General features: G+C 41.2%; 2 protein-coding genes across 2 annotated transcripts; both read left to right on the top strand.

Moving 5' to 3' along the window:
- The first annotated feature begins 5,481 nt into the window (after positions 1-5,481).
- LOC140678724 (cell adhesion molecule CEACAM20-like) lies at positions 5,482-11,541 on the top strand. The gene is made up of 5 exons (XM_072912913.1): positions 5,482-5,605; positions 5,665-5,988; positions 10,229-10,504; positions 10,594-10,839; positions 10,925-11,541. The coding sequence occupies exons 1-5, from the start codon at positions 5,557-5,559 to the stop codon at positions 10,996-10,998; spliced, it is 969 nt and encodes a 322-aa protein (XP_072769014.1). The 5' UTR covers positions 5,482-5,556; the 3' UTR covers positions 10,999-11,541.
- A 7,576-nt stretch (positions 11,542-19,117) lies between these two features.
- LOC133594037 (hemicentin-1-like) lies at positions 19,118-88,560 on the top strand. The gene is made up of 15 exons (XM_072913112.1): positions 19,118-19,163; positions 19,273-19,605; positions 26,379-26,660; positions 26,762-27,025; positions 31,832-32,110; positions 32,189-32,458; positions 35,883-36,161; positions 36,248-36,514; positions 38,785-39,063; positions 39,221-39,475; positions 85,751-85,825; positions 86,003-86,323; positions 87,631-87,906; positions 88,173-88,421; positions 88,487-88,560. Exons 1-15 carry the CDS (start codon positions 19,118-19,120, stop codon positions 88,558-88,560), a joined length of 3,549 nt encoding a protein of 1,182 aa, XP_072769213.1.
- The last annotated feature ends 18,940 nt before the right edge of the window (positions 88,561-107,500 follow it).

Raw genomic sequence — 107,500 nt, forward strand, 5'->3', positions numbered from 1 at the left:
CCTCACTTCATAGCGTAAGGTAGAGAGCCCCTTTCGTGCGTCAATATCCAATCCATTCCACTTGTTCATATAGGGGGGGCTCAAGCCCCCCTAAAATATTCTTAAGCCCCCCCAAATCATTTGGTGTTTTTTTGTTTGTTTTTTACAAATAAATGCCAACATATTCATTATAAAGTGGCCCAAACATGAGTTTAAATAAATAATCATATAACCTGTTATTATTCACTCAGTTTCCCCTCACTTCGTAGCGTAAGGTAGAGAGCCCCTTTCGTGCGTCAATATCCAATCCATTCCACTTGTTCATATAGGGGGGGCTCAAGCCCCCCTAAAATATTCTTAAGCCCCCCTAAATAATTTGGTGTTTTTTTGTTTGTTTTTTACAAATAAATGCCAACATATTCATTATAAAGTGGCCCAAACATGAGTTGAAATAAATAATCATATAACCTGTTATTATTCACTCAGTTTCCCCTCACTTCGTAGCGTAAGGTAGAGAGCCCCTTTCGTGCGTCGGTATCCAATCCATTCCACTTGTTCATATAGGGGGGCTCAAGGCCCCCTAAAATATTCTTAAGCCCCCCTAAATCATTTGGTGTTTTTTTGTTTGTTTTTTTACAAATAAATGCCAACATATTCATTATAAAGTGGCCCAAACATGAGTTGAAATAAATAATCATATAACCTGTTATTATTCACTCAGTTTCCCCTCACTTCGTAGCGTAAGGTAGAGAGCCCCTTTCGTGCGTCGGTATCCAATCCATTCCACTTGTTCATATAGGGGGGGCTCAAGCCCCCCTAAAATATTCTTAAGCCCCCCTAAATAATTTGGTGTTTTTTTGTTTTTTTTTTTGTTTGTTTTTTTACAAATAAATGCCAACATATTCATTATAAAGTGGCCCAAACATGAATTTAAATAAATAATCATATAACCTGTTATTATTCACTCAGTTTCCCCTCACTTCGTAGCGTAAGGTAGAGAGCTCCTTTCGTGCGTCGGTATCCAATCCATTCCACTTGTTCATATAGGGGGGGCTCAAGACCCCCTAAAATATTCTTAAGCCCCGCTAAATAATTTGGTGTTTTTTTTGTTTGTTGTTTTTTTTACAAATAAATGCCAACATATTCATTATAAAGTGGCCCAAACATGAATTTAAATAAATAATCATATAACCTGTTATTATTCACTCAGTTTCCCCTCACTTCGTAGCATAAGGTAGAGAGCCCCTTTCGTGCGTCGGTATCCAATCCATTCCACTTGTTCATATAGGGGGGGCTCAGGCCCCCCTAAAATATTCTTAAGCCCCCCTAAATAATTTGGTTGTTTTTTGGTTTTTTTTACAAATAAATGCCAACATATTCATTATAAAGTGGCCCAAACATGAGTTTAAATAAATAATCATATAACCTGTTATTATTCACTCAGTTTCCCCTCACTTCGTAGCGTAAGGTAGAGAGCCCCTTTCGTGCGTCGGTATCCAATCCATTCCACTTGTTCATATAGGGGGGCTCAAGCCCCCCTAAAATATTCTTAAGCCCCCCCTAAATAATTTGGTGTTTTTTTTTGTTTTTTTTTTACAAATAAATGCCAACATATTCATTATAAAGTGGCCCAAACATGAGTTTAAATAAATTATCATATAACCTGTTATTATTCACTCAGTTTCCCCTCACTTCGTAGCGTAAGGTAGAGAGCCCCTTTCGTGCGTCGGTATCCAATCCATTCCACTTGTTCATATAGGGGGGCTCAAGCCCCCCCTAAAATATTCTTAAGCCCCCCTAAATAATTTGGTGTTTTTTTGGTGGTTTTTTTTACAAATAAATGCCAACATATTCATTATAAAGTGGCCCAAACATGAGTTTAAATAAATAATCATATAACCTGTTATTATTCACTCAGTTTCCCCTCACTTCGTAGCGTAAGGTAGAGAGCCCCTTTCGTGCGTCGGTATCCAATCCATTCCACTTGTTCATATAGGGGGGCTCAAGCCCCCCCTAAAATATTCTTAAGCCCCCCTAAATAATTTGGTGTTTTTTTGGTGGTTTTTTTTACAAATAAATGCCAACATATTCATTATAAAGTGGCCCAAACATGAGTTTAAATAAATAATCATATAACCTGTTATTATTCACTCAGTTTCCCCTCACTTCGTAGCGTAAGGTAGAGAGCCCCTTTCGTGCGTCGGTATCCAATCCATTCCACTTGTTCATATAGGGGGGGCTCAAGCCCCCCTAAAATATTCTTAAGCCCCCCTAAATAATTTGGTGTTTTTTTTGTTTTTTTTTTGTTTGTTTTTTTACAAATAAATGCCAACATATTCATTATAAAGTGGCCCAAACATGAATTTAAATAAATAATCATATAACCTGTTATTATTCACTCAGTTTCCCCTCACTTCGTAGCGTAAGGTAGAGAGCTCCTTTCGTGCGTCGGTATCCAATCCATTCCACTTGTTCATATAGGGGGGGCTCAAGACCCCCTAAAATATTCTTAAGCCCCGCTAAATAATTTGGTGTTTTTTTTGTTTGTTGTTTTTTTTACAAATAAATGCCAACATATTCATTATAAAGTGGCCCAAACATGAGTTTAAATAAATAATCATATAACCTGTTATTATTCACTCAGTTTCCCCTCACTTCGTAGCGTAAGGTAGAGAGCCCCTTTCGTGCGTCGGTATCCAATCCATTCCACTTGTTCATATAGGGGGGCTCAAGCCCCCCTAAATAATTTGGTGTTTTTTTGTTTGTTTTTTTACAAATAAATGCCAACATATTCATTATAAAGTGGCCCAAACATGAGTTTAAATAAATAATCATATAACCTGTTATTATTCACTCAGTTTCCCCTCACTTCGTAGCGTAAGGTAGAGAGCCCCTTTCGTGCGTCGGTATCCAATCCATTCCACTTGTTCATATAGAAAATGCCCACATCACTCAAATTCCAGCCCGTATTTTCTCCGCGACCTTGCTTGCGGTCCTGCAAGTGTACGAAGCACATTATCTTCCTTTACAATGAGTGAAGCTGCACAAAACCTTGTGTGTGCAATTGTAAATCATTTATTTTTTAAGTTTTGTGTTTCTTGTAGAATCTATATAAAGTAATATACATAAGCCTATTGTTAAAATAATGAAAAAAAACATCATTAAATATATTTGTTTTATTGTATTGTTACATTAATAGCTGCTTGTCAAACATTTCATAGGATTTTCAGAGGGAGGGAAAACCAAGACATTTAATATAAAATGTAAAATGAATAAATACATAAAAAGAAAAAGAAAAGATATGGTCAAAAGCCATCGTCCCGGGGAGCATTTCATTTCTTCCATCCATCCATCCATCTTCTTCCGCTTATCCGAGGTCGGGTCGCGGGGGCAGCAGCCTAAGCAGGGAAGCCCAGACTTCCCTCTCCTCAGCCACTTCGTCCAGCTCCTCCCGGGGGATTCCGAGGCGTTCCCAGGCCAGCCGGGAGACATAGTCTTCCCAACGTGTCCTGGGTCTTCCTCGTGGCCTCCTACCGGTCGGACATGCCCTAAACACCTCCTTAGGGAGGCGCTCGGGTGGCATCCTGACCAGATGCCCGAACCACCTCATCTGGCTCCTCTCGATGTGGAGGAGCAGCGGCTTTACTTTGAGCTCCCCCCGGATGACAGAGCTTCTCACCCTATCTCTAAGGGAGAGCCTCGCCACCCGGCGGAGGAAACTCATTTCGGCCGCTTGTACCCGTGATCTTGTCCTTTCGGTCATAACCCAAAGCTCATGACCATAGATGAGGATGGGAACGTAGATCGACCGGTAAATTGAGAGCTTTGCCTTCCGGCTCAGCTCCTTCTTCACCACAACGGATCGATACAGCGTCCGCATTACTGAAGACGCCGCACTGATCCGCCTGTCGATCTCACGATCCACTCTTCGCTCACTCGTGAACAAGACTCCGAGGTACTTGAACTCCTCCACTTGGGGCAAGATCTCCTCCCCAACCCGGAGATGGCACTCCACCCTTTTCCGGGCGAGAACCATGGACTCGGACTTGGAGGTGCTGATTCTCATCCCAGTCGCTTCACACTCAGCTGCGAACCGATCCAGTGAGAGCTGAAGATCCTGGCCAGATGAAGCCATCAGGACCAAATCATCTGCAAAAAGCAGAGACCTAATCCTGCAGCCACCAAACCGGATCCCCTCAACGCCTTGACTGCGCCTAGAAATTCTGTCCATAAAAGTTATGAACAGAATCGGTGACAAAGGGCAGCCTTGGCGGAGTCCAACCCTCACCGGAAACGTGTCCGACTTACTGCCGGCAATGCGAACCAAGCTCTGACACTGATCATACAGGGAGCGGACCGCCACAATCAGACAGTCCGAAACCCCATACTCTCTGAGCACTCCCCACAGGACTTCCCGAGGGACACGGTCGAATGCCTTCTCCAAGTCCACAAAGCACATGTAGACTGGTTGGGCAAACTCCCATGCACCCTCAAGGACCCTGCCCAGAGTATAGAGCTGGTCCACAGTTCCACGACCAGGACGAAAACCACACTGTTCCTCCTGAATCCGAGGTTCGACTATCCGGCGTAGCCTCCTCTCCAGTACACCTGAATAGACCTTACCGGGAAGGCTGAGGAGTGTGATCCCACGATAGCTAGAACACACCCTCCGGTTCCCCTTTTTAAAGAGAGGAACCACCACCCCGGTCTGCCAATCCAGAGGTACTGCCCCCGATGTCCACGCGATGCTGCAGAGTCTTGTCAACCAAGACAGCCCTACAGCATCCAGAGCCTTAAGGAACTCCGGGCGGATCTCATCTACCCCCGGGGCCTTGCCACCGAGGAGCTTTTTAACTACCTCAGCAACCTCAGCCCCAGAAATAGGAGAGCCCACCACAGACTCCCCAGGCACTGCTTCCTCATAGGAAGACGTGTTGGTTTCTTCCCGTGCATTTAAAAAAAAAATATATAATAATAACAATGAATCATTTCTAAGTCTTTGTTAGCCGTTTGTGAAGTTTTGTGCTCGTGCGTAACATTCGCTCGCATCCTGTGCATCTCCTGGGGGCAAAGCCCCCCCTGTCCTTAAAAGCTAGTGACGCCCCTGCAAACCACGAACCATTAAAACTTTTTTTTGTACTTTTTCCCTTTTAATTATGGACTCATTGGGATAAACTATGTGTGTGTGTACTGTACCATCATGGACATGCGCTTGCTGTAAATGGTTTATAATGATTTAAAAACAAGTTTTTCAGCTTTTATTTTTTTATTGGGTACCTTTATCATTTTACGTAATAAATGTAAAATGTTTTTGGTGGATTGAAAAGTTTGAACGCAACAAAACCAATACATTAACCTGTTGTAGAGCAAACAAACATCTGCCTGCTATCCAGAACTTGTATATGTTATGTAAGCGGTGTTAATTGGGGTAATAATTAAGCTTGCTGAGCAGAGAACTTCTTGATATCATCTTTTCTTTATTGCAGATAATCTACAAGGGACTCTTTCCATTGCTGCCGAAACCAGACACGCACAAGTCGGACAATAACAGAAGAGTGGACAGAGAAATACATCACAATGTCTTACAAGCTTTTCAGGGCAACCTTCTTCATGTTGCTATATTCAGGTATACTTGACATTTTCCTTGTGACTTGTCGGTTACTGTACTTGATCGTATTTTTGCAGGTCTTTGCTGTGGAGCGGGCATAATCCCGCTTGACTTACTTCGTGGGACAGCCGGACAGAGTGTCACCTTCGAGACATCTCTAAAACCGACACCTGAACCGTTTATGGCTCTGACTTGGAGCTTCAACGTTACCCACAGTATCATAACGTCAACCAGCGTGGATGTGGAGGGACCGGGCTATGAGGGCCGAATCAGCCTGGATAAGAGCACCGGATCTTTGGTGCTCAGGAACCTGACCGAGGAAGACAGCGGGGAATATGAGTTAATCATCATCCCATATGGCGCCGAGGCAATTCATGGACATGTTAACTTGGAGGTGCTGAGTGAGTAAGATCTGACATATGCATACCTGCCAACTTTTGAAATCAGAAAAACCTAGTAGCCAGGGTCCAAGGGCCACAGGCCCCGGTAGGTCCAGGACAAAGTCCTGGTGGGGGGTTCAATTCGCCCCCGACGCAAAATGATTATTAGCATTCAGACAGGTTAAAATGTTGCTAAAACCATCACTTTTCTATCAGTCACAGTGACTTTTCAAAACAAAAATATTACAGCAAAAATCATATGGGTTGATTGACATGTTTATTCTGTAAGCTAACTTCAATAGTTTGAAATTATTTTGACAGTTAATGCCAGTTATCCTGTCAACCTTTCACAAGACTTCAATTTGTTCATTGAAAGTATAAACACTTTTTACAGTAAACAAATGGTAAAACAGTACTAAACAATTCCATAAAAAAAAAAATTGGTGTCATTATTAACTTTCTGTCCAAGCTTGTATAATCTACTGCCTTGTTCAATTGTAAAAAATATTCTGTGCCTAAAATTCACATTTCTATCACAATTATCATACTGTAAACATGGTAAGCTAACTTCATTAAAATTAATAGTCCTGTCAATAGCATGGAATTACAATTCAAATGTAGTTTTTTTGTAAGCCTTTCAAAAGAATTCAAAATATGAAAAATGAATGAAAATTAATTGAAGCCATCAGACACTTGAAAAGTGGCACATCACATCTCTAATGTAATCATTTGAACTTTTCAACAGAAATAGCACTGCAAAAATATTAAGGACATACTTCTGTATTTTGGTAGTTATGCTGTCAACATTTAACAAGATTTCTTCAACTTGGACTTGAAAGCATAAATAGTATAAACACTTTTAACAGTATAACAGTACTAAACAATTCCAATAGATAACATTGGTGTCATTACCTTTTTGTTTGCTCAATTATTGCCTCCGTAAATAAAACTTCGGCATTTATCACATCCAAAGAATCTGTTTGGGCGACGAAAAACGTTGAAAGTTTTCCACTTGTATCGCTAGCAACGGCATTCGACTTGTGTTTTTTTGTCCCAACGTGGTCTTTTACATCGCTAATTCCTCCGTGTCCGATTGAAAAATCTTGTCTGCACAAGGTGCAATTCGCGTAGTTTTCACCCTTTTTGGAACGGATAATTATTCCCGGATAGGCTTTTGAATATTCTTCACGGAATGACTGCAGTTTTCTTTTCGGTTTATGTTGAGTAAATGTGATCTCATTGTTATTAATGCTGTTTCTGTGTATCATGAGAAGAAAGGCTTGCTGTTGTTGTTATGCGCCTCCAATAGGTTGTATACGGTAGTGCAGGTTCATCCGCGCTATCGTCACGTGATCTCTTCCGGTTCACTTCGCGCGAGAGAATATGAGATACACACAGAAAAGTTCGATGGAGTTGTGTTCTATTTTCCACAGTTACCGATGTTTTGTTTCCCGGTGCTGTGAGGCATTGTACTGAACCATCCTTAAAATAAACCATCATCTTTCATATATATAAAACTGGAGTATTCATTGAAGATGAAAGAAGAAAGAGGAAACCCAACAGTTTAAGACTCGTATGCGATTTTTCTCCGGCTGATTCCATGATCGTTCGCTCGTTTGGAAACAATGGCCTCGTGCTTGGCAGCGGTGCTATAAATAGCCTCGCACATGGCATTCGGAATGGCTCGATAGGAAGTTACGGGAAGCAGTGTCGATTGTCATTGTTACGCGATTTCGTGAATAAAACTTAAAAAATTTTTTTTTTTTTTAATTAATGAAAAACCGTATTTTTTATCACTGCAACCGTAACCCGGAATAGGTTGATGAAAACCGTACTAATTACGGGAAAACCGGAGTAGTTGGCAGGTATGCATATGTCTTACGGACTGAATGTTCTGAAATTCTGCTTTAGTGCAAGTGTCGTATTAACATTAGAAGTCATGTCTTCACAAAAGGCCATGTCGTGCACTCCATTAAACCTTACTTTATTTCAAGACAACATTAATCAACAATCAGTTCCACATAATGGACCGCATTCTTAACAATCAACTTATTATGATGACCTGTAATGCAATTATCTCCAACAGCCAGAAACTGCATGTTTCTTTTGGTCGTTATTTAGTCCACATAATGGACCGCATTCTTAACGATCCAATTTATTAACACATTTTTTATGATGACCTGTACCAGATCTATTGTTCTCTATCCTGATCAAAAGCTATGCATTGTTGGGGTCTACCGTTCTACCAGAATTTACATCCAGATAAGAATTTAAAGTGAAAATGTCATTTTAATCTATAGTCAATCAGAGGTGGGTAGAGTAGCCACAAATTGTACTCAAGTAAGAGTACTGTTACTTTAGAGATTTATTACTCAAGTAAAAGTAAGGAGTAGTCACCCAAATATTTACTTGAGTAAAAGTAAAAAGTATGTTGTGAAAAAACTACTCAAGTACTGAGTAACTGATGAGTAACATACACACACATATCATATATACAGGTAAAAGCCAGTAAATTAGAATATTTTGAAAAACTTGATTTATTTCAGTAATTGCATTCAAAAGGTGTAACTTGTACATTATATTTATTCATTGCACACAGACTGATGCATTCAAATGTTTATTTCATTTAATTTTGATGATTTGAAGTGGCAACAAATGAAAATCCAAAATTCCGTGTGTCACAAAATTAGAATATTACTTAAGGCTAATACAAAAAAGGGATTTTTAGAAATGTTGGCCAACTGAAAAGTATGAAAATGAAAAATATGAGCATGTACAATACTCAATACTTGGTTGGAGCTCCTTTTGCCTCAATTACTGCGTTAATGCGGCGTGGCATGGAGTCGATGAGTTTCTGGCACTGCTCAGGTGTAATGAGAGCCCAGGTTGCTCTGATAGTGGCCTTCAACTCTTCTGCGTTTTTGGGTCTGGCATTCTGCATCTTCCTTTTCACAATACCCCACAGATTTTCTATGGGGCTAAGGTCAGGGGAGTTGGCGGGCCAATTTAGAACAGAAATACCATGGTCCGTAAACCAGGCACGGGTAGATTTTGCGCTGTGTGCAGGCGCCAAGTCCTGTTGGAACTTGAAATCTCCATCTCCATAGAGCAGGTCAGCAGCAGGAAGCATGAAGTGCTCTAAAACTTGCTGGTAGACGGCTGCGTTGACCCTGGATCTCAGGAAACAGAGTGGACCGACACCAGCAGATGACATGGCACCCCAAACCATCACTGATGGTGGAAACTTTACACTAGACTTCAGGCAACGTGGATCCTGTGCCTCTCCTGTCTTCCTCCAGACTCTGGGACCTCGATTTCCAAAGGAAATGCAAAATTTGCATGGTTGGGTGATGGTTTGGGGTGCCATGTCATCTGCTGGTGTCGGTCCACTCTGTTTCCTGAGATCCAGGGTCAACGCAGCCGTCTACCAGCAAGTTTTAGAGCACTTCATGCTTCCTGCTGCTGACCTGCTCTATGGAGATGGAGATTTCAAGTTCCAACAGGACTTGGCGCCTGCACACAGCGCAAAATCTACCCGTGCCTGGTTTACGGACTATGGTATTTCTGTTCTAAATTGGCCCGCCAACTCCCCTGACCTTAGCCCCATAGAAAATCTGTGGGGTATTGTGAAAAGGAAGATGCAGAATGCCAGACCCAAAAACGCAGAAGAGTTGAAGGCCACTATCAGAGCAACCTGGGCTCTCATAACACCTGAGCAGTGCCAGAAACTCATCGACTCCATGCCACGCTGCATTAACGCAGTAATTGAGGCAAAAAGAGCTCCAACCAAGTATTGAGTATTGTACATGCTCATATTTTTCATTTTCATACTTTTCAGTTGGCCAACATTTCTAAAAATCCCTTTTTTGTATTAGCCTTAAGTAATATTCTAATTTTGTGACACACGGAATTTTGGATTTTCATTTGTTGCCACTTCAAATCATCAAAATTAAATGAAATAAACATTTGAATGCATCAGTCTGTGTGCAATGAATAAATATAATGTACAAGTTACACCTTTTGAATGCAATTACTGAAATAAATCAAGTTTTTCAAAATATTCAAATTTACTGGCTTTTACCTGTATATACCTGGAAATGAAAGCTAGAATGTTGCTCTCTTGTCCCATATTCATCTTTTGATGTCAAACCCAAATGTTTTCAGTCTACAACAAAAATAAATGAATTGGATCCACTGTTCCAATACTTTTGGAGGGCACTGTATCAGTGTGCTTTCAAAATATATTCTTTTTTGTACACAGGTGAAGTGTCCATACCAAATATGGCCTGTCCTACTGAAATCTTGATCGAAGGTAAAAGCTCTGTCAACTTAACCTGCGATGCCAAAGGCATTGTATTAGACAGAGAGTGGAAGAAAGATGGCAAGCCTCTGCAGCCTGGGGACACGGTCGTTTTTTATGATGGCGGCAGAGTGTTATCCATCAGTCCCGTGGACAGGCGAGACTCTGGAGTGTTTCTCTGTAAAGTCAGTAATTCCATCAGCTTTGATACCGCCAAATGCAAACTGAAGGTCTTTTGTAAGTACTCCAACGTATGTCAAATCACGTACACACCACCTCCATCATTTTATTTCATAATCTCCTTCCTCCGCTTACCATCTGCTTAGACGGGCCTGATGAAGCGATAATCGATCAGGATCCGGTTGGCGCGGAGCTTGAGGAGAGCGTCGATCTGCGCTGCTCGGCCGAATCACTGCCAAAGGCTACATTCTCCTGGAAGTTCAAGCGCAGTGTCATGTACGGTCCTGAGTACTACATCGAGGAGATGGGAAAGCGGCACTTGGGGGAGTACACCTGCACGGCGCATAACGGAATCACTGGTCTGGAGGCTTCTGCGGTCCACACATTGCGGGGTATTTGAGCTTGTCTTTCTCAAAGCTCATTGACACTCTTAATGTACAGCTGCAAATGGAGTAACTAGTTTCTCTTCCGATCCAGACTCCGGCGCTCTCACCAGTATGTCCCTGGTGGTTTGCACACTCTTGACATTACTGGGACTCATGTTGATCTGAATGACGGCACCATTTGGACTCCTTTTGGTTTTTTATTGTGATGTTCTATAGTTGTCAACTAGACTTCAACATCAGCAATCTGACTTTGTTAAATCGACTAAATTCCAACTGATGCAAATGCTTGTAATGTACAGTGTATGATCCTAAAAGTAGTCTTTGGTCCCAACCCATTTGACCTTTCCATAGAAACTGTTTTATGATCTATTCATCTGGGACTCATGTTGATCTGAATGACGGCACCATTTGGACTCCTTTTGGTTTTTTTATTGTGATGTTCTATAGTTGTCAACTAGACTTCAACATCAGCAATCTGACGTTTTTAAATCGACTAAATTCCAACCGATGCAAATGCTTGTAATGTACAGTGTATGATCCTAAAAGTAGTCTTTGGTCTCACCCCATTTGACCTTTACATAGAAACTGTTTTATGATCTATTCATCTGTCTTGTAATCCAGTGATAAAAATATTTCTTCAACCCCGATGAGCTTTTGATAATGTCTTATCAGAGCGCTCAATATAATAAATGTTTATCATGTACTGTATCAGGCTTTGTTGTTGGTGTTATTCCACACTTACTAATACCTCGCTTGATCTGTTTGTCATGTGCGAGTCCACGTTTGAACTTTTGTGACTTATTAACGATTTCACTGCACCATTACCATAAAGAAATAAATTGTTAAGAGTTATGGTTGAAATCCAAAAGATTGTCAGGACAATAATAATAAATGATGAAAAAAATCTGCTATATATATTTATATGAATACAATTCAGCATAATTAGTACAAATACTGTATTAACATACCTGCCAACTTTTGAAATCAGAAAAACCTAGTAGCCAGGGTCCAGGGGCCGCAGACCCCGGTAGGTCCAGGACAAAGTCCTGGTGGGGGGTTCAGGCTTCGCCCCCCGACGCAAAATGATTATTAGCATTCAGACAGGTTAAAATGTTGCTAAAACCATCACTTTTCTATCAGTCACAGTGACTTTTCAAAACAAAAATATTACAGCAAAAATCATATGGGTTGATTGACATGTTTATTCTGTAAGCTAACTTCAATAGTTTGAAATTATTTTGACAGTTAATGCCAGTTATCCTGTCAACCTTTCACAAGACTTCAATTTGTTCATTGAAAGTATAAACACTTTTTACAGTAAACAAATGGTAAAACAGTACTAAACAATTCCATTAAAAAAAAATTGGTGTCATTATTAACTTTCTGTCCAAGCTTGTATAATCTACTGCCTTGTTCAATTGTAAAAAATATTCTGTGCCTAAAATTCACATTTCTATCACAATTATCATACTGTAAACATGGTAAGCTAACTTCATTAAAATTAATAGTCCTGTCAATAGCATGGAATTACAATTCAAATGTAGTTTTTTTGTAAGCCTTTCAAAAGAATTCAAAATATGAAAAATGAATGAAAATTAATTGAAGCCATCAGACACTTGAAAAGTGGCACATCACATCTCTAATGTAATCATTTGAACTTTTCAACAGAAATAGCACTGCAAAAATATTAAGGACATACTTCTGTATTTTGGTAGTTATGCTGTCAACATTTAACAAGATTTCTTCAACTTGGACTTGAAAGCATAAATAGTATAAACACTTTTAACAGTATAACAGTACTAAACAATTCCAATAGATAACATTGGTGTCATTACCTTTTTGTGGCTAAAATCCGAAAAACGTTGAAAGTTTTCCACTTGTATCGCTAGCAACGGCATTAGACTTGCGTTCTTTTGTCCCAACGTGGTCTTTTACATCGCTAATTCCTCCGTGTCTGATCGAAAAATCTTGTCCGCACAAGGTGCAATTCGCGTAGTTTTCACCCTTTTTTGGAACGGATAATTATTCCCGGATAGGCTTTTGAATATTCTTCACGGAATGACTGCGGTTTTCTTTTCGGTTTAAGACTCGTTTGCGATTTTTCTCCGGCTGATTCCATGATCGTTCGCTCGTTTGGAAACAATGGCAACTGGTGCCTCGTGCTTGGCAGCGGTGCTATAAATAGCCTCGCGCATGGCATTCGGAATGGCTCGATAGGAAGTTACGGGAAGCAGTGTCGATTGCCATTGTTGTTACGCGATTTCGTGAATAAAACTTTTAAAAAAATATTTTTTTAATTAATGAAAAACCGTATTTTTTATCACTGCAACCGTAACCCGGAATAGGTTGATGAAAACCGTACTAATTACGGGAAAACCGGAGTAGTTGGCAGGTATCTATTAATAAAAGATACAATAGTTTCATTTTATTCTTTACAACACAGGCGTCAAACTCAAGGCCCAGGGGCCAGATTTGGCCCGCCACATCATCCATCCATCCATTTCCGACCGCTTGTCCCTTTTGGAGTTGTGGGGGGTGCTGAAGCCTATTTCAGCTACAATCGGGCGGAAGGAAGCGTACACCCTGGACAAGTCGCCACCTCATCGCAGGGCCAACACAGATAGACAGACAACATTCACACACTAGGGCCAATTTAGTGTTGCCAATCAACCTATCCCCAGGTGCATGTCTTTGGAAGTGGGAGGAAGCCGGAGTACCCGGAGGGAACCCACGCAGTCACGGGGAGAACATGCAAACTCCACACAGAAAGATCCCGAGCCCGGGATTGAACTCAGGACTACTCAGGACCTTTTGTATTGTGAGGCACATGCACTAACCCCTGTTCCACCGTGCTGCCCCGCCACATCATTTAAGCCCTGAAATAATATGAGTCAATAAAGCATTTTATCATTTACTAAATGTAATCTTTTCATTGTGACAGACATAAACACACGTATTGCATGCTATGGAGCAGGGGTCACCAACGCGGTGCCCGCGGGCACCAGGTCGCCCGTAAGGACCAGATGAGTCGCCCGCTGGCCTGTTCTAAAAATAACTCAAATAGCAGCACTTACCAGTGAGCTGCCTCTATTTTTTAAATTTTATTTATTTACTAGCAAGCTGGTCTCGCTTTGCTCGACATTTTTAATTCTAAGAGAGACAAAACTCAAATAGAATTTGAAAATCCAAGAAAATATTTGAAAGACTTGGTCTTCACTAACTGACAAAGAAACAGATAACAGATTTGGTGTCCAGTTCAAAGTGTGACATTTATTTAAAAATTTGAGTGTTGACTTTTGTATTTTACATGAGTTATTATTTGTACAAACATGGTGCAAAATAATTCATGATTTGTTAAAAAAATGTTAGTGGCTAGCTAGTTCAAATGGGATATTGTGATTTCACAAGACTGTCTTAGAAGTGCTCATTTGAAAATGTTCAATTTGAAAAATGTGCACTTAGAGAAAATATACAAATAAAGTGTTGCATATTGATATCTATCTGTTTCTATATATATTTATTGTGAGAAATCATTAAGATGATCAGTGTTTCCACAAAGATAAATCTCATTAATTATTAATAATAACGTAGAGTTAAAGGTAAATTGAGCAAATTGGCTATTTCTGGCAATTTATTTAAGTGTGTATCAAACTGGTAGCCCTTCGCATTAATCAGTACCCAAGAAGTAGCTCTTGGTTTCAAAAAGGTTGGTGACCCCTGCTATGGAGTATATTTTAAACATTGTTATCTAATAATGCAACAAATATAATACTGTCATTAATTTCAAACTTTTAAAAAATTCAAACAAAACAAGACTTTTGTCTAGTGTACCTACCTTGTCTGCATTGTGTGGGCACGTTGGTGCTTCCTGCTTTTAAGCAGCCATCTTAAAAAAACAGCAGCGCAGCGGGTCTTTGAAGGGTCATAAAATCAAAACCGGAGCAGGTATTAAAACTCTGTTCTGTTATTTTATACACAAGGGTTCAATCTCTCTCCTGTGTAAGTATGAAGCCAAAACGACAAACGCGCTCAGAGGAGATAGTTTTTGAAGGAAGGTGACCGGTTTTTACAAAAAAATTGTTTTGAAGGGGGAATAGCAAACTTCCTGTTGATTCTTGCTGGGGGTTGTCAATTTATGAAATGTAGGTCTAAGTGAGACCTACATAGAGGTTTTTGTTTCATGTCTCTCCGAGGAGCAGTTTTTTGTGCGTTTCATTAAAAAATTGCGCTAGAGCACAATTTTGAGATTTGGGGTTAGGTTTTTTTTTTATTAGATCGCAATTTTTGCCAGTCCTGATGTGTGTGTTCAGTTCGGTGAGTTTTGAAGCATGTTAAGGGGGTCAAATTACAGCTCAAAGAGGCTAAAGTGACTGTTTTTAGTACTTTTTTGTCTTGAAGGGGGAATTGCCAACTTCCTGTTGATTGTTGCCCAAGAATATACTATTATGAAATTTAGGTCTAAGTCAGACCTACATAAAGGTTTTTGTTTCATGTCTCTTCGACCTTCCTAGTGGGAGTTACAGGCAGTCTAGTTTTTTTTCGTAGGGGGCGCTAGAGCGCAATTTTGAGTTTTGAGGTTTGGTTTTTTGATTAAAAGTTTTGCCGTATATTACTGATGTGTTTGTAAAATTTGGTGAGTTTTGAAGTATGTTAAGGGGGTCAAATTACAGCGCAAAGTTGCGGAAGAATAATAATAATAAAACCTTACAAATTCAATAGGTCCTTATGTCCCATTGCATAAGGACTCCCTTTGGGAGTCCTTATACAATGGGCCATGCGGGCCCTAATAAAACCTTACAAATTCAATAGGTCCTTATGTCCCATTGCATAAGGACTCCCTTTGGGAGTCCTTATACAATGGGCCATGCGGGCCCTAATAAAACCTTACAAATTCAATAGGTCCTTATGTCCCATTGCATAAGGACTCCCTTTGGGAGTCCTTATACAACGGGCCATGCGGGCCCTAATAAATATCTGCTTGAGTTATATCAAAGCAAGGTATTCATCAAATTGTACACTGTAGAAATGACAATAGATTTTTCAGTAATAAAAAACTGGCAGCTCATTTGCCAGTATTTTACAGTAAAAAAACAACTATAGTACCGTTTTTACATTTACAGTAATATGCTGTAAAAACCATCGTACATTTTACGATGACGTTGTGGCGACTCAGCTGCCAGTTATTTTGTTGTTGTTTTTTAACTGAAAAATCTATATTTTTTTTACAGTGTATGTAATACAAATATAATATTCAGATGCACAGCAATTAATTTAATATCATGAGGGGAATTCTTATACATTTATATTCATAAATTATGTACGGTTACAAGCGGCCCTCTGAGGACAGCCATAATCGTGATGTGGCCCTCAGTAGAGATGCGCGGATAGGCAATTATTTCATCCGCAACCGCATCAGAAAGTCGTCAACCATCCGCCATCCACCCGATATAACATTTGATCAGAACCGCACCCGCCCGCACCCGCCCGTTGTTATATATCTAATATAGACGATGCAAGGCATTAGTGAGGTTATAAAGCTTTTGCCTGTTAAAGAAAGGAGACTGATCCAATGCAGCACGGACATTCGTGTGCCACGCTGTCACGACCCAGACGCACACCAGTGCGCAATCATATGGGAGCCGCGCTGAGCGCACCTCCAAGCGCGTCTCGCTGCCGGCGACGGCCGGGTATGGTCCCGACGCTCCAGCGCCATCCATTTTCAGGGCTAGTTGATTCGGCAGGTGGGTTGTTACACACTCCTTAGCGGGTTCCGACTTCCATGGCCACCGTCCTGCTGTCTATATCAACCAGGGTGAGCCCCACCCCTTTCGTGAGCGCACTGCGCGCGGAGTGACCCCTGTTACGAGCCCCCGGCCACGGGGGTGGCGGGCAGGTAAGCTAGCTTACCTGCTGCGCGTGACGCCGGCCGCGGCAAAGGCGGACGAGGCGGGGTGTCGGTGCGGTGGGCGCGGTGGTGACCCTGGACGTGCGTCGGGCCCTTCTCGCGGATCGCCTCAGCTACGGCTCCCGGTGGGGCCCTCTCGGGGGAAGGGGCCTCGGTCCCGGACCCCGGCGAGGCGTCCCTTCTCCGCTCCGTAAAAGTGTCCATCTCTTTTTTTTCTCTTCTTCTGTTGTGGCATATGCTGCAGGTGCCTGCTCGTTTTTCGTATGTGGGTAACAACATTTAACTATGTATATATATTTCCCAATTGGTTTAACTGCCACCCGCCTGAATCTATTTAAAATCTAATTTTTTTTTATTTCAACCGCCCGACCCGACCCGCGGATAAAATCTAATTTTTTTTAATTTCATCCGCCCGATCCGCGGATAATCCGCGGACTCCGCGGTTGTGCCCGCAAACCGCGCATCTCTAGCCCTCAGTGTAACCGTGTTCGACACCCCTGCTTTACAAGAAGCAAGCTGCAATATCCCGTGTTATTCACCACTTTCATTATATTGTTGTAATATGAATAATAGAATAATAAGTCAACACCACATCAATCATCAAGAAGGCTCAGCAGCGGCTACACTTCCTTAGAGTCCTCGGGAAGTACAACCTGAAGCCTGACCTGCTGCTGACCTTCTACCGCTCGTCCATCGAGAGCCTGCTGACCTACTGTATTACGGTATGGTACGGCAGCTGCACTGCAGCAGACAGGGAGAGGCTGCAAAGAGTGGTCAAGACGGCTCAGAAGATCATCGGCCGCCCTCTCCCCTCTCTGACGGACATCTACACCTCCCGCTGCCTCAACAGAGCCAGTGCCATCATCAAGGACAGCACCCACCCTGGCTCTGACCTGTTCCACCTGCTGCCCTCTGGGAAGCGCTACAGGAGCAGTTGTGTCTGTGTTTTCTTCCTAGGGGGCGCTAGAGCGCAATTTTGAGTTTTGGGGTTAGGTTTTTTTATTAGATCGCAATTTTTGCCAGTCCTGATGTGTGTGTCCAGTTTGGTGAGTTTTGAAGCATGTCAAGGGGGTCAAATTACAGCTCAAAGAGGCGGTGGAATAATAATTATAAAACCTTATAATTACAATAGGGTCCTCTGTCCCAAAGGGACATTGCAGTCCCTAATTAGTGCACCAACCCAAAAAAACCTCCCTACCCCATTTACACTCATTCACACTCATTCACACAAAAGGGTTGTTTCTTTCTGTTTTTAATATTCTGGATCCTACATTATATGCCTACAGAGAGGAGGTCCTGAAGCTGACGGCCTGGTCTTCGGAGAACAACCTCGCTCTCAACACCAGCAAGACCAGAGAGATCATCGTCGACTTCAGGAGGAGCAGCACCGACCCTGCCCCCCTCTACATCAACGGCGAGCGTGTAGAGAGGGTCCACACCTTCAGGTACCTTGGAGTCCACATCTCTAATGACTTCTCCTGGACAGTCAACACCACATCAATCATCAAGAAGGCTCAGCAGCGGCTACACTTCCTTAGAGTCCTCGGGAAGTACAACCTGAAGCCTGACCTGCTGCTGACCTTCTACCGCTCGTCCATCGAGAGCCTGCTGACCTACTGTATTACGGTATGGTACGGCAGCTGCACTGCAGCAGACAGGGAGAGGCTGCAAAGAGTGGTCAAGACGGCTCAGAAGATCATCGGCCGCCCTCTCCCCTCTCTGACGGACATCTACACCTCCCGCTGCCTCAACAGAGCCAGTGCCATCATCAAGGACAGCACCCACCCTGGCTCTGACCTGTTCCACCTGCTGCCCTCTGGGAAGCGCTACAGGTGCATTAAAACCAAAACAAACAGGCTAAAGAACAGCTTCTTCCCCAGGGCCATAACCATCCTGAACGGACTGCCCCATTGTCCCTCATAACTGCCTTCTCTTCGGTGCAATAACCCATTCCACCAACCACCCTGTTTTTTTTTTTGTTTTTTTTCATGTATATATTCATTTCACACCATATTCATTGCACTTCTACATTTTTTATATTTTTATATATTTGCACATTGTTTTTCTAGCATGCACACATCGCACTGTATGGAATGGCCTCAATCTCGTTACCTTGCGTAATGACAATAAAGCTGATTCTGATTCTGATTCTGATAAAGTATTACCATGTAACAAAACATTTTTAATAAAAATCACTGACAACTGCACCATATGACAATGGTGCAGTAGTTTTGTTTTAATATCGCTGTCTTAAAAAAAAAAAAAAAGGACTAAGCAAGCAACTAAATATTGAAACGGCTACAAGCTCCTCCTCCCAAACTTGCATATTAACAACACCTGCTATCTGCAATCACTTATTGATGCCTGGAGCATGCAGATATGACAACATCTGTGGTGCTGCTTATCATCCTGGGAGTCCTTTCAGGTGAGCTGTTTAATTAAGTCCACACTTGAGAAGCACTTTTTGAGAGAAAATAACACCACACACCTATATTAATGACGTCTAAACCAACTATGTAACTTCTCCTCTTCAGGATCAAGTTATGGAGCGGGAGTGCTCCCCGACAGTCTTGTTGCAATCGTAGGAGAAACGGTGATGTTTAACACAACGTTGACTCCACCGCCAAACCCATACCTGGTTATCACTTGGGGAGTCTTGGATATTTCTGGTGCCACTACTAATGTAATAACATCAAGCAGCACGAATGTGACGTCGCCGGCATATAAAGACAGGATCACCCTCTTTACTCAAACTGGATCTCTGGAGCTGAGGAACGTGACCCTGAGAGACAATGGAGACTACAAAGTCGCCATCATACCAGCTGGTGCAGCTCACCAGGGAGGACAATGTAGACTTCACATACAAGGTATGTGTTGAGCACTAGGGCTGCAGCTAACGATTATTTTTCTATCGATTAATCTATAGATTATTTTTCCGATTAATCGGTTAATCTATAGATTATTTTTTCGATTAATCTATAGATTATTTTTCCTTTTACCGATTATTTTTTTTATTTAAAATGAAGAGGGAAAAAATAAATGTAGGCCAGTTTTTTCAAAAGGCATGGCTTTTATTTACAAAAAAAAAAAGTATGGCCACTCAGTCAACATTGACAACAACATGACAAAATATTCTGTAACAATGTAAACATTTAAAACTTTTAACATTTAACAAAATTAAAAGTAGCTTATTTGCTTTTTAATGTGCAAATATAAAAGTAAACATCCAGTGCAAATCTTAATATTCTGGAATAGTATAAGCATTTCAAAAGTAAAAGTATTGCTTATTTTGCTTTAAAATGTGCAAAAATAAAGATAAACATCCAATACAAAAAAGTGCAAAACGGAAATATTCTGTAACAAGTGTAAACATTTCAACAAAAGTAAAAGTATTGCTTATTTGCTAAAATGTGCAAAAATAAAGCTAAACATCCAATACAAAAAAATGTACAGTGTAAACATTTCAACAAAAGTCAAAGTATTGCTTATTTTGCTTAATAACACAACAATGATAGTATGATTAAAGTGAAAGTTAATTGTTGGTTTGTACATAGTATATGTAACTGTTAATGTTGTAAAAGGTATTTGCACAACTAATTAACGTTAGCGTTTGTGACACGTCTTGTGCCGTGGGGTTCTTTCAGGACCGACAGACTGAACGCCAGACGGCTTTGCCAGGTTTACAATCTTTTAATTTTACACAGTCTTTTCTCTTCCAACTCTTTTCTCTTTCTTTCCTCGCTTTTCAGCTCCTCTTCCTCGCTCGCTCGTCGTCCCCTGTCTCTTGCGGCGTCGCTCCCGGCGCGCCCCGCCTCGCCGCTCGCTCGCCGCCGCCGCCTCTCCACAGCGTTAAAGAGGAGCGCGTCTTTGTAAACACTGAACAGGCACGCCAAACGCGCCTCTCAGAGCAAACGGTGCTTTAGTTTATGAATTTACAACGCAGATACAAATGACACATTCATGTTTTTGTGTAATAATGACAACGTATACGCACGCGGACGATTGACTTGTTGATGGTGATGGCAAGAACGCTGTCGGGGGTTTTCTTTTCAAATGTTCGTTCATAGCCGTTGTGCTGCTATGATAGGCCATTTCCGCTCGACACAGTGTGCATACAACAACATTATTATGCCGTTTATTGAAATACTCCCACACTTTTGACGACTTTTGGCGTGCTTTTTTCCCCTCGCTTGCATCGTCTGCTTTGCGCTCCGCCATGACAGTAGTGTGACGTAAATATGCGACGCGCCGACGCACAAAAACGGCGTCGACGTATTTACGTAACCGATGACGTCGACTACGTCGACGCGTCGTTTCAGCCTTATAAACACACTCAAATGAAACATTGTGCGTGCAATTATATAGTTTTATTGTACATAATGAAGTTTTAAAGTACTACCTTTTAAAACTATACATTGCATTGTACATTTCTTCAGTGATGGTGTTTTGATATAATTGGCATACTGTAACTGTTAATAGGCAAATTTGCATCTACTTGTTTTCATTGATTAAGAGATTGGGAGTATTGGGAAAAATATATAGACCAAAACATTTTTTTTTTTACACATTTTAAACATACCTCAAGAGTGCCCAGTTTAAACGCCTAAATACAGTACTCAATATTTCCATATATTGTGTATCATCACAATCTGCATGTAATATGTAAACACAAGAAGTAAACCAAGTATGAGGACTGAGACAAATGAGTATTACAATAAATACTCACTTGCGGACATGTTGAATAGCATACTTGCCAACCTTGAGACCTCCGATTTCGGGAGGTGGGGGCGGGGGGCGTGGTTGGGGGCGGGGCGTGGTTGGGGGCGTGGTTAAGAGGGGAGGAGTATATTTTACAGCGAGGATTCACCAAGTCAAGTATTTTATATATATATATATATAAGAAATACTAAGTTAAGTATTTCATATATATATATATATATATATATATATATATATATATATATATATATATATATATATATATATAAGAAATACTAAGTCAAGTATTTCATATATATATATATATATATATATATATATATATATATATATATATATATATATATATATGTATGTGTGGGAAAAAAAATCACAAGACTATTTCATCTCTACAGGCCTGTTTCATGAGGGGGGGTACCCTCAATCATCAGGAGATTTTAATGGGAGCATTCGCATACCATGGTTTATATAGGGCACAGAGTGGGTGGGTACAGGCTGGCCTAGGGGCGTGGTGGTTGGCTCATGTGTTACCTAGGAGGTGTTTCCGTCTATGGCGGCATGCTGTGACAATTTCGCTGCGCTTGTGGAGGGATGCCAGGTCTGGACGGTAAATAATAAACAGTTTCTCTTTCAAGCATAGGTTGCATCTTTTATTACCACTATTGTAAGGTGTGCTGGATGCAAGAATTTGCCATGTTATTGAATATTCAACATTATTGTCTTTGAGGTCCCAAATGTGTTTGCTGAATTCTGTGGTATTTCGCAGGTTTTTGTTCCTGAAAGAAGCCTTGTGATTGTTCCATCTGGTTTTGAATTCTCCCTCGGTTAATCCTACATATGTGTCGGATGTGTTAATGTCCTTGCGTATTACCTTAGATTGGTAGACAACTGATGTTTGTAAGCACCCCCCGTTGAGAGGGCAATCAGGTTTCTTTCGACAGTTACAGTCTTTGTTGGTTTTGGAGTCGCTCTGTCTGGGGGCCGACGGCTCATTTGCAATTGTTTTGTTGTGGTTTGAGATGATTTGTCGTATATTGTTCATGCAGCTGTAGCTCAATTTAATGTTGTTCTTGTTGAATACTTTTCTTAGGGTGTTGTCTTTAGGAAAGTGTTTGTCAATCAGATTGAGGAATTTGTGTCCAATGTTAGTTGAGACGTTTTTGCTGTATGGGGGGTTGTACCAGATGATGTCGTTTTGTTTTCTGTTCTTTTTTGGCTGGTTTCCTGGCGTGGGTTCATAGGTGAGGGTGAAATTGTACCCGCTTTTATATATATATATATATATAAGAAATACTTTAATTTCAGTGTTCATTTATTTACACATATACACACACATAACACTCATCTACTCATTGTTGAGTTAAGGGTTGAATTGTCCATCCTTGTTCTTTTTGTCACTATTTTTCTAACCATGCTGAACGCCCTCACTGATGATGCATTGCTATGTGGCACGCAAAAAGTGCTTTCATCAAATGCACTAGATGGCAGTATTGTCCTGTTTAAGAGTGTCACAACATTGCTGTTTACGGCAGACGAACTGCTTTACGGTAGACGAAATGCTGTTGTGTGTTGTTGCCGCGCTGGGTCTGGGAGGACGTTAATGAAACTGCCTAACAATAAACCCACATAAGAAACCAAGAACTCGCCCTCCATCATTCTACAGTTATAACGTGATTGGGCAGGTATGCTTGTTTATATTGTGTGCCTGAATTTCGGGAGATTTTCGGGAGAAAATTTGTCCCGGGAGGTTTTCGGGAGAGGCGCTGAATTTCGAGAGTCTCCCGGAAAATCCAGGAGGGTTGGCAAGTATGTTGAATAGTACAAGTGTAACTTTGATGTACTTCATTGTTCAAATTAAAACATTACCATGTTTTTCCTGCACGAGAATCTTAGATAATATTAAACATTGCGTATACTTTTAAAGGGGAACATTATCACAATTTCAGAAGGGTTAAAACCATTAAAAATCATTTCCCAGTGGCTAATTTTATTTTTCGAAGTTTTTTTCAAAATTTTACCCATCACGCAATATCCCTAAAAAAAGCTTCAAAGTGCCTGATATTAACCATCGTTATATACACCCGTCCATTTTCCTGTGACGCATACTTGCCAACCTTGAGACCTCCGATTTCGGGAGGTGGGGGGCGTGATCGGGGGTGGGGCGGGGTCGGGGGTGGGGGCGTAGCTAAGATATATATATATATATATATATATATATAAGAAATACTTGACTTTCAGTGAATTCTAGCTATATATATATATATATATATATATATATATATATATATATATATATATATATATATATATATATATATATATATATATATATATATATATATAAATAAATAAAAGAAATACTTGAATTTCAGTGTTCATTTATTTACACATATACACACATAACACTCATCTACTCATTGTTGAGTTAAGGGTTGAATTGTCCATCCTTGTTCTATTCTCTGTCACTATTTCAGAACACACACATTATACAAATATACATTTTAAAATCAATAAGAAAACGGGAGCTCTAATTTGGGAGTCTGAATTAGGATCAGAAGTTCCTATATAAACATTGCACACTCATGTCGCCTTTTTGTATTGATTACTGCAGCTGTGCACTGGATTCATTCACAAATACAAACTACAACTCACAAACACTTTAGAGTTAGGCTCCACCATCAGAATGTGTACTTAAACTTATAAAGATCACATGGATATTATTCAGTGAGTTGATTCACCAAAACTAACCTGTTATACAGGAGGAAAAAGCACACAGGACGTTTCAATTGTTCACAGACTGGTCGCGCTCATCAGAATGACAAGACACTTCCGGTCTGCAGGTGATAGCATTCAATTGGGAAGAAACGCCCTACTGCCCCCTACTGACCAATGTGAATACTGATAAATGTGTAATGACAGCTCCAAAAACGAATTCAAACCACAAAATAAAATAAATAAATCAACACAAAAATGTGACACATTATGGGTGGGTCACATATGCATGTACAGTAGATGGCAGTATTGTCCTGTTTAAAAGTGTCACAACATTGCTGTTTATGGCAGAAGAACTGCTTTACGGTAGACGAAAACTTGACTGCTGTTGTTGTGTGTTGTTGCCGCGCTGGGAGGACGTTAATGAAACTGCCTAAAAATAAACCCACATAAGAAACCAAGAACTCGCCCTCGATCATTAGCTGTTTATATTGTGGGAAAGCAGACGTGTGAACAGGCTGTCAACATGTCACTCAGGTCCGCATGGAGCTGGAGGGGGCGTGGCCTCCAGCTATGCCTGAATTTCGGGAGATTTTCGGGAGAAAATTTGTCCCGGGAGGTTTTCGGGAGAGGCGCTAAATTACGGGAGTCTCCCGGAAAATCCGGGAGGGTTGGCAAGTATGCTGTGACGTCACATAGTGATGCCAACACAAACAAACATGGCGGAAAGAACAGCAAGCTATAGCGACATTAGCCCGGATTCAGACTCGGATTTCAGCGGCTTAAGCGATTCAACAGATTACGCATGTATTGAAACGGATGGTTGTAGTGTGGAGGCAGGTAGCGAAAACCAAATTGAAGAAGAAACTGAAGCTATTGAGCCATATCGGTTTGAACCGTATGCAAGCGAAACCGAGGAAAACGACACGATAGCCAGCGACACGGGAGAAAGCGAGGACGAATTCGGCGATCGCCTTCTAACCAACGATTGGTATGTGTTTGTTTGGCATTAAAGGAAACTAACAACTATGAACTAGGTTTACAGCATATGAAATACATTTGGCAACAACATGCACTTTGAGAGTGCAGACAGCCCATTTCAGGCGCGCTAAGAACATATATTTTTCCACAATTTCAGCACTCAGGTTAACCATACCTAAATAGACAAAAATTACTGCATTACACAAGACTACCCGAATGTACTCGAATGATTGAAAAAAATAAATGTTTTTAAGCTAAATTACTGGTAAACACAGTTTATGTATAATAATTTACGTAAAACCGCGAGGAATGAATAAAGTTTTCATCAATTAATATATTCTGTAGACATACCCTCTTCCGCTCTCTTTTCCTGAAAGCTGATCTGTCCAGTTTTGGAGTTGATGTCAGCATCTGCTTTGAGTGTCGCAGGATATCCACACATTCTTGCCATCTCTGTCGTAGCATAGCTTTCGTCGGTAAAGTGTGCGGAACAAACGACTGACCATTTCGTCGGCTTTCCCCACAGCCTCGTATTTTCAACAAATTTCGTCCAATTTCTTGCCACTTTCGCATCTTTGGGCCACTGGTGCAACTTGAATCCGTCCCTGTTCGTGTTGTTACACCCTCCGACAACACACCGACGAAAGTGAGAAAATGGCGGATTGCTTCCCGACGACATCGCTCCGAGAGCGAATAATAGAAAGGCGTTTAATTCGCCAGAATTCACCCATTTAGAGTTCGGAAATCGGTTAAAAAAATATATGGTCTTTTTTCTGCAACATCAAGGTATGTATATATTGACGCTTACATAGGTCTGGTGATAATGTTCCCCTTTAAATCACTGTCGTTGTGTAATCTCAGGGCATTCGATCGATCGCAACTGGACTGTTTGTTTTGTCGTAGGCCTCATCAGTTTGTGCTCATAGACTTATTATATTAGTCAGATCTCGTCTGACCTGAGATGACAATGACCTGAATGAACGAGAACATTCATAGACATGTAGATGTGTAACTTAAATGTCTCTGGTACACAATTTCATTATCAGTTTATAAAAGCAGACAGACTGATGCACTGGCAGTGAGTGGTTTCAAATGTACACAATGTTGTGTACAGAATACAAATCACAGTCATTTCCCGACTTCCCCACTAGGGGAAGCTGCTACACTACGCTACAGCTTTCATTTGCCTGTTGGATTTTACAACATTGCATGTATTTTTCATCCACAGAACGGATCACCAATGTGGTCTTGGTTCCAAACACCACTGACTTACTGGAGTCGACCAGCTCTGTCACTATGACTTGCTCCTTCTCTACTGGATCAGGACTTTCATTCCTTTGGTTTAATGGCAGCTCTGAGATTACAGCCAGCGACAGAGTTCAGCTCACTGATGGAGGCTCCAAGCTCACCATAGTCGGTGTGACACGCTATGACCAGGGACCGTTTAGGTGTCTCGTGTTTAATCTAATCAGTAATGGCACCAGCAATCCAGTCAACCTCTTCATCAGCTGTAAGATCCTCACTTGATTTCTATTTTCTTCTGACCAGAACATCACCGTTCGTTTTACATTCTTAATCTTGATTTTTCTTTTCCCACCGTCGACTGTACAGATGGCCCAGAAAACATCCGTTTGACTACATCACCGTCACTAGAATACTTCAAAAAAGGGTCGAACATCGGACTGTCCTGCTCCGCTTCATCCAGACCTCCTGCATCGTTTCAGTGGTTTCTCAATGGTGACCCTTTGTCCGCTACTGGACCGCTGTTAGGACTTACAAACGTTCAGGAAAACCAGAGCGGGAACTACAGCTGCCATGCCTCCAATAACAAAACTCAGAAATATCAAACTCGGATCTCAGCTATTACTATAGTGGGTATGTATCTCTTTACAGCTGGTTGCAATGTAAATAATCAATCAATCAATCAATGTTTATTTATATAGCCCTAAATCACAAGTGTCTCAAAGGGCTGCACAAGCCACAACGACATCCTCGGTACAAAGCCCACATAAGGGCAAGGAAAAACTCACCCCAGTGGGACGTCGATGTGAATGACTATGAGAAACCTTGGAGAGGACCGCATATGTGGGTAACCCCCCCCCCCTCTAGGGAGACCGAATGCAATGGATGTCGAGTGGGTCTAACATAATATTGTGAGAGTCCAGTCCATAGTGGATCCAGCATAACAGTAAGAGTCCAGTCCACAGTGGGGTCAGCAGGAAACCATCCCGAGCGGGCGCAGAGATGTTCCCAACCGATATACAGGCGAGCGGTCCACCCCGGGTCCCGACCCCGGACAGCCAGCACCCCATCCATGGCCACCGGATCTGTGTGTCTCCCCTTCCACAAGGGATAGGGGGGAGCAGAGGAGAAAAGAAAAGAAACGGCAGATCAACTGGTCTAACAGGGGGGCTATTTAAAGGCTAGAGTATACAAATGAGTTTTAAGATGGGACTTAAATGCTTCTACTGAGGTAGCATCTCTAATTGTTACCGGGAGGGCATTCCATAGTACTGGAGCCCGAATAGAAAACGCTCTACAGCCCGCAGACTTTTTTTGGGCTCTGGGAATCACTAATAAGCCGGAGTTCTTTGAACGCAGATTTCTTGCCGGGACATATGGTACAATACAATCGGCAAGATAGGCTGGAGCTAGACCGTGTAGTATTTTATACGCAAGTAGTAAAACCTTAAAGTCGCATCTTAAGTGCACAGGAAGCCAGTGCAGGTGAGCCAGTATAGGCGTAATATGATCAAACTTTCTTGTTCTTGTCAAAAGTCTATTAAAGGACAATTACCTTATTTTTCAGACCATAGGGCGCACCGGATTATACGGCACATTCATTTTCATACAAAAAGCGAACTGGACTGTAAGGAGCAATAAAGGGGTCATTATGATTTTTTTTTCCCACATTTAAAACACTTCCTTGTGGTCTACATAAGTGAAGTGAATTATATTTATATAGTGCTTTTTCTCTAGTGACTCAAAGCGCTTTACATAGTGAAAGCCAATATCTAAGTTACATTTAAACCAGTGTGGGTGGCACTGGGAGCAGGTGGGTGAAGTGTTCTTGCCCAAGGACACAACGGCAGTGACTAGGATGGTGGAAGCGGGTATCGAACCTGCAACCCTCAAGTTGCTGGCACGGTCACTATACCAACCGAGCTATACCGCCCCACAACATGTAATAGTGCTTTTTTGCTCAACATTTTGCATAGATTATACAGGTAAAAGCCAGTAAATTAGAATATTTTGAAAAACTTGATTTATTTCAGTAATTGCATTCAAAAGGTGTAACTTGTACATTATATTTATTCATTGCACACAGACTGATGCATTCAAATGTTTATTTCATTTAATTTTGATGATTTGAAGTGGCAACAAATGAAAATCCAAAATTCCGTGTGTCACAAAATTAGAATATTACTTAAGGCTAATACAAAAAAGGGATTTTTAGAAATGTTGGCCAACTGAAAAGTATGAAAATGAAAAATATGAGCATGTACAATACTCAATACTTGGTTGGAGCTCCTTTTGCCTCAATTACTGCGTTAATGCGGCGTGGCATGGAGTCGATGAGTTTCTGGCACTGCTCAGGTGTTATGAGAGCCCAGGTTGCTCTGATAGTGGCCTTCAACTCTTCTGCGTTTTTGGGTCTGGCATTCTGCATCTTCCTTTTCACAATACCCCACAGATTTTCTATGGGGCTAAGGTCAGGGGAGTTGGCGGGCCAATTTAGAACAGAAATACCATGGTCCGTAAACCAGGCACGGGTAGATTTTGCGCTGTGTGCAGGCGCCAAGTCCTGTTGGAACTTGAAATCTCCATCTCCATAGAGCAGGTCAGCAGCAGGAAGCATGAAGTGCTCTAAAACTTGCTGGTAGACGGCTGCGTTGACCCTGGATCTCAGGAAACAGAGTGGACCGACACCAGCAGATGACATGGCACCCAAACCATCACCCAACCATGCAAATTTTGCATTTCCTTTGGAAATCGAGGTCCCAGAGTCTGGAGGAAGACAGGAGAGGCACAGGATCCACGTTGCCTGAAGTCTAGTGTAACGTTTCCACCATCAGTGATGGTTTGGGGTGCCATGTCATCTGCTGGTGTCGGTCCACTCTGTTTCCTGAGATCCAGGGTCAACGCAGCCGTCTACCAGCAAGTTTTAGAGCACTTCATGCTTCCTGCTGCTGACCTGCTCTATGGAGATGGAGATTTCAAGTTCCAACAGGACTTGGCGCCTGCACACAGCGCAAAATCTACCCGTGCCTGGTTTACGGACCATGGTATTTCTGTTCTAAATTGGCCCGCCAACTCCCCTGACCTTAGCCCCATAGAAAATCTGTGGGGTATTGTGAAAAGGAAGATGCAGAATGCCAGACCCAAAAACGCAGAAGAGTTGAAGGCCACTATCAGAGCAACCTGGGCTCTCATAACACCTGAGCAGTGCCAGAAACTCATCGACTCCATGCCACGCCGCATTAACGCAGTAATTGAGGCAAAAGGAGCTCCAACCAAGTATTGAGTATTGTACATGCTCATATTTTTCATTTTCATACTTTTCAGTTGGCCAACATTTCTAAAAATTCCTTTTTTGTATTAGCCTTAAGTAATATTCTAATTTTGTGACACACGGAATTTTGGATTTTCATTTGTTGCCACTTCAAATCATCAAAATTAAATGAAATAAACATTTGAATGCATCAGTCTGTGTGCAATGAATAAATATAATGTACAAGTTACACCTTTTGAATGCAATTACTGAAATAAATCAAGTTTTTCAAAATATTCTAATTTACTGGCTTTTACCTGTATGTCCTACAGACAATCTTCAAACCGCTTTCTGACCGTCTTCTCACTTCGACTGCGACTTCTCCCCGCCATCTTTGTTGTAGCCGTTAGATTTTATCGATTGATTGATTGAAGCTTTTATTAGTAGATTGCACAGTACAGTACATATTCCGTACAATTGACCACTAAATGGTAACACCCCAATAAGTTTTTCAACTTGTTGGGTCCACGTAAATCAATTCATGGTAGCGCTTCCATGGTGACCATGACAGATATAAGTTAGAACTGAACGCTGCTTTGTATTAGAAATGGCAACAGCGGAGGATGAACGGCCCACAACAAGAGGATAGAGAAAAAGAAGGACCTTATTGACTACAATGGCTGACGCACTCAAATTTTCGGGACTTATGCAAACCCCAAACACACATCAGGCAGGTACCAATAGGTAAGAAAAGTTGGTTTTGCATAATATTGCAAAAATACACGCCAGAGAATATGTCTCCTAATAGGTGCCGTTTTGGGGTCCTATACACACACCATAACAATACATGCAATAAAAGTTGAAGCACAGTACGTCAGACTATGGTAGCCGTAATATCCATCAAGCAGTGCGACTTCAAAGCTTACCAAAGTTGTACTAAAACATTTTGACAGATTTTGGAGTGTTTTGTGTAATGTTCTATATTCTCAATGAAACATTTAAGTTTTGGTCTTGCTTGCTTACCGGTACTTGCGAGGGTCATTTATTAAACAGGCTTCAACCTGCAGTCCACATCTATCTCTTATGTGTGACTGCCATCTACTGGTCACACTTATCTTTACACAGTGTACAACATAAAATTGTTTTGCGATCGGTAAGCACAACCGGTATTAATCCATCCATCCATCCATTTTCTACCGCTTGTCCCTTTTGGGGTGGCGGGGGGTGCTGGAGCCTATCTCAGCTGCATTCGGGCGGAAGGCAGGGTACACCCTGAACAAGTCGCCACCTCATCGCAGGGCCAACACAGATAGACAGACAACATTCACACACTAGGGACCATTTAGTGTTGCCAATCAACCTATCCCCAGGTGCATGTCTTTGGAGGTGGGAGGAAACCGGAGTACCCGGAGGGAACCCACGCAGTCACGGGAAGAACATGCAAACTCCACACAGAAAGATCCCGAGCCCGGGATTGAACTCAGGACTACTAAGGACCTCTATATTGTGAGGCACATGCACTAACCCCTCTGCCACCGTGCTGCCCGGTATTAATATGTACATTAAACGCACTGGATTGTAAGACAATGAAAGGATTTTAAGTGTGCCCTATAGTCCGAAAAATCACACAATCACAGCATATGATGTCAAGTAAAAATGTTATTATTATTTCATTATTATATAGCGCCAAGTCACAACAGACGTCTCTGGCGCAGGTCTTGGACCAGCCTTCCTGACCCCATATTAACTGAGCATTTTAGTGACAGAGGCAAACTCCCTCTAAGGAAAAAACAGAACCCACTTGGTGTGCATCAACCTTGTTGGGTTGAGATAGGGAGACAGAAGATAGATCAAAGAGAGAAAACAGGATAGATGGATAGGGGCCTGTATGACAACCGCACCATGTCTGTTTTATGGCGTTGTTGACTACCTCTTGAAACAGAAACACGTCCTACAGGGAAGCTGTACGGAAGCAGTAACCATTGTCGTATTGTTATACGCTATATTAAAGTGTACAGGACTATTGCTGATTATTATCAAACAATATATTGCTTCGTGTCAGAAGCTCTGGACCTACTGCAGGATGCCCTAATCTTTTCCCATAACCGTACATGGTTTTAATTGAACTTGGACATTAGTTCGAGATACAGATGAACCTAAATGGTTGTCACTTTTTGTTTCTTCCACAGCACCAATTTCCTCTGTAGAGATCAAGGCTAATGCCACTGACATTTTAGAATTCGGTGGTTCCGTCAGCCTGTCCTGCTCCACCACTGGATCCTTGGCCTCGTTCCTCTGGCTGAACAGCAGTTCAGAAGTCACAGCCAGCGAGAACGTTAAAATTACGAATGGAGGTTCAATGCTCACCATAGTCAACGTGACTCGCTATGACCAAGGGCCTTTCAGGTGTCATGTGATCAATCCGATCAGTAATGGCACCAGCAAACCAGTCGCCCTGTCTATCATCTGTAAGTTTCAACGCTGCATGCTATTTTATTCCGTTTCTCCAAATATCAATTTTTTTGTTTGTTTTTGCATTCATACAGTTGGGCCAGAGAATATTAATTTGATAAGCTCTCCGTCCCAAGAACAATACGACGAAGGTTCGGACATTAGCCTTGTGTGCTTGGTTGACTCAGGCCCTCCCCCACTGTTCCGTTGGTTCCGAAATGGAGACCTGCTGTCCTACGCTAGACCGGAACTACAACTTTTGAACATTCATCTGGATCAGAGTGGAAACTACAGCTGTCAGGCCTTTAACAACAAAACTCTGAGGAATCAAACATCGGCGCCTATAGCAATTTCTGTGACAAGATGTAAGTTTGATAGAAGTATTTCGATGTTATCCATACATGCTACATTACTTGATCAAATGCTAATCAACGGGTAGAGCTGATGCTTTTCTTTGACTTAAGCAGGTACTACTGCAAGGCTGTAACATGCAGTATGTGAACCACTACTGGTCACTAATTGGTTAAGAACATTATTATTATGTTTGTTGTTTTAGCTAGGTAGTAATGCTTTTTAATGAAGCATTCAGTGTCTCCTATATACTCTCTTGTTCATGCCTGATAAAGCATTACTTTAGAAATACTAATAACTAGAGATCCATCCATCCATCCATCTTCTTCCGCTTATCCGAGGTCGGGTCGCGGGGGCAGCAGCCTAAGCAGGGAAGCCCAGACTTCCCTCTCCCCAGCCACTTCGTCCAGCTCTTCCCGTGGGACCCCGAGGCGTTCCCAGGCCAGCCGGGAGACATAGTCTTCCCAACGTGTCCTGGGTCTTCCCCGTGGCCTCCTACCGGTCGGACGTGCCCTAAACACCTCCCTAGGGAGGCGTTCGGGTGGCATCCTGACCAGATGCCCGAACCACCTCATCTGGCTCCTCTCCATGTGGAGGAGCAGCGGCTTTACTTTGAGCTCCCCCCGGATGGCAGAGCTTCTCACCCTATCTCTAAGGGAGAGCCCCGCCACCCGGCGGAGGAAACTCATTTCGGCCGCTTGTACCCGTGATCTTGTCCTTTCGGTCATAACCCAAAGCTCATGACCATAGGTGAGGATGGGAACGTAGATCGACCGGTAAATTGAGAGCTTTGCCTTCCGGCTCAGCTCCTTCTTCACCACAACGGATCGATACAGCGTCCGCATTACTGAAGACGCCGCACCGATCCGCCTGTCGATCTCACGATCCACTCTTCCCTCTCTCGTGAACAAGACTTCGAGGTACTTGAACTCCTCCACTTGGGGCAAGATCTCCACCCCAACCCGGAGATTGCACTCCACCCTTTTCCGGGCGAGAACCATGGACTCGGACTTGGAGGTGCTGATTCTCATCCCAGTCGCTTCACACTCGGCTGCGAACCGATCCAGCGAGAGCTGAAGATCCTGGCCAGATGAAGCCATCAGGACCACATCATCTGCAAAAAGCAGAGACCTAATCCTGCAGCCACCAAACCGGATCCCCTCAACGCCTTGACTGCGCCTAGAAATTCTGTCCATAAAAGTTATGAACAGAATCGGTGACAAAGGGCAGCCCTGGCGGAGTCCAACCCTCACTGGAAACGTGTCCGACTTACTGCCGGCAATGCGGACCAAGCTCTGGCACTGAGCATACAGGGAGCGGACTGCCACAATCAGACAGTCCGATACCCCATACTCCCTGAGCACTCCCCACAGGACTTCCCGAGGGACACGGTCGAATGCCTTCTCCAAGTCCACAAAACACATGTAGACTGGTTGGGCAAACTCCCATGCACCCTCAAGGACCCTGCCCAGAGTATAGAGCTGGTCCACAGTTCCACGACCAGGACGAAAACCACACTGTTCCTCCTGAATCCGAGGTTCGACTATCCGGCGTAGCCTCCTCTCCAGTACACCCAAATAGACCTTACGGGGAAGGCTGAGAAGTGTGATCCCACGATAGCTAGAACACACCCTCCGGTTCCCCTTCTTAAAGAGAGGAACCACCACCCCGGTCTGCCAATCCAGAGGTACCGCCCCCAATGTCCACGCGATGTTGCAGAGTCTTGTCAACCAAGACAGCCCCACAGCATCCAGAGCCTTAAGGAACTCCGGGCGGATCTCATCTACCCCTGGGGCCTTGCCACCGAGGAGCTTTTTAACTACCTCGGCAACCTCAGCCCCAGAAATAGAAGAGCCCACCACAGACTCCCCAGGCACTGCTTCCTCATAGGAAGACGTGTTGGTGGGATTGAGGAGGTCTTCGAAGTTGACCCAACCATGCAAATTTTGCATTTCCTTTGGAAATCGAGGTCCCAGAGTCTGGAGGAAGACAGGAGAGGCACAGGATCCACGTTGCCTGAAGTCTAGTGTAAAGTTTCCACCATCAGTGATGGTTTGGGGTGCCATGTCATCTGCTGGTGTCGGTCCACTCTGTTTCCTGAGATCCAGAGTCAACGCAGCCGTCTACCAGCAAGTTTTAGAGCACTTCATGCTTCCTGCTGCTGACCTGCTCTATGGAGATGGAGATTTCAAGTTCCAACAGGACTTGGCGCCTGCACACAGCGCAAAATCTACCCGTGCCTGGTTTACGGACCATGGTATTTCTGTTCTAAATTGGCCCGCCAACTCCCCTGACCTTAGCCCCATAGAAAATCTGTGGGGTATTGTGAAAAGGAAGATGCAGAATGCCAGACCCAAAAACGCAGAAGAGTTGAAGGCCACTATCAGAGCAACCTGGGCTCTCATAACACCTGAGCAGTGCCAGAAACTCATCGACTCCATGCCACGCCGCATTAACGCAGTAATTGAGGCAAAAGGAGCTCCAACCAAGTATTGAGTATTGTACATGCTCATATTTTTCATTTTCATACTTTTCAGTTGGCCAACATTTCTAAAAATCCCTTTTTTGTATTAGCCTTAAGTAATATTCTAATTTTGTGACACACGGAATTTTGGATTTTCATTTGTTGCCACTTCAAATCATCAAAATTAAATGAAATAAACATTTGAATGCATCAGTCTGTGTGCAATGAATAAATATAATGTACAAGTTACACCTTTTGAATGAAATTACTGAAATAAATCAAGTTTTTCAAAATATTCTAATTTACTGGATTTTACCTGTATATATATATATATATATATATATATATAATATGTATGAAATACTTGACTTGGTGACTAGCTGTCAATATACTCCTCCCCTCTTAACCACGCCCCCAACCACGCCCCGCCCCACCCCCGACCGCGCCCCCACCCCCCACCTCCCGAAATCGGAGGTCTCAAGGTGGGCAAGTACGGGGATAGCACAGATGATTGTGCGTGCTGCTGGTCCACTAATAGTACTAACCTTTAGCAGTTAATTTTACTCATTTTAATTCATTACTAGTTTCTATGTAACTGTTTTTATATTGTTTTACTTTCTTTTTTATTCAAGAAAATGTTTTAAATTTATTTATCTTATTTTATTTTATTAATTTTTTTTAAAAAAGTACCTTATCTTCACCATACCTGGTTGTCCAAATTAGGCATAATAATGTGTTAATTCCACGACTGTATATATCGGTATCGGTAATTAAAGAGTTGGACAATATCGGAATATCGGATATCGGCAAAAAGCCATTATCGGACATCCCTACTAATAACTGACAAGTAGGATGCGATAACTTTATGTGCATTTTTCAACAATAAAAAAGCTATTAGTTCCTCTGCTGTTAGCAAAAAAATGATTTTCTCAATTATAGCTCCTCATATGCTTCCTTTTTTGTTCTGCCCGTAGCAGAAATCTCCAATGTGGTGATCATTCCCAGCACCACAGAAGTGGGAGAGTTCAGCAGCTCAGTCAGTCTTTCCTGCTCTTGTAGTGGATCTTTCCCCAGTTTTTCTTGGCGGAATGGCAGTGCCGAGCTGACGGCCAGTGAACGGGTCCACATCAACGACAAAGGTGACGTCGTTACCTTAACTAACGTGAGCCGCTACGACGAGGGACCTTTCATGTGTTTGGTGTTTAACAACTTCAGCAACTCCACCAGCCATCCTGTGAAACTCTCCATCAACTGTGAGTCCACACTTTAGTTTTCTTCTTTTTACTTGGGCTGAATTATTGTTGGTTTATCTGCTTTGTTTGTTCACGTATTGCGACAGATGGGCCAGAAGGCATCGATTTAAAGTTATTTCCGTCACAAGACTACTTTGAGAGAGGGTCAAACATTAGCTTGACCTGCTCTGCTGCATCCAGACCTCCTGCCGAGTTTCAGTGGTTTCTCAACGGAGACTTGCTGCCTAAAACCAGACCGGTGCTCAAACTGAGGAATGTTCAAGAGAATCAAAGTGGGAACTACAGTTGTCGGGCTTTTAATAGCAAAACTCTGAAAGACCAGACAACCCGACCATCATCCATCTTCATACAGAGTAAGTAAAGTAAATAGATTTTTTTACCTCCTCTATGCAACCTTACAATTTAAATGTAGATTTTTGTTATTTTTGATTGATTCCGCTTCGGGGCATACTTGCCAACGCTCCTGAATTTTCCGGGAGACTCCCGAATTTTAGTGCCTTTCCCGAAAATCTCCCGGGACAACCATTCTCCCGAATTTCTCCCGATTTCCAGCCGAACTTAAGGCACGCCCCCTCCAGGTCCGTGCGGACCTGAGTGAGGACAGCCTGTCGTCACATCCGCTTGGCCAACCAAAAAGTAACCACAGAACACTATGTGTTCTGTGGTTACTTTTTGGTTAGCCAACGGTTGAATTGCGCACCCTGACGGCAAGTGTGGGAGTCGGTTCTGAAGTATGAAGTAACGAGACGTAACTTTGTCACCTCGCCTGGTTGTTGACTCCAACCCAGAATATTACACTGCCCATACCTATGCTCCTTCAAAGGCTGTGCTACTGGCTGCAAAGCACTGCACTTTCAAATACAACAATGAGTAGAGAGGAGTGTTATGTACAGTATGTATATGTGTAAATAAATGAACACTGAAATTCAAGTATTCATTTTATTTATATGTATATACATATAAAAAAATACATATATATATATATATATATATATATATATATATATATATATATATAAATATATAGCTAAAATTCACTGAAAGTCAAGTATTTATTTTATCTATTTATATATATATATATATATATATATATATATATAACCAACAAAGGCTGCAACTGCCGAAAGAAACCTGATTGCCCTCTCAACGGGGGGTGCTTACAAACATCAGTTGTCTACCAATCTAAGGTAACACGCAAGGACATTAACACATCCGACACATATGTAGGATTAACCGAGGGAGAGTTCAAAACCAGATGGAACAATCACAAGGCTTCTTTCAGGAACCAAAACCTGCGGAATACCACAGAACTCAGCAAACACATTTGGGACCTCAAAGACAATAATGTTGAATATTCAATAACATGGCAAATTCTTGCATCCAGCACACCTTACAATAGTGGTAATAAAAGATGCAACCTATGCTTGAAAGAGAAACTGTTTATTATTTACCGTCCAGACCTGTCATCCCTCAACAAGCGCAGCAAAATTGTAACAGCATGCCGCCACAGACGGAAACACCTCCTAGGTAACACATGAGCCAATCACCACGCCCCTACGCCATCCTGTACCCACCCACTCTGTGCCCTATATAAACCATGGCATGTGAATGCTCCCATTAAAATCTCCTGATGATTGAGGGAACCCCCTCATGAAACAGGCCTGTAGAGATGAAATAGTCTTGAGATTTTTTTTCCCACACATACATATATTGCGCTCTACTACGGTATCGAGCACTATTTTTTGGATAACCTTATTAAGATATATATATATATATATATATATATATATATATATATATATATATATATATATATATATAAATGATAAATGATAAATGGGTTGTACTTGTATAGCGCTTTTCTACCTTCAAGGTACTCAAAGCGCTTTGACACTACTTCCACATTTACCCATTCACACACACATTCACACACTGATGGAGGGAGCTGCCATGCAAGGCGCTAACCAGCACCCATCAGGAGCAAGGGTGAAGTGTCTTGCTCAGGACACAACGGACATGACGAGGTTGGTACTAGGTGGGGATTGAACCAGGGACCCTCGGGTCTATATATAAGAAATACTTGAATTTAAGTGAATTCTAGCTATAAATATACTCCTCCCCCTTAACCCCCCCCCCCCGCCCAAATCTCCCGAATTTGAAAGTCTCAAGGTTGGCAAGTAGTGCTTCGGGGTGATGGACGGCTAGCAGCGCTTTATAGCAGCAGTCGACTTCCAGGGTCCCCAAGCCCCCCCGCCTGTTTGCGAGTTGTCGTGGTTATATGTAACATGTTTATGTGTGCATGGCATGGAGGTTTTTTCCCACCCCAGACTGGGCCCCCTTAGGAGCCCAGTCTAGATTGTATTTTTTTTACTCATCTTCCTCCCCAGCGTTTTACCTTTTTCCCATCTTGGCGACCCATCAGCGTTCCTGTTCTGTAACCCTGGACACGGTTTGTTTGTCTAATCTTGAACAGGTTTGTGCTGAAAACACAGTTTCGTTGTACTTGTGCAATGACAATAAAGTCCTATCCTATCCTATTTTTTATCCTGTCCAGCTACTCTTATTTGTATTTGACTTTATTAAATGGATTTTTGGAAATCTGTGTTATTTTTATCACCCACAGCACCAGTTTCCAATGTGGTTCTCACTTCAAACGTCACCGCGATGTTTGAGTTCCACTCCGTCACGATGTCCTGCTCCTTCTCTACGGGATCAGGACTCGCTTTCCATTGGTTGAATGGCAGCTCTCAGGTCACTGCCAGCGAGAGAGTTAATATTATGGACGGAGGTTCCACGCTTACCATCGTCAACGTGACCCGCTTTGACCAGGGACCATTCAGGTGCAACCTGTCCAATGGCGTCAGTGATGAAATCAGCCGGCCGATGCATCTTTTTATTCAGCGTAAGCGTAACATGCTCTTCAAGCTATCACTCTCCTTTATGCACACTGTACATGGGATTTGCCTACAAATCTGCATGATGTCATCTATGATGACTGTTGGCGTTTTGAAGCCTATTCTTCCGGCAAACGTTCCTAACAAATAAATGTCACATCCCAGATGGACCTGACAGCTTGACTATCGAAGGCCCGGACTCGGTCCACATCGGACAACACATAATGCTTCACTGCTCTACCATGTCCCTACCGACAGCGAGCTATACATGGCTATTTGACGGAAACCCTGCAGGTGCACACGGGCCTGTGTACCTCATCACTTCAAGCAGGGGCTCTGACGCTGGGAAGTACACCTGCACAGCCCAAAATGCAGTCACAGGAAAGAGTGTAACAGGACACCACAAGTTAGACGTTTTGGGTAAGTTGCACATACACCTGAGGGATGTAACAGTATCAGATCTCCCTGACCACCTGAGGGCACCACAGACTGTGGATGCTTTTAAAAAAGGCTTAAAAACCCTTCTTTTTTAAAAAAAAGCCTTTTTTTTTTAGATATACAGGTATGCATACTAGTTCTAGCTATTAGGCTGTTCTAGTTTTTTTTTTTTTTTTTTTTTTTTTTTTAATACACTTTAGCACCTTGAGGTTGTTTACTCAGTGTAAAGTGCTTTTTACAAATAAAATCTATTATTATTATTATTACTGTACGATATTATCACAGTATTAAGGCCGCGGTACAATACTATTGTCGTATATGTCCAAAACAAAAAAGACTTATAAATGTTATAGTATCATACCTGCCAACTTTTGAAATCAGAAAAACCTAGTAGCCAGGGTCCAAGGGCCGCAGGCCCCGGTAGGTCCAGGACAAAGTCCTGGTGGGGGGTGCAGGGCTTCTCCCCCCGACGCAAAATGACTATTAGCATTCAGACAGGTTAAAATGTTGCTAAAACCATCACTTTTCTATCAGTCACAGTGACTTTTCAAAACAAAAATATTACAGCAAAAATCATATGGGTTGATTGACATGTTTATTCTGTAAGCTAACTTCAATAGTTTGAAATTATTTTGACAGTTAATGCCAGTTATCCTGTCAACCTTTCACAAGACTTCAATTTGTTAATTGAAAGTATAAACACTTTTTACAGTAAACAAATGGTAAAACAGTACTAAACAATTCCATAAAAAAAAAAAATTGGTGTCATTATTAACTTTCTGTCCAAGCTTGTATAATCTACTGCCTTGTTCAATTGTAAAAAATATTCTGTGCCTAAAATTCACATTTCTATCACAATTATCATACTGTAAACATGGTAAGCTAACTTCATTAAAATTAATAGTCCTGTCAATAGCATGGAATTACAATTCAAATGTAGTCTTTTTGTAAGCCTTTCAAAAGAATTCAAAATATGAAAAATTAATGAAAATTAATTGAAGCCATCAGACACTTGAAAAGTGGCACATCACATCTCTAATGTAATCATTTTAACTTTTCAACAAAAATAGCACTGCAAAAATATTAAGGACATACTTCTGTATTTTGGTAGTTATGCTGTCAACATTTAACAAGATTTCTTCAACTTGGACTTGAAAGCATAAATAGTATAAACACTTTTAACAGTATGTCGTGCTGTGAAATACAGCCGACAGGATTGCGCACCAAACACGAAGCAAGGCCAAAGCGCATTCATGGTGCAGGAGAACAAAGGACTTCTTTCATTTAAGGTTTGTGATAAACCATCAAACTCATTCGTTAAAAGGACTCTATAGTAATATAAAGCGAATTTTTCTGGACATTATCATGCAAGAAAAGTTTATTTTTGGGACCGCGATCACCGCGTAATGATTTTTAAAGGTTGCATTACAAACATGTAACTGTCCCATGTGATCAGCCAGTGCGATTGGAAGTCCATGCTCAATTATTGCCTCCGTAAATAAAACTTCGGCATTCATCACATCCAAAGAATCTGTTTGGGCGACGAAAAACGTTGAAAGTTTTCCACTTGTATCGCTAGCAACGGCATTAGACTTGTGTTTTTTTGTCCCAACGTGGTCTTTTACATGGCTAATTCCTCCGTGTCCGATCGAAAAATCTTGTCTGCACAAGGTGCAATTCGCGTAGTTTTCACCCTTTTTTTTTTTAAATTAATGAAAAACCGTATTTTTTATCACTGCAACCGTAACCCGGAATAGGTTGATGAAAACCGTACGAATTACGGGAAAACCGGAGTAGTTGGCAGGTATGCCTCACTAATGCCTTGCATCGTCTATATTAGATATATAACAACGGGCGGGTGCGGGCGGATGGCGGGCGGGTGCAGTTCTGATCAAACGTTACATCGGGTGAATGGCGGATGGTTGACGACTTTCTGATGCGGTTGCGGATGACATAATTGCCTATCCGCGCATCTCTACTGTGGATGCTTTTAAAAAAGGCTTAAAAACCCTTCTTTTAAAAAAAAAGACTTTTTTTAGATACATGCATACTAGTTCTAGCTATTAGGCTGTTCTAGTTTTTATTTTATTTTTATTTTTTAATACACTGTAGCACCTTGAGGTTGTTTACTCAGTGTAAAGTGCTTTTTACAAATAAAATCTATTATTATTATTATTACTGTACGATATTATCACAGTATTAAGGCCGCGGTACAATACTATTGTCGTATATGTCCAAAACAAAAAAGACTTAAAAATGTTATATAAAATGAAGTGGCAGGAATATTTAGGATAAACACACTTACTGTAATTGAACACAAAGATAATGCTCAAATGTTCTAAACAAATAAATATATAATATCATGTCAGGTAAGTGAATTTAAACTGACAATGTAAACATCCAGTGTAACAAATGTAAAAAAAATAATTTGGAAAATGCTGATTCTCAGAAAATGTAACTGACAAACTAACATTTAATTTCATCATGTAAATACCACAAAGTGATGCTTGGTCTCGCTGCAGCCTCAAATATATTTTCCGGGTGATAGTTTATCAACTTTAGTTCAGTTCAGTTCAGTTTCAGTTTATTTGGAACATGCATACGATACAATGTCATGCATCACATATCCAGTTGTTTCATTACAGCACGTCCGAAAAGGAGTAGGAAGAAGCTGAGCTTATTAAATCCTACCCCTTTTCATACCATAGCTATTTTATCCCATTTCCTTGTTCTCTGTAACAGAACTGTGAATAAATAAATAATATACCATAGTAAGTAAAAATATATTAAATATATAAATAATCTTTATCTGAAAAAAAAAGGGCTCAAGATCCATCCATCCATCCATCTTCTTCCGCTTATCCGAGGTCGGGTCGCGGGGGCAGCAGCCTAAGCAGGGAAGCCCAGACTTCCCTCTCCCCAGCCACTTCGTCCAGCTCTTCCCGTGGGACCCCGAGGCGTTCCCAGGCCAGCCGGGAGACATAGTTTTCCCAACGTGTCCTGGGTCTTCCCCGCGGCCTCCTACCGGTCGGACGTGCCCTAAACACCTCCCTAGGGAGGCGCTCGGGTGGCATCCTGACCAGATGCCCGAACCACCTCATCTGGCTCCTCTCCATGTGGAGGAGCAGCGGCTTTACTTTGAGCTCCTCCCGGATGGCAGAGCTTCTCACCCTATCTTTAAGGGAGAGCCCCGCCACCCGGCGGAGGAAACTCATTTCGGCCGCTTGTACCCGTGATCTTGTCCTTTCGGTCATAACCCAAAGCTCATGACCATAGGTGAGGATGGGAACGTAGATCGACCAGTAAATTGAAAGCTTTGCCTTCCGGCTCAGCTCCTTCTTCACCACAACGGATCGATACAGCGTCCGCATTACTGAAGACGCCGCACCGATCCGCCTGTCGATCTCACGATCCACTCTTCCCTCACTCGTGAACAAGACTCCGAGGTACTTGAACTCCTCCACTTGGGGTAAGATTTCCTCCCCAACCCGGAGATGGCACTCCACCCTTTTCCGGGCGAGAACCATGGACTCGGACTTGGAGGTGCTGATTCTCATCCCAGTCGCTTCACACTCGGCTGCGAACCGATCCAGCGAGAGCTGAAGATCCTGGCCAGATGAAGCCATCAGGACCACATCATCTGCAAAAAGCAGAGACCTAATCCTGCAGCCACCAAACCAGATCCCCTCAACGCCTTGACTGCGCCTAGAAATTCTGTCCATGAAAGTTATGAACAGAATGGGTGACAAAGGGCAGCCCTGGCGGAGTCCAACCCTCACTGGAAACGTGTCCGACTTACTTCCGGCAATGCGGACCAAGCTCTGGCACTGATCATACAGGGAGCGGACTGCCACAATCAGACAGTCCGATACCCCATACTCTCTGAGCACTCCCCACAGGACTTCCCGAGGGACACGGTCGAATGCCTTCTCCAAGTCCACAAAACACATGTAGACTGGTTGGGCAAACTCCCATGCACCCTCAAGGACCCTGCCGAGAGTATAGAGCTGGTCCACAGTTCCACGACCAGGACGAAAACCACACTGTTCCTCCTGAATCCGAGGTTCGACTATCCGGCGTAGCCTCCTCTCCAGTACACCCGAATAGACCTTACCGGGAAGGCTGAGGAGCTCAAGATGTTCATCATAATTATATGTTTTGTGTAATTTGTGAACACTTGTAGTTTGAACAGTCTCTTAAACTGAATCATATCAAATCAAATCAAATCAAATCAACTTTATTTATAAAGCACATTTAAAATTTACCACAGGGGTAGCCAAAGTGCTGTACAATGAGCAGGTTAAAAGATAAAACGAGTACCGAGCAAACACAACACAACACAAACAGAACATGATAAAAAATAAATAATTAAAATAGAATTAATAAAAACATAAAAACATAAAAACAGGATCACAGCAGGTGTATTATGGGGCGCCATTGCAGGATGGATATCACTCAGTGTTAAAAGCCATGGAATAAAAGTATGTTTTTAAGAGAGATTTAAAAACAGGAAGAGAGGAGGCTTGTCTAACACTCAGGGGTAGGTCGTTCCAGAGCTTGGGAGCAGCAACGGCGAAAGCTCTGTCACCTCTAAGCTTCAGCCTTGTGTCAGGGACCGTCAACAGCAGCTGATCGGCTGATCTTAAGGATCGGGTGGGGCAGTAAGGCTGAAGGAGGTCGGAGAGATAGGTTGGCGCGAGGTTGTTTAGACATTTAAAAACAAATAAAAGGAGTTTAAAATGTATTCGGTAACGCACAGGGAGCCAGTGAAGGGACGCTAAAATAGGGGTGATGTGCTCACGTCTGCGGGTCTGTGTTAGCAGACGAGCAGCAGAGTTCTGTACGAGCTGCAGGCGGGCGAGGGAGGCCTGGCTAATGCCAACATACAGGGCATTACAGTAATCAAGACGAGTCGAGATAAAAGCGTGGATTAATTTCTCAAGATCATGTCTTGATAAAAGCGGTTTCACTTTCGCTATTTGGCGTAATTGATAAAAGCTTTTTTGAACGACGCTGCTGATTTGTTTTTCGAATTTAAAATCTGAGTCAAACTTTACCCCCAGGTTTGTGACAGAGTCGCTGAGATACGGGGTCAGAGTGCCGAGGTCAACGTTGGGGGAGGGAGAGCGACTTGGACCGAACAACATAACTTCTGTTTTGTCTTCATTTAGGCTCAGGAAGTTAGCTGAAAGCCAGACTTTGATGTCGTGCAGGCAGTCAATAAGACTTTGAACCGTGTTATTTTGTGCCATGGGAAAATAAATCTGGCAATCATCGGCATAAAAATGAAATGCAATACTGTACTTCCTAAAAATAGAACCAAGGGGGAGAAGGTAAAGCGCAAATAAAATTGGGGCAAGGATTGAACCCTGGGGGACCCCATGTGGTAAAGGAGCTGTGGACGACATAAAACTGTCTACTTTTACACAAAAACTCCTGTCGGTTAGGTACGACCGGAACCAGTTGAGGGCGGCGCCCTTAATGCCCACACAGTTCTCAAGACGAGTGATTAAGGTGGCGTGGTCGACGGTGTCGAACGCAGCAGACAGATCTAAAAGCACCAGGACAACATATTTACCAGAATCAGTGGACAGGAGGATATCGTTAAAAACTTTTAGAAGCGCTGACTCTGTGCTGTGGAGGGCTTTAAAACCGGACTGGAACAGCTCAGTGATACCATTATCCTCTAAGAAGGGCAGCAACTGACTGTAGACAACCTTCTCTAATATTTTGGAAATGTATGGAAGATTAGAGATAGGTCTGAAGTTAGAGAGGAGAGAGGGGTCGAGGCTGGGTTTTTTAAGTAGAGGTCGTACCACTGCATGTTTAAACTCTACTGGAACTATTCCAGAAGAGAGGCTACTATTGATAATGTTAAGGACACTTGATCCAATAGTAGCAAGTACCTCCTTAAACAGGCGAGGTGGGAGGGCATCTGCAGGAGAACCAGAAGGCTTCATATGACTAACTGTGTCACTTAAAAAAGAAAAGGACACCGGCTCAAACTGATGGAAAACAGAAGAGAAATGCAGGGGAACAGAAGGGTCATATGAAGGCTGAGATAGACTGGCTCTAGTTGACACAATTTTGTCAGTGAAAAAATGGAGACAATTTTCACAGAATTCAAAAGAAGCATCAAAACCAGCAGATTTGGGAGCATCAATGACAGTGTTAATAGTTTTAAACAGAACTCTGGGGTTGTTACAGTTAGAAGATATAATCTGAGATAGATATATATTCATTTCTGCTTTTACAGTCATCTGAAAGGAAAACAGGCTTTCTTTAAAAATGGCAAAGGACACATGCAGCCTGTCTTTTTTCCATTTTCTCTCTGCTCTTCTACATACGCGCCTGGCAGCCCGAGTGACGTCATTCAACCAGGGTTGAGGCGTGGTTTTAGCGCGGCGGCATTTGAAAGGCGCGATCGTGTCCAGTGTTTGTGAACAGATAGAGTTGAACCCAGAAACCAACTCTTCAGTATTCAGACACACAGATGCTGCAGAATTATCATCACAAAGAGTCAAAAAAATAGAGGAGAACCGAGCAGGAGACGAAGAATTAAACATGCGAGAGCGTTGGGGCGGTGCGCACAATTTAACTGGACACTGCGTGGCAATATCAAACAGGATCGGCATGTGATCAGAGAACACAGCGTCGCAAATGTCCAAATTAAAAACACACAAACCATACGAGAGCACTAAATCGAGTGTATGCCCGCGTTCATGTGTAGAACCACACACAGACTGTACAAAGTTAAATGAGTCGATTATATTCAGGAAGCTCCTGGAAAGCGGCTCATCTGGGCAGCAGGTGTGAATATTAAAATCACCCACAATAAGGACACGATCATATTTGGGCAGGATTTCAGCCAGAAATTCAGAAAAGTCAGTTATAAAGTCTTTGTGGTACTTGGGTGGTCGATAGATGACGGCACACAGGACGACATCAGAAAGACCCAGTTCAAACATGCACAGTTCGAAGCTTGAAAAGGAGGATTGTAGGCGGATCTGACGGCATTTAAAGTCATTTTTAAAAACGACTGCTAATCCTCCTCCTTTTCGACCGGACGGCCGTGGGGAATTAAAGTAGGAACACTCCGAAGGCAGAAGTTCATTAAGAGGGGCGGACTCACCGGCTCTCAGCCATGTCTCCGTCACACAGAGGAAGTCCAGTCCGCGGGAAGTGAAGAAATCCTTCAGGATAAAAGTTTTGTTTGTCAAAGATCTTGCGTTCACAAGACCGAACCTGGCGGGGGCCAGCACGTCCAAGGCCGCAATTAATCCGGGTGGGGCCCGACACACAGCCCGCAGGTGGCGGTGATCCACCCCGCGCCTCCGGGGGCGGGGACAGCAGGAGCGACGACGGCAAGCTTCTTCCTCCAAACCAACGATAGGAACCAGCCAGGAGCCGATCGGATCGAGCGAGCGTGGGTGCAGGAGGAGACCGGATACCGCACCATTCATCCTTCGGGGAGCCACGGGAAGCCGGGCCAGGAGTGCCCTAACTTTCACCAGCTGGCCGCCACGTTTACCGCGGCGCCGGAGACGCTTCCGCCGGGGGAGAGGAGCCAGGGGGCGGGAAAGGAAGGCAGGAATCCGGCCAGGTGAAAAAGCTGACTGGGACGTCGAAAAACCAACGTCGAAGTTGATCATATCAGTGGGAGAGGGGCAAAGATCCAACAGTGTTTGGCGGTCATACACAAGCAGTGAGCTGACAGAGACGAAAATAGACGCAAAAAACACAAAAACGAACAGAGCTGACAGCGAGAGACGGCAGGCCAAAGCACATACTGGCGCCATCTTGCATATTGGTGCTTTCTTTGATTTATTTGGTTAATCCATTCCATAATTTAATTCCACCTACGGATATGCTAAAGGTTTTAAGGGTAAACTTGTTATATTAGATTTTCCTCTTAGGTTATATTTCTCCTCTTTTGTTGAGAAGAATTGTTGTACATTTTTTGGGTAGCAGGTTATAGTTTGCTTTGTACATCATTTGAGCTGTTTGCAAATCCACAATGTCGTGGAATTTTAATATTTTTGATTTATAAATAAAGGGTTTGAATTTTCTCTAAATCCAACATTATGTATTATTCTAATTGATTGCTTTTGTTACACAGTTAGTGAATGAAGCGCACATTTAGAATAGAATAGAATAGAATAGAAAGTACTTTATTGATCCCTGGGGGAAATTCAGCATTGGAGTTGTTTCCCCATATTTCTGCACAATAACTCAGATAAGTAGCTTCTAATATTACTCGTGTTTCCCGCAGTGCAGTGTCATCAAACTTTCTTTTTTGTCCGCGCTGTCGCCCGGCGCATTCCCTACTTAAAACTTGGATAACAAGTTCACTTAAACCAGCGTTTCTCAAAGTGTGGGGCGCGCCCCACTGGTGGGGAATATAGACATGACAGGTGGGGCGCGAGGAACGGGAGGAAATTTCACTTAAAATTTTTTTTTTAAATTATTATATTCTTAGATTTTTTTTTTTTTTACTATGCTTTCATTTTCTATACACACTGTAAATCACTTTGTGATTCTGTCTGTGAAATCCGCTATATAAATAAATGGAAATTACCGGTACTTATTTTTACTGTAGGCTTTAAATTTCTCGGTAGGAGCGAAAGTTTGACAGACATAGCAACAGTAACTAATGGGGGCGGGGCTAAGCGGAACAAACCTTCGCGCGGATGGGTAGCAGGCTAATGTGTGGACCACAATTACACAAATATATACATTTGTGACTCGCACCTCAAAGGTCGTTGAGCCAGAGCCAGCGCCTGCAGAGAAACAAAAATCTGACGGGCACACACTGTGTCATTCACCGGGAAACAGCTCAGCCCCGAACTCAATGAGGTTTTAACAGATGTTGTGACCGCGGTAAATTTGATCAAAACACGACCACTGAAAGTGCGACTGTTCTCTGCACTGTGTGAGGAAATGGGAGCTGATCATACAGCCGTGCTGTTTCACAGTGAAGCAAGGTGGCTCTTCCGGGGAAAAGTGCTGTCACTTGCCCTGTCTTGCCAAATGCATAGCTCCTCCTTTTTTTTTGTTGCAAAGATTGCAAAGTGGCACTTTTATTTGATTTATTATTGAACTTGATGCAAGTTATTTGATTTATTATTGAACTTGATGCAAGTTATAACACTTTTTTAAATTTATTATTGAACTTGATGCAAGTAATAACACTTTTTTTGATTTATTATTGAACTTGATGCAAGTTATAATACTTTTTTTGATTTATTATTGAACTTGATGCAAGTTATAACACTTGTTTGATTTATTATTGAACTTGATGCAAGTTATAACACTTTTGTTTGATTTATTATTGAACTTGATGCAAGTTATAACACTTTTTTTGATTTATTATTGAACTTGATGCAAGTTATTTGATTTATTATTGAACTTGATGCAAGTTATAACACTTTTTTTGATTTATTATTGAACGTGATGCAAGTTATAACACTTTTTTTGATTTATTATTGAACTTGATGCAAGTTATTTTATTTATTATTGAACTTGATGCAAGTTATAACACATTTTTTGATTTATTATTGAACGTGATGCAAGTTATAACACTTTTTATTTATTTATTATTGAACTTGATGCAAGTTATAACACTTTTTTTGATTTATTATTGAACTTGATGCAAGTTATAACACTTGTTTTGATTTATTATTGAACTTGATGCAAGTTATAACACTTTTGTTTTATTTATTATTGAACTTGATAGAAGTTATTTTATTTATTATTGAACTTGATGCAAGTTATACCACAACTGCACAGTTATTTTATTTATTATTGAACTTGATGTTATTTTATGTTATTGAGTTTGAATGTATACAACTTGATGTTCAATAAATTTGAAAATGTTAAAGCTTGGCATTAGCGCTCTGTTGGGGCGATGGGGGCAGGTGGGGCTTGAAAACTCCCCCTTGTCCAAAGTGGGGGATGAAAAAAAAAGTTTGAGAACCACTGACTTAAACCATGAGTTGAGTCAATGTTATTGAAAAAAATCACAACTTATGACCGACTTTGTGTCATCTTGGAAACGCTCCAGATGAAGACGAAGCGGCTTTGCCTTGCAGTTTGCAGACCAAAGAGGTTGTGTGTTTGTCTGTCTGTTAGCAACATAACTCAAAAAGTCATGGAAAGATTTTGATAAAAATGTCAGGCAAAACAATCTTTCCCTCCCCTTTGCGACCGCCCACAAACAGACCTTGCACACTTGCGCTATGCACAGAATTTTGGGAGATGTACCGTATTTTTCGGAGTATAAGTCGCACCGGCCGAAAATGCATAATAAAGAAGGGAAAACATATATATAAGTTGCATTATTACATTTTAACAGAAGTGTAGATAGAACATGTTAAAAGAGAAAAATAACCATATATTAACAGCAAAGGAACAAGTCGATCATACTTGCCAACCCTCCCGGATTTTCCGGGAGACTCCCAAAATTCAGCGCCTCTCCTGAAAACCTCCCGGGACAAATTTTCTCCCGAAAATCTCCCGAAATTCAGGCGGACTCAGGTTCTCCACAATATAAAAAAGCGTACCTGCCCAATCACGTTATAACTATAGAATGATGGAGGGCGAGTTCTTGGTTTCTTATGTGGGTTTATTGTTAGGCAGTTTCATTAACGTCCTCCCAGCGCGGCAACGACACACAACAACAGCAGTCACTTTTTTGTATACCGTAAAGCAGTTCGTCTGCCGTAAACAGCAATGTTGTGACACTCTTAAACAGGACAATACTGCCATCTAGTGCATTTGATGAAAGCACTTTTGTGCGTGCCACACAGCAATGCATCATCAGAGAGGGTGTTCAGCATGGTTGGAAAAATAGTGACAGAGAATAGAACAAGGATGGACAATTCAACCCTTAACTCAAAAATGAGTAGATGAGTGTTATGTGTGTGTATATGTGTAAATAAATCAATATATATATATATATATATATATATATATATATATGTCTTAATAAGGTTATCCAAAAAATAGTGCTCGATACCGTAGTAGAGCGCAATATATGTATGTGTGGGAAAAGACTGCAACTGTCGAAAGAAACCTGATTGCCCTCTCAACGGGGGGTGCTTACAAACATCAGTTGTCTACCAATCTAAGGTAACACGCAAGGACATTAACACATCCGACACATATGTAGGATTAACCGAGGGGGAGTTCAAAACCAGATGGAACAATCACAAGGCTTCTTTCAGGAACCAAAACCTGCGGAATACCACAGAACTCAGCAAACACATTTGGGACCTCAAAGACAATAATGTTGAATATTCAATAACATGGCAAATTCTTGCATCCAGCACACCTTACAATAGTGGTAATAAAAGATGCAACCTATGCTTGAAAGAGAAACTGTTTATTATTTACCGTCCAGACCTGTCATCCCTCAACAAGCGCAGCGAAATTGTAACAGCATGCCGCCACAGACGGAAACACCTCCTAGGTAACACATGAGCCAATCACCACGCCCCTACGCCAGCCTGTACCCACCCACTCTGTGCCCTATATAAACCATGGTATGTGAATGCTCCCATTAAAATCTCCTGATGATTGAGGGAACCCCCCCTCATGAAACAGGCCTGTAGAGATGAAATAGTCTTGTGATTTTTCCCACACATACATATATATATATATATATATATATATATATATATATATATATATATATATAGCTAGAATTCACTGAACGTCAAGTATTTCTTCCGAAATTCAGCGCCACTCCCGAAAACCTCCCGGGACAAATTTTCTCCCGAAAATCTCCCGAAATTCAGGCGGACTCAGGTCCTCCACAATATAAAAAAGCGTACCTGCCCAATCACGTTATAACTATAGAATGATGGAGGGCGAGTTCTTGGTTTCTTATGTGGGTTTATTGTTAGGCAGTTTCATTAACGTCCTCCCAGCGCGGCAACAACACACAACAACAGCAGTCACGTTTTTGTATACCGTAAAGCAGTTCGTCTGCCGTAAACAGCAATGTTGTGACACTCTTAAACAGGACAATACTGCCATCTAGTGCATTTGATGAAAGCACTTTTGTGCGTGCCACACAGCAATGCATCATCAGAGAGGGTGTTCAGCATGGTTGGAAAAATAGTGACAGAGAATAGAACAAGGATGGACAATTCAACCCTTAACTCAACAATGAGTAGATGAGTGTTATGTGTGTGTATATGTGTAAATAAATGAACACTGAAATTCAAGTATTTATATATATATATATATATATATATATATATATATATATATATATATATATATATATATATATATATATATATATATATATATAATAAAATATATATATGTATATATATATATATATATATATATATATATATATATATATATATGTAAATATATATATATATATATATATAGCTAGAATTCACTGAACGTCAAGTATTTCTTATATATATATATATATATATATATATATATATACGGATCACGATTGAAGCCAACAAGCAAACCGTCAACTTCCTTGACGTCACTTTCAACCTGAGAAATAACAGCTACCAACCATTCACGAAACCCAACACAACACTCCAATACGTGCACCATGACAGCAACCACCCACCCACCACCACGAAAAGAATACCTACCGGAATCAATAAAAGGCTATCGATGCTGTCATCTAGCAAAGCTGAATTTGACCAAGCAACCCCCCCGTACCAAAAAGCCCTTGATGAAAGCGGATACAATTTCACCCTCACCTATGAACCCACGCCAGGAAACCAGCCAAAAAAGAACAGAAAACGAAACGACATCATCTGGTACAACCCCCCATACAGCAAAAACGTCTCAACGAACATTGGACACAAATTCCTCAATCTGATTGACAAACACTTTCCCAAAGACAACACCCTAAGAAAAGTATTCAACAAGAACAACATTAAATTGAGCTACAGCTGCATGAACAATATACGACAAATCATCTCAAACCACAACAAATCAATTGCAAATGAGCCGTCGACCCCCAGACAGAGCGACTCCAAAACCAACAAAGGATGCAACTGTCGAAAGAAACCTGATTGCCCCCTCAACGGGGGGTGCTTACAAACATCAGTTGTCTACCAATCTAAGGTAATACGCAAGGACATTAACACATCCGACACATATGTAGGATTAACCGAGGGAGAATTCAAAACCAGATGGAACAATCACAAGGTTTCTTTCAGGAACAAAAACCTGCGAAATACCACAGAACTCAGCAAACACATTTGGGACCTCAAAGACAATAATGTTGAATATTCAATAACATGGCAAATTCTTGCATCTAGCACACCTTACAATAGTGGTAATAAAAGATGCAACCTATGCTTGAAAGTGAAACTGTTTATTATTTACCGTCCAGACCTGTCATCCCTCAACAAGCGCAGCGAAATTGTAACAGCATGCCGCCACAGACGGAAACACCTCCTAGGTAACACATGAGCCAATCACCACGCCCCTACGCCAACCTGTACCCACCCACTCTGTGCCCTATATAAACCATGGTATGCGAATGCTCCCATTAAAATCTCCTGATGATTGAGGGAACCCCCCCCTCATGAAACAGGCCTGTAGAGATGAAATAGTCTTGTGATTTTTTTTCCCACACATATATATATATATATATATATATATATATATATGAAATACTTGACTTGGTGAATTCTAGCTGTAAATATACTCCTCCCCTTTTAGCCACGCCCACCCCCACCCCCTCCCCCCACCTCCCGAAATCGGAGGTCTCAAGGTTGGCAAGTATGAAGTAGATTAATAATTAATTTTCTACCATTTGTCCTTAATAATTTTGACAAAATAATAGAATGAGAAATGACACAATATGTGACTGCCACACAAGCCACAACGAAAAACATGTACCGTATTTTTCGGATTATAAATCGCTCCGGAGTATACGTTGCACCGGCCGAAAATGCATAATAAAGAAGGAAAAAAGCATATATAAGTCGCACTGGAGTATAAGTCGCATTTTTTGGGGACATTTATTTGATAAAATCCAACACCAAGAATAGACATTTGAAAGGCACTTTAAAATAAATAAAGAATAGTGAACAACAGGCTGAATAAGTGTACGTTATATGAGGCATAAATAACCAACTGGTATGTTAACGTAACATATTATGGTAAGAGTCATTCAAATAACTATAACATATAGAACATGCTATACGTTTACCAAACAATCTGTCACTCCTAATCGCTAAATCCCATGAAATCTTATACGTCTAGTCTCTTACGTGAATGAGATCAATAATATTATTTGATATTTTACCGTAATGTGTTAATAATGTCACACATTAGTCGCTCCTGAGTATAAGTCGCACCCCCGGCCAAACTATGAAAAAAACTGCCACTTATAGTCCGAGAAATACGGTAGTTAACTTCCAGACCGGCAAACACAAACGTGACAAAAAAAAACCCGACACTGACCAAGTTTTTGTTTGATACTGTCACACGTCACCACGGCATTTTTGTGATGATTTTGATACCGCAGTATTTACAATACCGTTACATCCCCAATACACTACTGTTGAAAAATACTACTGTTTAATAAAAGTGTTGGAATGGGGATGTTCCTGAGTTCATCGGTCAAGCAGAATTGGGCTGGGTTAGTCTAGTGATAATTCTTCATCCTCGCAAGACATTGAGGACTCTCATGAATAATGGTTGTCTTATTTTTCCAGATTTCTCCGACTGCGACTGCTCGGTTGCTGCCGGAATAGTTTCCGCCATCACCATCGGATGTTGTCTCCTTGTCGCCATAGTGAGCGTATTGTTGGCATTTGGGCTGCAAAGACGGAGAAGGTGAATATAAACGTCCACTAATACGGATAGGACTGGTGACATTGCGTAACGTCTGATGAACAACAATGTCAACCTTATGTCTACCACACAGGGTCAGCACCAGATATCCAACACACAAACGAGGTCAGTATTCAGATGTTATTTTTGGAAAATACCAAAAATGCTCTAATTATTATCCCAAATGTGTGTGGTGGAAACACCAGTTTTTCCATTAGTTTCCAGAAAAAAACCCTTATTTTTGGATGCAAAAGTCGTCAGGCATGCTTTTTGACCTTTATGGCCATTTATTATTACCAAGTATTATTACCTACCGTATTTTTCAGACTATAAGTCGCAGTTTTTTTCATAGCCGAGGGTGCGACTTATACTCAGGAGCGACTTATGTGTGAAATTATTAACACACTACCGTAAAATATCAAATAATATGCTCTAATTATTATCCCAAATTTGTGTGGTGGAAACACCAGTTTTTCCATTAGTTTCCAGAAAAAAATCCTTATTTTTAGATGCTAAAGTTGTCAGGCATGCTTTTTGACCTTTATGGCCATTTATTATTACCAAGTATTATTACCTACCGTATTTTTCGGACTATAAGTCACAGTTTTTTTCATAGTTTGGCCGGGGGTGCGACTTATACTCAGGAGCGACTTATGTGTGGAATTATTAACACATTACCGTAAAATATCAAATAATATGCTCTAATTATTATCCCAAATTTGTGTGGTGGAAACACCAGTTTTTCCATTAGTTTCCAGAAAAAAACCCTTATTTTTGGATGCAAAAGTCGTCAGGCATTCTTTTTGACCTTTATGGCCATTTATTATTACCAAGTATTTTTACCTACCGTATTTTTCGGACTATAAGTCGCAGTTTTTTTGGCCGGGGGTGCAACTTATACTCAGGAGCGACTTATGTGTGAAATCTTGTTCTTGTTTGCGAATGACTCGGCCCTGCTGGTATCAGACAGGGACAAGTCACAGGTGGAGAGAATCCTCAGTGCTGAACTCTGTAGAACTTGCACCTGGCTCGCTGACAACAAGCTATCCATACACTTGGGTAAAACAGAATCCATCCTGTTTGGGTCCCACATCAACCTTAAGAAAGTCAATGACTTCACTATAAAAGTGGGTGACATTGTTATCACCAGGAAAGGATGAGGTCACCTACCTAGGTTCCATTCTAGAGGCTAATCTTTCCTGTGATAAAATGGCAACCAAGGTAATCAAAAAGGTCAACCAATGAACGAGATTTCTCTATAGAATCTCCTCTCTGGTCAACAAAAGCACCATTTCGATTACGCATGCACCTCCTGGTACCCTAGTACCTCCAAAACCCTCAAATCTAGACTCCAAACATCCCAGAACAAGCTAGTCGGATTACTTCTAGACCTCCACCCCAGATCCCACCTCACTCCTACCCACTTCTCCAAAGTGGGCTGGCTCAGGGTGGAGGACAGAGTAAAACAACTTGCACTGAGCCTGGTCTATAAAATCCGCTACACCTCCCTGATACCGAAGTACATGTCACACTACTTCCTTAACGTAAATGACCGCCATAACCACAACACCAGGGGGAGCTCCACAAACCACGTTAAACCCACATTCCGAACTAACAAAGGTCGTAACTCATTCTCTTTCTATGCCACATCAATATGGAATGCGCTCCCAACAGGTATAAAAGAAAGGGCATCTCTATCCTCCTTACAAACCGCAATAAAAGTACACCTCCAGGCAACTTCAACCCTAAACTAACACCCTCCCCGGATTGTTGTTAATAATCAAATGTAAACAATCAAATGCAGATATTTTTCTTATGCCTTCTGATCTCTCTCTCTCTCTCTCTCTATGTCCACTACTTGCTGTACATATCCTACCAAGTCAGACCTACACTGTTTCAATATCCATTTATCTGTTCTCAATTGTTGATGACTGAGGATAACAACCAAACCTAACACCCCCCCTCCACATCCCGAATTGTAAATAATGTAAATAATTCAATGTATATACTCTGATGATTATCTTGTGTGATGACTGTATTATGATGATAGTATATATCTGATAGTATATATCTGTTGAAAAACTTAAAAAAGTTTTATTCGGGTGTTACCATTTAGTGGTCAATTGTACGGAATATGTACTTCACTGTGCAATCTACTAATAAAAGTCTCAATCAAACCGCAAAATATCAAATAATATGCTCTAATTATTATCCCAAATTTGTGTGGTGGAAACACCAGTTTTTCCATTAGTTTCCAGAAAAAAATCCTTATTTTTAGATGCTAAAGTTGTCAGGCATGCTTTTTGACCTTTATGGCCATTTATTATTACCAAGTATTATTACCTACCGTATTTTTCGGACTATAAGTCGCAGTTTTTTTCATAGTTTGGCCGGAGGGTACAACTTATACTCAGGAGCGACTTATGTGGGAAATTATTAACACATTACCGTAAAATATCAAATAATATGCTCTAATTATTATCCCAAATTTGTGTGGTGGAAACACCAGTTTTTCCATTAGTTTCCAGAAAAAAATCCTTATTTTTAGATGCTAAAGTTGTCAGGCATGCTTTTTGACCTTTATGGCCATTTATTATTACCAAGTATTATTACCTACCGTATTTTTCGGACTATAAGTCGCAGTTTTTTTTCATAGTTTGGCCGGAGGGTGCAACTTATACTCAGGAGCGACTTATGTGTGAAATCATTAACACCCCCCCCCCCCCCCCCCCTCCCCCCAGTGAGCTGTGGAGTCCCCCAAGGCAGTATATTGGGGCCTTTACTGTTCCTAGTATACATAAACGACTTGTCATCGGCATGCGACTGTGAATTGTTCTTGTTTGCGAATGACTCGGCCCTGCTGGTATCAGACAGGGACAAGTCACAGGTGGAGAGAATCCTCAGTGCTGAACTCTGTAGAACTTGCACCTGGCTCGCTGACAACAAGCTATCCATACACTTGGGTAAAACAGAATCCATCCTGTTTGGGTCCCAGATCAACCTTAAGAAAGTCAATGACTTGACTATAAAAGTGGGTGACATTGTTAACACCAGGAAAGGATGAGGTCACCTACCTAGGTTCCATTCTAGAGGCTAATCTTTCCTGTGATAAAATGGCAACCAAGGTCATCAAAAAGGTCAACCAACGAACGAGATTTCTCTATAGAATCTCCTCTCTGGTCAACAAAAGCACCATGAGGGTTCTGGCGGGAACTCTCGTTCAACCTTTTTTCGATTACGCATGCACCTCCTGGTACCCTAGTACCTCCAAAACCCTCAAATCTAGACTCCAAACATCCCAGAACAAGCTAGTCGGATTACTTCTAGACCTCCACCCCAGATCACACCTCACTCCTACCCACTTCTCCAAAGTGGGCTGGCTCAGGGTGGAGGACAGAGCAAAACAACTTGCACTGAGCCTGGTCTATAAAATCCGCTACACCTCCCTGATACCGAAGTACATGTCACACTACTTCCTTAACGTAAATGACCGCCATGACCACAACACCAGGGGGAGCTCCACTAACCACGTTAAACCCACATTCCGATCTAACAAAGGTCGTAACTCATTCTCTTTCTATGCCACATCAATGTGGAATGCACTCCTAACAGGTATAAAAGAAAGGGCATCTCTATCCTCCTTACAAACCGCAATAAAAGTACACCTCCAGGCAACGTCAACCCTAAACTAACACCCTCCCCGGATTGTTGTTAATAATCAAATGTAAACAATCAAATGCAGATATTTTTCTTATGCCTTCTGATCTCTCGCTCTCTCTCTATGTCCACTACTTGCTGTACATATCCTACCAAGTCAGACCTACACTGTTTCAATATCCATTTATCTGTTCTCAATTGCTGATGACTGAGGATAACAACCAAACCTAACCCCCCCCCCCACACCCCGAATTGTAAATAATGTAAATAATTCAATGTATATACTCTGATGATTATCTTGTGTGATGACTGTATTATGATGATAGTATATATCTGATAGTATATATCTGTTGAAAAACTTAAAAAAGTTTTATTCGGGTGTTACCATTTAGTGGTCAATTGTACGGAATATGTACTTCACTGTGCAATCTACTAATAAAAGTCTCAATCAAACCGCAAAATATCAAATAATATGCTCTAATTATTATCCCAAATGTGTGTGGTGGAAACACCAGTTTTTCCATTAGTTTCCAGAAAAAAAACCCTTATTTTTGGATGCAAAAGTCGTCAGGCATGCTTTTTGACCTTTATGGCCATTTATTATTACCAAGTATTATTACCTACCGTATTTTTCGGACTATAAGTCGCAGTTTTTTTCATAGCCGGGGGGTGCGACTTATACTCAGGAGCGACTTATGTGTGGAATTATTAACACATTACCGTAAAATATCAAATAATATGCTCTAATTATTATCCCAAATTTGTGTGGTGGAAACACCAGGTTTTCTACTAGTTTCCAGAAAAAAACCCTTATTTTTAGATGCTAAAGTTGTCAGGCATGCTTTTTGACCTTTATGGCCATTTATTATTACCAAGTATTATTACCTACCGTATTTTTCGGACTATAAGTCGCAGTTTTTTCCATAGCCGGGGGGTGCGACTTATACTCAGGAGCGACTTATGTGTGGAATTATTAACACATTACCGTAAAATATCAAATAATATGCTCTAATTATTATCCCAAATTTGTGTGGTGGAAACACCAGTTTTTCCATTAGTTTCCAGAAAAAAACCCTTATTTTTGGATGCAAAAGTCGTCAGGCATTCTTTTTGACCTTTATGGCCATTTATTATTACCAAGTATTATTACCTACCGTATTTTTCGGACTATAAGTCGCAGTTTTTTTCATAGTTTGGCCGGGGGTGCGACTTATACTCAGGAGCGACTTATGTGTGGAATTATTAACACATTACCGTAAAATATCAAATAATATGCTCTAATTATTATCCCAAATTTGTGTGGTGGAAACACCAGGTTTTCCATTAGTTTCCAGAAAGAAATCCCTTATTTTTAGATGCTAAAGTTGTCAGGCATGCTTTTTGACCTTTATGGCCATTTATTATTACCAAGTATTATTACCTACCGTATTTTTCGGACTATAAGTCGCAGTTTTTTCCATAGCCGGGGGGTGCGACTTATACTCAGGAGCGACTTATGTGTGAAATTATTAACACATTACCGTAAAATATCAAATAATATTACAAAACCCGTTTCCATATGAGTTGGGAAATTGTGTTAGATGTAAATATAAACGGAATACAATGATTTGCAAATCATTTTCAACCCATATTCAGTTGAATATGCTACAAAGACAACATATTTGATGTTCAAACTCATAAACATTTTTTTTTTTTTTGCAAATAATCATTAACTTTAGAATTTGATGCCAGCAACACGTGACAAAGAAGTTGGGAAAGGTGGCAATGAATACTGATAAAGTTGAGGAATGCTCATCAAACACTTATTTGGAACATCCCACAGGTGAACAGGCTAATTGGGAACAGGTGGGTGCCATGATTGGGTATAAAAGTAGATTCCATGAAATGCTCAGTCATTCACAAACAAGGATGGGGCGAGGGTCACCACTTTGTCAACAAATGCGTGAGCAACTTGTTGAACAGTTTAAGAAAAACCTTTCTCAACCAGCTATTGCAAGGAATTTAGGGATTTCACCATCTACGGTCCGTAATATCATCAAAGGGTTCAGAGAATCTGGAGAAATCACTGCACGTAAGCAGCTAAGCCCGTGACCTTCCATCCCTCAGGCTGTACTGCATCAACAAGCGACATCAGTGTGTAAAGGATATCACCACATGTGGTCAGGAACACTTCAGAAACCCACTGTCAGTAACTACAGTTGGTCGCCGCATCTGTGAGTGCAAGTTAAAACTCTCCTATACAAGGCGAAAACCGTTTATCAACAACACCCAGAAACGCCGTCGGCTTCGCTCGGCTTGAGCTCATCTAAGATGGACTGATACAAAGTGTAAAAGTGTTCTGTGGTCTGACGAGTCCACGTTTCAAATTGTTTTTGGAAACTGTGGACGTCGTGTCCTCCGGACCAAAGAGGAAAAGAACCATCCGGATTGTTATAGGCGCAAAGTGTAAAAGCCAGCATGTGTGATGGTATGGGGGTGTATTAGTGCCCAAGACATGGGTAACTTACACATCTGTGAAGGCGCCATTAATGCTGAAAGGTACATACAGGTTTTGGAGCAACATATGTTGCCATCCAAGCAACGTTACCATGGACGCCCCTGCTTATTTCAGCAAGACAATGCCAAGCCACGTGTTACATCAACGTGGCTTCGTAGTAAAAGAGTGCGGATACTAGACTGGCCTGCCTCTAGTCCAGACCTGTCTCCCATTGAAAATGTGTGGCGCATTATGAAGCCTAAAATAGCAGAAGGGAGACCCCCAGACTGTTGAACAACTTAAGCTGTACATCAAGCAAGAATGGGAAAGAATTCCACCTGAGAAGCTTCAAAAATGTGTCTCCTCAGTTCCCAAACGTTTACTGAGTGTTGTTAAAAGGAAAGGCCATGTAACACAGTGGTGAACATGCCCTTTCCCAACTACTTTGGCAGTTATGGAATTCTAAGTTAATTATTATTTTCCAAAAAAAATAAGGTTTATGAGTTTGAACATCAAATATGTTGTCTTTGTAGTGCATTCAACTGAATATGGGTTGAAAATGATTTGCAAATCATTGTATTCCGTTTATATTTACATCTAACCCAATTTCCCAACTCATATGGAAACGGGGTTTGTAGATAATGTTATATTATCCTTCCAGTGCAGCTACTGCCACCTTGTAGTTTTGACAAAATAATGTATGATGACGTTGCCTACAGCCACTGCCGTGAATGCCAATGGGTTTCGACCCAATTAGAGACCGCAGCAATTATTTGCTTTTGCTGACCGAGCCACTATCAGAGACTGCAGTTCATTGAATGGAGGCTTTAATTGGGAGTATTTACAGCCTTTGTCAGTTACACAGAAGAACAAAATGAATGAAATAAAGCTGTCCTTGTTCTCTCAAAGCAAAAAGTGTGAGGCTGGGGAACACCGACACGTACAGAATTGGAGCGAAATCTCAGAGCGACGCGTAGGAGCGTCCTTTGAAGGTGAGTGCGGGCACGTCGTCAGCGACAGCGTCTAATTGAAAATACTAATTTTGTTTGATCAATTCTGCAGGAAAGGAAGACATGATGACGTCCTCCGTGAACAAAACTTAACAGATGCCTCTTGTTTTTATTTATTCATTCCACACAACTCCAGTTATCTGCAAGGCTGTATTATTAGGGCCCGCAATGGCCCATTGCAAAAGGACTCCCACAGGGAGTCCTTATGCAATGGGACATAAGGACCTACTGTTATTCTAAGGTTTTATTATTCTTTATTAGGGCCCGCATGGCCCTTTGCATAAGGACTCCCACAGGGAGTCCTTATGCAATGGGACATAAGGACCTATTGAATTTGTAAGGTTTTATTATTATTCTTTCTTATTCCGCAGCTTTGCGCGGTACTTTGACCCTCTTAACATGCTTCAAAACTCACCAAATTTGACGCACACATAAATAAACTTGAACAAAACTCTTTGGTAAAAAAAACCAAACCCCAAAACTCAAAATTGCGCTCTAGCGCCCCCTACAAAGTAAACTTTTTCTAACTCCCAGTACGAATGTCGTAGAGACATGAAACAAAAACCTCTATGTAGGTCTCACTTAGACTTAAATTTTATTAATCTATTTCCTCGGCCAAAAATCTACAGGAAGTTTGCTATTCCCCCTTCAACACTAAATTTTAGTAAAATCAGTCACTTTTCCCTATTTGAGCTTTAATTTGACCCCCTTAACATGCTTCAAAACTCACCAAACTGAACGCACACATCAGGACTGGCAAACATTGCGATCTACAAAAAAACCTAACCCCAAATCTCAAAATTGAGCTCTAGAGCAATTTTTGAATAAAACCGAGAAAAAACTGCTCCTCGGAAGAAAAAAATGACAAAACTGCCTGTAACTCCCACTGGGAAGGTCGGAGAGACATGAAACTAATGTAGGTCTCCTACATTTCATAAATTGACAACCCCCAGAAAAAATATACAGGAAGTTTGCAATTCCCCCTTCAACACAACATTTTTGTAAAAACCAGTCACCTTCCTTCAAAAACTATCTCCTCTGAGCGCGTTTGTCGTTTCGGCTTCAAACTAACACAGGAGAGACATTGAACCCTTGTGATTACAACAACAGAAGCGCTTTTTAATTAACTGCTCCGGTTTTGATTTTATGACCCTTCAAAGACCCGCTGCGCTGATGCTGCTGCAATGCTGTTTTTTTTAAGATGGCTGCTTAAAAGCAGGAAGCACCAACGTGCCCACACAATGCAGACAAGGTAGGTACACTAGACTAAAGTCTTGGGACACTTCAGACTAAAAGTAGACAAAAGTATTGGGACACTTACGACTAGCACCTGCCAAATACGCGGGCCCGTCCAACGCTGCTTGCAGCTTTAATTATTATTCTTCCGCCGCCTCTTCGAGCACTAATTTGACCCACTTAACATGCTTCAAAACTCACCATATTTGACCCACACATCAGGACCTGCGAAAATTGTCTTTTAATTAAAAAAAAAAACTGCAAAAATCAAAATTGCGCTCTAGCGCCCCCTAGTTAGGGCCCGCAATGGCCCATTGCAAAAGGACTCCCACAGGGAGTCCTTATGCAATGGGACATAAGGACCTATTGTTATTCTAAGGTTTTATTATTCTTTATTAGGGCCCGCAATGGCCCATTGCAAAAGGACTCCCACAGGGAGTCCTTATGCAATGGGACATAAGGACCTATTGTTATTCTAAGGTTTTATTATTCTTTATTATTATTATTCTTCCGCCGCCTCTTCGAGCACTAATTTGACCCACTTAACATGCTTCAAAACTCACCATATTTGACCCACACATCAGGACCTGCGAAAATTGTCTTTTAATAAAAAAAAAAAACTGCAAAAATCAAAATTGCGCTCTAGCGCCCCCTAGTTAGGGCCCGCAATGGCCCATTGCAAAAGGACTCCCACAGGGAGTCCTTATGCAATGGGACATAAGGACCTATTGTTATTCTAAGGTTTTATTATTCTTTATTATTATTATTCTTCCGCCGCCTCTTCGAGCACTAATTTGACCCACTTAACATGCTTCAAAACTCACCATATTTGACCCACACATCAGGACCTGCGAAAATTGTCTTTTAATAAAAAAAAAAAACTGCAGAAATCAAAATTGCGCTCTAGCGCCCCCTAGGACAAATAAAAACTAGACTGCCTGTAACTCCCACTAGAAAGGTCAAAAAGACATGAAACAAAATTCTCTATGTAGGCCTGACTCAGACCTAACTTTCATAATGGTACATTCTCGGGCTAAAATCAACAGGAAGTTGGCAATTCCCCCTTCAAGACAAAAAAGTACTAAAAACAGTCACTTTTGCCTCTTTGAGCTGCAATTTGACCCCCTTAACATGCTTCAAAACTCACCAAACTGAACACACACATCAGGACTGGCAAAAACTGTGATTTAATGAAAAAACCTAACCCCACCTACATAGAGGTGTTTCATGTCTCTCCGACCTTCCCAGTGGGAGTTACAGGCAGTTTTGTAAATTTTTTCTTCCGAGGAGCAGTTTTTCATCAGTTTTATTCAAAAATTGCTGTAGAGCGCAATTTTTGAATAAAACTGATAAAAAACTGCTCCTCGGAAGAAAAAATTTACAAAACTGCCTGTAACTCCCACTGGGAAGGTCGGAGAGACATGAAACACCTCTATGTAGGTCTCACTTGGACCTACATTTCATTAATTGACAACCCCCAGGAAAAATCCACAGGAAGTTTGCTATTCCCCCTTCAAAACAATTTTTTGGTAAAAACCGGTCACCTTCCTTCAAAAACGAACTCCTCTGAGCGCGTTTGTCGTTTCGCCTTCAAACTAACACAGGAGAGTGATTGGATCCTTGTGATTACAACAACAGAAGCGCTTTTTAATTAAGTGCTCCGGTTTTGCTTTTATGACCCTTCAAAGACCCGCTGCACTCATGCTGCTGCGGTGCTGGTTTTTTAAGATGGCTGCTCAAAAGCAGGAAGCACCAACGTGCCCACACAATGCAGACAAGGTAGGTACACTAGACAAAAGTCTTGGGACACTTCAGACTACAAGTAGACAAAAGTATTGGGACACTTAGGACTAGCACCTGCCAAATACGCGGGCCCGTCCAACGCTGCTTGCAGCTTTAATTCTTTATTATTCTTCCGCCGCCTCTTTGAGCACTAATTTGACCCACTTAACATGCTTCAAAACTCACCATATTTGACCCACCCATCAGGACCTGCGAAAATTGTGTTTTAATAAAAAGAACAAACTGCAAAAATCAAAATTGCGCTCTAGCGCCCCCTAGGAAAAAAACAAACTAGACTGCCTGTAACTCCCACTAGAAAGGTCGGAGAGACATGAAACAAAATCTTCTATGTAGGTCTGACTCAGACCTAACTTTCATAATAGTATATTCTCGGGCTAAAATCAACAGGAAGTTGGCAATTCCCCCTTCAAGACAAAAAAGTACTAAAAACAGTCACTTTTGCCTCTTTGAGCTCTAATTTGACCCCCTTAACATGCTTCAAAACTCACCGAACTGAACACACACATCAGGACTGGCAAAAACTGTGATCTAATAAAAAAACCTAACCCCAAATTAAAAAATTGCGCTCTACAGCAATTTTTGAATAAAACTGATAAAAAACTGCTCCTCGGAAGAAAACAATTACAAAACTGCCTGTAACTCCCACTGGGAAGGTCTCACTTAGACCTACATTTCATAAATTGACTACCCCCAGCAAAAATCAACAGGAAGTTTGCTATTCCCCCTTCAAAACACATTTTTTGTAAAAACCGGTCACCTTCCTTCAAAAACGAACTCCTCTGAGCGCGTTTGTCGTTTCGCCTTCAAACTAACACAGGAGAGAGATTGAACTCTTGTGATTACAACAACAGAAGCGCTTTTTAATTAAGTGCTCCGGTTTTGATTTTATGACCCTTCAAAGACCCGCTGCACTCATGCTGCTGCGGTGCTGGTTTTTTAAGATGGCTGCTCAAAACCAGGAAGCACCAACGTGCCCACACAATGCAGACAAGGTAGGTACACTAGACAAAAGTCTTGGGACACTTCAGACTAAAAGTAGACAAAAGTATTGGGACACTTAGGACTAGCACCTGCCAAATACGCGGGCCCGAACAACGCTGCTTGCAGCTTTAATTTCTTATTGGTATCTGTGTGTTACTTCCAACACTCTGTGCATATTGTATTCGTCTATACTTTATATTAAACCTTTCAAGCCTGACCTTTGGTGAAATTGATATAATTATCCTGGCAAATGCCAAACTTGGAGCTGTTGGATCATGAATGCTATGATTTATTCAAATGGGAAAATATATTTTTTGTAGATATGTAGACTTTGTGGAAATGATAAGAAACATGCAAATGATGTCCTTAGAAATAATAATGCACTTTTCATTGCTAATGTGCCTACAGGTAGTCCATTCTGTGATAGGCATTATATTCAAGCAGTGATACCATTTCTTCATTCCTCACTCGATTCTTTTTAACTGGAGTTTGTTTTTCCTTTCAGGCAATTAAAGCCTGATCTTATCTAACATTATAAGGCAGATGCCCAGACGGCAATAAAATGATTATTGGCGCATGGTTGGAACTTCAGTGCATGGTACGTGTTAGTGTGTATGTTGGAAGATTAATGTGTTGGTTTAGTCCCAGTCACAGAATACTGTAGTTAAAGTTAAAACGCATTTTACCGCTACTGTCACAAAATGTTTATCAGGCAGCAGAATTCTAGTAAAAACAAAGACAATTGTACCTTTCATGTTGAATGTGTTGTTATCTTAACAGTGCGTTAGGCAATCACAGGTGAGCTATTAAAACTATTGACCTGTGGCACTCATTCACATTGTCATTTAGGTTTTGTGTAATCTACATCATGGAAAAAATACTGTTCAATCTTTATTTTACTGTACAATGCACAGTTGTACCTCCTGATACAAGTTGAATTAGTTATATGATATGAAACAGCATCGCTTTTAAAACAAATTTAATTGATGATTTGGCCAGCAAAACAGCACAATTTTGACATGGAACTGTCATGTCTGTGTGATCATGTTTTGTTTTAGTCATGTTCTGTTTTGTTTTTGGACTTTTTGTGCACTTTTGTTTGTTTTGTCACCCTAGCAACCAGGCCCGGCCCTAACCAATCTGGCGCCCTAGGCAAGATTTTAGGTGGCGCCCTTCCACATCGGCAGTGAAGTGTATATACTCACAAGAACCCGAATAGCTTTGTCTTTGACCTTTTTTTTTTTTTTACTTACAACTATACCTAATATATAAAGGGGTGGAAAAGTGACTATTACCTGCAGGGCAAACATTAGCTAACCAGATGGCAATAACAATGTAAACAAAAAACACCTGCTTAAAAGATCTAACACAAATGTCCCTGAGGAATGTAAGGTGGGAGTACTGTAATTACCTAACGTTACATTATTATTTTCCATAACAATTTAGCCCCCTCCACAATATTAACCCGACGTTAAAACAGAACTAGCTATTTATTGATTATCTATTGCCGAATCATGTAACATTAGCTTAATGCTAAAAAGCCAGGTTACTATCACATTCTGTAACAGACAAATAATTTCATGTAGGCTAACGTTACCTACCTGCTACCTCTGTCTTTTTCTCGTTTCTCGTCCTCTTCTTTTCTCTTTTTTTCTTCCCTGGGCACCTGACAGTTTTGGCCGTTTTGACATCTTGTGTTGATTTTTTGATGTGGTGACGTCCAAAAAGAGTCATGATACGGGAAGGGAGGGGGCGCACCGTGCGAGGGGAGGAGGGGGGGCGTAATGTTGTAACAAATAATATTTCTATTAAATAGGCTTTACTTTGCATTTTAATTAACGTGGGATTATTTTTTGTATTTAGAAATAATAGTACCAACTTTTTTTTTCTTTTTTTTTTTCTCCAACATTTGTGGCACTGGCGTGGCGCCCCCTGATGGACGGCGCCCTTAGCATTTGCCTATACGGCCTATGCCACGGGCCGGCCCTGCTAGCAACCATTAGTTTTCACCTGTCACGTCACGCACTTGTTTCACGTTTTGAGTCACGCACCTGTTTTCACTAATCATGTCTGTAGCATTTAAGTTCATTGTTTTCAGTTTGTCTTTGTGGCGACATCCGCATTCATACCCACATTTATGCTCTTCACATTCCTGACACTTGTTTTCATGTCCATCTTTCATGCTGCTACTTTAGTCCAAGCCAAGTAAGTTTTTGTTTATTAATGCTATAGTCTTTTGGTTTCATAGTTTGTTCTCCGCTTTTCGTTTGTACTCTTTTTTTTGTCCTTTGTTAGTGTAAAAAATAAAATATGTACTCACATTCCCGTCTCGCCCGAGCCAACTTTCCGTTGCCTTCTGGAAAAACTAAACCCAAGGACCAAGTCGTGACAGGAACAAGCCTTTTAAAAAGAAAAAGTCAGTTTTAGACAGAGGTGGGTAGTAACGCGCTACATTTACTCCGTTACATCTACTTGAGTAACTTTTGGGATAAATTGTACTTCTAAGAGTAGTTTTAATGCAACATACTTTTACTTTTACTTGAGTATATTTATAGAGAAGAAACGCTACTTTTACTCCGCTACTTTTATCTACATTCAGCTCGCTACTCGCTACTAATTTTTATCGATCTGTTAATGCACGCTTTGTTTGTTTTGGTCTGTCAGACAGACCTTCAAAGTGCCTGCGTTTCAACAAATACAGTCACTGGTGACGTTCACTCCGTTCCACCAATCAGATGCAGTCACTGGTGACGTTGGACCAATCAAACAGAGCCAGGCGGTCACATGACCTGACTTAAACAAGTTGAAAAACTTATTGGGGTGTTACCATTTAGTGGTCAATTGTACGGAATATCTACTGTACTGTGCAATCTACTAATACAAGTTCCAATCAATCAATCAAAAGTGTGAAGGAAAAAAGACAATTTTTTATTTCAACCGTACATCCCGTCAAAAGCCTAAAGACTGACTGCACAGTTCCTGTCTTCACAATAAAAGTGCCGCTCCATCGCGCCTGCGCTTTCAAAATAAGAGTCTCCGAAAGCCTGCGCAAACAAGCTAGCAAGCTACGGAGTTTGCCGCCAATGTATTTCTTGTAAAGTGTATAAAAACGAATATGGAAGCTGGACATATAAGATGCCAAAAACCAACCACTTTCATGTGGTATTAGACAGAAAGGAGGAACTTTTTTTCTCCTCCATTTGAAAACGTGGACGTTATCAGCACTACTGTCTGATTCCAATCAATGCAAGTCATCAGAATCAGGTAATACACCAACTTATATTCTTGTCTTCATGAAAGAAAGGAATCTATATGTGTTAAACATGCATGTATATTCATTAAAACACTATTAACATGTCAACAAAAACGGCAAAAAAATAAAATATAAATTATATACTGTATATATCAATGTATGTATATATATATATATATATATATATATATATATATATATATATATATATGTGTGTGTGTGTGTGTATATATATATATATATATATATATGTATGTGTGGGAAAAAAAATCACAAGACTATTTCATCTCTACAGGCCTGTTTCATGAGGGGGGGTTCCCCCAATCATCAGGAGATTTCTCCTGATGATTGAGGGAACCCCCCCCTCATGAAACAGGCCTGTAGAGATGAAATAGTCTTGTGATTTTTTTTCCCACACATACATATATTGCGCTCTACTACGGAATCGAGCACTATTTTTTGGATAACCTTATTAAGACATATATATATATATATATATATATATATATATATATATATATATATATATATATATATATATATATATATATATATATATGATATGTGTGTGTATGTTACTCATCAGTTACTCAGTACTTGAGTAGTTTTTTCACAACATACTTTTTACTTTTACTCAAGTAAATATTTGGGTGACTACTCCTTACTTTTACTTGAGTAATAAATCTCTAAAGTAACAGTACTCTTACTTGAGTACAATTTCTGGCTACTCTACCCACCTCTGGTTTTAGATAAGAAATAGAGATGTCCGATAATATCGGACTGCCGATATTATCGGCCGATAAATGCTTTAAAATGTAATATCGGAAAGTATCGGTTATCGGTTTCAAAAAGTAAAATTTATGACTTTTTAAAACCACGCTGTGTACACGGACGTAGGGAGAAGTACAGAGCGCCAATAAACCTTAAAGGCACTGCCTTTGCGTGCCGGGCCCAATCACATCATATCTACGGCTTTTCACACACACAAGTGAATGCAATACTTGTGAGTGTTGATGACACAGCTTTGCAACAGTTGATATTCTAGTTTCAAGCATGTTTTACTCAATATAGGTCATAAAATCTCAGCAACAAGCTGTAATATCTAACTGAGATCCAGGGCCGGCCCGTGGCATAGGCCGTATAGGCAAAAGCTAAGGGCGCCGTCCATCAGGGGGTGCTACGCCAGTGCCACAAATGTTGGAGAAAAAAAAAAAAAAGTTGTTACTATTATTTCTAAATACAAAAAATAATCCCACGTTAATTAAAATGCAAAGTAAAGCCTAAAGAGTTCCCCTTCTTAAAGAGAGGAACCACCACCCCGATGTCCACGCGATGCTGCAGAGTCTTGTCAACCAAGACATCCCCACAGCATCCAGAGCCTTAAGGAACTCCGGGCGGATCTCATCTACCCCTGGGGCCTTGCCACCGAGGAGCTTTTTAACTACCTCAGCAACCTCAGCCCCAGAAATAGGAGAGCCCACCACAGACTCCCCAGGCACTGCTTCCTCATAGGAAGACGTGTTGGTGGGATTGAGGAGGTCTTCGAAGTATTCCCTCCACCGATCCACAACATCCGCAGTCGAGGTCAGCAGAACACCATCCTCGCCATACACGGTGTTGATAGTGCACTGCTTTCCCCTCCTGAGGCGGCTGATGGTGGTCCAGAATTGCTTCGAAGCCGTACGGAAGTCGTTTTCCATGGCTTCCCCGAACTCCTCCCATGTCCGAGTTTTTGCCTCTGCGACCGCTGAAGCCGTACACCGCTAAGTATTAACAAAATGTAGCAGTATACACTTTTTTCTCATTAATGGTAAAGCTTTATTGTCTATTCTTTTCCCTACGCTCCAGGCAGAGAAATGCCATTGAGTTCAAAATTGATGGCAGATGATTATATTTTTATTACATATGCGTATAGAAATAAACGGACTTTGTCTGTGATTTATCAGGCGGTCATCAGCTGTGTGTACTCCTTACATCGCATCAGTTGCTGATGGTAACATCGCTGATAATACTCTGACCTGTTGTGAGGTGAGACCTTATCTACTTTATTAATATCACACAGATATTCAGAAACAAGTGGATTATTAACCAAACAAAAACAAGTTGACAATTGCATCTAGGCAAAAAAAAAAAAGACTTTAAAATGTGCATAACACAAACAACATTTGCATTACACCTGTTGTTGTTGACTTTGGACTTATCGGCTGCACAAAATCAAGGCCGCGGAACAGAGACACACTGTAGGCTTACACACAAACATGCATCCACAAAAATATACGCCAACCCAACGCCCTGGACGCAAATCCCATACAGGTGACGGAAGGATGGTCAGCGCCGAGAGCTGCGGCCTACCACCATGACCCCGCACTCCCTTCCCTCTGTTGCTAGATATCTCGAGATGTACGTTGTAATATGTATATGTGCTAAGGCTGAAACGACGCGTCGACGTAGTCGACGTCATCGGTTACGTAAATACGTCGACGCCGTTTTTGTGCGTCGGCGCGTCGTATATTTACGTCACACTACTGTCATGGCGGAGCGCAAAGCAGACGATGCGAGCGAGGGGAAAAAAGCACGCCAAAAGTCGTCAAAAGTGTGGGAGTATTTCAATAAACGGCCTAATAATGTTGTATGCACACTGTGTCGAGCGGAAATGGCCTATCATAGCAGCACAACGGCTATGAACGAACAATTGAAAAGAAAACCGACAGCGTTCTTGCCATCACCATCAACTAGTCAATCGTCCGCGTGAGTATACGTTGTCATCATTACACAAAAACATGAATGTGTCATTTGTATCTGCGTTGTAAATTCATAAACTAAAGCACCGTTTCGCTCTGAGAGGCGCGTTTGGTGTGCCTGTTCAGTGTTTACAAAGACGCGCTCCTCTTTAACGCTGTGGAGAGCCGGCGGCGGCGAGCGAGTGGCGAGGCGGGGCGCGCCGGGAGCGACGCCGCAATCGTGCCCAGGTATCCGCGCACCTGGGCACGATCATTCAATCTCCTCTCGCTGAAGAAAATGGGAGCAGCAGAGAGAGAGGGAAGAGAGGCTGGAAGGAGCCAAAGTGAAGCTGACGTGGAGAGACAGAGACAGGGGACAACGAGCGAGGAAGAGGAGCCGAAAAGCGAGGAAAGAAAGAGAAAAGAGTTGGAAGAGAAAATACTTTGTGTAAAATTAAAAGATTGTAAACCTGGCAAAGCCGTCTGGCGTTCAGTCTGTCGGTCCTGAAAGAACCCCACGGCACAAGACGTGTCACAAACGCTAACGTTAATTAGTTGTGCAAATACCTTTTACAACATTAACAGTTACATATACTATGTACAAACCAACAATTAACTTTCACTTTAATCATACTATCATTGTTGTGTTATTAAGAAAAATAAGCAATACTTTTACTTTTGTTGAAATGTTTACACGTACACTTTTTTGTATTGGATGTTTAGCTTTATTTTTGCACATTTTAGCAAATAAGCAATACTTTTACTTTTGTTGAAATGTTTACACTTGTTACAGAATATTTCCGTTTTGCACTTTTTTGTATTGGATGTTTATCTTTATTTTTGCACATTTTAAAGCAAAATAAGCAATACTTTTAATTTTGAAATGCTTATACTATTGCAGAATATTAAGATTTGCACTGGATGTTTACTTTTATATTTGCACATTAAAAAGCAAATAAGATACTTTTAATTTTGTTAAATGTTAAAAGTTTTAAATGTTTACATTGTTACAGAATATTTTGTCATGTTGTTGTCAATGTTGACTGAGTGGCCATACTTTTTTTTTTGTAAATAAAAGCCATGCCTTTTGAAAAAACTGGCCTACATTTATTTTTTCCTCTTCATTTTAAATTAAAAAAATAATCGGTAAAAGGAAAAATAATCTATAGATTAATCGAAAAAATAATCTATAGATTAACCGATTAATCGAAAAAAATAATCTATAGATTAATCGATAGAAAAATAATCGTTAGCTGCAGCCCTAATATGTGCTTTGCTATGGAGATTTTTTCCCACTCCAGACTGGGCCCCCTTAGCAGCCCAGTCTAGATTGTGTGTAGATCGTTTTACCTTTTTCCCCATCTTTTACGGGGCGCCTTGTGGCGACCCATCAGCGTTCCTGTTCTGTAACCCTGTACACTGTTTGTTTGTCTAATCTTGAACGGGTTTGTGCTGAAAACAAAGTTTTGTTGTACTTGTGCAATGATAATAAAGACCTATCTATCTATCTATCTATTACAGAAATGTAGAAAAGTATAAAAATGAGCCTTTATAACAAATGACTGAGAAGACGTGAATAACAGCAATGATAATAATAATAATAATAATAACTGGGATTTATATAGCGCTTTTCTAAGTACCCAAAGTCGCTTTACATGATGTTTACCTTTCACTAACACAATTACATCAAATCTATCCGAAAAACCTTTATGTCAATATTTTTTTCATTCTAATATTGACGGTTATGTGGTTGAGTAAAGCAGCAATATATCAACTCTGAATAGAGCTGTGAATCAGAATTTTCTGTAAATGATCTGTTCTCAAACAAAACAATGTACAGTATTTTCCGGACCAGAATCCTTTTTTTTCTTCTCAAAACTCGACAGTGCGCCTATTGTACGGAATCATTCTGGTTTTGCTTACTCACCTCAAAGCTATTTTATTTGGTACATGGTGTAATGATAAGTGTGACCAGTAGATGGCAGTCAAACATACTGCAATATGATGGCAGTCACACATAACGTGTGTACGAGATACGTGTAGACTGCAATGTGACTCAAATAAACAACACCAACATTGTATATGTTCCATTGAAAATATAGAACATTATTGGACTATAGCTCTGCCTTCAATACAATAATCCCGGACAGACTCTGCAATAAACTGGACACTCTTGGCCTCCCCCCTCTCACAAACGCCTGGATAAGGGACTTCCTAACGGACCGACCCCAGAATGTGAGACTTGGCCCGCACCTCTCATCCTCCCGCACGCTGAGCATTGGCTCCCCACAGGGCTGTGTGCTGAGCCCCCTCCTCTACTGCCTTTACACCCATGACTGCAGTCCGGCCCACAGTGACGACCTTACTGTCAAGTTCGCCGACGATACCACAGTGGTCGGGCTCATCTCCAGGGGTGACGAGGCTGCCTACAGAGAGGAGGTCCTGAAGCTGACGGCCTGGTCTTCGGAGAACAACCTCGCTCTCAACACCAGCAAGACCAGAGAGATCATCGTCGACTTCAGGAGGAGCAGCACCGACCCTGCCCCCCTCTACATCAACGGCGAGCGTGTAGAGAGGGTCCACACCTTCAGGTACCTTGGAGTCCACATCTCTAATGACTTCTCCTGGACAGTCAACACCACATCAATCATCAAGAAGGCTCAGCAGCGGCTACACTTCCTTAGAGTCCTCGGGAAGTACAACCTGAAGCCTGACCTGCTGCTGACCTTCTACCGCTCGTCCATCGAGAGCCTGCTGACCTACTGTATTACGGTATGGTACGGCAGCTGCACTGCAGCAGACAGGGAGAGGCTGCAAAGAGTGGTCAAGACGGCTCAGAAGATCATCGGCCGCCCTCTCCCCTCTCTGACGGACATCTACACCTCCCGCTGCCTCAACAGAGCCAGTGCCATCATCAAGGACAGCACCCACCCTGGCTCTGACCTGTTCCACCTGCTGCCCTCTGGGAAGCGCTACAGGTGCATTAAAACCAAAACAAACAGGCTAAAGAACAGCTTCTTCCCCAGGGCCATAACCATCCTGAACGGACTGCCCCATTGTCCCTCATAACTGCCTTCTCTTCGGTGCAATAACCCATTCCACCAACCACCCTGTTTTTTTTTTGTTTTTTTTCATGTATATATTCATTTCACACCATATTCATTGCACTTCTAAATTTTTTATATTTTTATATATTTGCACATTGTTTTTCTAGCATGCACACATCGCACTGTATGGAATGGCCTCAATCTCGTTACCTTGCGTAATGACAATAAAGCTGATTCTGATTCTGATTCTGATACACAGTGCTCAAAAATCTATCAAAATGTTTTAGTTCGACTTTGGTAAGCTATGAAGCCACACCGCTTGATGGTATTATTATGATGGCGTATTATTATGGTGTGTGTATAAGTTAAGGCATTATGTGCCGTTTTGTTTCGCAATATTATCCAAAAGCAACTTTTCTTACCTTCTGGTACCTGCTGATCTGTATTTAGGATCTGCATAAGTCTTGAAAAATTGCGCGAGTCCGCCATGCTTGCCAACCTGGAGACCTTCGAATTGAGGTGTGGCGGGGTGGGGTTGAGGTGGGCGGGGTTGGGGGGGTCGGGGTTTGGTGGTAGCGGGGGTGTATATTGTAGCCCGGAAGAGTTAGTGCTGCAAGGGATTCTGGGTATTTGTTCTGTTGTGTTTATGTTGTGTTACGGTGCGGATGTTCTCCCGAAATGTGTTTGTCATTCTTGTTTGGTGTGGGTTCACAGTGTGGCGCATATTTGTAACAGTGTTAAGTTGTTTATACGGCCACCCTCAGTGTGACCTGTATGGCTGTTTAAAGTAAGTCTTGCAGTCACTTTCGTGTGTATGCAGAAGCCGCATACAACATGTGACTGGGTCGGCACGCTGTTTGTATGGTGAAAAAGCGGACACGTCGACAGGTTGTAGAGGACGCTAAAGGCAGTGCCATCACGGCACGCCCTTAATATTGTTGTCCGGGTGAAAATCAGGAGAAAATCGGGAGAATGGTTGCCCCGGGAGATTTTCGGGAGGGGCACTGAAATTCGGGAGTCTCCCGGAAAAATTGGGAGGGTTGGCAAGTATGGCGTCCGCTAGAGATGCGCGGTTTGCGGGCACAACCGCGGAGTCCGCGGATTATCCGCGGATCGGGCGGATGAAATTTAAAAAAAATTAGATTTTATCCGCGGGTCGGGTCGGGTCGGGTCGGGTCGGGTCGGGTCGGGTCGGGCGGTGGAAATTAAAAAAAATTAGATTTTAAATAGATTCAGGCGGGTGGCAGTTAAACCAATTGGTAAATATATATACATAGTTAAATGTTGTTACCCACATACGAAAAACGAGCAGGCACCTGCAGCATATGCCACAACAGAAGAAAAAAAAAAACAGAGATGGACACTTTTACGGAGCGGAGAAGGCCCCCGACGCCTCGCCGGGGTCCGGGACCGAGGCCCCTTCCCCCGAGAGGGCCCCACCGGGAGCCATAGCTGAGGCGATCCGCGAGAAGGGCCCGACGCACGTCCAGGGTCACCACCGCGCCCACCGCACCGACACCCCGCCTCGTCCGCAGCATGTAAGCAGCTTACCTGACCGCCACCCCCGTGCCCGGGGGCGCGTAACAGGGGTCACTCCGCGCGCAGTGCGCTCACGAAAGGGGTGGGGCTCACCCTGGTTGATATAGACAGCAGCTAGGACGGTGGCCATGGAAGTTGGAACCCGCTAAGGAGTGTGTAACAACCCACCTGCCGAATCAACTAGCCCTGAAAATGGATGGCGCTGGAGCGTCGGGCCCATATACCCGGCCGTCGCCGGCAGCGAGACGCGCTTGGAGGTGCGCTCAGCGCGGCTCCCATATGATTGCGCACTGGTGTGCGTCTGGGTCGTGACAGCGTGGCACGCGAATGTCTGTGCTGCATTGGATCAGTCTCCTTTCTTTAACAGGCAAAAGCTTTATAACCTCACTAATGCCTTGCATCGTCTATATTAGATATATAACAACGGGCGGGTGCGGGCGGATGCGGTTCTGATCAAATGTTAGATCGGGTGGATTGCGGATGGTTGACGACTTTCTGATGCGTTTGCGGATGAAATAATTGCCTATCCGCGCATCTCTAGCGTCCGCCTTTGGCATCCCCGATACAAATCCTCGTTTTGTTCCTGGATTTGTCATGAATTAGTTGAGAATCGTAACGACGCCTTTTAGATTGACTAAGGTCTGACATGTTTAGTAACTTAACCAGTGGCAGTAGCCAGACGTAGATGGCGGTGCGCAACTGGCAATCTGGATGTGACACGCTCACGGACTTTCTAATTGGTCAAACGGTGGAGGGCGGGACATCGAAATGAAAACAATAACAAGATTTCGGGGCTGTAAATCTAATTTTGAAATGAGCATATCCCGACTGAACTGCTGCTATCAGTTATAAAGGTGTTGGAAAAGAACATGATTTATGAATGCCTTCTGACCTTCATTTCCACCAATGGCTGCCAGTGTGCGGATGTAACAGAAGATTGTGTAACTTTGTGTTTGCGCTGCGCCCGCCAACCACACGAACGCATCGTTGCCATTGCATGCCTGCCAACTTTTGAAATCAGAAAAACCTAGTAGCCAGGGTCCAGGGGCCGCAGGCCCCGGTAGGTCCAGGACAAAGTCCTGGTGGGGGGTTTAGGGCCCCGACGCAAAATGATTATTAGCATTCAGACAGGTTAAAATGTTGCTAAAACCATCACTTTTCTATCAGTCACAGTGACTTTTCAAATTAATAAAGAGTAATAGAATAGTATGATAGTTATATGTTACTTGTTTTGAACATGTTATCCTGACCTCATGGTAAACTACCGACCGGTGTCCCACCTTCCCTTTATTTCGAAAATCCTTGAAAAAATTGTCGCACAGCAAATGAACACTTAGTGTCTAACAATCTCTGTGAACCTTTTCAATCCGGTTTCAGGGCAAATCACTCTACGGAGACAGCCCTCGCAAAAATGACTAATGATCTACTGCTAACGATGGATTCTGATGCGTCATCTATGTTGCTGCTTCTTGATCTTAGCGCTGCTTTCCATACCGTCCATCATAATATTTTATTAGAGCGTATCAAAACACGTATTGGTATGTCAGACTTAGCTTTGTCGTGGTTTAACTCTTATCTTACTGACAGGATGCAATGCGTCTCCCATAATAATGTGACCTCGGACTATGTTAAGGTAACGTGCGGAGTTCCTCAGGGTTCGGTTCTTGGCCCTGCACTCTTTAGTATTTACATGCTGCCGCTAGGCGACATCATACGCAAATACGGTGTTAGCTTTCATTGTTATGCTGATGACAGCCAACTCTACATGCCCCTAAAGCTGACCAACACGCCGGATTGTAGTCAGCTGGAGGCGTGTCTTAATGAAATTAAACAATGGATGTCCGCTAACTTCTTGCAACTCAACGCCAAGAAAACGGAAATGCTGATTATCGGTCCTGCTAAACACCGACATTTATTTAAAAATACCACCTTAATATTTGACAACCAAACAATTACACAAGGCGAATCAGTAAAGAATCTGGGTATTATCTTCCACCCAACTCTCTCCTTTGAGTCACACATTAAGAGTGTTACTAAAACGGCCTTCTTTCATCTCCGTAATATCGCTAAAATCCGTTCTATTTTATCCACTAGCGACGCTGAGATCATTATTCATGCGTTCGTTACGTCTCGTCTCGATTACTGTAACGTATTATTTTCGGGTCTCCCTATGTCTAGCATTAAAAGATTACAGTTGGTACAAAATGCGGCTGCTAGACTTTTGACAAGAACAAGAAAGTTTGATCATATTACGCCTATACTGTATATACCTTTATATACCTACAGTATATATATATATATATATATATACCTATACTGGCTCACCTGCACTGGCTTCCTGTGCACTTAAGATGTGACTTTAAGGTTTTACTACTTACGTATAAAATACTACACGGTCTAGCTCCGTCCTATCTTGTCGATTGCATTGTACCATATGTCCCGGCAAGAAATCTGCGTTCAAAGAACTCCGGCTTATTAGTGATTCCCAGAGCCCAAAAAAAGTCTGCGGGCTATAGAGCGTTTTCTATTGGGGCTCCAGTACTATGGAATGCCCTCCCGGTAACAATTAGAGATGCTACCTCAGTAGAAGCATTTAAGTCCCATCTTAAAACTCATTTGTATACTCTAGCCTTTGAATAGCCCCCCTTTTTTTAGACCAGTTGATCTGCCGTTTCTTTTCTTTTCTCCTCTGCTCCCCCCTATCCCTTGTGGAGGGGAAGACACACAGATCCGGTGGCCATGGATGGGGTGCTGGCTGTCCGGGGTCGGGACCCGGGGTGGACCGCTCGCCTGTGCATCGGCTGGGAACATCTCTGCGCTGCTGACCCGTCTCCGCTCGGGATGGTGTCCTGCTGGCCCCACTATGGACTGGACTCTTACTATTATGTTGGATCCACTATGGACTGGACTCTCACAATATTATGTCAGACCCACTCGACATCCATTGCTTTCGGTCTCCCCTAGAGGGGGGGGGGTTACCCACATATGCGGTCCTCTCCAAGGTTTCTCATAGTCATTCACATCGACGTCCCACTGGGGTGAGTTTTTCCTTGCCCGTATGTGGGCTTTGTACCGAGGATGTCGTTGTGGCTTGTGCAGCCCTTTGAGACACTTGTGATTTAGGGCTATATAAATAAAGATTGATTGATTATCGTTATCACAAATAAAAAGATATACTGTACACAGAAATTATTTTTGATTTGATTTATTGTTTATGTAATAAAAGATTTACTTAAAATTGTATGTTTTGTGAGTTTTTTTATGCTACGAACTGTACTTACCGGCGATGTAAACCGAAGGAGACATTTCCGTAATGAAAGCTGCAACACCCTTTTTAGATGCCATCATCACTGCAGCATTATCGGCAGCAAAGCAAACCAAATTCTGCCAAGGAATTTCGTTTGAGTCTATTTCTTCCGCGAGTATTTTGTAAATGTTTTCGCCTGTGGAAGCCGTATTGCATTCCCTCAAAGACAGAAGTACTGACAATACTTTTCCAATGTCGTCATCGAAATATCGAACACAAATGGGGTACAGTTTTACATCGTCATAATCGGTGCTGCCGTCAGTCGACATGCTAAATGGTTCCGTCTTCATGACATCGGCGATACTTTTTGAGGATTCTGTTCCAAGACACTGAATAATGTTTGATGTTTTGGTTCGACCACATCCATATTTTTTGGCGATTTTCGAGTCGGGGAACATTTTCCGAAATCAATCAATCAATCAATCAATCTTTATTTATATAGCCCTAAATCACAAGTGTCTCAAAGGGCTGCACAAGCCACAACGACATCCTCGGTACAAAGCCCACATACGGGCAAGGAAAAACTCACCCCAGTGGGACGTCGATGTGAATGACTATGAGAAACCTTGGAGAGGACCGCATATGTGGGTAACCCCCCCCCCCTCTAGGGGAGACCGAAAGCAATGGATGTCGAGTGGGTCTGACATAATATTGTGAGAGTCCAGTCCATAGTGGATCCAACATAATAGTAAGAGTCCAGTCCATAGTGGGGCCAGCAGGACACCATCCCGAGCGGAGACGGGTCAGCAGCGTAGAGATGTTCCCAGCCGATGCACAGGCGAGCGGTCCACCCCGGGTCCCGACTCTGGACAGCCAGCACTTCATCCATGGCCACCGGACCTGTGCCCCCGCCCCCTCAAGGAAAAGGGGAGCAGAGGAGAAAAGAAAAGAAACGGCAGATCAACTGGTCTAACAGGGGGGCTATTTAAAGGCTAGAGTATACAAATGAGTTTTAAGATGGGACTTAAATGCTTCTACTGAGGTAGCATCTCTAATTGTTACCGGGAGGGCATTCCATAGTACTGGAGCCCCAATAGAAAACGCTCTATAGCCCGCAGACTTTTTTTGGGCTCTGGGAATCACTAATAAGCCGAAATAACTGTCCCATGTGATCAGCCAGTGCGATTGGAAGTCCATGCTCAATTATTGCCTCCGTAAATAAAACTTCGGCATTTATCACATCCAAAGAATCTGTTTGGGCGACAAAAAACGTTGAAAGTTTTCCACTTGTATCGCTAGCAACGGCATTAGACTTGTGTTTTTTTGTCCCAACGTGGTCTTTTACATCGCTAATTCCTCCGTGTGCGATCGAAAAATATTGTCTGCACAAGGTGCAATTCGCGTAGTTTTCACCCTTTTTGGAACGGATAATTATTCCCGGATAGGCTTTTGAATATTCTTCACGGAATGACTGCAGTTTTCTTTTCGGTTTAAGACTCGTTTGCGATTTTTCCCCGGCTGATTCCATGATCGTTCGCTCGTTTGGAAACAATGGGCAACAGGTGCCTCGTGCTTGGCAGCGGTGCTATAAATAGCCTCGCGCATGGCATTCGGAATGGCTCGATAGGAAGTTGCGGGAAGCAGTGTCGATTGTCATTGTTGTTACGCGATTTCGTGAATAAAACTTAAAAAAAAAAAACATTTTTTAATTAATGAAAAACCCTATTTTTTATCACTGCAACCGTAACCCGGAATAGGTTGATGAAAACCGTACTAATTACGGGAAAACCGGAGTAGTTGGCAGGTATGCCATTGTAGTCCACCTGTTGTAAAATTCCATCAGGTCATGTCTGACCGCAGTTTCACCTCCAGTTCACACGTGACCTGCAGTCAGTGCGTCATCTTTTCAGCTGACTGAGATTGATCAAGATTCGTAAGAAAGGCTCTGTAAAGTTTGCATTTTGGAGTCTTTACAGCGCTTGCAAAGTGCACACGGACGACGCTGTAAAGCCGCCTCGCGTCTCCATCGGGTCTTTGATCATCTCCACGCTCAAGGACCGAAACGGCCGACTGCTGCTTGTCAAACACGACTCCCTGAATCAACAACTCGTAAAAAGTGATGCAAAAGCCCGACCCAAATGCCTGACATGTCTTCTTCGACAACACTTGTCCCAGTATTTTCTTGCCTGAAATAAAGATTCATGTTCCAAAGGTGGTACGATTTGAAAATAAAACGGTCCTTATGGCTGAAGTCCTAAACATCTAAAGAATTTACTCTTTTTGTGTACCAGTGTTGGCACTTGGCAAGGAGGACAAAGTGATGACAACCATAGAATGTAGTGTGAGATACGCAAGTGCACCACAATACACTACAAGCTTTACAGGGGTGTCCAATTTAAAGCCCGCGGGCCAATCGCAGCCCACCAGCGTCTTTAATTTTTGGCCAGCGAGATGGCTCGAGTCTAATAAGCAATTTGGCTGAGCATTTTCATATTGATATAACATACAAATAGCCAGCAATTTAAATGTGTGTACGGCATTCACTTATATGACCCAATCCAAACAACCTACCCTAGTCATAGTACAAAAAAATGATATATCTACCATCACAAAAATTCAACAAACATGGTCACACATAACACATCCTGCTCTTTGAACTGTGCGGCTACTATAAAAAAATAGCGTCCAGTCCGCATAAAAAAATCTAAACTTGACCCGTTTACATCTGCTACAAGGGATGATGGGAAAAATGCAAAAGACTTTCTCAACAATTATCTATTTTTTGGCGCATTTTAACTGCATGATAATTCTGATTGATTAAAAAACTTTAAGGATGTTTTCACAAAAGCAAATTTTCACATACGCTCAATAACCAATTATAATAATAATTCATTATATATCTATTATATGGTTATGAAATGTAATAATATATATATGTATGTATATATACATACATATATGTACATATATGTATGTATATATACACATATATATTTATACATATATGTACAAACATATATATACATACATATATGTACATACACATATATATATATATATATATACATATTTGTATGTATATATACACATATATACATACATATATGTACATATATATATGTATATATAAATACATATATGTACATACATATATACATGTATATACATATATATGTATATATATATATATATACATATATATGTATATATATATATATATATACATACATACATATATGTACATACATATATATATATACATACATATATGTACATACATACATATATATATATATATACATACATATATGTACATACATATATATGTATATATACATACATATATGTACATACATATATATATATATATACATACATATATATATACATACATACATAGATGTACATATATATATATATATATATATATATATATATAAATATTTATATATACACATACACATACATATACATAAAGTGGTGTAGCGTGCAAGGACGGAAGTGGAAGAAGTGTCAAAAGATGGAGCTAACTGTTTTAATAACATTCACACTTTACTTCAATCAATAACGGAGCAGCATCTTCTCATCCGCCGGAAATGTGTCCCGTGAAAAACCGTCCGACCGGAACTCTCTAATAACAAAAGTTCCTTGGGTGGATAATGTAAACTCACTATACCGTTATGTTTTAGCGCTTTCATGGCGAGTTTACTGACAGATATAAGTAAGAACTTTACACTACTTTATATTAGAAATGGCAACAGCGGAGGATGAATGTCCCATAACAAGAAGATAAAGAAAAAGAAGAAGCTTATCGACTACAAAGGCGGACGCGCACAAATTTTCAGGACTTATGCAGATCTCAAATACAGATCAGCAGGTACCAGAAGGTAAGAAAAGTTTACTTTGCATGATATTGCGAAACAAAACGCCAGATAATAGCTTACCTTATACACGCACCATAATAATACTCGTATGTTGAAGCACAGTACAATCCATCAAGCGGTGTGGCTTCATAGCTTACCAAAGTCGTACTCAAACATTTTGATACATTTTCGAGAGCCGATATTGATAAAAGGTCCGATATAAAGTCCGATGTAAGCAGCGTGTTCACCTGTGCAAATCTCAACAGCAGGTTAACATCTGAATGTCCTCCAATAATGTTAGTATTCTCTTGTATTTTCTATATTTACCAATAATGTTAGTATTCTCTCATATTTTCTATATTTACCAATAATGTTAGTATTCTCTCGTATTTTCTATATTTACCAATAATGTTAGTATTCTCTCGTATTTTATATATTTACCAATAATGTTAGTATTCTCTCGTATTTTATATATTTACCAATAATGTTAGTATTCTCTTGTATTTTCTATATTTACCAATAATGTTAGTATTCTCTCGTATTTTCTACATTTACCAATAATGTTAGTATTCTCTTGTATTTTCTATATTTACCAATAATGTTAGTATTCTCTTGTATTCTCTACATTTACCAATAATGTTAGTATTCTCTTGTATTTTCTATATTTACCAATAATGTTAGTATTCTCTTGTATTTTCTATATTTACCAATAATGTTAGTATTCTCTCGTATTTTCTATATTTACCAATAATGTTAGTATTCTCTCGTATTTTCTATATTTACCAATAATGTTAGTATTCTCTCGTATTTTCTATATTTACCAATAATGTTAGTATTCTCTCGTATTTTCTACATTTACCAATAATGTTAGTATTCTCTTGTATTTTCTATATTTACCAATAATGTTAGTATTCTCTTGTATTTTCTATATTTACCAATAATGTTAGTATTCTCTTGTATTTTATATATTTACCAATAATGTTAGTATTCTCTTGTATTTTCTACATTTACCAATAATGTTAGTATTCTCTTGTATTTTCTATATTTACCAATAATGTTAGTATTCTCTCGTATTTTATATATTTACCAATAATGTTAGTATTCTCTTGTATTTTCTATATTTACCAATAATGTTAGTATTCTCTCGTATTTTCTACATTTACCAATAATGTTAGTATTCTCTTGTATTTTCTATATTTACCAATAATGTTAGTATTCTCTTGTATTCTCTACATTTACCAATAATGTTAGTATTCTCTTGTATTTTCTATATTTACCAATAATGTTAGTATTCTCTTGTATTTTCTATATTTACCAATAATGTTAGTATTCTCTCGTATTTTCTATATTTACCAATAATGTTAGTATTCTCTCGTATTTTCTATATTTACCAATAATGTTAGTATTCTCTCGTATTTTCTATATTTACCAATAATGTTAGTATTCTCTCGTATTTTCTACATTTACCAATAATGTTAGTATTCTCTTGTATTTTCTATATTTACCAATAATGTTAGTATTCTCTTGTATTTTCTATATTTACCAATAATGTTAGTATTCTCTTGTATTTTATATATTTACCAATAATGTTAGTATTCTCTTGTATTTTCTACATTTACCAATAATGTTAGTATTCTCTTGTATTTTCTATATTTACCAATAATGTTAGTATTCTCTTGTATTTTCTATATTTACCAATAATGTTAGTATTCTCTTGTATTTTCTATATTTACCAATAATGTTAGTATTCTCTTGTATTTTCTATATTTACCAATAATGTTAGTATTCTCTTGTATTTTCTATATTTACCAATAATGTTAGTATTCTCTTGTATTTTCTATATATACCAATAATGTTAGTATTCTCTTGTATTTTATATATATTTTCAATGGAAATTGTGGCTGAGATAGGCTCCAGCACCCCCAGCGACCCCGAAGGGAATAAGCGGTAGGAAATGGATGGATGGGTGGCATATAAAATGTTGGTGTTGTTTACTTGAGTCATATTGCAGTCTACACGTATCTCTTGTTTGACTGCCATCTACTGGACACACTTATCATTTCACCATGTACCAAATAAAAGGTCGGTAAGCACAACCACAATTATTCCTTCTAATAGGCGCACCGGGTTATAAGGCGCACTGTTGAGTTTTGAGGAAAAAAAAAAGATGTGCCTTGTAGTCCGGAAATGACGGTACTTGAAGTTTTGCCTGCCTACTCTTAACTATAAGTACATCTTTTTTGCACTTTGCCTGCCGTCTCTGCATTTTGGGGTCCCGCCGCCATATACCATGTGCAAACGTGACAGAGGGACTGTAAAGTAAACAAATTAAAGTGAATACTATTTTCATTAAATCCTCTCCAGAGGCAGTACTTCAGAAGTGAAACTTGTAGTTTAAAGTAGTCAATGAACAGCTTATATAGCCTTTTCCTCAGAGAACCAGAGCTCGCCATATCCAGGAGCACTCAAGCAGCCTCCAGATCCGAAATAAGATAAAACTATGCGTTTACGAAGAACGATCTTTTAAATTCATGATGAAAATGTAGTTTCATTCCCAATCAGAGGACCCTTGGTGCCTCCTTTCCCAAAGGTGTGCTGGTCAAAGCAAACAAAGGTGTGGTCAAGTCTGTCAGTGTGAGAGTGCGCAGGTTTAGGGAGCAGAGGGGTGGGCGTAGGACAATAAAAGAGCAAAGACAACTTGGACTCTCCTTGTTTCTGACTTAAAGAGTCACCATGGACACCAGGCTGCTCTGCACTGCTCTCCTCCTCTCAGCAGGTGCACTACAACCATCACCCGTGTTGCCATCAGCTGCTTCCTATTACCTGTGCTTTATCTTGTCAGGTGCGTGTTGGGCCCAGGACCTTCTGCCCCGCGGCCCCTTGAGCGGCGCCGTGTCGGGCTCCGTCACCTTCGCCACCGCCCTCGAACCGACCGTGCTCCCCTTCTACCTGGTCAGCTGGAGCTTCGGAGAGACGAAAGTCGTCACCTCCACTAACGGCGACACCATCGGGCCGGGTTACGAAGACAGGATCAAGCTGGAGCGATCCACCGGGAGCCTGGTGCTCAGCAAGCTGACCATGGCCGACAGCGGGGAGTACACGGTCTCCATCATATCCGACGACGGCCGAGAGAGGGAGGGGACCATCAGACTGAATGTTTACGGTGGGTTTGGTCTTTGAGTGGGGAACTCCCTACCATTCAGGGTGTCCTGAGCCGATACTGATAAAAGGTCCGATATAAAGTCCGATACAAGCAGCGTGTTCACGTGTGCAAATCTCAACAGCAAGTTAACATCAGAATGTCCTCCAATAATGTTAGTATTTTCTATATTTACCAATAATGTTAGTATTTTCTTGTATTTTCTATATTTACCAATAATGTTAGTATTCTCTTATTTTCTATATTTGCCAATAATGTTAGTATTTTCTTGTATATTCTATATTTATCAATTATGTTAGTATTTTCTATATTTACCAATAATGTTAGTATTTTCTTGTATTTTCTATATGTACCAATAATGTTAGTATTCTCTTATATTTTCTATATTTACCAATAATGTTAGTATTATTTTGTATTTTCTATATTTACCAATAATGTTAGTATTATTTTGTATTTTCTATATTTACCAATAATGTTAGTATTTTCTTGTATATTCTACATTTATCAATAATGTTAGTATTTTCTATATTTACCAATAATGTTAGTATTTTCTTATATTTTCTATATTTACCAATAATGTTAGTATTTTCTTGTATTTTCTATATTTACCAATAATCTTAGTATTCTCTTATTTTCTATATTTACCAAAAATGTTAGTATTCTTTTGTATTTTCTATATTTACCAATAATGTTAGTATTTTATTGTATATTCTATATTTATCAATGATGTTAGTATTCTTTTGTATTTTCTATATTTACCAATAATGTTGGTATTCTCTTGTATTTTCTATATTTACCAATAATGTTAGTATTCTCTATATTTACCAATAATGTTTGTATTTTCTTGTATATTCTATATTCATCAATAATGTTAATATTTTCTATATTTACCAATAATGTTAGTATTCTCTTGTATTTTCTATATTTACTAATAATGTTAGTATTCTCTTGTGTTTTCTATATTTACTAATAATGTTAGTATTCTCTTGTATTTTCTATATTACTAATAATGTTAGTATTCTCTTGTATTTTCTATATTTACCAATTATGAGGTAAAGGGAGGTAATGGGTCTCATTTTTTACAGTCTTTGATATGACTCGGCCGGGGCTTGAACTTACAACCTACCGATCTCAGGGCGGACTTTCTAACCATTAGGCCAGTTGGTAGTATAGATGTGACTTTTGTACATTTGGTAGAACATAAATGCCCACCTGAGGTGGTTTGGTTGTTGTGTGATTGACTAGATCACCAGTTCTCAGTAAAGTCAGCTGTGGTCCTTATAACCACATCACTTGTTGACTTCTAACAGAGCCAGTCTCTGGAGCAACCATCCGAGGCCCCACCACCGTCCTGACAGAAGACAAGGACTCGGCCAACGTCACCTGTGAGGCCTCGGGCACAGTCAGCTCTCGAATTTGGACGAAAGACGGCCTACTTCTCTATCCCACGGCCACGCGCAGCTTCTCCCACAACAACGCGACGGTCCTTTTTCGGCCTGTCCGCAGCTACGACCACGGCAGCTACCAGTGTCAGGTCAGCAACCCCATCAGCGCCATGACCGTGGCCTTCAACCTCAGTGTCAACTGTGAGTACTGCTGACTTCCTGCAGGGGATTTATCAAAAGGGGCCGGTGGATAATGTACGTAACTAAGGGACTAACCCAAAAACCCAGACTCTACTCCAATCCTGACTTTAACCTAACTCAACATTACACCCAACTCTAACCCTAAATCTGCCAAAATCGAGATTGTTCCATTCAGAAAACTTGTTGACATATAATGTCGTGATTCACATAGCTGACTTTAGTTGGTGGATACGTTAGTTGTTCTTATGACTCTTCCTCTTGTGCAGTCGGACCGCATAACGTGTCCATCGTGGGCCCTTCGACGGCCCCGGCCGGCAGCAAGGTGACACTGGAGTGCAAAGCCTACTCTTTCCCGCCGGCCACATTCAGCTGGCTGTTCAACGACAACACAACCCACGTCAACGGCTCCTTGTACGTCATCCAAAGGCTGGAGGGGAAAAGCGAAGGGAACTACACGTGCACGGCCAGGAACGCAGTGACCCGGCGGGAGAACTCCACAGTGCTGCACCTGAGAGGTAAGAATCTACCCTTTTTTTGTTCATTTTGACATTTCAAACCTAAATTTCCGCTTGTACTGAAGCATCCAGCACTGCCCCCTGCTGGTCGTTTTCAATGCTGGCGGTGAGTGCGGCGAGCAGCAGGTGGTTAATGTAGCGCGGTCGAAGACGATCAGGTGAGTTAAGATACTGGCTGATTGAAAACCCCAACAATTTGACATGAATAACCACAATGAAGATAACTAAAATGAAATTGTCTGTTTTCTCCTCCTAGAAACATCCTCTAAAAATGTTTTTTATTTCAATTTTGTCTTCCCGCTGTGCTGGCTGATGGCTTCTATTTTCAACAGAATGACATCTAAAGTTGTTTTCATTCAGGACAAAGACAATTTAGCTAAATCTATTTGACATAAAACATATGCATAAAGGAAAGACATGCAGTACATCAGTGTTTTTCAACCTTTTTTTGAGCCAAGGCACATTTTTTGCGTTTGAAAAAATGTGGAGGCACACCACCAGCAGAAATCATTAAAAAACAACTCAGTTGAGAGTAAAAAGTTGTTGTCACAATTATTGGATATGACTTTAAAGCATAACCAAGCATGCATCACTATAGCTCTTGTCTCAAAGTAGGTGTACTGTCACCACCTATCACATCACACTAGGGCTGCAGCTAACGATTATTTTTCTATCGATTAATCTATAGATTATTTTTTCGATTAATCGGTTAATCTATAGATTATTTTTTCGATTAATCTATAGATTATTTTTCCTTTTACCGATTTTTTTTTTTTATTTAAAATGAAGAGGAAAAAATAAATGTAGGCCAGTTTTTTCAAAAGGCATGGCTTTTATTTACAAAAAAAAAAAGTATGGCCACTAGTCAGTCAACATTGACAACAACATGACAAAATATTCTGTAACAATGTAACATTTAACAAAATTAAAAGTAGCTTATTTGCTTTTTAATGTGCAAATATAAAAGTAAACATCCAGTGCAAATCTTAATATTCTGCAATAGTATAAGCATTTCAAAAGTAAAAGTATTGCTTATTTTGCTTTAAAATGTGCAAAAATAAAGATAAACATCCAATACAAAAAAGTGCAAAACGGAAATATTCTGTAACAAGTGTAAACATTTCAACAAAAGTAAAAGTATTGCTTATTTGCTAAAATGTGCAAAAATAAAGCTAAACATCCAATACAAAAAAGTGTACAGTGTAAACATTTCAACAAAAGTAAAAGTATTGCTTATTTTGCTTAATAACACAACAATGATAGTATGATTAAAGTGAAAGTTAATTGTTGGTTTGTACATCGTATATGTAACTGTTAATGTTGTAAAAGGTATTTGCACAACTAATTAACGTTAGCGTTTGTGACACGTCTTGTGCCGTGGGGTTCTTTCAGGACCGACAGACTGAACGCCAGACGGCTTTGCCAGGTTTACAATCTTTTCATTTTACACAAAGTCTTTTCTCTTCCAACTGCGCGGATCGCGCACCTGGGCACGTTTGCGGCGTCGCTCCCGGCGCGCCCCGCCTCGCCGCTCGCTCGCCGCCGCCGCCGCCTCTCCACAGCGTTAAAGAGGAGTGCGTCTTTGTAAACACTGAACAGGCACGCCAAACGCGCCTCTCAGGGCGAAACGGTGCTTTAGTTTATGAATTTACAACGCAGATACAAATGACACATTCATGTTTTTGTGTAATAATGACAACGTATACGCACGCGGACGATTGACTTGTTGATGGTGATGGCAAGAACGCTGTCGGGGGTTTTCTTTTCAAATGTTCGTTCATAGCCGTTGTGCTGCTATGATAGGCCATTTCCGCTCGACACAGTGTGCATACAACAACATTATTAGGCCGTTTATTGAAATACTCCCACACTTTTGACGACTTTTGGCGTGCTTTTTTCCCCTCGCTCGCATCGTCTGCTTTGTGCTCCGCCATGACAGTAAAGTAGTGTGACGTAAATATGCGACGCGCCGACGCACAAAAACGGCGTCGACGTATTTACGTAACCGATGACGTCGACTACGTCGACGCGTCGTTTCAGCCTTACATCACACCCTGACTTATTTGGACTTTTTTGCTGTTTTCCTGTGTGTAGTGTTTTACTTCTTGTCTTGCGCTCCTACTTTGGTGGCTTTTTCTCTTTTTTTTTGGTGTTTTCCTGTAGCAGTTTCATGTCTTCCTTTGAGCGATATTTCCCGCATCTACTTTGTTTTAGCAATCAAGAATATTTCAGTTGTTTTTATCCTTCTTTGTGGGGACATTGTTGATTGTCATGTCATGCTCGGATGTACTTTGTGGACGCCGTCTTTGCTCCACAGTAAGTCTTTGCTGTCGTCCAGCATTCTGTTTTTGTTTACTTTGTAGCCAGTTCAGTTTTAGTCTCGTTCTGCATAGCCTTCCCTAAGCTTCAATGCCTTTTCTTAGGGGCACTCACCTTTTGTTTACTTTTGGTTTAAGCATTAGACACCTTTTTACCTGCACACTGCCTCCCGCCGTTTCCGACATCTCCAAAGCAATTAGCTACCTGCTGCCACCTACTGATATGGAAGAGTACAACATAGTTACTCTGCCGAGCGCTAGACAGCACCGACACTCAACAACACATAATTTGGAGACTATAATTACTGGTTTGCAAAAAATATTTTTAACCCAAATAGGTGAAGTTAGATAATCTCCCACGGCACACCAAACTGTATCTCACAGCGCACTAGTGTGCCGTGGCACAGTGGTTGAAAAACACCGCAGTACAGGCCAAAAGTTTGGACACACCTTCTCATTCAATGCGTGTTCTTTATTTTCATGACTATTTCCATTGTAGATTATCACTGAAGGCATCAAAACAGAACAACTTGCACAGTCCCTCTGTGATCTTGACTGTGTTGACACTTTTAAGAAACATTTGAAAACTTCTCTGTTTAGTAAAGCTTTTAGTTAATGCACCTTTTATCTATCACGTTTAATCCTCTTTGTATCCTTTTTATGATGTTGCCCCAATTGTTGTTTTACTTCACCTATGTTCTGTACAGCGCTTTGTGATTTTATCTGTGAAAGGCGCTTCATAAATAAAATTGACTTACTTACTTACTAGAATTTTTGCCTGCCTACTCTTTAATCTGCCCTTTCTGCACTTTGCCTGCCGTCTCTGCATCTTGGGGTCACGCCGCCAGCTGCCATGTGCAAACGTGACAGGGGGACTGTAAAGTCGACAAATCAAAGTGAATACACCGCTCACATTTGAGCAAGTATTTTCATAAAATCTTCTCCAGAGGCAGTACTACAGAAGTGAAACTTGTTGTACTTTAAAGTAGTCGATGAACAGCTTATATTGCTTTGCACACTCTTGGCATTCTCTCGATGAGCTTCAAGAGGTGTGCTTTAGACTTAGACAAACTTTTTTGATCCATAGGGGAAATTGTTCCACACAGTAGCTCAGTTGCAAAGGATGGAAAGTGTAAGGATGGAAAGGATAATGCAGGTATAACCTCTTAAGGCCCAAGCTGTTTGTTTACATGCTTTTTTTTTTATTTCTCTTTGCTATTTGGGCTTATTGGACCCTAATTAGAATAAAAACTAAGAATCATCTTTTGATATGATGTACTTAGTCCATAAGTAACAAACGTGTACTTCATGTTTAGTGACATGCTAATTCTTATTTTTTACACTTTTTTTTTTTTCCAAATTCCATTGTATGTTATACTCTTCTGACACCACCAGATGGCAGTATAAGTGTCCACATAAGTGGCCATAAGACCCCAATTCAGTAGTGTACACCATTTTGGAAATAAGAGCTAAAAGGTGCTGTCCACACATGTGGCCACTAAGCCTTTAGAGCAGGGGTGTCAAACTCAAATACAGAGTGGGCCAAAATTTAAAACTGAACAAAGCCGCGGGCCAAGGTTGAACAAATTAACCTTTAACGTACTCTATGAGCTATCGTCACGTCCGCTTTTCATCCATTCTAACATCGTTCAGACCCAGTCACAAGATATGTGCGGCTTCTGTACGCACACACGAGCGAATGCAACGCATACTTCATCAACAGCGATACAGGTTACACTGAAGGTGACAGTATAAAAAACTTTAACACTGCTAGAAATACACACCACACTGTGAATCCACACCAAACAAGAATGACATTTCGGGAGAACATCCGCACCGTAACACAACATAAACACAACAGAACAAATACCCAGAATCCTTTGCAGCACTAACTCTTCCGGGGCGCGACAAAATACACCCCCCGCTACCACCAAACCTCCCCCCCCACACACACCTTGTAGCGTCCCGGAAGAGTTAGTGCTGCTAAGGCAGTGGTTCTCAAACTTTTTTTGTCATCCCCCACTTTGGACAAGGGGGAGTTTTCAAGCCCCACCTGCCCCCATCGCCCCAACAGAGCGCTAATGCCAAGCTTTAACATTTTCAAATTTATTGAACATCAAGTTGTATACATTCGAACTCAATAACATAAAATAACATTAACTTCAATAATAAATAAAATAACTGTGCAGCTGTGGTATAACTTGCATCAAGTTCAATAAATAAAATAACTTCCATCAAGTTCAATAATAAATAAAACAAAAGTGTTATAACTTGCATCAAGTTCAATAATAAATAAAAAAAAGTGTTATAACTTGCATCACGTTCAATAATAAATAAAAAAAACTGTTATAACTTGCATCAAGTTCAATAATGAATCCAAAAAAGTGTTATAACTTGCATCACGTTCAGTAATAAATCAAAAAAGTGTTATAACTTGCATCAAGTTCAATAATAAATCAAAAAAAGTGTTATAACTTGCATCAAGTTCAATAATAAAAAAAAGTGTTATAACTTGCATCACGTTCAATAATAAATCAAAAAAAGTGTTATAACTTGCATCAAGTTCAATAATAAATCCAATAACTTGCATCAAGTTCAATAATAAATCAAAAAAAGTGTTATAACTTGCATCAAGTTCAATAATAAATTAAAAAAACTGGGTGGACCGACACCAGCAGATGACATGGCACCCCAAACCATCACTGATGGTGGAAACTTTACACTAGACTTCAGGCAACGTGGATCCTGTGCCTCTCCTGTCTTCCTCCAGACTCTGGGACCTCGATTTCCAAAGGAAATGCAAAATTTGCATGGTTGGGTGATGGTTTGGGGTGCCATGTCATCTGCTGGTGTCGGTCCACTCTGTTTCCTGAGATCCAGGGTCAACGCAGCCGTCTACCAGCAAGTTTTAGAGCACTTCATGCTTCCTGCTGCTGACCTGCTCTATGGAGATGGAGATTTCAAGTTCCAACAGGACTTGGCGCCTGCACACAGTGCAAAATCTACCCGTGCCTGGTTTACGGACCATGGTATTTCTGTTCTAAATTGGCCCGCCAACTCCCCTGACCTTAGCCCCATAGAAAATCTGTGGGGTATTGTGAAAAGGAAGATGCAGAATGCCAGACCCAAAAACGCAGAAGAGTTGAAGGCCACTATCAGAGCAACCTGGGCTCTCATAACACCTGAGCAGTGCCAGAAACTCATCGACTCCATGCCACGCCGCATTAACGCAGTAATTGAGGCAAAAGGAGCTCCAACCAAGTATTGAGTATTGTACATGCTCATATTTTTCATTTTCATACTTTTCAGTTGGCCAACATTTCTAAAAATCCCTTTTTTGTATTAGCCTTAAGTAATATTCTAATTTTGTGACACACGGAATTTTGGATTTTCATTTTTTGCCACTTCAAATCATCAAAATTAAATGAAATAAACATTTGAATGCATCAGTCTGTGTGCAATGAATAAATATAATGTACAAGTTACACCTTTTGAATGCAATTACCGAAATAAATCAAGTTTTTCAAAATATTCAAATTTACTGGCTTTTACCTGTATATGTTTTTTTCCTTCTTTATGATGCATTTTCGGCCGGCGTGACTTATACTCCGGAGCCACTTATACGGTACTCATTGTCGGGTTACAGTAAGTATGTTGATAATTGTTTTTATTCTGGTATTTCACCAAAAGTGGCCTTTTAAAGACTGCTGTTGGCATCCGTGAAGGACTCAGCAGTGATTGCTGGCCAAAGCAGCTCAAGGGCACGCTGACATTACAGTCAAATCTGTTTATGGCGGCCACAAAACTTACCCCCGCATGGAAAATTGTCGACGATAGTGGCCACCTGTTTAACGCAGCCACTTAATTGGCATTGCAGAATGTCTCTTTATTCCATAGAGCGGCAAAACGTGCCGCGATGATGCATGATGTTGCTGTAGTCTGACTCCTGAATTCCCCCGAGTGCAGTGGCGGTGTTTGCTGCATGCTCCTCTAACTCTCACCAGCTGCCAGCGGACAGCAGGAGTGACGTCACTAACGAGTTTTCAGTAAAATCGCGAGAGATAATCGATATGTGGGTTACATTTTACAACAAACAGGCAGAGGTGGGTAGTAACGCGCTACATTTACTCCGTTACATCTACTTGAGTAACTTTTGGGATCAATTGTACTTCTAAGAGTAGTTTTAATGCAACATACTTTTACTTTTACTTAAGTATATTTATAGAGAAGGAACGCTACTTTTACTCCGCTACTTTTATCTACATTCAGCTCGCTACTCGCTACTAATTTTTATCGATCTGTTAATGCACGCTTTGTTTGTTTTGGTCTGTCAGACAGACCTTCAAAGTGCCTGCCTTACTGGTGACGTTTCACTTCGTTCCACCAATCAGATGCAGTCACTGGTGACGTTGGACCAATCAAACAGAGCCAGATGGTCACATGACCTGACTTAAACAAGTTGAAAAACTTATTGGGGTGTTACCATTTAGTGGTCAATTGTACGGAATATGTACTGTACTGTGCAATCTACTAATAAAAGTTCCAATCAATCAATCAAAAGTGTGAAGGAAAAAATATACTTATTTATTTCAACCGTGCATCCTGTCAAAAGCCTAAAGACTGACTGCACAGTTCCTGTCTTCACAATAAAAGTGCCGCTCCATCGCGCCTGCGCTTTCAAAATAAGAGTCTCCGAAAGCCAGCGCAAACAAGCTAGCAAGCTACGGAGTTTGCCGCCAATGTATTTCTTGTAAAGTGTATAAAAACGAATATGGAAGCTGGACAAATAAGATGCCAAAAACCCACCACTTTCATGTGGTATTAGACAGAAAGGAGGAACTTTTCTTCTCCTCCATTTGAAAACGTGGACGTTATCATCACTACTGTCTGATTACAATCAATGCAAGTCATCAGAATCAGGTAATACACCAACTTATATTCTAGTCTTCATGAAAGAAAGGAATCTATATGTGTTAAACATGCATGTATATTCATTAAAATACCTTTAACATGTAGGGTTGGAATTGGGGGTTAAATCACCAAAAAATGATTCCCGGGCGCGGCCACCGCTGCTGCCCACTGCTCCCCTCACCTCCCAGGGGGTGATCAAGGGTGATGGGTCAAATGCAGAGAATAATCTCGCCACACCTAGTGTGTGTGTGACAATCATTGGTACTTTAACTTTTTAACTTTAAACAAAAACAGCAAAATAAATACATATAAATGTATATGTATATATGTATATATATATATATATATATGATATGAGTGTGTATGTTACCAGGGCCGGCCCGTGGCATAGGCCGTATAGGCAAATGCTAAGGGCGCCGTCCATCAGGGGGCGCCACACCAGTGCCACAAATGTTGGAGAAAAAAAAAAAAAAAAAAATTGGTACTATTATTTCTAAATACAAAAAATAATCCCACGTTAATTAAAATGCAAAGTAAAGCCTATTTAATAGAAATATTATTTGTTACAACATTACGCCCCCCTCCCCCCTCCCCCCGCACGGTGCGCCCCCTCCCTTCCCGTATCATGACTCTTTTTGGACGTCACCACATCAAAAAATCAACACAAGATGCCAAAACTGTCAGGTGCCCAGGGAAGAAAAAAGAGAAAAGAAGAGGAGGAGAAACGAGAAAAGACAGAGTTAGCAGGTAGGTAACGTTAGCCTACATGAAATTATTTGTCTGTTACAGAATGTGATAGTAACCTGGCTTTTTAGCATTAAGCTAATGTTACGTGATTCGGCAATTGCTAATCAATAAATAGCTAGTTCTGTTTTAACGTCGGGTTAATATTGTGGAGGGGGCTAAATTGTTTTGGAAAATAATAATGTAACGTTAGGTAATTACAGTACTCACCTTACATTCCTCAGGGACATTTGTATTAGATCTTTTAAGCAGGTGTTTTTTGTTTACATTGTTATTGCCTTCTGGTTAGCTAATGTTTGCCCTGCAGGTAATAGTCACTTTTCCACCCCTTTATATATTAGGTATAGTTGTAAGTAAAAAAAAAGGTCAAAGACAAAGCTATTCGGGTTCTTGTGAGTATATACACTTCACTGCCGATGTGGGGGGACGCCACCTAAAATCTTGCCTAGGGCGCCAGATTGGTTAGGGCCGGGCCTGTATGTTACTCATCAGTTACTCAGTACTTGAGTAGTTTTTTCACAACATACTTTTTACTTTTACTCAAGTAAATATTTGGGTGACTACTCCTTACTTTTACTTGAGTAATAAATCTCTAAAGTAACAGTACTCTTACTTGAGTACAATTTCTGGCTACTCTACCCACCTCTGCAAACAGGAATTGATTAACGTGGACCCCGACTTAAACAAGATGAAAAACTTATTTGGGTGTTCCCATTTAGTACTGGAATATGTACTGTACTGTGCAATCTACTAATGCAAGTTACAATCAATCAATCAATCAATCAAAAAGAAGATTCAACTGGAAGAGCAGAAAAGGGGTGGACTTGCTTGATTTGTCTTTTTTTTTTTTTTAAATGTATATTTTTAAATTCAACCTGATTTATTTTGTTTACTTCCTGTCTGACACTGTTATTATCTTTGCAAAATTGCTGCGACATCTGGCACTTGGTTTTTATTCAACGTTTTACTCATTTTTGGATAAACTTGCAACAATAATACATTTGTTGTGCTTTCTTCCATGATATTTAAGTTTAATCATTTCATTACCGTATTTTCCAGACCAGTATTCAAGCCGCACCCACTACATTTTTGAAAAATATTTTCTTCGATATACACTATATTGCCAAAAGTATTTGGCCACCCATCCAAATGATCAGAATTATGGGGTGGGGTTGTTTTCAGGAGCTGGGCTTGACCCCTGAGTCCCAGGGAAAGGAACTTTGAATTCTCCATGATACCAAAACATTTTGGACAATTCCATGCCACCAACCTTGTGGGAACAGTTTGGAGCGGGGCTGCGTTGACCCTGGATCTCAGGAAACAGAGTGGACCGACACCAGCAGATGACATGGCACCCCAAACCATCACTGATGGTGGAAACTTTACACTAGACTTCAGGCAACGTGGATCCTGTGCCTCTCCTGTCTTCCTCCAGACTCTGGGACCTCGATTTCCAAAGGAAATGCAAAATTTGCATGGTTGGGTGATGGTTTGGGGTGCCATGTCATCTGCTGGTGTCGGTCCACTCTGTTTCCTGAGATCCAGGGTCAACGCAGCCGTCTACCAGCAAGTTTTAGAGCACTTCATGCTTCCTGCTGCTGACCTGCTCTATGGAGATGGAGATTTCAAGTTCCAACAGGACTTGGCGCCTGCACACAGCGCAAAATCTACCCGTGCCTGGTTTACGGACCATGGTATTTCTCTTCTAAATTGGCCCGCCAACTCCCCTGACCTTAGCCCCATAGAAAATCTGTGGGGTATTGTGAAAAGGAAGATGCAGAATGCCAGACCCAAAAACGCAGAAGAGTTGAAGGCCACTATCAGAGCAACCTGGGCTCTCATAACACCTGAGCAGTGGCAGAAACTCATCGACTCCATGCCACGCCGCATTAACGCAGTAATTGAGGCAAAAGGAGCTCCAACCAAGTATTGAGTATTGTACATGCTCATATTTTTCATTTTCATACTTTTCAGTTGGCCAACATTTCTAAAAATCCCTTTTTTGTATTAGCCTTAAGTAATATTCTAATTTTGTGACACACGGAATTTTGGATTTTCATTTGTTGCCACTTCAAATCATCAAAATTAAATGAAATAAACATTTGAATGCATCAGTCTGTGTGCAATGAATAAATATAATGTACAAGTTACACCTTTTGAATGCAATTACTGAAATAAATCAAGTTTTTCAAAATATTCTAATTTACTGGCTTTTACCTGTATTCTATTCTATGTTGTGTGGTTGTATCGCATCTTGTGCAATAAAGACAAGACAAAGAAGTTGTGTGAGCCTACATTCCTGGAATATTACAATACATTACTTTAATTTGTTTCCACGTTAAAAAAAAAAATCCTCATTTTTAAAGGTGTGGCGGCTTCTATTTTGCGTGGCACCGATCAGATGCATATAGGGGAAACTTTGGCTATATTACTTTAAGTAGTTTTCAAGTAAAAAAAAAAAAGTGCTTATTTCCAAGCCGTGGCTCTGCGCCACATTTAATTACATTAAGGGGAAACCCTGCAATGATATTAAATATATGATCCCGCCCCAATGAGCACTCGCCCTCACTTGTTGTCAAACGTTCAACCAATCAACAAGCAGCAGCTCTCTACTCTCAACAAATCATCGCCATTACTCAACGTCTCGTCGCTCGTGTTTACTGATGGAACGTTTACGGTCATGTCCGACCTGCCGGCCAACTGGCCTCTTATGCTGTTCCACTTGAGTGGTTGCTATAGACAGGGTCCACTGTATATATATACTGTACAGCAGAGGTGGGACCAAGTCATTGTTTTGCAAGTCACAAGTAAGTCTCAAGTCTTTGCCCTCAAGTCCGAGTCAAGTCCCGAGTCAAGACAGGCAAGCCCCGAGTCAAGTCCAAAGTCAAGACTGGAAAGTCTCAAGTCAAGTCCTAAGTCCTGCATTTTGAGTTTCGAGTCCTTTCAAGTCCTTTTAACCACAGACTAATATATTAACACAGATTGTGTATGCTTTTCAAACGCTGTATTTATTTATTAAAACAAGTGCATTTTAAATTGCAGGAAAGGAAATTGTGCTGACATTGCACTTTATAATAGCACTATTAACCAGTCATTTTAAACATTAACTCATTCCTTTACAGAACAAACACATTGAAAAATAAAGTGCAAATGTACTTATTTGTACAAAAGTGTTAACATTGAAAAAACATGACAAATACGTGAACATAACAAAAAAGTTGTACTTTTTATATGTCAGGGCCCTATGCTGCATTGCATTTGCAAAAGACCAAATTAGCCAAGAGTCTGTCAGTCATTTGTGCACGATGGGGGCGTAGTATGATGCCACCATGGCTGAAAACTTGCTCCACTGGAGCACTGGAGGCAGGCACTGCCAAGACTCTCATGGCCACTCGGAACAGTGAAGGAAGAGTCTTCATGTTCAATGCCCAGAACAAAAGGGGGGAGAGAGTTGTTTTGGGTTGGTGCACTACTTGTAAGTGTATCTTGTGTTTTTTATGTTGATTTAATTAAAAAAAGAAAAAATATATATATATATATTTCTTGTGCGGCCCGATACCAATCGATCCACGGACCAGTAGCGGGCCGCGGCCCGGTGGTTGGGGACCACTGAGGTAAACAACCAACAGTATGTCAGAAAGCTAGCTAAAACAGTACACATATTCATAATATAGTATACATTTTAACTGACCTTTATTTTACTATTTTTGTCTTTTTTTAGGTGGCTAAAATACGCGGTGCTGCTGACCGCCGTCTAACGTTACGTGTGATATATTGACTAACGTAACCCTGCTTGAAAAAAATCACTGAACAAAAAGTATGAATAAGGTAGTGAACTGCAACAGATTCCCGTGATTGCAATAACGTTATAACGTTAGCAGTGAGTTTACAGCCTCACTGATTTAACTACACAGCAAATAAAAGTCACGTTACTTAGCCAATAAACGTTATCTTACATTCAAAACTTACCGTTCTTTGTGCAACTTCAAATGCCGGACGAAGTTGGAAGTTGTTGCCTCTCCATCAGTCATTTTCGAACCGCATGTGTTGCATACTGCAAACCGTTTTGTGTTGACCACCTCGTAATTTTTATACCCAAACGAAATTATTTTAGGTATCATTTTTTGTTCACTGGCGTGTGGTTTGGACATGTCTTCTTCGTTGGTTGTCCTGCAATTTGATTGGATGAATGCTGTGTGATGAAAACAAAGTAGATGTAATTTGATTGGCTGTTGTACTGAGAGCACACCAGCTGACACACGCAACGCTGATAGACAAGTACACGATGAAAAATACGGAGCGCTCCCGAATAACTTTTTCATCTTTGGGTTTTGGGGAAAGTAGCAAGTCATGTCAAGTCATGTCAATTCAAAAGGCTCAAGTCCAAGTGAAGTCACAAGTCATTGATGTTAAAGTCTAAGTCGAATTGCAAGTCTTTTTACATTTTGTCAAGTCGAGTCTAAAGTCATCAAATTCATGACTCGAGTCTGACTCGAGTCCAAGTCATGTGACTCGAGTCCACACCTCTGGTATAATCACTGGATACATATAACAATTTAAATTTTTTTTTTCTTTTTACATTTTTTTTCTTTCCATGATGGCAGGTGAGGCCCCGCCTCACCTGCCTCTAGTGACCGCACATCACTGATATATATATATATATATATATATATATGTATATATATATATATATATATATATATATATATATATATATATATATATATATATATATATATATATATATATATAATAAAATAAATATATATATAGCTAGAATTCACTGAAAGTCAAGTATTTCTTATATATATATATATATATATATATATATATATATATATATATATATATATATATATACATATATATATATATATATATACATTTGAAATACTTGACTTGGTGAATTCTAGCTGTAAATATACTCCTCCCCTCTTAGCCACGCCCCCGCCCCACCCCGACAACACCCCCCACTCCCCACCTCCCGAAATCGGAGGTCTCAAGGTTGGCAAGTATGTCCTAACCTCACCCCTAAATGAAATCTAACGCTATCGCGAACCCCAACCCTGACTTCAATTCTAACCACAACTCTCACCCCTAAGCCCTAAAAATAACCCAACTGTTACTATCTACTTTTCCAGCACATTCTGCTCTACAGAGCCTCACCTCTTCAAGTTGTTATTCCCATCACGCCTGTTAGACCAGCGATTTACAGGCAGGCAACAAGCTGATTTTAAAGCAAATAAAAAGTCTCACATCAGTGACCTGATTACTCCGCTCAGCACCTGCGGCTAATTTTCCCCGGGGAGATAATTATGTTGCACTTCTTCTGCTGCAGGGCGGGGGCTTGACATCGGGTTTTAAATAAACGCACTGCACTGCTCCTTAGCAAAAGTCAACTCAAGTAGTTACACTGCCATCTGTCTATTGCGGAATAAACATTTTACTCAATAAACGTTACAATCCTGGTGCTTTGTGTCAGGAAACAATCAACCAGTACATTGGCAGTATAACTCAACAATTACTCTTTACAAGTCTAAAAAGTCAACAGATCAGGGTTATGATGATTAGGGAGAGGATTTGGAACACTGTGATTAAAAAAAAAGAAAAAAGAAATCATACAAAAATAGACTACCGTATTTTTCGGACTATAAGTCGCAGTTTTTTTCATAGTTTATACTCAGGTGGAATTCTTTCCCATTCTTGCTTGATGTACAGCTTAAGTTGTTCAACAGTCTCCGTTGTGCTATTTTAGGCTTCATAATGCGCCACACATTTTCAATGGGAGACAGGTCTGGACTACAGGCAGGCCAGTCTAGTACCCACTAGAGATGCGCGGATAGGCAATTATTTCATCCGCAACCGCATCAGAAAGTCGTCAACCATCCGCCATCCACCCGTTTCTAACATTTAATCAGAACCGCACCCGCCCGTTGTTATATATCTAATATAGACGATGCAAGGCATTAGTGAGGTTATAAAGCTTTTGCCTGTTAAAGAAAGGAGACTGATCCAATGCAGTACAGACATTCGCGTGCCACGCTGTCACGACCCAGACGCACACCAGTGCGCAATCATATGGGAGCCGCGCTGAGCTCACCTCCAAGCGCGTCTCGCTGCCGGCGACGGCCGGGTATGGGCCCGACGCTCCAGCGCCATCCATTTTCAGGGCTAGTTGATTCGGCAGGTGGGTTGTTACACACTCCTTAGCGGGTTCCGACTTCCATGGCCACCGTCCTGCTGTCTATATCAAGCAGGGTGAGCCCCACCCCTTTCGTGAGCGCACTGCGCGCGGAGTGACCCCTGTTACGCGCCCCCGGCAACAGGGGTGGCGGGCAGGTAAGCTGCGCGGGCGGAGCGCGCGGAGTGACCCCTGTTACGAGCCCCCGGCCACGGGGGTGGCGGGCATATGCTGCATATGCCACAACAGAAGAAAAAAAAAAAGAAGAGATGGACACCTTTACGGAGCGGAGAAGGGCCGCGGCGAAGGCGGACGAGGTGGGGTGTCAGTGCGGTGGGCGCGGTGGTGACCCTGGACGTGCGTCGGGTCCTTCTCGCGGATCGCCTCAGCTACGGCTCCCGGTGGGGCCCTCTCGGGGGAAGGGGCCTCGGTCCCGGACCCCGGCGAGGCGTCCCTTCTCCGCTCCGTAAAAGTGTCCATCTCTTTTTTTTTTTTTTTCTGTTGTGGCATATGCTGCAGGTGCCTGTTCGTTTTTCGTATGTGGGTAACAACATTTAACTATGTATATATATTTACCAATTGGTTTAACTGCCACCCGCCTGAATCTATTTAAAATCAAATTTTTTTTAATTTCAACCGCCCGACCCGACCCGCGGATAAAATCTAATTTTTTTTTTATTTCATCCGCCCGATCCGCGGATAATCCGCGGACTCCGCGGTTGTGCCCGCAAACCGCGCATCTCTAGTACCCACACTCTTTTACTATGAAGCCACGTTGATGTAACACGTGGCTTGGCATTGTCTTGCTGAAATAAGCAGGGGCGTCCATGGTAACGTTGCTTGGATGGCAACATATGTTGCTCCAAAACCTGTATGTACCTTTCAGCATTGATGGCGCCTTCACAGATGTGTAAGTTACCCATGTCTTGGGCACTAATACACCCCCATACCATCACACATGCTGGCTTTTCAACTTTGCGCCTATAACAATCCGGATGGTTCTTTTCCTCTTTGGTCCGGAGGACACGACGTCCACAGTTTCCAAAAACAATTTGAAATGTGGACTCGTCAACCCACAGAACACTTTTCCACTTTGTGTTAGTTCATCTTAGATCCGCTCAGGCCTAGCGAAGCCGACGGCGTTTCTGGGTGTTGTTGATAAACGGTTTTCGCCTTGCATAGGAGAGTTTTAACTTGCACTTACAGATGTAGCGACCAACTGTAGTTACTGACGGTGGGTTTCTGAAGTGTTCCTGAGCCATGTGGTGATATCCTTTACACACTGATGTCGCTTGTTGATGCAGTACAGCCTGAGGGATCGAAGGTCACGGGCTTAGCTGCTTACGTGCAGTGATTTCTCCAGATTCTCTGAACCCTTTGATGATATTACGGAGCGTAGATGGTGAAATCCCTGAATTCCTTGCAATAGCTGGTTGAGAAAGGTTTTTCTTAAACTGTTCAACAATGTGCTCACGCATTTGTTGACAAAGTGGTGACCCTCGCCGAAACGAAAACGAAAAATACGGTACACACTGTAACGCTGAATTAGTGGCAGATGCCATGTATCGCATTCAACAACGTAACATTAAAGAGCAGGACAGGAGGACACAAACGTTAGCAACTTTAGCATAGCTACAGTGCTAACATTACGCTCACGTTTTATGATCGGTTAGTCTTATTCACTGAAGAAAAACAAAATGATCAAACTCACAGTTCCCGTGTCTGATGGATAGTTGGCGGAGCTCCTGTCTTTAATCTAAGATGTGTAGCGAAGCCTGCGGTTTTGCAAAGCTGTCCTCTGTGAAGTGGCTTGGTGCTTACAAACAGGCTCTAGGGACAAATAAGACTTTCAATAAAACGTCACACCAGGGCCGGCCCGTGGCATAGGCCATATAGGCAGATACTAAGGGCGCCGTCCATCAGGGGGCGCCACGCCAGTGCCACAAATGTTGGAGAAAAAAAAAAAAAAAAAAAAAGTTGGTACTATTATTTCTAAATACAAAAACTAATCCCACGTTAATTCAAATGCAAAGTAAAGCCTATTTATTAGAAATATTATTTGTTACAACATTACGCCCCCCGCACGGTGCGCCCCCTCCCTTCCCGTATCATGACTCTTTTTGGACGTCACCACATCAAAAAATCAACACAAGATGTCAAAACGGCCAAAACTGTCAGGTGCCCAGGGAAGAAAAAAGAGAAAAGAAGAGGAGGAGAAACGAGAAAAAGACAGAGTTAGCAGGTAGGTAACGTTAGCCTACATGAAATTATTTGTCTGTTACAGAATGTGATAGTAGCTGGCTTTTTAGCATTAAGCTAATGTTACATGATTCGGCAATTGCTAATCAATAAATAGCTAGTTCTGTTTTAACGTCGGGTTAATATTGTGGAGGGGGCTAAATTGTTATGGAAAATAATAATGTAACGTTAGGTAATTACAGTACTCCCACCGTACATTCCTCAGGGACATTTGTATTAGATCTTTTAAGCCGGTGTTTTTTGTTTACATTGTTATTGCCTTCTGGTTAGCTAATGTTTGCCCTGCAGGTAATAGTCACTTTTCCACCCCTTTATATATTAGGTATAGTTGTATGTAAAAAAAAAAGGTCAAAGACAAAGCTATTCAGTTTCTTGTGAGTATATACACTTCACTGCCGATGTGGGGGGGGCGCCACCTAAAATCTTGCCTAGGGCGCCAGATTGGTTAGGGCCGGGCCTGCGTCTCACGCATGCATAACGAGCACATAAGTGTAAAAATAACAACCACTTTGTAACAAAACTCAATAAGTCGTTAAAGCAACAACACGATTAACTTCACTTGGACTGGTAATGACTTGCATGGAACAGATTGTGTTTAATAAAAAGAAGAATTTCTTCAGGGAAGAAATATATTTTGGAGGGATTGAAGACTGATACAGTGTCTCACTACAGATTCCACACATTTGATACCAAAGCTGGTGACTTTGGGAGTTTTCCTGCTGATCACAGCTGTCATGGCGGCCGTCACCTGTGTCATCATCCTCAGAACAAGGTCTGATGTTTGAAGAGAAAAATGGTTTTGGGCCAACAGTCTGTGATAGACACTTTTTTTTTTTTGTTCCCCCTTTTTTCTCAGGCGTGAGGCAATTGTCAAGTACGACGTGAGGACTGCTGAGAACTAACTTTTGTTGCTTCCCGACTTCTTAACACCGTGACTTTATATGAACAACTTGCTGCATTTGTGTATTACACACCAGAGGTGTGGACTCGAGTCACATGACTTGGACTCGAGTCAGACTCGAGTCATGAATTTGATGACTTTAGACTCGACTTGACAAAATGTAAAAAGACTTGCAACTCGATTTAGACTTTAACATCAATGACTTGTGACTTCACTTGGACTTGAGCCTTTTGAATTGACATGACTTGACATGACTTGCTACTTTCCCCAAAACCCAAAGATGAAAAAGTTATTCGGGAGCGCTCCGTATTTTTCATTGTGTACTTGTCTATCAGCGTTGCGTGTGTCAGCTGGTGTGCTCTCAGTACAACAGCCAATCAAATTAGATCTACTTTGTTTTCATCACACAGCATTCATCCAATCAAATTGCAGGACAACCAACGAAGAAGACATGTCCAAACCACACGCCAGTGAACAAAAAATGATACCTAAAATAATTTCGTTTGGGTATAAAAATTACGAGGTGGTCAACACAAAACGGTTTGCAGTATGCAACACATGCGGTTCCAAAATGACTGATGGAGAGGCAACAACTTCCAACTTCGTCCGGCATTTGAAGTTGCACAAAGAACGGTAAGTTTTGAATGTAAGATAACGTTTATTGGCTAAGTAACGTGACTTTTATTTGCTAAATCAGTGAGGCTGTAAACTCACTGCTAACGTTATAACGTTATTGCAAACACGGGAATCTGTTGCAGTTCACTACCTTATTCATACTTTTTGTTCAGTGATTTTTTTTTAAGCGGGGTTACGTTAGTCAATATATCACACGTAACGTTAGACGGCGGTCAGCAGCACCGCGTATTTTAGCCACCTAAAAAAAGACAAAAATAGTCAAATAAAGGTCAGTTAAAATGTATACTATATTATGAATATGTGTACCGTTTTAGCTAGCTTTCTGACATACTGTTGGTTGTTTACCTCAGGGGTCCCCAACCACCGGGCCGCGGCCCGGTACTGGTCCGTGGATCGATTGGTATCGGGCCGCACAAGAAATAATAATAATTTTCTTTTTTTAATTAAATCAACATAAAAAACACAAGATACACTTACAAGTAGTGCACCAACCCAAAAAAAACTCTCTCCCCCTTTTGTTCTGGGCATTGAACATGAAGACTCTTCCTTCACTGTTCCGAGTGGCCATGAGAGTCTTGGCAGTGCCTGCCTCCAGTGCTCCAGTGGAGCGAGTTTTCAGCCATGGTGGCATCATACTACGCCCCCATCGTGCACAAATGACTGACAGACTCTTGGCTAATTTGGTCTTTTGCAAATGCAATGCAGCATAGGGCCCTGACATATAAAAAGTACAACTTTTTGGTTATGTTCACGTATATGTCATGTTTTTTCAATGTTAACACTTTTGTACAAATAAGTACATTTGCACTTTATTTTTCAATGTGTTTGTTCTGTAAAGGAATGAGTTCATGTTTAAAATGACTGGTTAATAGTGCTATTATAAAGTGCAATGTCAGCACAATTTTCTTTCCTGCAATTTAAAATGCACTTGTTTTAATAAATAAATACAGCGTTTGAAAAGCATACACAATCTGTGTTAATATATTAGTCTGTGGTTAAAAGGACTTGAAAGGACTCGAAACTCAAAATGCAGGACTTAGGACTTGACTTGAGACTTTCCAGTCTTGACTTTGGACTTGACTCGGGGCTTGCCTGTCTTGACTCGGGACTTGACTCGGACTTGAGGGCA

Source organism: Nerophis lumbriciformis, linkage group LG04 (assembly GCF_033978685.3).
Source record: "Nerophis lumbriciformis linkage group LG04, RoL_Nlum_v2.1, whole genome shotgun sequence".
In the NCBI taxonomy this organism is placed as follows: domain Eukaryota; kingdom Metazoa; phylum Chordata; class Actinopteri; order Syngnathiformes; family Syngnathidae; genus Nerophis; species Nerophis lumbriciformis.

Bases quoted from the DNA above. Each gene is read 5' to 3' on its own strand.
- LOC140678724 (XM_072912913.1), top strand. From the start codon at position 5,557: ATGTCTTACAAGCTTTTCAGGGCAACCTTCTTCATGTTGCTATATTCA. The intron at 5,606-5,664 runs GTATACTTGACA...GTATTTTTGCAG, and splicing joins CTTCATGTTGCTATATTCAG to GTCTTTGCTGTGGAGCGGGC. The intron at 5,989-10,228 runs GTGAGTAAGATC...TTTTGTACACAG, and splicing joins TGTTAACTTGGAGGTGCTGA to GTGAAGTGTCCATACCAAAT.
- LOC133594037 (XM_072913112.1), top strand. From the start codon at position 19,118: ATGACAACATCTGTGGTGCTGCTTATCATCCTGGGAGTCCTTTCAG. The intron at 27,026-31,831 runs GTATGTATCTCT...TTTCTTCCACAG, and splicing joins CTCAGCTATTACTATAGTGG to CACCAATTTCCTCTGTAGAG. The intron at 36,162-36,247 runs GTGAGTCCACAC...GTATTGCGACAG, and splicing joins TGTGAAACTCTCCATCAACT to ATGGGCCAGAAGGCATCGAT.